The following is a 142,987-nucleotide window of genomic DNA, read 5'->3' on the forward strand; positions in this document are numbered from 1 at the left end:
CATACTTTCCTCAGCAAGACATAGTCGTTGGAAAACTGAATGACCTTTCATGACAGGTTCAGAGTTGAGACTACTACAATGATTTTTCCCATGATTCAATCAACTTTAAGGGAATCGAGCTGCAACAAGTTATTGTCTGGATGGAATGCTCGATTATAGTTTGTATGGAAAACTCGGGTTATATACTTGGCTGAATTATTCTCTTCGCAACAAGTAAAGCAAGAATCGCACACAGTTGATCTCATCAATCGACTAAACACAAATGGCCCAATTTTGAATGCATATACAAGTCAAAACTCAAAACTGTACAACAAAAATCCCCCCACATTTATACCATTTGTTTTTTGTTTTTTTTTATCTCGGCCTGGAGTTAAGTAGTACACACGACTCATTAACATTTTAACCACCGCCATTAGGGGAAGCCACTGGCCTCGGATAAGGAACGGCTTTATTTTCATCAACCTTCCGAGTAGTTTCATTTCTAGTACTTTCCGCGGCTTTCTGCAACTCCTGGATCTGCTCTAACGCTTTGACCAACTCATCTGCACTGGGCCTGTGCTTGGGTTCTTTCATGAGACACTTCATTGCAAGTAAAGCTGCTCGGGTTGCAGCAGCAGAGGAGTATTGACCTTCAATGCGTGGGTCCATGATTTGAAGGATCTTTCGTTTGCTAGCCAAGAAAGGCTTAGCAAACACGACTAGTATTTGCTCGCCAGATGGACGAGTTTTGTCAATGCATCGTCTACCCGTTAAAATCTCAAGAACAACCACCCCGAAACTGTATATGTCACTCTGTGCAGTCAAATGACCTGCAAAATAATATCACACGGGATTAGATGGGAATATGGGATTAAAATGAAATTGAATCACAAGCATTTATATCAGTGGGTGATTACAAAGTAATATCATAACAGTAGTAATCTAAACTCTGAACAAAAATATTCTAGTAGGCTGTAAAATAACAACCTAGCATTAGGGGACCTTCAATAAGTTTTTCATGTTCGACCCAGTTGACTGTTCCTCTTGACCTTACAAGGAGTATCTAATTGACATTGACATTAAAATAAAGAAAAAAGCGGATAAACCCGTTTCCTCTTTAGGTTATAAGGATTTGACCCATTTGACATTTAAATAATTGAAAGAAAAGAACGGATCATTCCATCAATAAGTACATGGATCTAAATCACCACTGGCATGATGGCGGCTTATGTGATTTTGGGGATTAAATAACACTAATTACAACTGCTAGAGATGATAGACTTTTGAGTCACTTTTTAGCAATACACCTCGTGAAAATTCCACTGCAAAAGTCAACATATACTACTTTGAATAAGACTACTTATATGTGTAAGATATTGAGAGGCATTAAGTTTTGGAAATGAGAGAAGTCAAAAACTATCTGGCTATATGGCGGGACAAGTGGGTTGGATAACAAGTCAGAACAATGTTCGGGTCAAAGAGTGGATTTTGGACAAGTGAGTTGTGTTCACCGGAAACATTTTATTAAAGTTCGAAACATTTATAAAAGACTAGCGTGTCAAATACGATAACATATGCTCTATTCCAATACTAGTTAATAACATTTAGTTAATACTATGTAGAGTTTTCATGCTTTAAACAGCTGTTGACATTTAATCTTTTAAGCCATCCTTTAATTTACCAGTTTAACCCGTTGGATGTAAAACATAACCCAACAGACACATGCATAATTAAATGGATCAATATTGTCACGTCATAACTAAATAACGTTGCTCCATAGATTACCTGTGGCCATGTATTCAGGAGCAGCATACCCATGGGTACCCATAACCCTTGTAGAGACATGGCTTTTACCATCAGTCGGCCCATCTTTCGCCAACCCAAAATCAGAAAGTTTTGCGTTATAGTTCTGAAAGCATGTAAAGATTTGAATTTGTAAGTTGTAAAGACCACCAAAAGAAACAAGCAAAATAAGAACTATCAAGAAATAACTAGTTATTTGAGACATACAGAATCAATCAATATATTGGAGGACTTGAAATCACGATATATCACTTTTGCTTCAGGACTATGTAAGTAGGCAAGGCCCTTTGCAGCTCCAAGAGCAACTTTTATGCGAAGGTTCCAAGAGAGAGGTTGAAAGTAAGAACTTCCTGCATAAGAATTACGCAGTTAGGTGATTAGTAGATAAAAATAGATACAAGATACGCTTATGTAGAGGTATCAATGTTGACCCATTGACCTATGAATGGATCAATCTTTGGTTGTGCTTTATGGCTTTATCTTAAACGTGTCAAAATACATAAACGAAATAGCTAAACAATGAACGGGTTAAATGTTGCCCAAGCTCTTTTTAAATGCAAAAAGGTTCTTAAACATTTCTAGTGTTTTAGCAATCATAAACAACGCATCATTTATTAATAAAAGGATGTAATAATATAAAAAAATGTGGTTGCGGGCCAACCCTTGTGGCCCTGGCTTGTCTTAACCCGTATCGAGAAAGGAATCCATTCAACCCAAGCCCGCAACCCCATCCGCCCGACTTGCCACCTCTAAATAAAAAAAAACTCACTCCTGAAAAGATGGTTTTCCAAGCTGCCTCTTGGCATGAATTCATACACAAGGAGTCTGTGGTCATCCTCAAGGCAATACCCAATTAATTTAACAAGATTTTGATGATATAGCTGCCCTAAATAATTAATCTCTGCCTGCAAGAATATCAATTACAAATTCAGCTTACTAGAAATACTAGTTGCATTGCTTTATTCAAATACAAAAGAAGATCCAACAATGCATACTTACCAACCATTCTTGGTGACCTTGAATACCTTCATGGTTTAACCTCTTAACAGCAATGACAGTGCCAGTACCTGGCTTGGCAGCTGCAAGTGATTGTTCATCAATCCACCCTTTGTAAACTGAACCAAATCCACCTTCTCCTAACACACTATCAGGACGAAAATTTCTCGTAGCTGCTTTAAGCACATTAAAACTAAAAGGCTTCAAATTTGCTGACTGCAAAATCTCAGCCTGACTCTTAGGACTAGGTGGTACCGAGGCAGATGTAACCTTACCTGTTAAAAAAAGACATTAGAGACCCTCTCATAACTAGATATCGAATATCCTTAAAACTTGCCTTCCCAAAAATATTGAGCATAGCAGTATAGCACTATAGCGGCATGGGACATACATGCTTATTTGACTATATATATTGCAGGTAATGATTTTTTTTATAATATATTGTCTAAAGCAGAAGCTCATCAATGCATTCAATACTTAATCAACAATTATATTAATAAACACAGTTTATAATCAATTTAGGCAAAACAACAATAACTCATCTTATATAACAAATCATATAGCAAAACAATACAAACATTTTATGTATATCTATCTATATACAATCATAAGTTATTCTCATACAAAGTGGCAAAAGCTATATAATTTTCAAACAACAACAACAATATCCAATTCCACCTTGCTCTAGAGAGAGAGAGAGACAGCTTCCAAAAAGCACCTTAGTCTATGAAATTTGCAAAAAATAAAAATTACAAAAAATAAAGTAAAAAAACTACTCACCATCAAGTCGAGAACTTTCAACTTTCAATGTAAAACTAAAACAAGAACCCATTTTTACATCAAACCTCAAGATGGTTTTTCTTCCCAACAATCAATATTCAAACTTTGATTATTTTTTTAAATATTTAAAAAGCTGCTCTTTGGGGAATAAACACAAACAGATGGCAGGTGTGAACATAAAACACACACACAGACACTAGATGCGTGTTCAATATGTAAACAATATCGATATATGTATATGTATATCTATATATGTCGTAATCTGCGTATCTTTTGAATATTATAATCTGAAAGAACCCTTCCAGAAGAAAAAATAAAGACTAAATTTTTGAGTCAAAATTCTTTTTCTCAGTGAAACTTGTGTAGGTGTTTTCTTATAATATAAATAATATTATAATCAAAAATAGTTGAGCTGTTCTTTTTGGACAAAAAAGATATACAAAAAGTGAAAGTGAGCATAAATAAAAGATAAAAGAATCTAAATAAAACAGAAACATGTGACAGATGAAAGTTTGTTGCTAAATTCTCGCCTAAGATATTTTATCATTTGTGTACTAATTGTGTTTATACTGGTTTGTCATTCTGCTGTTTTTCCAAAATGAACTACAAACAAATTTATTATAATAAAAAATAATAAACCTCACAAATTTATATAACTTATTATAATTAAAAGTCCATAATAAATAAATAAAAAAACTAGGTAATACTAATCTATATCTATATTTATACTATATTATAAACCACTTGTTTTTTTTTTTTTTCTTTAACCATGTGATTGATAACCTCAAAATGTTTTATTTCTTCTAATCATTTTAAAATTTTTTAATTGAAATATCTCTAATATCCACTTGAAATACCTATAATCCTTTTTATATTATTAATTTACATCATCTAGTTTTAAATCTTAAAATAACCACAATGTCTTTTTTACATCAATAACTTACATTATTTGTCGTCGTTACAACCACCAATTACTAAACCCTGTCAACACTACTCTTCCACTACCACTAATCTGTTAGTACTCTTCTAATTACTTTATACATCAAAGATGTATGTTATTAATAGTGTTACCCCACGTAGCACTATGTCATTCGTCCGTCAGTGCTACCGTCCATGTGACACTATTCTATTAAGTCACCTTAACCTCACATCACTATTCGGATTTTGCCATATTAGATCTTGTTTAGGTTTTTTTCCTACCGTTTTTATAGGTTGTTTGTACAAATTTTTTTGCTTTTGTGTTCTCTTATACTCAATCATCTTATACCCGAATCACTATTTTCATTTTGCCATATCAGATTCTGTTTGGGTATATTTCCCTCGGTTTTCTTGGTTTTTTTCACAGTTTTTTGCTTTTGTCTTTGCAACTAATATGTTGGAAACTTTTACTCAATATGTTGTATAATCTTCGTTTTCTATTTATGGTTTTCATGCACAAATTAAATGTATCAGTTCGATATTTGACGCAATTTTCTTATTTTTCGCACAAGCGTTTTGGTTTTCTTCAGATTATTTATTGATTTTTTTAACACTTTTTTGCTTTTTGAATTTTTAAATAGATTCAACGCCGATATATTACAATGACTAAACCGTATCAACACGATAGTTGAAATCTCATAGAGCATGGCACAAAGCCACAAACCCCATTCACTATTCACTAGTAATAATAGAATTAAACAAGTGGGTTGGGCTTTATAAATACGGGTAAAATATAGTATGTTGGGCTTCTAGTAATATGATTAATTTTGTTTATGTTGGGCTCTTGTCTCTCTCACTACTCCAATTTCTCTCTATATATTCTTGATCGGATTTGACCAGATTATGACTGGTTTCTGAACGGATTTCCCTCTGGTACGTATTTCCAGCCTGATTTGACCGTTGACGGGTTTTTTGTCTGAGTCCGGCTGACTCGAATCGTTAACCCCCCATAAAACCCTCATTTTCGTATAAATAACAGAAACTAAACCCCTCAAAACCCTAATCACCCGAATTTCTCTCTGTGGCGATTGGTGACCTTAAATATCTAAATTAGCTGAAATTTAAGCCCAAAAGATGGTTGAAACCTTGTTTGAAGATATATTTAGGGTTGATCAGCTTGACCCAGATGGCAAGAAATTCGACAAAGGTACTATTACTATCTTTTATTTCAGCTTTTTTTTTTATAAAGATTCAAACTTTATTAGTTGTATAGCTTTTTTATAGCATTATGTGATGTGGGTATTAAAAGAAAAGTCATATTATTACAAGAAGTTATACAAAAATTCAAACTTGATTACTTGTATAGAGTTTTGTTAGCATTATGTAATGTGGGTATTATAGAAAAATTTAAATTGTTAAAAGAAGTTTTATAAGGTAAGTGGTTTCTAAAGTGGTTTGTGAATAAGGTAGAAAAAAGGATGTGTTCGGTTACAAGGATACGAAAAGGATGGTTTAAAGGCTGACATTTTATTTTCTTAACCTTTGCTACTATATATATTATAATAGCAGAGAGAGTTGGGACGTTACCGAGCTCTTGAATCATGCTTAAATGTTTTATAACCTGAACTTAGGCTCGTATCCGTTGATCTATGGAAGTGAGGCTAGTATGGTATACTCAAACCGGTTCTAGATTAAGCTGCAATGCCGTGTAGAAGGTAGTTTAGGCTAGTAAAAGCGAGGCATGTGGTGTGCTACATGAGAATGGAAGGGAGATTGTGATTTGATAATTTTAAGAAATATTGTGAAGCTACAAAGGCATATGTACTAATGTACATAGAAACTAGGATTTTCAGTATCTACAAAGTAACTTTGATGGTGTTAACTTTGGAGTTTTTGCTAAGTGGTGTGATGATTTTCGATAATTGATAAGTTGCAGGTCATGGAGTTGCTTTAACAAGAGGATTTGCAAATTTAAAATGTTTGTTTTTAATAGGAGTTGAAAATCCATATTGGTAGTGTACTAGAAAATTTGAAGAGTTTATATTTGGTATTTTATGCTTGATAATGGAACAGTTCTGGCTGGAGATTCGAGTGCAGTAGTGTTTGCTGCAGTTGACTTGATATTGTTGGAATTAGGTTGTCGATGTTTGTAAGATTTAGAAGTCAAAATTTTAGTAGTATAATTGTATAAGAAAGTCGCACATGAGACAGAGGAGTTAGCAAATTATCAAAGCCCCACTGCCCCAGTAAATTTCTCCTACTATTTTGTTCTGTTAAAAGAAAATTAGCATATGGTAATGATGGCATCTTGCGGTCTTGTAAAAATCGCATACGGAAACAAGGACCAAGAAGCTCATATAATATGGGAGACCTGCAACATCTTGCGTCATCTTTTACCACCGTTTTTCGGTTTATCATAGTTAGGAAGTAAGAAAATGTGGTTACATAGGATATGAATTGGATGATTCTCTTTATCTTGTATTACACTTGATAATTCAAGTTGGTTTATCCATTCATACTATGTAGCTACTAACTTTCTTACTCGAGTCACATGAAGCTTATGGCTAGATGTTCTTGTGTATTACACTATTACTTAAGTCACATGACGCAATCCTAGAAAAAAACTGGAGCTTAACCCTGCAAATTAGCGATTGCAAATTGGCCGGTTGGGTGAGTTCTGTAGTTGGTGAATACATGTTGCTTTCTGTATGGATGAAAAGGTTGGGTCAGGTTGACCCACAAACCTATCTTGTCCCATTGTGTTTTATTTTTGAATAAAATAAAACTGTGTTAGATACTTAGATATGATTCACTACTAGGATGACTATCGATTTATATCCTTAAAACTTACATGTGGCATGATCATGTAACACTTTACTATGGACTATATAAAGAATTGTGGCTCAAAAGTTCACACTTGAAGATTTATAGGTAGAGAAACTCAGAAAACTTCCTTAAACAGTGAAAAATGAAGATCTCTTATTGTCCCGTTATGATGTGCACATTATATGTTTGTAGTATTTTCCAATTTCAGAGCAATCAAATATGCATATTATAAATGAAATTTTATGCTCCATTGAAGCTTGAAGTTTGATTTTGGTGTACAATATGATCAATGCTTCACATTGATATTTTTGTTTGTCAAATGGTTTTTGTAGTTAATCGCATTGAAGCACGGAGCGATCAATTTGATATGTACATGCAGCTGGATGTGAATTCAGAGGTCTATCCCATGCACGTTGGTGAGAAGTTTATGATGGTACTAGCAACTACCTTGAATTTGGATGGAACCCCTGACAGTGGATTTTTTACTCCGGTACTTTTAACACTTCTGTTCCATATTCTATGACAGTGGATTCTGATACCATGATTTTGAAATAAAGTTTATACTATAGGCGAAAGTTTTACTAAATTCTGTTCCCATTTCCAGGGTGGCCGAAAGTCGCTTGCTGACAAATTTGAATACGTGATGCATGGAAAGTTATATAGGATCTCTGAGGAAGGCTCGGGAGCCAATGTTAAAGCGTATGTTGGTTCATCTTTATATATGTTACTGATGAAGTTTTGGTCTCTATGACTCTATGACTTATATCCGTGACTCGTTTATGCAGGGATATCTATGTTTCCTTTGGTGGTTTATTGATGTTGTTGAGAGGTGACCCCTCAATTGCAGCTAAGTTTGAGCTTGATCAGAGGTTGTTCATCCTCATAAGGAAGGTAGAGAAACATTCACTTTTTTAGTTTGCAACTATTTAATTAACTTCCAAACCGACTCCAGATTTATTCAACCTGACCCATTTTGCTGAAAGTTGGTTGGTCTCACAAAATTTATCTTTTTTTTTTGTTGCAGGTGGACAAGGCTTAATTCAACATACCGCAATCAAGGTCTGTTATGAAGTGAAAGTAATGGTAATTTGCCTTTATAACTCTGATGTAAAATGTGTTAAGTTGCTCATGATGTGTACCTTTTGGGTTGCCATGAATTGTTCAAGTGGAAGTCGCCAACTTATTAATTGTATGACTTGATAGATTTCTGATCATATGGTATAAACATGGCATTTTTGAAGATTCTCCTTACATCTCTATTATGCATATGAACAAGCTCGAGTTTAAAGTATGGCACCTATAAACTCATCTCATTTTTTCAGTTTTTTAAAGAAAAAAAAATACAAATGTGTGTGTGAGTTTTTAAGACCAACTTCTAAACATATAAAAACCAAATATCTATCACTAAAAGAGTTAAATTATTTTAATATCAAATTAATAATATAACAAAATTATAAAATTAATATTTTTATAAATCAAAGTTTGTGTTATTTTTTTATTATTAACTTGTAAAGTTTATTTTAACTATAAGCATGCTACATTGATTCATATTATCGTCACACATCTTATTATTATTATTTGTTTTATAGTTTTTCATATCTTAGACTTGATATGTTAATTTCACTTTCAGTTAATGTTTTTATAACATAATCCTAAATTATTATATGAAAAAGCAAAGAGCATTCGATGAGTTTAGACTTTTACTTCTAGGTTTAACTGTACAAAGGTTGGATTATTGTGTATGTTTAGAGCTTGTTGAGAATGTTTTTGAATTCTACTGTTGCAGCTCTAACTGGAGCATTACTAGTAGCTATTTATTTAGATTCAAATCAATCTCCCTGCTTGCGAGGCAAAGGAATTCTTATCATAACTTAATAATCAAAATTTTAATGGAAAATATATAAGAGGACTTGGAAGATATTCTGTTTGCTTGTTGGTAGTGTGACTATGGAAACATCGCAGCAAGCCAACAATGTACATTTTCAGGATTACAATGCAACAAGAGATGAACTATTTTATATTGTATTAGTTTCGTATCTTTGAATATGCACACGTAATTAATTTTCTTTTACTTGACAAATTAGTTCGAGTCATTTGACGTAATTTCTCTTACTCTTTGCTTGATTAGAGTATTTAGTAAGTCGTTCCAAAAAAATTATGAAAAAATGACATCCTCCTCAATTTTAACATCTCTTATTTATTTATTTTTTTCAAAATATTATATTATCACATATTAACATTTTGATTGATTTATATCTTTTTCCGGAGAAAATAATCTAGTTTCTTTTAATAAGTCAATAAACATGCATGAATTTATATCTGTGCCATATTAATACCACAATCATATCCCTATTAATATGCATTTCTATTCCATTAGCCATTGAAATGGCCATCATCCTTTGTTAATTCATAAGTTTGTTCGAAATTTTTCTTCATTCAAGGTCCTCTTTATAGTATTGTATCAATGCATGATTCTTTAGCTATAATTTGCTATCGATTGAGGTAAAGATCGTAGCGAAGAAATCGTCGTTAACTATAGTCTATAGAGATTCTTTTGTTTTTATAAAAATTTATATAGGGGTTGAGTTGAATTATACAGTTGTGACAATTTTATGATGATTGCATCGTAAAGCATGTTAAGCTGGTGACCATAATAAATATATGGTGGATGTATATTGTTCCGATGATGGTGTGACTATCAATTGAAGGCTTTTATCACCATTTTAGTTTACATCGTAAGTTCTTTTGTCTTTCTTCTTCTTTTTTCCGTAATAGTATATTATTGCATACGTATGTATTCACTTATGTGCATGATGGGAATCAAACTAGATCATTTGCACGTGAGATTTATATATGAACTATGTTTGTATTGTGAATGAATCAAAATACCAAACTACAATTTGTGCAATATATTTAAAAAAGAAGAAGAAAGTCAATACATTATTTTGAAAATCTTGTTAACATAATTTTTGAATAAGTGTTAACAATTCTAACAAGTGGAAGGTGATGCTTATATTTGACGATTAGTTCATGATCTTTGTTCAAAAATAATGTTGCCCTTTAATTGTTTTAGGTTCTTAAAAACCGGTTGGCCATTCAATCATGAATCATTGATCTATCTTTAGCTAGTCTCTAATATAGAAAATGTATTAATTTACAGATATATTCGTGTGACCATTCAATCATTATTCAACAATGGGACTTTCAAAACGATTATCTCAAGGCCGTCTCTTTCTTCTCTTAACGTTCGTCCAAATTCTAGTAGTTCCCGTCTACCCAATCGGCGTGAACTATGGTACGACCGCCGACAACCTTGCTTCGCCTAAGGAAGTTGCGGAGTTCCTTAAAGAGAGTACAACCATTGATCGTATCAAGATATTTGATATGAACACTGACATACTTAAAGCGTTTTATGATACTGGAATCTATGTAACAGTTACTCTTCCGAATGGGGACATCCCATCCCTTACGGATTCCAATAAAGCTGGGAAATGGGTCCAAGACAAAATCAAGCCCTACTACCCAGACACCAAAATTCGGTACATTTGTGTTGGTAATGAGATCCTCCATTGGGGGACTCCTGAGCAAAAAGACAATCTTGTCCTTGCCATGAAAACGCTTCATGAAGCGTTGGTCAAGGCAGGGATCCTTGACATAAAGGTCACGACCCCACATTCACTTGGGATCATGTTGTCATCGGACCCACCCAGTTCTGGTGCATTCAGACCTGGATGGGACGTTGGCATCATAAAACCAATGCTTGAATTCTTAAACGAAACCAAATCTGGGTTCATGGTTAACCCGTATCCCTATTTCGGGTACTCACCAGGTAACGATAGTTTCGCTTTGTTCCGACAAAACCCTGGGTTTAAAGACCCAGAAACCGGGAAAACCTACGACAACATGTTTGATAGTTTAATGGATGCTGTTTACTCGGCAATGAAAAGATTAGGTTACCCTGACGTACCAATCGTTGTTGGGGAGACGGGGTGGCCGTCTCTTGGTGAACCATGGCTTACATGGGTTAACGTTGAAAATGCAAAATCGTACAATGGTGGGATGGTCAAAAAGGCTTCATCCGGGGTTGGTACACCCTTAATGCCCGGAAAGAATTTCGAGATCTACATTTTTGCATTGTTTAATGAAAACCAAAAACCCGGTTCAGTTGCCGAGAGGAATTTTGGTTTACTAAAGCCCGATTTCACAGAAGTTTACGACATAGGAATCGTGAATGGAACTACACCAAAGCAAAGATCACAAGTAAGAAAAATGTTCCATACTCAAGTTTTAACATGACATATAGGTAGTAATATGTGAATTAATTTGTTATGCGTATTATTGTTTAGGGTCCTGCAGCTTCTCCATCATCAAAGTCATCGGGTGGTGGATCCCGAGGCTCTTCCAATGATTCGGACAATGAGTCGCAGTCAAGTGACAAAACTCCTTACGGTCACAGCGATTCTAATGGTCTAGTCGCCCAGGTTTCTGTTGCTGGAGCTACAACGCTTGTTGTACTGGCTGCATTATTAATGTTGTAGTATTGCTATCATTTCAGGGATTATTTTGAAGTTATTGTAGTGTAGATTTTGACATATATTGTTTGAGACTTTGAGGAAATAAAACTTCAAGTTTTGAGTTTGTAATTTTTGATGTTTTAGTTTAATCATGCTTGTGGCAAACTTAAAACATGCCATTGTATTTTTTGCTTATCCGAAGAATATATGTAGTATTTTGCTTCATTTTGAGTTGTCGACCTTTATACTTTGACCACAAAATCTTGCATATTTGACCACTAACAGTAACAAAGTGCATCTACAATAATCTGGTCTTTCACAAAATATGATAACCAAATTTAGCGTTGATGATACTTTTCTGAAAAATGAGTACCTTTTTTATGATGAACTAACGAGTGAAAAGTACTTTTATGATTTAAAAAGTAATACCTTACTCTTATTTTATCCATGTCTTTTTCTTCTTTATCTCAAAACAATAAACAATGTCATTTTGTGGTTTCAAAAATTGAATTGTTTCTTGATTCTTTACTTTCTTGAAGACAAAACCCATGTTATCATTCTTACTCATTCCCATCTTTTTATTAAAAAGCCTCTCTATAGTGTACCAATAACAATAATGTTGGAATCCCAAATATAAAAAAATCACCCTTGCATCCCTAAAAACAATGGCTATTTCAAAACTTCCATCCTTCCATCACTTCCTCTTCCTCCTCCTCCTCGCGCCCGTCGTCAGTTCAATTGGCGTTAACTACGGGACTCTCGGTGATAACCTCCCACCACCAGCAACCGTCGCACAGTTTCTTAAATCCAATACCATTATAGACCGCGTTCGAATCTTTGATTTCAACCCGGATGTCATCAAAGCATTTGCTAATACCAACATTCTTGTATCTGTCACCGTACCCAATGGTGACATCCCTTCGCTCACTGACCCGTGGAACGCCCGTAGGTGGGTTGATACCAACATCAAACCGTTTTACCCTGCTACTAAGATCCATTACATTTGTGTTGGTACCGAGGTACTTTTTAATGAACTACCTAGTTTAACATATTTCATTTATCTTAGAGCTCTGTTTAGCAAAATCCTTCTTCTAAATACAGATAATTTAACGATTTTATGCAAAATGACAGGTACTGCATTGGGGTCCACAAAACATCGTTGACAACCTTGTACCCGCAATGAGAGTGCTTCACGCAGCACTCCTTAAAGCCGGTATAAATGACATCAAAATTTCTAGCCCACATTCACTAAGTATACTAGCTTCGTCTACCCCACCAAGTAAAGCGTCGTTTAAGTCTGGATGGGACGTCGGTAATCTCGCCCCAATGCTCCGCTTTCACCGTGAAACAAACTCCGGATTCATGGTTAACCCGTACACATACTACGGATACTCGCACGCACTTGAGAATTTTTGTCTTTTCAAACCTAATAAAGGATTGTTCGATAAAACCACTAAGAAACGGTATGTTTGTTGTTATTTTTTACACATAATAACTTAATTTGTTTCTGACAAGTTTCTTATCATATCGACCGTAAACTTGTCAGAAACTAATTTTTTGTTATCTGGAAATTAACTTATTATCATGTACAAAATCATTATAAAATTTATGCTACAAATATGACTATTTTAAACATTTTTTTATACTAATCAAGGTACACGAATCAATTCGATCAACTAATGGACGCGGTGTATGTGTCCATGAAGAAGTTGGGTTACCCGGATGTTGAAATAATCATCGCGGAAACAGGATGGCCGTCGGGTGGAGACCCACAAAATCCACACGCGAATCCTGGAAACGCGGCGGCTTATAATGGTGGAGTGATTAAGAAAGTTACCTCCGGCGTTGGCACGCCTTTGATGCCCGGACGAAAGTTTGAAACATATATATTCTCGTTGTTTAATGAGAACCTAAAAGGCCCATCGTTGGATGAGAAGAATTTTGGGCTGCTTCGACCCGATTTTACTCAAGTTTATGACATTGGTATTGTACATGAATCGCAGGTAATATGTTTTCCAATAACTTTTGTTTATAATCCTGTGAAATAATATTCAACGATTCAAACTTTTTTTTTTTTGTTATAGGAACTGTAGAATATTTTGTTTTTACATGTACATTTAGTGGGTGTTTAACTTCAAAGCTGATTGAGTTTACTTATTTTTGATAAATTTCATTTTGTTACTTATTTCTTTAACTTACTATCTTAATTTTGCAATTACAAGTCATGATAAACTCATCAGTTTAAAATGAATTTATTAAAAATAAACCCAATACAAATAAACAAAAATAAGCTAAGTTAGACACCCCTTATACATATGCCAAAACCTTACCTATACTATTTATAAGTTATAACATTATTATAACTTGACTTTGATACAGTCAAGCCCATCACCAATGACACCACCACCAACACCATCCATGCCATCATCAGGAGTCGGCAAGCGTTGGTGCATGCCTAAACCTGATGCCACTGATGTTGCGCTACAGGCAAACATAGATTACATTTGTAGCAACGGTATCGATTGTAGCCCAACCCAGCCTACTGGGCCGTGCTTCCAGCCTAACACCGTACGTGCTCATGCATCATTCCTCATGAACTCTTATTACCAAGCCAAAGGTCGTCACGACTTTGACTGTGACTTTGCTCACACTGGAATGATAGCATTTACTGACCCAAGTAAGTCTATCACAATTATTTCTTTTGACACTATATATGATTTACTTGTAATTTTTCTAGAATGAGAGACAGTAAAATACTTGCGTTCCATTTCCTTTTGTTATTGAAGATATTGACTACACACTATTAATCAATGTTCTGGCCCATTTAGGCTTTTTACCTATTTTCTTTTAAAAAATGCAAGTATTTTAACCTGATAAGCTTATAAACTTAAGATATCTGAAATAAGCTAACCCAAACATCCCCTAATAGACACATTCCATTAACATATATTCTTATCATTGTCAGGTAATGGTCCATGTAAATATATTTCGTAAGCCTATAGAATGCACGATGATGGAAGTTTGTAGCCAGTTGGATCTAGAGGTGAAAAGTTAAGTTCTCTTGTTGGTCAGCTTGCTGGAATATTTAATCTACTGATTATGATGTAATATCTAAAATGATGTATCACATGTATGGTTGCTGCATTATGTAGCCATTGTTTGCTATGTTTGGTGCGCTTTGGCCTAAACTATATGATACAAAACTATAAACGAATTGCATAGCTGATCAAAATCAACGATGGATCACTATTGCAGGTCAAAAATGTGGGGGGAATAACGACTAACTGGAAATACTTGATGCTATATAACGAATTGCATAACTGAGTATAATCAATGAAATGAATTAGTACTGATGATGGTTCATTTGGCCAGTAGCAAACCTTAGCAACTACTAGATTATCATGCATAGCCAGATATAAGAGTAGATACACGAACATTCCAATGGAAGTCCATAACGTACTGCATCATTGTTGTATTAACAAAATATCTGTTAATAAAAACGATGAATAAAGATTGCAGCAAGTAATCAGAAAAACAGTTGGATTCATAAATTTAGTTATACCAGGTATCATCGTTAAACAACAAATTCATGAGATGGTACATAGTTTATCTATAGAACTGAACTAGTCATCTATTCATACGGGGATAAACAGGGGGATAATGGTGATTCTGCGTGTAGAACTATAGTCCTAGGTCAAACAAAAGCAAAATCATGATTCAACTATGCCAGTGACAACATACATATCGAACTATTCCTAGCTCATAAAGTTGAGAAGATATAAAACATCAAGGAACAAAAAAAAAAAAAAAACCAGAGGGAACACTGCTACATGACGAATGCAAACACACCAGAGTCACGAACTTGTTATATAGAGATAATCCAATGACCTTACACAGGTAGCCCAAATCCCCAAAAGGTATATGTTGTACTGTTCCTACTTCCTATGTTTTGTTGGTACACTCTTCAATTCTCAATCAACACAAAAGCTCAAGCCCCTCAATCACTTTTTCATTTCTCTGCCAAACTACTGGGTTGGGCAGAAAAGTTAGGGGCTTCCCTGCAATTCTTTTGGCACTAGTTTACCTATCAACTTAAGCGAAGTCTTTTGTAACGAGCCAGCGGCGATCTGATCAATTAACAGTGATATAGTCGAAGCATCAAGTGAGAAACCTTTTTCATCCATTTCATGTAAAAGCATTTCGACATCATCATAGTGCTGATTCTTTAGATTTCCTTGGAGAGGAAGTCGGTAAGCAACATTATCAGGTGGACAACCACTCCCGTCCATTTCAAGGAACAACTGCTTTGCATCCCCCAGTAAGCCTTTGCAACATAAACCACTGATCATCACGTTATATGTCCAAACATTAGGTTGCAAACCTTTCACTGCCAAGTCTTGAAAAAGATTTCTTGCAATCTCATGCTTCCCGCATTTACTTGCACCATCAATAAGGATATTATACACAACAACATCCGAATTTAATTTGCATTACCTACCAACTTGAACAAATAAAGAGTGTCTTCTACCTTATGGTTGTTGCAGAGACCGTCTAAAATAATTCTATAAGTGCATTCATCCGGGATTTGGCCTAGTGCTTGCATCTCATCAAAGATTTTGCATGCATCTTTACATCGCTTAGCCTTAAACAATCCCTGTATCAGGGTATTGTAAGCGACTGTATTGGGTTTTTACACATTATCATCCTCATCCTTAAAGTGTTAACTATTTTCTTGTTTTTTTTTTTTTTTCGGTTTACAGGCAAACATACCCCTCCTAACCCGACAACGGATAATCGGTTGTCTAGACCGGATCCCGCTACCTCTTTTCTAGCAAACCTCACAGGTTCCCCTGAGTACAGCTAGAGTAGAGCAACAGTACTTTCTTGTTTCTACCTAATCTCTCAAAACGATTTAAGAGTTAAAATATAAAAAGTTGAATTATTTAGTTACGAGAGAAAAAAAAAAAGGGAAAGAGAGAAACAAGCTCGAACCCAATAAAACACAACCAACTCTGCTAGACTGGACTTGGTGACTTGATTAGTCCACTTTACTATTTACAAAAATATTAATTAAATTTTTTTTTTTTTTTAAGTTTCGATCCAGCCGTGTTGGAGACAATTTTAACCAGATATTTTCTGGACTTCCAACCCCCTCCTCATAGAAAATTCTTTTGAGATGAGAACCCCAAAACTCGAAACTTGAGACCTTGGGTTCTAAACCTTTTAAATCAAAACATATGCAATTCCTTAACTCTATTTTTTGAATTTCAACTTTTAATTTTGTCACGTTTAATAACTTTATAATTAAAAAGACTTTTTAGAGGATTAATTAGGAAGATATATAATTTCCCTTATACTTAGTATATTATTCTCAAGGTCGTAAAAATTACTGAGGCGATCGAGTTCCTTAATAAGCTCTTGCACCGAATCGAGTCCGAGTTCTGAATCTTGATATAAACAAAATGGTGAAGTGTGAACCTCAACTAATATTATGATTACTTTTCGAGCTTTGTAGTATTATGTCATGATTTTTACGCAACTAAGCTTAAGGTTTTTAATATATATTTTAAATTTAAATTACATATAATTTCAAGAATAAGTATGTTTATATATTAATTTCCAATCCAGGTGCCTAAACAAAAAAACATGGGTATTTTAGTATATTCAGAATGTTTTTTTGGTGATACAAGATAATTTCTCTTTTATATATTTCCTTCATCAGTTTAGAACTTCAGATTATTCTACCGAATGCAATAGAAAGGTTCAGACATAAATTGAAAACAACATTATATTGAATAGATATAAGCGTCAAGCACAGCCAACTAACTATTGTTGTCCCTTATTATACATTTGACTAAGTTTAGGATACGAGGGTAACTAAAACAACATTGATTAGATATATACTTATAAACGTCAAGCACGGCTACTGTTGTCCCTTCATAATAAACTTGACTAAGTTTAGGATACGAGGGTATTGATAAAAGAGTGAAGAATGTTCACCTTGGAGTCCATCTCTGCTTACCCTATTACTTCCTGCAAGATTATTGCAGGGACTGCCACCAACAACAAGGTCAAACCCACCAAACGAACTCATGAATTGTTCAAGCAGGTCACCATTCAACTGTTGAACATCGGCTAAGTGAATTAGGTTGCCCTTTTGGTTGGTTTGTTCCCACCAACTTCTAACTATGTCGCGATTAACTTCAGAGATTTCAACCGACACAACATTTTTGAGAGGAATACCGAGTCTATGAAGAGCAACTTCAGCCCCACCAATGCCAGAGAAGAGTGACAACATGTTAAGACCATTTGGGAATATATCCTTGAGTACAGAAAGATGATATGCCACGGTATCGACCTACAATAAGAAAACATGATATAAACGTGTAATGTGAATTTAATTTAAGATTGTTACTGAAATATATGTAAACTTACTAATAGACGCCTAGACAGGGCAAATATAATCTAGTTATGTAGATGCGGTAATGGGTACACAAGTAACTTATTATACAGGTTCAAACAGCTTCGGTCCAATTGGGCCAAGTCGCTAGCACTTTGTTTGGTCAAATTTTTAGTTTTAGAGATGATTAACGTATCAAAAAATATAATCTGGATAACGTATCAACCTATTGGCATGTTTCCTTTGTATTGAAGTTTACAAAATTAACCTTTAGGACCTCTTGGAGAAGAATGCAACCTAGATCGACCTGTTTTTAGGTGAAAGGGCTGAAATGACCCCTCTGTGCCTATTTGAAGATAGATTAATTTGGGTCAATATTGACAGATAATAGGACAAAGCGGAAACCATTTTTTCTTCAATAGCCAAACAAAACAGATCAAGTGTTTGAAAAATCACCCAAATGTATGGTGTCTACAACCTCCTATGCCGTTTCATTATTGGAATATTATATGCAGTTTGTGTAAACCACATTTAATGTATTGTCATTTTATAAAAATTTTAAAAGGTCTGATCAGCCAAGCCAGTTTAGACACTTTACGGCATTACCTGACTTATCCTATCTAAAGTTTCCACCAAAGATGAAAGAAGAACATGAGTAATGTCACTAAGCAATTCTCCTGTAAAAGGTTAAGAATATAAATAGCTCATTTAACCCTCTTATTCCTGCTGTTTTTGTCATACATTGTCTCCCTCTTTAACTCTTATGTTCATTAATTCACCAGCTACCTCTTTTGTTAGCTCTCCTTTCCAAGTTACTAATAAAAGCTAATTAAGGTCAGAAGACAGAAGTCTATTGAAATTGATTTCCATATTCAAATCAAATATCATATTGTTAAATCAGAAAACACAAAACTAAAAAATAAATCGTTCCTTTAGTTGTACTTTGCAACCTTTGTTATAGAGTTTGTACGAGTATCAACTTTGGCCTTTCACCGAATGAGTTTCTATTGAATGTAATGTTAATAATAACATGTCTAAACCTCAAAACTCACACACACATCCAGCCGTGGATTGTAGTATTAAGTAAAAATGGGTGGCAGGATCCACAGATTTTTTTTTTTGAAAAAGTCAATATGAATATTCTTTACAACGGGTCAACCGGGCCACATTGACACGTTAACACTTTTTGGTCTGTTCAGTTTTATTTCCAACACTTAACTGTCATTGATTGTTGTCAAAAACCATCATTGCAATAATAGTTGCCTACATATTTGAACCAAACGAAATAGAAGATTTTATGCATTAAAAAACTTCGGATGACTTAAAGCCAATTGACCCATATGACCTATTTAAGAGGTTAACAAAACACAACCCAAATCAGCCCATTAATTAAAAAAAATGCACCTAAATATTACCTGAAATGAGTTCCCTAAGGATTTGTATCTGTCTGTCCGACTAATACCTCCTCCTCTTGTATGGTTTCTCGGAAATCCCAACAACATTTCCACTTCATCTGGCTCTAATGGCGCCAACTTGTTCTTCCCAACCCATACTAGATTCCACCTTCGGCATTGCTCGATAACACACTTCTGCACATCAAGAGGTGGTTCATGATCATCTCTACACTTTTCTAGAGCCTTGCGGATCCCATCTGTCAATTTGGCACTGCCAATACCCGTTTGCAAGCAGTTAAGCTTTGTCCGCTTATCCCATTGTGGCCACCACCTTTTTGTTAATGGTAGTGCATCATTTATAGTGCGAGGAGGAAGAGGAAGAAGCGGAAATCTGTTATTGATTGGAAGATTGTGAATATATCCTCTTTTCCTTGCAGCAGCGCAAAAATATTTCGAATCAACAAACTCAGGTTCAACATCATATAGGAAACGAGAAATTGTATCCCATACACCCTTTGGAGCTAAGGCGACGTTCTCGTAGTAGAAGAAAGGTGGCCCAATGGCTTCATCGGGAAGCATTCTATGAGTTACCACAAGACTATGGGTTGGGGTTCCAAACCCGATCATTGGGTTTGGAAGACGAATCACTTCGTCTTCTTCGGTTAGCATACCCTTGCGCTTCTTTGTTTTCCGCATCGCTAGCTCGTATAACTTCCGTTTTTTAAGCCCCTCGTTAAGTGATAGTTTGGGTTTCTGCAGAACAGATGTGAAATGAAAGAAATAAATTACATTTCCAATTTGGCAGTAAATATTATAGGTGACAAAATGGGTGATCAGAAGAGTTAGATAAGGTAGATATGGGTTCAGTTTTTAAACATGTTATCAGGTCAGACTATCAAATATCTACAAACAATTTTAGGTCAATATTGTGAATCCATGAATCTACAAACAATTTTAGGTCAATATTGTGAATCCATGAATCATTTTAAAAACAATTTTAGGTCAGTATTTTGGGTCAATTTAACGAGACCCAATTCATCCCATACTAACAAGGCAACAAATACCGACCTCTTTTGACCTGTTCCCCAACCTGCCTGAGCCACCCATTATGCCACCTCTAGATGTGCACATGAATACATATTGGCAAGTTTTAATCTGTTTTGAGAAGTTTCATTTCAGCTTTAAAAAAAATTATTTGCCTGTTTGTCCAATAATTACTTATATTTAATCTAAACTAAGCCAAACTTAACATGAATGGTAAAGATTTGCCCCTATAAAATATGTTAAATGGAATTCAAATTTAATGTTTTCGAAGAAAAGAATAAGAGTTTCGAAGCAGTTCCAGACGTCTAGTTTCGAAAAGTGAACTAGGAAGAAAGTAAACCTCTTCCTCAAAAAATATGTCGTCTGCCTTTGCCATTTGAGCAGCACGAATAAAATCAGTCAGTTCTAATATTGAGGCTTCTGGACCTGCAATATTAGTAAAGTTAAAATTGTTTGCTTTATCTGATTAAAAAATTCTTCACCGAAATTAAAATGGGTTCACTTTAAGAATACAAAAACATATGCTTACATCTATCCATAGCTGCTGAAGCCTCTTCTATAGAATACCCCATATTTGCTAAGGATAGTAAGATCTTATCATATTTAGGTAAGGAACTGGTAATTTCCTGCACAATATATTTCAATGTACAGGTTCTTTGACAATTTCAAAAAGCATTTTAAACTAAAACCTATGGAAACAAGACTAATAAGCATATATTAAACACACCAAGCATTAGTGATCACAATCTGATTAATAGTTATAACAATCTGATCTTAAGCGGAGCCAAATCTGTCATAATTAACAAGCAAAATGGATATGCTGTGACGTGTGAGCATGCATGGCCAATCCCATAAACTCACTGGCGCAGCTTAATAGGGGCAGGAGGGGGCGCCCGACCCCCCGAAATTTTTTGCGATGTAAGGGGTATATAGTTTTCGTGTAGAAAATTTTCAATATACTTGGTTTCGACCCCTCATTTTATCGTTAGGGAAAAAGAAAATTAGATCCCGACCCCCCACTGAAAATTTAAAGTTTCGCCACTACATAAACTATGACCGTAATTTCTACTAGTTCACATAAAATCTATTTCTACCACAGTACGGGAAAACAATGTGTGTGTGTGTGTGTGTGTGTGTGAGAGAGAGAGAGAGAGAGAATTATGTTGCCAAAACAGAAGAGGTTGCATATTCCAACCATACACTTGTAAATGAGTCAATTCAGCTTTTGTTTTATCCCTAACAACTAACAAGTTGAACGCATTTAGAGTTACCCAAAAAATACTGTTAATACATAAAAGCTCCAACATCATTTAATTGGAACTTTTTATTATTATTGTAGCAATATAATTTGTGTAACCGTATTGGATAGTAATTATCTATGTTATTCTGAATTCTTGGACAAAAAGTGTTTCAGGTTAAGCAAAGTTGGTCCAGTCCGTTACAGAGCTCTCCTGAAAATCCCATTTTGCCGCCGTTAAAACACAAAAGAAAAAGGATTAAGCACGAATAAACTGCATGAATTTACTTACATCGATTTCGCTATCAGACCCACTGAGAGGCTCGGAAAGATCATCAAGAAAGTTGTCATCATAGTCGGAAGACAACTGACCAACACCATTATCTATAGAATGTTGTTGCTGAGGAACTGAGTTGAGTTCATCGGGAGACTCTTCAAGAGCCTGCAATACACCAATCAAACATTATCTAATTCAGACTACAAATTCTTTTGTGTAAAGTAGGCTAAAAAGTTTTGACTTGATGAAAGAAGATCTTTATATACGTTTAGGGGCTGTTTAGTTGTAAAAAAACAAGATGAGTACCCGCGCAATGCGGTGGCGGTGGCGGCCACGGGTAGTGCTAGTGGCGGTGGTGGTAACGATGAGGTTATTAATCTAAAAGTAATTAATGTAAATGGTAGTGTAGTCATTTTATGGTTAAGGGATATATCTTTTGTAAATAACTTTATTAAGAATATTATAAAGATATTAGGTGGAAATATTTAAATTAATAAATAAAAAAAATGGATAGTTTTAATAAATATGAGCGTAAAATATTTTAGGGGTATATTAGGTAAATTTAGTGTGTGAGTTAAGAATGCGTTAAAAATTAAGGGTATTTTGGGTATTTTAAAGGTGAGTATAGATAAAGATATAGATATAAATAGATAGATATAGATATGTCATCTTTTCCACAAGTTTTGAAGGAAACTTGAAAAACCGAAAACATGTTCAAATTGAACTTTTAATCTGGAACAAGTTTCAAAAATTTCCAGTATTTTTCGAAAGTTGTAATCAAAAGAAATATAAATAATGTTAAAATATGTACTTACCTTATATGTAAGTAGAGATTCGACTATTAATTCTGTATTGGTCTCCTCTACACACGATAAAGAACAAATAAGTAAAGCATGTTATATTGAATAAACTTCAAATTAAGTGATTAATCTATAATATACCATTCTCTTTGATTGCTTTTGCGATCATTTGTTCAGAGAATCCCATCCCTAAGAGATCCTGAACCAACTTGGAATTTAAAGGACCTGCTGATGAACTCGCCTTAAGACGAAAAATGAGAAAGTTAGTTGCAATTCAACAATCCAAGTTATGCAACTATAATATTATAGCCAGAGACGATTTTTTTTAGATATAATGGCAAGGGAGAAACACGTAAATATAGTATCCAAAATTACAAATCAACTAATTATATAACACAAAACATAAATTTTTTACATTTCTTGACCACTGTAAAGGTGTAGGTGGCAATTTCAACCCATTTCTTGACCACCATATTATATTGGTAACACGTCAGAAAAAGCACTACTAAAAAATTAAGCTAGAAAGGAGACTCATCAAAGAGTTTAGAAGTCTCCCATCATGTAATATTCTAGTCTTTACAAACTCCTAAATTGCATAACTTTCAATAGTAAATGACATTGAAAAATGTTTAAAAGGTTTTTATGGCATACTGGAGATTCTGCAAAAGAGAAAGCAAGGGTTGCATGGAAGGTTGTCTGCAGGCCTAAAGATCAAGGTGGTTGCGGATAAAGGATATGTAAAAGTGGAATGAAGTACTACTAGTAAGTCAATTTTGGAAGATGCTAGAAAATGAAGACTCTTTGGGCTAAATGGTTGAATGTGTAAATTAAAAATACAGAAGTATTTGGGAAACCAGGGTAGATAAAACAAATAGTTGGGGATGGAAAACTATAACAGATTGACAGAAGTAAAGGATTTGATAAAGCAACATGTGTCTTTGGTATTGATGATGGGAAGCAGGTCTCCATGTGGATAAATGATGCCAGAGTTAATGATGGTCTCAAAGTGGATACAATTATTATTAATGGTGATTGGATTTGGCCTCAGAATGGCTTGATGAGTACCCTGTACTCGGGAACACAGAGGTTCCTAATAACCAGAATGGAAAAGCAGGATAGGAAAGCAGATAAAGTAATGTGGATAACAATAACTGATCAGAAAGTGGAGTTCTCTGCTAAGCACGCATGGATTGACATCAGAGTTGATTAGCCAGATGTTGAATGGAAGAATGTTGTGTGGTATAGTTAGTTTATCATATGGTTGGCTGTTCAACGAAAAGTGATGACACGTGATAAGATGGCTAACTGGCATGACATTGGAAATTTAAAGTGTTCTTATTGTAAAAGTGTTGCAGATAGTCATGGACACTTTTTATTTCATTGCACTTATACCAAACATGTTTGGAATTGTTTGAGAAAGACCTACAAATTGGGTAATGTGGATAGTTTTCGTGAATGTTATGGCTGGTCAGAAAGAGAATAATAATATAGGAGTGGTGGTAATAAGCTTGTCCTGGCTGCTGTTGTGCATTGCATTTGCCATGAAAGGAATTTAAGGATTTACTAGTATCGAGAAAGGAATAAGGAGACACTATGCAAGATTATTGTGACTACTGGCTGGAATTATCAGATAATCAAGTTCAAAATGCCAATCCAAATGGCTTTTGAGTTCTGTTTTGATGGTGATGCAATCTATGTAAACTAAGTAGGTAGATCTAGCATTTAACTTGAAATGGAGAAACCATTGTAGCTGTGAAAATTTTCTCATGAAATGTGGTTTCTATTAAATTTCTAATGTTCTGGAGTTGTTGACTTTAAACTATAATCGTTTGATCTACAAACAAATTTTTTTAGTTGCTTTGTAAATTTTTGTAAAGCTCTACAACCTTTCAAGTAATGTAATTTATTTGGTGAAAATGTGAATATATATTAGCTCAAAACAAATAAATGTTACAAAGGAATCAGAAGCCCATGGACAATGCCCACGCCTTATCAATTCTGCAATATTACTAGTGCATTCTAAATCCAACTCACTCATCTCAGATACCAATCCAAAAAGTCAATTCAAATAGCAATTAGTGCATTATCCACCCATTTGAGATCCCATGGATTAGCAATACTAATCACATTTCTTGCCTTTCTGACTCTTAAAGAGTTAAAGACATTCATTGCTCCTAACACTAATAGTGTTAGAATGTCGTTAATGTCTTTCTGAGGTAGATAATGCACTAATTGCTATTCGAATTGACATTTTGGATTGGTATTTGAAATCAGTGAATTGACGCAGAGTGCAATTGTAGTATTGCATAATTGATAAGGTGTGGGCATGTCGATGGCCTTCTGATTCCTTTGTAACATCTATTTGTTTTGAGCTAATACATATTCACATTTTCACCAAAAAATAATGCATTACTTGAAAGGTTGTAGAGCTTTATAAAAATTTACAAAACAACTAATAAAATTTGTTTGTGGGTCAAAGTCAGCAACTCCAAAGCATTAGAAATTCAACCCAAAACCACATTTCTCAAGAGGATTTTCACAGCTACGATGTTTTCTCCGTTTCAAATTATATGCTAGATGTACCCACTTAGCGTACATGAATTGCATCACGCAAAAGCCATTTGGATTTGCGTTTTGAACTTGGTTATCCGAAAATTCCAGCCAGTAGTCACAATAATCTGTTACTAATTATTAACGGGTCAAATAATGAGTTTCATGCTAGCGACGACCCTGCAAGAAACAATTATTAGTAGTAGAGATCATATACCTCCCCATTAGTAACAACTGCTTCAGCATTTGGAGCTACAACATTTGCACAAGATGATGGGACGATGCCCCCCTGAATTTCAAGTTCATCTTCAGTATCCCAATCAATATCGCCATAGTCACCATCAGAAGCATTTCCATCCTATACATAGGAAATCACATAAACCAAAGGATAATTAACAAACACTACACGAGACGGTATGAAAAAGAAGTAGAGTACCATACCATATCTCTGTAACCTTTAGTCTAGCAAAAGCAACACTAGCTCTCTCAATCTGTTAAAAGAAAGTATTTACCGAAAAAATAGTAAACCCTGTACAACAAACAATCATTTCATGTATTGGGTGTCACTTGATTGCAACCGCCACCCCCCGGCCCACGACCACCGTTGCTATCTTATGCTGATGAAATTTCTTTTAAATGGCCCTTGCCGTCGGAGGGAGCTCTTTTAGGTAGGTATTGGGTGTCACTTAACTTTACGATTTTTACCTAGTAATAGTTACCATTCACGTTCCAATAATCACTTGGAAGAAACACACATCCAATAATCCAAACACCACAAATATGCTTCGTTGACTATTTTAGCATTACGACTTCAAATTATATATGTGTGTATATTATATTATTGATGATCATGATCATGATTCAGTAGAACAACAAAATGTATCTATATCAGTGGGTCTGAAATAGTCGTCAAATTCATGAATATAGGTTAAAATCAACCAACCAATTAGGCAAAAACTAATTTTACCAGTTTTGAGACTAATTTCCGAAATGAACTTCATGCAAAACTCGAAAAACAGAAAATGAAACTGAAATTGAAGATAAAATTTAAAAGAGGAAATAAAATAACCTATTACTACACGTGTGAATGCTAATAATGATTCTCGCGGATATTAAATTCTTTTTTTAACGGCTCATTCTCTCAAATATAACCACCGATAATAGCATGTTTGAAGATTGGTGAAAGTGGTAAGTGAAAGGGAGGTGAAAGAGGTGAATGGTTAAAGTACGAGGGGAAGATGGCATATGAAAAGGAAAATGTGTGATTGAGAATTCTACCAATTTGACTAGTAACTGAGATAATCCTTCCTATTGGATTAAAATCAAAGTTAGTTGGTATATTGTCTTAATTAAAAAAGTTATGACTTAATTAAAAATACTTAATTAAGTCATCAAAAGTGTTTGTTTTTTTAACTTATTAATAAACAAAAACAATAATATTAACTTAATCCATACTAGAAATTATATAACTTTTCAATCACTTTATCAATTCAGTCACTTAGAGTGGACGGAGTGGAGTGGGCACCAAACTGGTACCGGTCCGGTACCTAAGGGAACACCGCCCGTGGTACCGGTACCAGTTGGGTGGTGAGCAAAATGGGAAGAGCCGTCAACTTTGTGAACGTTATATCTGAACGTTGGCTATTTTTTTTTAAACCAGCCTACCATTTCCATCGATATATATATATATATAATATAAAGTTGCAAAATAAACATTGAGAAAGACGAGGTCAATAGAGCAGCCAAAGATTCCAAATTGATAAGGTTTTTATATATATTTACATTTTATACCCTGAAGTTTTAAACTATTTATTAAATTTAGCCAAAAATTTTTTCTTTTGTTTTTACTATTAATTTTCTTTTGTTTTACTTTTTATTTATTTTTTCTTTTGTTTTATTTTATTGTATTAGTTTTAATATTGTACATGTTTTAATTTATTAGATAAAAGTTTTAATTATTACACCTAGGGATGGAAACGAGCCGAGTCGAGTCGAGTTTCAGTATATTTAGGCTTGTTTGTTTATTTATTACTCGAATCGAGCTCGAGCTCGTATAAATATTCAAAATTGAGCTCGAGCTCAAGCTCGACTTGACTCATTAGTGTTCGAGCTCGAGCTCGAAGCTCGTATATATAGTTATTTAAATACTTGTGGGATTAACTTAGTTCAAGTTTCGTTTTCATGTTTAGTAGGTGGAGCTCAATTCGAGCTCAAGCTTGAAGCTCGTATATATAGTTATTTGAATACTTGTAGGATTAACTTAGTTCGAGTTTCGTTTTCATGTTTAGGAGCCAGAGCTCAAGCTCGATTAGCTCGTATTATAGAGCGGTACATGTTACCATTAAACATTTATCGATCCTCATTCGTGTATACTCAGAGCTTTGATCAGATAACTATGAATAGAAACAGTCTATTAAAATGACTAATATTGAAATAAGTTAATTACTTTATACATATAGTTATATGTTATCTTTATAGAAAGAACTTTGGACAAAATCAAGTATATGATATTCGTTTTCGTTAGGATACCTAATATGTATTAGTTATCAAATATGTTACCATCAAACATTTTATCGATCCTAATTCGTGTATAATTGAAACTTTGATTACATTACTATGAAAATGAACCATTAAAATAATCACTATTGAAATAACGTTATTCAAAGCATACATGTAGTATATGTTATCATTATAGGTCAACCTTTAGACTATTTATATTTAGGGCTAATTGCATGGGAAGTACTTGTACTTTGACACTTTTGTTATTACGAGGCTCGTACAAAAAAAGTTGCTTTTAAAGGGTGTTGAAACGGATAATATTACTTTTGTGGGACCGCGATCAAAAACTGCTTTCGTGTCCAGTATTTAGCCGGGTTTTTTTTTCTTTTATTTCATCTGCCAACTTAATTTCCACATGGATTATATTATTTTAAATACATATATATACATAACCCTAAATTCTATAACCCACATCCACCACCATCTACATTTAGATTACAAGCCCAGTAGGATATGCTAACAACCAAAACAAAAATCATGACCTATAATCTATCAATCATTAATCCAGAAACATCATGCAAAAAATTGCACCTTCAGTATGTTTTACACCTTGTGGGCCAATCGCTTGTTACACCACCGCCGCCACTTTTGGCCGGAATATGGTTTCTTTTTCTCCGGCCACACACAAACCATCAGTGAAGATCTGCAACATCCATAAAATCTAAGTAAATTTCTTTGTTCTTGGATAACTTTTTTTTTATTCAAAGTTTTTCTAATGCACACCTTGTGTTTTGGATAGCCGGAAGTTGCAAGCAATTGGTTTAGATCTACGTTTTCCGATGACATTTTCCGGTTGAGATCTACATTTTTCGTGAAGAGTGGGTGTTTCTAATGTTTTCCAACGAATAAGATTCATCAAAGGTTTTTTTTTTTATGGAAAATGATTCAGGTGCTATGTGACTTGATTTATGCCAATGATGTTACACGAACGAAAAATTTGTTTAAAAGTATACATGTTTTGTACCATGATTTGCCGTACAGAGTGCAAAGAAATTAGAAAAAGTACACCAAACAGTTTGATTTATTGAAATCAAAGAATTCATCACAGTTGGATCTAATTCGAGAAGAGTGGGTGTTTCCAATTCGTATGTAGTAATCATAACATATTTGTGCAGGAAAGTTCTGATTGTTTCTATATAGCTACAAATTCAATATACTGTTCGAATTTAAAGTGAAGATGATACATTCTTTTATCCATCATGTGCAGAATGCATTGTATTGTTATTATTTAGTTTATTTATATATAGATGAAATGATATTTGATATACGCATCGTTGTATTGCTTTCAATTCAATATAAGATAAATTTTAATTTCATTCTTTGTGTTTCACCGGAGAAAGAACATTGTCGGAAAAATAGGTGTCACCGGGAAATATTATGTAAAGACGAAGAAAATGACATGGCATACTAGTTGGTAACTTACGTGGCGTGATTGTGATTATGTGACATTACAAATCAGATATTCACTAAAATAGAAATTCAAAAGTGACTGGCTACTTGTATGAAGCCCCACTAAAGATATTTTAGCCGGTTTCACGCCCTTTAAAAGCAATTTTTTTGGTACGAGCCTCACAATAACAAAAGTGTCAAAATACCGGTATTTCCTATGCAATTAGCCCTAATTTTTATTTAATTTTATCTTGTTTTTGTATTGTTTATTATTTAAGTATAGTTGTACATTTATTTATTAAATACTTTTTAAGATTATAAAATAAAAGTTTTTAATCTAAAATAAAAAAAATGATGATGTGGAAGAGAGAGGTTGAATGTGGAAAGGATGAGTTGGAGTTAAAAAGAGGAGAGAGAATGCATGTAGGAAGATGTGACAGTTATAACTAAAATGCATGTAGTAAATTTAGGTAATAATGAACAGGGGATGGTCTTTCATAAAAGCTTTTTTAATAGCTTGAAGTTTGATAAAGTACAATAGGTAGCAATTCAAAAGGTTTTCTTCATGGTAGAAGCTAGGGATGTGCAAATGGCTCGACCCGGCCCGACCCGCGACCCGCGAATGCATGAAAATCAAAACCGTGACCCGGCCCGTGAAGGTCCGGGCCGGTTCGGTTCGGGTCAGGTATGGGCGGGTTATGGGTTTCCTTCACTTTTTTTCGGTTTTTGCCTTCACCCGACCCCGCCGGCCCGACCCGCGTGACCCGTGACCCACGAAAACCACAAATGTGTGACCCGTGACCGGGCCCGTTTGGGCTTCGGGCGGGTCGGGTCGGGCACGGGTCAACGGTTTTTTTGCTCATCCCTAGTAGATGCTCTAACACTGTGTTCTTGAGTTATTTGAAAGAAAGAAAATAAAAGAACACAAAGGATTGCAAAATAAGTTGTGTACTTGAGTTTAACTTAAGGATGGAAATGAATGAAAGGGAAGGAGTTGGAAGGATTTTTTAGTTGATTTTGTTTAAAAAAGTTTCTCCTCATTTTTGGGGTGATTTGGAAGGAAGATATAATGATTTCTAATCATTTCATTTCCTTTATAATTTAAACAGTTAATTACAGTTTTCGTCCCTGTGGTTTGTATCAACTTTCATATATCATCCCTGAAACCACGAAATTACGAGTTTCATCCTTGGGTATGGAATTCTGTCAACAACTTTAGTCCACGGCCCAAACAGACGTTAAGTTGGTGGTCACGTGAGACGCACACTGAGGGTAAATTAGTCATTTTGTTGGTTACTGGACTAAAAGTGTAATTAACCCTTTGTAATATAGATTTTTCTGAAACAAAATTTGAGAAGAAAAAAAAAACACATTTTAACAACAAATTTTTTTTTCCGGAACTTCAAATTCAAAATCTCTTACTAAATCATAAAAAACCATCAAAGTTAATAACATAATAGTTTTAAGACTATATGACAAAAAAAAGTTATAAGATGTTCGACATCTACAAAGATTCCATCAGATAAATAATGAATACAAAATACATTTTTCTATCTACATTTATTTACATATCAAATAACAAAACAAATGAATAAGAAAGTTGTAACTGTAACTGTAGTCGGATCTGGTGCTGGTGGTGCCGACAGTGATGAGACTGTGGTGAGTAGACCCGGTGTCAGATCTGGATGACTGGACGGTCATAGATCTGTTGTTTTTGAAAGTTTTTGTTTTGTTGTTGATTTCTAGATTCTAGATATGGATATGTGGGGAGTTCTAAATATATGATTTTACGGTTATGATTTAGATGTGTATGTGTGAGGAGTTCACTTTTATGGGTTTTTCATGATTTTATGGTTATGATTTCATGTATGTATATGTAGTGGTGGTGGTTGAAATGGTTGTGAGGTGGTGATTAATAGAAGGGATGGATTTTTAAAGAGAGTGGGAGAGAGGAGAAATGAAGATGGTGATTGTCTTGTTGTTTCCTCAAAAGATCAAAATTATGTATATTATTAGATAAAGGTAGAAGAGATTGGGGAATGGATGTTGAAGATCTGGTGTATATAAGAGTTTGATGATGCTGATAGATTGATGGATACAGACGCATATGATAGACCATTAGATACAGATCCATATTACAATAGTTAATTACACTTTTAGTCCAGTAACCAACAAAATGACTAATTTACCTTTAGTGTGCGTCTCACGTGACCACCAACTTAACGTCCGTTTGGGCCGTGGACTAAAATTGTTGACAGAATTCCATACCCAAGGATGAAACGCGTAATTTCGTGGTCTCAGGGATGATATGTGAAAGTTGATACAAACCACAGGGACGAAAATTGTAATTCACTCTAATTTAAACTCAAGAAGTAAGAAAACAAAAAAGAGAAACAAGTCAACACCACCCACCTGGTTCTTTGTAGTCACCTGAGTCCGGAGATTATATTCACCAGAAACTCGTCTCTAATGTTATAGGTTGGTGTAATAAGCAGAAACTGAGAGAGATATGGAATTATTACTAATGATTATCGGATTATTATTATTAGGTTTAGTTGTTTCCAATATCTTCTTCACTAGAAGACGCTTCATCCTTCCGTATGTTTGCTTCCTTTTTTCCAATTACTTTTCATCTATCCGTACACATTTATATTTATATGTATGTATATGTATAACTCTTCTTTTTTTTTTTTGTTCTCAGGCAATTGGAATCTCAGCCTATCTTTGAAGATCCAAATTCTCTTAAACAGGTTAACCTTATACATCTATACATACACATTTATATATGTATATGTACTGGTTGTAATAAATCCTGACTCGTTGTAATTCTGTCAATTTTATCTTTGGTATCCGAATGGAAAATAATCTTTGTAAATGCAGGTCATTAAGGTTGTGCAGTGTGAAACATTTTTAAGGTTTTTCTGGGATTAAGTATCCGATTTGCAGCTTACTTTAGTTGTTAAATTGATTTGGTCGCAGGTTGAATGCCCGAATATCAATGACCCTGCACAAAAGTATATTTCATTGATTATTCCTGCCTACAATGAAGAGGATAGATTGCCCGCAGCTCTTGATGAGACTATCAAGTGAGTGATGCAAATATGTTTTTCATTAGTAGCATGGTTTTTTAGTAACCGCTAAAATTATAACGTGAATAGTATAACTATTTCGTGTCTTGAAATTAAAGTTTTCCTAGGGAACCCCTTTTCGTTTTGCTTTTAAAACTGTTGTATTTCATTTTCTTTTCGTTTATTTTATCATAAAACTCTTTTTCAATGTAACATTGTCACTTAGATTATGTGTTTGCAAGAAAAATATCACAGCTCCCAAGAATGTGATTTTTTAGTGGGACGGAGGAAGTAGTAATATCTTAGAAACGTGTACTGTTATTGTTGTAGTTTAATTACCATTTGGGGCCAACAAGATTCTCCTCTACTGTTTTTAAAAGAAAACCCGGTTTGACATTATTGACCCTGAGGACTAAGATATTGTAGTTGGTTTTGACAGAGGAAAGGACATACTTGAAATTGATTTCTAATTTTGCATCTTGTATGTATAGTTATCTTCAACAACGTTCTAGGAAGAACCAATCATTTTCATATGAGGTATTTTGCGACTCTTTTGGTGATATCTAATTCACAGTTCTCCTCATGTTAAGTATTGAAATACGAATATGAAAGTTTTGTTTGAATGGATGTTGAATAGGTGATAATTGTTGATGATGGAAGTAAAGACGGAACAAAACGAGTAGCGTTTGATTTTGTGAGGAAATATAAAGTAGACAATGTCAGAGTTATTCTCCAAAGAAAGAATCAGGGCAAAGGAGAAGCAATAAGAAAAGTGAGTCTATTTTATACGAGCTTGTTTTATCGTTAGTTTTTAGCTATTACCTTGTTTGTGTTTATTCATCACTACGACTGATCTAAGCTCTTGACTTATGCGAAAGCATTGCAAAAACAGGGGATGCTACATTCAAGGGGGCAACTACTTCTTATGCTGGATGCTGATGGAGCAACAAAAATTGATGACCTAGAAAAGCTTGAAAATCAGGTTGGTATCAGTATCCAGGAATGATAGCAAATGTTGTATTGGTTGAGCATGTCCATTATAGGGGACAAAATGGACAGGCGGGTTTTTTGGGTAATAGGTCAAAGCTGGTCTTTATAAGTTTTGCTATGGGTCAGATTTCATTGTGTTGTCACAAACACTTTCTTTCAGAAAGATTGTTATGTTTATTAATCTTGCTTGTGAACTCTTAAGTTTGATTGATAATTTTACGTTATATTAATAGTTACTAATATTTTTGTTTTTTTATAACAATGATTTAGGAGTTTTATGCGTTAAAAGAACATTTTCAGTGACTTCCAAAGTTCCAATTGACCCATTTCTTCTTTGGCTAACCTTTTTTATTTGACTTGATAGAGGAAAATGGGAATTTGTCAACTTATTCAGAACTCAGAAGTAAACGGGTCTAACTTGCCACCTTTAAGATATCATAATTACAGTACTTACAACCATTAGAAGTATGATATGATATATCTGGAGTAATGAGCTAATGGCAGTTCAATGGTCAATTTCTTTTAGATTCTTGCATTTGCCAAACAAGCAGATGGTGATTCAGTTGAACGAATTGGTGATGTCCCGGTTGTGGCATTTGGTTCTCGTGCTCATCTTGAAAAGAAAGCATTGGCTACAGTAAGTACCTTGTGTTAATCTATTTATTTTGGTTGTCGTATGTTTATTCCCTGTAAACAAATCCACTTGATGCTCCAGAGGAAATGGTACCGGAACTTTTTGATGAAAGGCTTCCATCTCGTGGTCCTCTTAGCTGTTGGTCGTAGCGTTCGTGATACACAGGCAGCTTCTTATTCATATGCTTCATTTGTAGTTTTATATTTTCTTTTCAAAACTCATTATACATTGATACGATACTAAGCTGATAAAAACATATGTTTCTCTAGTTTTATTTGTCTGCTGTATTGATAATGGTACGGCATTTTTTTTTATGTATGGCAGTGTGGATTTAAGATGTTCACTAGAGCTGCTGCAAGGAAGCTTTTCACTAATATTCGTTTGAAAAGGTAAGAAATCCATAGATAGCCTAACTACTCATGCCATGTCCAATGCAATATCCATTTTATTGGAGGTGGCAATTTTGACTCATTTACTTATGAGGGTCGATTTGAGTTATGTATTAGTACCTTTAATGGATCAAACATGCAAACCAACGCATGTATCAAAAAACTTTTACTTCGAATGAAATGCATCGATATGTGCTGAAGTTTAAAACCTTCTAAATCTTTTTACTCAACACATCACATAATAAGATCCATGTAATCATATTCCACACACTAAAAAGTTATAGAAAAGTATTGAAATATCATGACACAAGATTCTATCGAATTTGGACTCATTCCATAAGTATGTTATTCGACCTATCCTGCTTTCTGGCCCGCTCAATTTGTCAGATCTACGTTTTATGATGCCTCTGCAAGATGTTCCCTGTTTCTCTAAGATATGCATTTGATCTTCATCTTCTTTATAATTTAACCAAAGTTGATAAGTTAATGCAGATGGTGCTTCGACGTGGAGTTGGTATACTTATGTAAATATTTCAAAATCCCCATATCTGTAATATCAGTGAACTGGTCTGAAATCCCAGGATCAAAGCTTAGCCCACTAAGCATTCTTAACATGTTGTGGGAGCTGGCTATCATGTCAATTGGTTATAGAACTGGTGTTTGGAAGATAAACACTCAAGCATTATGATTTGAAAGAGATTATTTATCTGACGATGATTAGTGCTATTCAATGCGTTTTTGGTCGGCCATGGATGAAAGAAACTTGGTTATAATCTTCTAGATGGGTACAGTTGTAGCTTTAAAAAAAACACTATGTAGAGTGGATTCTGAAAGGTTTTGTTGTTTTAAACATATCAACTGTTATGACAGCTATCCTAGTTAAGTTTTAACTTGATGTTCTAAAAACAAACCTGTGCTTTACTTTCTTTATGGGGAAAATCTATTATGATGTTAACAGGAGCCGAGTTATATACTGCCAACAGTATATAATCTATCCCCTACTTTATGATGTCCCATAGCCAACAAAAACATGTGTAAAAGGGGTGCATTTTGACGAATGCTATTAACAAGCAAATGCAAAGCAGGAAGGTATAAAATATACCTTAATTTGTTGTGTTGAATGTCTTTGTTCATTAATCTGAATTTATATATTTGTTTGTTAGAAAATAATGAAATCAATTGATGCGCAATCTTGTCGATGAAGCATGTGTGCATTTCTACATGACGAAAGATGGAATCAACTTGACTAGTAACGAGACACCTTCGTGGTACTTACGTACTAACAGAAAGGAGCCGTAAAAGAGCATTTTATTTAACAGATAATTAGCAAACAAAATTGACCAAAATCACCTTTTTAACATATGTACCTGAAGACAGGCATAATAAGCCAAAACCTAACATCATCAATTAGCTTTATAAATGTTGAATGCCTCAAAACCTGACTTTAATCCGTAGTTTCTTTGTTTCAAACTCAACATTTGTCATTTTTATTACATCAGCCAAATCCACTTCTTATCTATTCTATGTTTTATAGTGGAGTAGTTGTAAATTATTTGTAGTTTAGGCATATTCAACTCACAAACCTTTTACTAATCACCTCATTAATTATGATTTTGTACCAAAATGCTATTTATAAAACTTAAAAGACCAACAAGGCAACAAGCACGAAAAAACGACAGATATGGGTTCTCCTTCCTTCCAAGACCTCAAGAAACAAGCTTCTTTCTTCTTGAAAGAGAAGATCAAAACTGCGCGATTGGCCTTGACTGATGTTACACCTGCAGAATTGTGAGCTTGTTTTTATGTTTTTACATTAGAACACATACGATGAGTACTTTTTAATTTAAGATGCATATGGTAAGTGTTTTGTCTTTTTTTTTTAATATGAAGATTGACTGAAGAAGCAACAGATGAAGATGCATTGCCACCCGACACTCGTACCATGGGATTGATATCGCGTGCAGCCTTTGAAGTTGATGATTATTGGAGAATTGTTGATATTCTTCACAGAAGGTGTCAAATCTTAGTTTGCATTAAAATGATTGATTTATCTATTGAATACCTAAGTTTTGATGGGTGTTTTAGGTTGTGGAAGTTTGATAAAGAGAATTGGAAAGGGTCTTATAAGGCTCTTGTTTTATTAGATTACTTACTCACACATGGTCCACAAAGAGTTTCTGAAGAATTTCAATGCGATAAAGAGGTCATCAAGGAGATGAGTTTCTTTCAGCATATTGATCAACATAGGTATGCAAATTTTTAGGTTTTTATTACCAATAAATCATTGTTCTTGTATACATGTCATACATGATGGTAGCCTAGTGGTCAGAGACATAGTATAAAAGAGTTGAGAGTTCAAATCCCACCTCATATGTCTTTAATCATAGTGTTACGTGATTTACCTTCCTCATATTGCCGGCTGGTGAGGGCCAATAATGTGTCACTTATTCATTGTATACATACATAAGAAAACATAATTAGCCATGGGACTAGGAAGTTCCTACCCATTTACCTTTTTTTACACAAGAACATTATTAGCCATCACACGTGGTCTTTCTTGCTCAATATATTTCGTTCTTGCAAAGTCTATTGGTTTTTAATATCATCGATTGATAATAACTTCTGCCACAAAAGTGCAGTAGAATGATCCTCAAATTGAGCATTCCAAATAAGAAAAAAACAGCCCAAGTGAAAAAAGAGAGAACGAATTTTCACAATGTTAAGGAAAAGTACATACAAAGGGTCCCCCATCTTTGAACTGGTAGCAAATTGAAAAGCCAACTCTTTTATCAGTTTATGTACTCTGTAAAGAAGGTGCTCATAGCGAGTAAGTTAGAGGTAGGCAAATGGATGGGGAAAGCGGGGTTAAATAATGGGTCAAAATGGGTAAATTCGACTAAATGATCTCTACAGTATATTTACAATATATTAATCTATCTATTTCAATAAATATTTTTCTAAAACACGGCCAAAATTGATTGAGTCATTCACAAATTAATGCCTCGAAATTTACGCCTCTAAACTAAAGTTTCTTTGAGAAAAATGCAGCTTCAATTGGGGAGCAAGGGTAAGAGAGAAATCAGAGAGGATTTTGAACATGCTTTCAGAAGACCGCTCATTCTTTAAACAAGAGAGGCATAGAGCTCGTAAGCTTTCAAGTGGGATAAAAGGTTTTGGTAGCTTTACTCACAGAAATGTCGGTAATAGGTTTACAGAATCAAGATCCCAGATATGTCTCACAGGTAATTACAACAGCCATCGAGCCGAATACAAAAAGGACAGGGATTTGGAATTTCTATACCACCCTTTGTGCGAGGGTGAGAATGAAAATAGAGTCTCTCTCCTTTCTACTTAGGTATGCAAGGCAATACATTCAGTTTTCTTGGTGTAAAGACAGATAGACATTATGGATATTTAGCATACTCTTGTGCAATATACTCATTAAACGGTAGAGATAGACACTTTTGATGATGTTTGGCATCTATTTACTTTTGTAAGTCTAATGTGTTTCATTAGGAAATTGAGTCATGTCATTAGAAAGTTTGGCACAATCCTAACTTCTGATGATAATGTTAGGTTTAAAAATTCCAGGTAGCTTTTAGAACTCATTTAGGTAAATATCTTAAAATAGCAAAGAAAGGTTAAAGAAACAGCCATAAAAATACTCGTACTAGTTAGGCTGCATTTATCAAAGTAAAAGACTTGTAACCTAAATTGGATCACTCTCTGATTATTCATTAAGCTAAGAAACAACTTAAATAAACTGTCAAGATTGCTTGACTTAGGAAAGTCAAAAGAATCCAGATCATGCACCCACTATCTCCATTCAAAATCCCATTAACATGTACAATCTGGATTTGATAGATAGCAGTTGTAAAGATAAAAAAGATACTACTAGTTGGCATACCTTTTGATTAAATTATACAGCAATAATACCTCACAACTACCCAACAAAGTCCCCATCATTTTACTAAAGCTTAAAGCAAAATGCAACATTTCATCATCACTTCATATAAGTTGGGAGTTCACTTTTTCATCATGGTATCTTAAAGCAATGGCAGAATCATGTGTGCTAGCTCATTTGAATATGGCAACAAAAAGGCATATAATAAGATTATATTTATATCTGGAAAGATTATAAACAAAATATAGAAAAGCAGAAGACTTAATAATAGGTTCTAAAATGAGATTAAAATAAAAGAATTGTGGAACGTACAGAAATCATATTTGTGCTCTCAATGTCATTACCGAACTCTTGAAAAACAACATATAGAATAAACACAGAAGAAGAAAGTTAAAAGCAAATGTTGCAAGCTGCGCATCTTCAAAACAGCATCTGAAATGCACCAATCAGAAGCACTTTCTATGCACAATTGATGGTCCAGACTCGTCATACTCGGCCTTGGCGATCCACATCTTCAGTTACAAGTAAAAAACTCAAACTTAGAAATCTTGAAGATCAACAGTCAGGAAAGATTATTTATTTTCTGGGGTTTGATTTCAGCTTACGAGTATTCTCCATTGTTAAGAAAAGTACCATCTTATTCATTTTTCCATTTCAAATTTCAAGATGATTTGACACATTTGACTAGTTTACTTGTATAAGGAGCGATTTGGGTTTTGTTTTTATCTCTAACAGGTCAAACAAGTAAAATGAATCAAACACTAAAAAGGTCAAACAAGTCATCATAAGTTAAAAGTAGCCCAATGTGGGTATTCAATGCATCACACTTGACAACTCGTTATAACAAAAAAAACTTTATAACTCAAGGCAAGAGTGTTTCAAGACCAATTTCAACCTGTACAAAAATTACCCAAATTGACCCTTTACCCGACCAGACCTGCAAATTTTGTTACCTTTAACTTCAATAAATAGAGCCTTTACAATACTTTTAAGACACTTAATCAGATACTTCACAAAGAAATTAAAAAGTATCACAGTAGTTTGAAAACGAACCTGCTGAAAGGTACTGAGAGAAGCCAGGATCGACCCTCCAATCCAGACACTGTATTTCCTCTCAGGAGGTGCCACAACCTTGATCTTCATGCTGCTCGGAGCTAATGCGGTAATTTCCTTGCTCATCCTATCAGCAATACCGGGGAACATGGTTGAACCACCACTGAGTACAATGTTACCATACAAATCTTTCCTGATATCGACATCACACTTCATGATGGAATTGTATGTGGTCTCATGAATACCCGCTGCTTCCATTCCGATCATGGATGGCTGGAACAACACCTCTGGGCACCTGAATCTCTCAGCACCAATGGTGATGACCTGTCCATCAGGAAGCTCAAAATTTTTCTCGATAGTAGAGCCCGAGTTGGCAATCTCCAGCTCCTGTTCATAGTCAAGAGCAATGTATGCTAACTTTTCCTTCATGTCTCTCACAATTTCCCGCTCTGCTGTTGTAGTGAACATATAACCACGCTCGGTAAGAATCTTCATTAATGAATCAGTGAGGTCACGTCCTGCCAAGTCCAGACGCAGGATAGCATGTGGAAGAGCATATCCTTCATAGATAGGAACTGTGTGACTAACACCATCCCCTGAATCTAGCACAATACCTGCAACACAATAGAACAATGGAAATTACAATTTCATTTGATAGAGAAACAAACTAGAAAGGTCTTTGTATTCTCATTTAGATATATCTAGGAATTTTGAGCTATATAGTCACATAGATAGAAGCAGCATCTGTATATGCAAACATTAAAAACTTTTAATTGCCACTTAAATAATCACATCTAAAAGAAGAATCCAAACACCACTCGTAATAACTAATCAAGGCTGCATTAGTCGACTTGAAATATACTTATTAAGTAAAGATTATCAAAGAATCTTGTGGATCCAAATCAATTGTTTGATTAATTATAAATACTTCGTTTCAGCTTAGAATATTCGCATAACTAAGTACCCATAGCATTTCACATTGAATAGCTCGGTAAGGAAAGCTTACCGGTCGTACGGCCACTGGCATACAAAGAAAGAACAGCCTGAATGGCCACATACATAGCAGGGGTATTGAAGGTCTCAAACATGATCTGAGTCATCTTCTCACGATTAGCCTTAGGGTTCAAAGGTGCTTCAGTTAGAAGAACCGGGTGCTCTTCTGGAGCAACACGAAGCTCATTGTAGAAAGTGTGATGCCAGATCTTCTCCATGTCATCCCAGTTGCTGACAATACCGTGCTCAATCGGGTATTTCAAAGTCAAAATACCTCTCTTAGATTGAGCCTCGTCACCAACGTACGCATCCTTTTGTCCCATTCCAACCATCACACCAGTGTGACGTGGTCGCCCAACAATACTCGGAAAAACAGCCCTTGGTGCATCGTCTCCTGCAAATCCAGCCTGCAACACAAAAAACGTAACTTTATTTACTCCAAACAAAGCTAAAAACTTCAAACATTATCAATCAACAATATAACAAAACTACAAAACACACCTTGACCATTCCAGTTCCATTATCGCACACGAGTGGCTGAATGTCTTCACCGTCTGCCATCTTATATTATCTACATAACATATCACATCATAAGCTACAATACCATAAAATGCACCAGATCTTCAAAAAGCTATATCTCCAAAAAAAAAACACTTTTCTTTCTAACAACATTATCCACACAACAAAGAATATTTCTCGATCAGTCGATCGAGACTTAAATACCCGAAAAACGAAGTAACGGCTCACCCAGATACCACTAAGACCAAATAACTTAACACACTAAAGATACATATAATAATTCTATATCTACTTGATCTTTTTTTTTTATATAAAAATGCAAAAGTATACAAAATCTAACATAATGTAACAAGTAGTATCATATAGTGTACTGTCACTTTGAATTAGCTAATTACAATATTATTATAACTTATATAAATCTACTTAACTAAAGTTTTATTAACATTTAAACTAACTTTCATTATACATATTAGATAGATGATCAAACATTATATAACAAAAATCTAACACATTACATATACAATCAACAATCTAACTAAATTTGTACATATACACAATATATATATATGCAAGAATGTAGCTATATACTAAGATATATGATAATAAATATATAAAGAAATTGTAACAAAAATGATGATGAAAAAAAGTAGAAATAGTATGTACCTGATGAAGAAAGGAAAACCCTAAAAAGATGGCTGTAAATGTGGAGAGAAAAGAAAGGATATTTGATTTTGTGTTTTGTGGGTGTGTGTGTGTTTATATGAAGAAAGAGATGTGATCTGGGCCGTTGATTTGTTAATAATGTACGAGGTGGATCACACGTCTTTGGTTGTCATTGGGCCCATGCCCATTCCAGCCTCTCCACTCATTCATTTCGTTTTATTTATTTTAATTTTACTAGTATTATTTTTTTATTTCTGTATGTTTTTGAAATTTTTGGGGTGTTATTTTAATTATCCAAAATGAATGAATATTTTTTCTGGTCCAACTGTTTTTTTCCGTAGTTAATTAACTCCATTATCTTGCTATTTGTACAAGCTATACACTACACATAACATGAGCCTTGATGAAGTTTGTTATAGTTTTAAGTTGATTCTGAAACACTGTCAATATGATTTAGTCGTCAAACGTGTTAATGTATTTATAAAAGGTCTCAAATTCGAATGTAACTAAATAAACATCTTGAGAGTAATAAAGAAAATTGTTTGGAAGAAGTATCATGGATAGTCCGATTAAAATACAAGTTTTCAATAACTTTTACATAGAAAAGTCATCCATTTGACGATTGTAATTAGGGTTGATCATTGATGATTATGTTTATCAGTCTAAGTTTTATTTTTAACGGTTTATAATCAATCGAGTCTAGTAATCATATATTGTGTGACAGGCCTCTTAATAATCTTGATAATGTCTTTCCTTCATATCAAGTGTAATTACTAATTTTATCTCCTATCTTATCATTTGATTACACCATTTGTCATAATCATATTATTAAAAGGATTAATCATTTATCTAATTGTTTGAATTAGATTAAGATCCTCTAAAGTTATGATAACTTTATAGGTAAATTTTAGAGGATCTCAACTTTTGAATTGAAATCAAGGGTTAAAATTCAAAAATCAAGTTTGAATCTTGATCTTTGATTTTAATCCAAAGGTTATGATCCTCTCAACTTTACCTATAAAGTTTTCATAACTTTAGAAGATCCTAATCCGTTTGAATTACTATTTACGTTTGTTATTATTTATGATTGTCGATATTATTAGACTATTTGCGTATTCCACCCTAATATATGTCCGTATTAATATAGTTTGATCCACATACGATGAACTTATAATAATATTTATATGTGTGTAAAACCAAGTAAGACTGACATAACAAGTTACACGAAACCTGTTAATACACGAACCTATTAAGCTCAAACACAAACATGACCTGTTAACTAATCGTGTCATTTTTTTCAAACAAGAACACAACACAAAAATTAACAGGTGCGCATGTTAAGAAACCTGTTAACATATATTTTATAGAATTCTTGATTAATGTATAAAAAAATCTTAACGATATAAAAACTCTTGCAAATCTGAACTATTATATAACGATAACAATCCTTACATTACAAAAGTTCATAAACATCTTACCTTATAAAAATCATATATCAAATCATAATAATCAATTCTTAATATTTTATATATATGGATAACGTTAACAAGTCCAGATTTATTAAGACACGAATTTTAACAGGTCTGGACCTGTTAAGGTCAAACACAAAACCTGTTAAGAACATGTCGTGTCGTATTAACAGGTTTTGTGTCAAAATTGTCGGCCTTAAAACTAAGTGAAAAAGTGTTGTTGTCATAAGCACGTTAGTTTTAAGTGTTAATATGATAGATAAGGCGGTAAAATAGAGGAAGTGAACATAATGTTGGATTCCCTGTAAAGTCATTATGGCCATTGGTTGGTCAAAAAGAATGTCGACTCTCTATATTTGCAAAATCATGGAAGATCCAACTCCCATGTGTCGTATGAATTATGATATTAAATAACAACTTTATGTAACTGTCATTGATCATTGCGTTCGACACAAAGTTTCATTATTGTTGGTTTATAAAATGTTATGCTTTAAAACATATAGCATATAGGCATATTTTTAATTGTATGTCATGAACCAAATCAATAGGCAAGGTTTGTTAATCAATCTGCTTTATGACATATCCGTAAGTATTGTTTATCGACTAATGCAATAATTGTAGAGATTATGTATCACAGAGCATATTGATAACTATTTTCCCAATACACGAAGAGACAATGATAGATCCAAAATTCCAAATAGAAATTGACCTTTTGTCATGTCGGATGAATCCAAGTAGACTTGTTAAATAGCAAGGTATCTACGACGGTGACAATTTTTTGTTATGACGTTCAAATTTGTGTGCACAAATGATGTTCCTTGGAAGATGGAGAGAAAGATGAGGGGTAAAGGGGTGGAATAGAATTGAAAATATCGAAGTGAAAATATTTTGAAAGTAATAGAAAATTGAAAGTGGTTTTATTGATAAAAATAGTGTAGATCAGCTTTAAAAAATGGATAAGTGAAATCATTTTTTAATTTAATATTCATAAGTTACTTAAATGGATATAAATATGTGTCTAATGCTATATTTTGTAGTGAAAAATGCCATTTGGATAGGTATATATCGGACTTTGAGAAAGAACGATAGAAGCTATAACCAAAGTAGATTGATAAAAAAAATCAATTTAGCATTTGTGTAGTCTGTGTTCTCGAGTTTATATGTAAAGAAAGGGTAAAAAAGATAAGAGGGTTAAATGAAAAAAAAGGAGTGAATTTTCCTTCTTTCCAAATCATCCCAAAAATAGGATGAAAATATCTTAAACAAACTTTATAGAATTCTCTTTTCAAATCTTTTCTCTTTTTTTCTTAAATAAAACTCAAGAACCTAAATATTTTTAAAATCCTTCACAATTTTTTCTTTTCACTTCAAAACAAAACTCAAAAACATACCTTAAATGTAAACGGGGAAAGAGGCGAGGGGAGTGGGTTGACAATAATGTAGAAAAAGTCACTCAAGTGGGGCGATGGTAGAAGAGGACGGCAAGAAATTATTTTTAAAAATTTTCATGTGAATATATAAACACGACTAGAACCTACGATGTGTAGTGTGTACAATCGGTTTGTCATAGTGCTATACCCAAACTAACCTATAACCATTAACAAATTTATACATAAGTTTCAATTTCACACATATACAAAGTTACTGAATATTCGTGGTCCATTTATAATCTGAATTTTATGTTGGAACTATATTAATGTGACTGTCATTGACTATTTATCTTTATTGATGTGTGACAATAATTTTTATGTCTAGTAAATATATAATGACGTATTTACTCTTAAAAACCAACTGGGTTGGATCAGTGGTTGGAGCCCTTGCCTCTGGAGACAGAGGTCAAGGGTTCGATCCCTATACCCAGCAAGGCTGGAGGTCATTTTCTACCTATGGTAGAACATGGAAGCAGTCTCTCTACCTTTGGTAGGGGTAAGGTTGTCTACATCTCAACCTCCCCCATACACCATCGAAGACGGTATTGGGACCCAAAACCCGTGGAAGACGGCATTGGGAGTTACTTACTTACTCTTAAAAACATACGATAAGGTTTTTTCCATTAGGTGATTGGAGTTATGAGGACTAACGGTGCACATATAAAATACCAAAGGGTTAAAGGTGTAAATACACTCATTATAAATAGAGAGTAGTAATCCTAAATTAGAGACTAATCTCACTTTAACGTCTTAGATTCGTGTGTGTATTTCCTCTGTAATTTTGGTATAACTCTAGCCGAAATCTTCATCCCATTAATTACAATAATCTTGTTTTAGGAACACAAAATCAATAACAACTATGTTTAATGCTCTTACAAGTTCTATAATACGATCAAAGATAGATTATAACTTGAATTGAATCATGTTTATTCTAACATTTTATATAATAAAAAATGCCACTCTATAAAAGTAGTCATTAATCCATCTGCTTTTTGATATGATTTCTCAATATACTGTCTAATCGAAAATGTAAGATTCAATTTAATTTCTTCCAAAGAATAATCCATCATACACAATAATGCATCATTGCACCACAAATCTACCTTTTTAGTACGCCCAAATAGCCAACTACCCTCCAACACACCCTTGTTCCCTTCAAGACATATCTATGTAAGAATCTTAAAAAACACACAAGTATGTGTCAAGTGGTGTAGGTGGAAAATTTTAGAAGATAAGGACTTAAAGTGTTAAGTATTAAAATAAGGGTTTATGGTGTAAATTAATTCATTAAGGGCAAAGTTGTAAGTAAGTAACTGCTCAGTACCGCCTTCCGCGGGTTTTGAGCCCCAATACATCAACGGTGTATGAGGGAGGTTAAGATGTAGGCAGATCTTACCTCTACCTAAGTATAGAGGCTGCTTCCAGTTTCTACCTAAATGGTAGAAAAGGCCTCCAACCTTTGCATGGGATAAGGATCGAACCCATGACCTCTGTCTCTAGAGGCAAGGGTGTTTACCACTAATCCAACCATGCTGCTTCATTAAGGGCAAAGTTGGTAATTTATAAAACTCTTTCCATAGTGGGTTTTTATTAAGGGGCAATTTAGTAATTTCGTATGTGACATATGAGTAACTATTTCTATATTGAGGGGGGTGCATAATCTTTATAAAGGAGTACGAGCATGGTACCCGCGCAATGCGGCGGCGGTAACGGCGACGACGGTATAGTGGGGTTGGTGACGCGTGGTGATGACATCGACAATTGGTGTCGAGTGGTGTAAGTTGATGTTAAGATAATAGAATTATTTTATAAGATAAGGACTTAGAATGTAAATTAGCAAGATAAGGGTTTAGGATGTAAATTAATTCATTAAGGGCAAATGTGATAATTTATAAAAACCCTTCCATAGTAGAGTGTTTATTAAGGACATTTTGGTAATTTTATATGTGACATTTTGGTAACACTTTCCATTTTGAAAGAGTGTATAATCTTTAATAAGAAGTATAGATAGATAATTACACAAACTGGTCAATAGTTTTTTATTTATTTTCTGTAGGTGATTAAAATATAATAAAAAGATGCTCACAGCCAGGTAGATAGTAAATCTTTTTCTTTCTCCAATCCCATAGTTGTCAATCTTGCCTTTATGTTTTAGGAATGTCTTTCATCATATCCCCCACCTTCATCCCACTACACCCAACCCATTTTAGTGATTTTACGTTTGATGGTTACTCCTCCTACATTATACCAAGTACTAGTCTTAATATCCTAAAGTACGGATTACTTATAGATATGTTATATGATCATTATTTAAATATATTAAACAATTGCTATGCCCCTTTGTATGTGTTGTTTTTAAGTATTGGTGAATTTTATTCATTAAATAAAGAAATTTTATATTTACTATAGATTTAAGCATACGTGCAAATGTGCAATTAATTTTAAGTGGCTAATAGAAAATAAAATTTAATTAATGACGTGAAATTAGAACTTTCAAGATTTGTAGAATTGATTAAATTGCATATTTGATTAATGATTTAAAGATACGTAGATACGTACACATATATATAAAAAAAAAGAAAATGCTAAAGGAAGCCCTTAGAGCTTCACTTAACGTACATAAAAAGTTTATACATTTTCATATTAAATGCCCCCTTGAATTTATGGCAAATGTACAACTAATTAATGCACCTTAACGAAAGCACTTAAGACTTTGTTTAGCAAAACCCATAAAAAAAAATAGCTAAGTTTTATATATGAGCTGGAAAAGGAGAAGGATTATTAAGATTCGTTAATTGAAAAAGTTTCCATAATTACTTATTTAATTTATTTTTAGTTTAATTTGTAGACATACTATATGAATATTATTAATAAGGAACTAAAAAATCAAAAAGTATACGTGTCGCGTAAGACTCGTGCCAAGTGTTACTTAAATAATGTTACAATTCTATTTTAGTTTATTGAAAAATATCTAAGATCGATTAACAAAAAAGTATATAGCTAAATATAGAGATAGTTTATTTATATTATAAGTAAAACAATGAAAAAAATTGGTGGGCAAATTGATGAAGCTATATGTAAGCACTTTTATCATTTTTGGTAGGAGTAGTTATCTAAATTAAGTATTTTTTTTACCCTTTAGACCGAAAGGAGTGGTAAAGACTCTTGCCGATTCTCGCCTCTTGTCACCCAAAGTCGCCCCCCACACCACCCCTCTTGCCCGACTTGTGTTTTGTCCGACCTCCACAGCTCGCCCCTTTGTGCTCCAAAGTCAGCCAAAGTCGCTCTGAACATCACCCCCCTCGCCGACTTCTCCCAGATCCACCCTTTTTTACTTTTTTTTACATGCAACACTTCCCTACCCCACATGCCACATGGCACAAGTCGCCCCACTTTCTAAAATCCACCCATTTCCACCTTTTTTAAGGGGCAACTCTTCTTGCACCACATAACACATGGCGCAAATCGCCTCTCCCTCTCTTTTTCCCCACACCTCTTAGTCTTAGTTGTAAAAGAGGAGACTTAGAATAAAATTGTATAAAAACTTGAGTTTCAATCGTGTGATTTTAAAATAGTTGGGTTCTTCTTAAGGAATCTTAACTTTATTTTAAAATTCGTTGTCAAGGAAGCAAATTACACATACGGCGTAAAATAATAAAGGTATCGGGCTTTTCAGTTTAAGTTTCTTGAGAAGATGGGTCTACGAGACTATGACTCAATGTATATTATTGTGACCGTTTCCAAATTTCGTCCGTAATCACCCCACGATGTTTACCTACATTCGAATAATTTCCATATAACTCGATTCCATATAAGAGGCATCAAACAAACCACAATGTTCTCAATCACAAATCAGCAAACAATATTAGTTTAATGTCAATTGTTTATATATACAGAATGAAATAAAAATATAAATTACAGGTGATAGGGGACTCTTATTTTGATAACCCATTTTTTTTAAGAATTGTGAGAACTCTTAAATTTCATATTGAAACACATGTTTTTTTTTTGTTATTCACATGCAAAATGTTGTAAAAACATATGTTGTAGAACATATGTTATTCACATGTTTTTTTTTCTTCGAAACCTTATATATTGTTTGTCACATGTGAACAAAAAAACGTGAACAAATTCATTCACAAGTTCATAAAAGGCTAATTTAAAGGTTTCTTGGAAAAGTTTTTTATACAACATATATTTTTATATCATTTCACATATAAATGAACAAAAAAAAACATGTGAACAAATATATAATTTAAGAGTTCTCATAGTTCTTAAAAAAAATTGTTCTCAATTTAAGAAAACTTAAAGGTGATAAATCCGTTGTCTTTTTGAGTTTATAATGGATACTAACTTATGGCTACTTAGCAACAGATTTTGGCTATTTCGAATGGAATATACCATGGCTAATGGTAGACTATCAAGTTTCGTATCCATTATACTAGAAATAATCGAACACAATACATTTGAGCCGAATGAATTTAAGGTATTTAACAAAGACGAGCATGGTACCTGTGCAATGCAGCGACGGTGGTGGGAAGACAGTCTAGTGGTATCGGTGATGGTACTCTTGGTGGTGGTGGTGGCTGTGTCAAGTGGTGTAGGTTGATGTGATTGTGATAGTGGAAATTTTTAAAAGATAAGGTTTTAAAGTGTTAATTATTAAAATAAAGGTTTAGAGTGTAAATTAATTCATTAAAGACAAATTTGATATTTCATGAAAAATCTTTTCATAGTGGGTGTTTATTAAGGATAATTTAGTAATTTCATATGTAATAATTTTTTAAAAATGAAGGTTAGTGATAATCTTTGTAAAGAGTATAGATATACGGCTAATATGTTGGAAAGGGGCACTAATGATTGTGTAAAAGAGGGAGGCTCCAAAGTTGATTTTTTATTTCAATATATGTACATGTATTGTAAATCATTTTGTCAATGAGTAAATCATTTTGTCAATGCAGTAAATTTACACTAATCAATGTAAAATCATTCAGTCAATGATCATATAATACTCCAAAGTTATCTTTTTGTTTCAGTTAATTTAGTTGTACTCGAGAGATAGATGCTTATACACTGATATGTATGGATTCTCGATCGGAATCAACACATCGACCATTTGTTACTTACACATGGGTGGTGTAGTAGTAGTGTGATCATTTAGATGGGTTTGTTTCATGGACCATTCATCAACCATTAATTGGGCCATTTATTGGACTGTTTATTTGTTTGGGATATCGGTGAATAATGAACATATTCTCAGATATAATCAAACTCTGAAAGACGTGTAATCATTTTCAGATTGAATCAATTTGGCGGTTCACCCAAACTATTCAATCAGATACAATTAATAGAATTTAGAATTTTCTGTGTATTGTTATTTGAGAGCGTATGAACTAGAAAAGAGATAAAAGAAGAATGTCTCGACCAACAATTCTGTACCGTTCTTATTAATCAGACCCATTAACTGCCTTTTGGCAGTTAATTACATAAGTTTCGAGTTTGGCAAAAATAGTCCCTTAAGCTCGACCCCAGCCAGGGGCTCTGCCCCCGGACCGAAGCCCCTAAGATCATAATAAATTCAAATAGGCGTACACTCCGCACATCCAACATTATGACAATAATGATCAAAACACGTTAATCCAATTACACTAAAATATCCAACATTATTTTGAATCAAAATGCATCTCCAAAGCTTCCCTTGCATAACTCAAGAAATTAACTTGCAAGTCGACTTCACCTTAAGCTCATGATGACCATTATGAAGCACAACAAACTTTCCATAGTGTTTGAATTTCTTGCAATTTTAACTTGCCCATTATGTGAGATGTAAATTAAGTCAATCGGTCTAGAAATTCATATAAAAGTTGGTCCAAGCAACTTATTTACTTTGACAAAGAGAATAAAAGTTATTTGCTAGTAATATTTTGGAAACAATTTTTCCAACAATTATCTTTTAGAGTTAACTACACGGATAGTGGCATAGTGCATTTGTTTTGTTACGTTTTTAGTTTCCGTACTACTATGAAGTCAAATATAATAGGAATCCTTATTGTTGTGTTTTATCACAATTACATCGGGCATGTTAATAAAAAAGAATGACTATAACGACATGCACGAGACAAAATGACGGGGACGAACTCGAGGATAATTATTAACTCCTGAAATGCAATTGGGACAATAAAAGGCTTGGATCAAGTTATGTAGACACAAGTCAAAGATTTGATTCTTATTCTTTACAAAGTCAGAATGTTTTTTTTTTTATTTATTATTATTTTTTTTATTTTTTATATTGAATAGTTACTAAAAACAGCTTTTCTACTTTAGGTAAATATAAGCTTGTTTATATTTCGATTTCCATCATATACCGTCAAATATGGTATATGAACGTTATTGATAATCACTTTTAATGTAACTAACACGGTCTAATGATGGTGGTGACTGGTGGTTTCGACAGTGACTTTTAGTAGTGGTGACAATGTCAAGTGATATATGTTAATGCAAATGTAATTAATGTAGAATTGCCAGTAGAGATATTATAAAAAAAAATTAAAATTTAAAGAATAAATTAATTCATTACAAATAAATTAGATAATTTTTTATAAATATATCAAATGGAAAGGACAATATATGTTTTTTTTTAAGGCTTTTATAAATAATAACCCTTATGCTAGCAAGTTGCTAGACAAACCCAGAAGTACAATTACACAAAAATGTACCAATAAAGAAAATCAATATACAAATGAAACACAAATTTGATCCGGATCTTAACTGTAAGAGCATTAAAATGGATTAAAATAACCTATGACTAGAAAAAATTTTTCGAGACTAGGGATCGAGCTATCGATTTTCACCCTAATTTGTTTTTGATAATGCCTCGTACAAATTTGAAACTTGTTTTTACCCTAACTCGTTTTGACAATATATGTTAATGGGATATTTTATTAACTATATTTTTTTTGAAAGGCCAACTAAACTTTTATTTTACTTTTTTTTTAAAACTATTTTTAGAGGAAGGGAAGTTAACAGTTACCATGTTCGTTCATTTATCTCTATCTTTTTATTTTTAATTTTATTTTAATTTCACAAGTCCTACCATCCATAGATAACACAAACCCTGCCCTGCCTTTCCTGTCAGTTTTCCCCTGGTATGCATCTATACTCCTTTCTTCATCCTTAATGACCACCAACTGTTTGATAAAATTCCCTTATGAAATCTTGGTAACCAATACTTGTACCTGACTTCATTAGGTAAGTTTCTTGTTGTTTAGGATAAGATTACCCAATACTTAAAAATGAAAAGTTGGATGATTTTTTTTACAGAGTATGTTCATTTAAAGTAGCAATATTTGTGATACCCAACTTGAAATTGTGATTCTTTTAAGTATGTTCGACCTGTTTTTATTGCAATTGTTATAATATATACAAAAGTTCTTATGAATTTGATATGTTTGATGATAACTCGTATCTAAGTTTTTTGTCTGTCTGTCTGTTGGAGAGTCTTTATTAGTTTTCTCCTCCAATGTGCTGCTTAAGGATATTGTCTTTATGTGTACATATATATATATATATGCGTTTATGATGTTATTATGTATTTTCTGTAGCTGATATGAGTTGCAGTTTGATTTCTCCCGAGTTGGGAACTGCTACTTCCTTTTCATGTAGACAAAGATTTCTATCTCCGAAAGCTGGCATTTTGAGATACGGTTCATTGCAGGACCTTGAATTCCTCGATTCTTTTAAGGTACGTTGTATCTGGATGGCTTCTTGGCCCGTGTTTCCCTTATTTGTTCCTGCAAAGTGCAATGTATAGTGTCCCATTTACAAAAACCAATGTAAATCCGTAACACCTTGTGTACTTGCAACTAGTTTCATCTTATTTATGAGCCTGCAAATACCTCATACAAAGTGAGGGCAAGTTGAAATATTATATTCTCAAGAGTAAAGAATAATTTAACCAATTTGGAGCTGCCACACACACGTTCCATCTTCGACCCATTATATGTATAGCTTCTGTAAATAATATAGCCGGTGTTTAGATCTGTCTTTTCAAGTTATATGATTGTTGGCACTAATGGTGACGGATGTTTGCTACTTTCGGTCAAGGTGGAGCCAACGATTTCAGTCGACGAAACAAGTGTGACATTCTTCTGGTCAGGTCTAGAAGACGAACTCATGTTTATCACCCTGATTTATTTAAAGTCTCAATATTAGTTAGGCCAACAGATTTCTTCTTCTCAGTATCTGATTATTTGTGGCCAAATAATCAGTTTTATACTATCTGCAACAATAACGATTATCTATGGCCTATGGGTAACAAAGTTTCTGGTAACTTTCTGTCTAACCAATCCGGGGACTTTTGTTATAATTTTTCACAATTTCCCTCTACTTTTGTACAAGTAGTGTCAGCTTTGGTCATATTATCTGTAAATTACCAAATTAGTCGGAATTTACCAAGCATCCAAACATTTGATATTACATCATCGAAAGCACTACCAAATACTATTTTGGGAACAGTGTTATAACTGATTGTAAGGTCTTATGACTCTTCATCATATATTCACTTTCACAACAGAAATCCACCTCATTACTCTCTTGCAAACATTTCTTATAGCTCGGTGTGTAGATAGATTATTTTTCATAGAGTATTCGTGTGATGATATTTGCTTATTTCTGCAGTTCAGTGAGAAGAAATCCAGGCATCAATGGATATTTGGAGTTCCATCGCATAATCAATGCGGGGTGCAGTCCCTGGTTGTTAATTGTAGTAATAATCCTCAAAATCTTGATTTGCCACGTTACTATTCCAAGAAAGAAAAAAAGCCATTTCCTGTACCTATTGTGGAGCTGCGGCGAGCAGCCAGGGAGAGGATGAAGAGTAATAAAGGCCAACCTAAAAGACCTGCCCCTCCTCCTAAGAATGGATTACTGATTCAACGAATGATTCCTCTTGCATATGCCGTATTGAATGCAAGAACGACATTGATTAACAATCTCAAGAAGCTTTTAAAAGTAGTTCCAGTACAAGCCTGCAAGTAATTCTCGTACTCTACTACACATTTGACCTTTGCAAACTTTGTGTAGATCCCCATTAATCACTCATATCGCCTTTGAACACTTTCTTAGATGTGGGGAAGTGTTGTTCAGGATTCACATGAAGGACATGCCTGTTCCTGTATGCTAGAGGTGGCAATTTAAACCCATATAAAGGATTGCTTGGGTTGAGGTGGTAGTTTTGATTCATCTAATTAAAATGGGTCAAGTTTAGTTATGATTTTGTTTCTAATTCGTCAAGTGTGTAAAATATTTAAAATTACTTCAACAGGAAACATGTCATGTGGGTCAAACATGACAAAATGTCAAAAGTCTTTCAAATGTTTTATTGATGCATTAAGCATCCTAAATCCTTTTTTCCAAAAAATTGATTTTCATGAAATAATATAGTGTTTTCATTAATATTTGACACACTAAAGTTCAAAAATTTTAGAGAATAAGCGTTTCTGGTCAACGCAACAACGACTCGTCTTAGTTTGGCCTTCACAAATTAGTTACTCGTCCCCTGACTTGGCATACCCACCTATTTGCCTCTTCTAATTGGTATGGTTCAATGGGAGTGGGTTGAAAGTGAGTATAAGTGTATTTGTATGCTTACATCCTCTGAAATCATTTGATACAAATACATTAAATTACAGATTTGAAAATTAATTTTTGTAATCATATTTATACATTTATTGTTTGTAAAACCCAAAGAAGATGATAAGTATTTGCGTGTCAACCCAACCTGCGCAATGCGCATTAAAATACTTGTTCTGACCCATTGCCAACCCACCCATTTTGCCACCTTTACTGGACAACAATGGTGCATCCTTTTTATTTTGCAACACGGCTGCATTTTTCAATTGAAGCACGTTTTCTTATGGAAAACACATGGTGAGCTAAGCTAAATTAATATGCTTGATCATTTTTCCTTTTGGCAGGTATTGTACTGAAATTCATGTCGGGCCTGTGGGCCATCCCTTCAGATCATGTAAAGGCCAAAATTCTTCATTCCGGAACGGAAAACATGAGTGGGTAGACGCTGTTATAGAGGACATAATCGTCCAAGTTGAAGCATTTCACCTCTATGATCGTTTAGGAAAACGCATCCCTCACGAAGAAAGATTTTCAGTCCCCCGAGTCCCAGCATTAGTTGAGCTATGCATTCAAGCAGGCGTTGATTTACCCGAGTTCCCCACGAAAAGAAGAAGAAAACCCATAATCCGAATCAGTAAAAGCGAATTTGTTGACGCTGATGAAAGTGAATTACCAGATTTACCCCTGCAAGATCCAAAACCCGTTTTATTGACTGAAATAGCTGATTGGGAGATAATCCCTCCATCTAATGAACAAGAAATTGCTTTACTTGCAGAGGAAACACTCCAAGTATGGGAGAAAATGAGGACAGGAGCTCACAGATTAATGAAGATGTACCCTGTGAGAGTTTGTGGGTACTGCCCCGAGATCCATGTAGGTCCCACAGGTCACAAAGCACAGAACTGTGGGGCCTTCAAGCATCAGCAGAGAAATGGCCAGCATGGATGGCAGTCGGCTGTTCTTGATGATTTGATACCACCAAGGTATGTGTGGCACGTTCCTAATTTGGAGGAACCCATGTTGCAAAAGGAACTGAGGAATTTTTATGGTCAGGCGCCCGCAGTGGTAGAGATCTGTGTGCAGGGTGGTGCTGCTGTACCAGAACAGTACAAGCCGACAATGAGGTTAGATGTCGGAATTCCTAGTAGTGTTAGAGAAGCAGAAATGGTTGTCTGAACTGATCACCTCTGATATAAGTTGGGAATTCTATCAAGAATTTTTAGCCTAGGCTCTTGTTACTTTTATATCATTTAATCTACAATTATCCACCTGGTATCAGAGCTAATAGTGTATAAAAAAACCCAACTAGACATGGCTGACGGAGGACCTAGTTTATTTTGTTTACTTTCTGGAAAAACATGATCATTGTCTGATCAAAAGTCAGCCGGGTTGATTTTATGCTGTTCGTTGGGAATAGGCCGGAAGTCAAACAGAATTGAGTCGATTCTAAAGAACCCAAGTCTAAGCGAACATGATAAACAACTCAACATATATTAGCAAGAATTTAAGAACTGCTGTAAAATACTAAATTTGAAAAGACGCCCTGGTTTAATTTAACCACGATGAACAACCGGAAAGAATTATATAAAAGTAGGAACAATAATGATGTGATCTCTTTGCTTCCAAGCCCATTTGTCTGTCGTTCTTCATGCAATCTGAGATTCATTCCGTAGTATCAAGGATCACTAAACATGCCATCATGTTGTATAAATGATGTTTTTCCTGCTCTATTGTCACGAAGCTAACTACAACTTACTATAATAAATTACATTACAATATTAATTATTCAACAAATCAGAAAGAAACATGAATGCAATAATAACATACACAACAAACGTTATGAAACAAATGAGGTCGCACACTATATACAACAAATCAATCAAGAAGCTACATAAATGAAGTAAAAACTTATGTAACAAATATTAGAAACAATTAAAGCTATGCATCACATTCGAGTATCAAGGCTAGCAGTCTCAACCAGTGGTGTACGACATGTCGACATGCAACATAAAAGTGAAGGTCAATGGTCATGTCTCTGTACTCATAATTTTACGTGATTTACTTTTTCTCATCGGGTCGGTGGGGTTGGTTATCCATTTTTTAAGAAAGAAAAAGTCTGATATTTTCTCTCTTCAAGACCGTTTTTTGTTATGAAGTTCCAAATATAGAAACAAAGGACTCGATCATTAAGATCCTGTTATTTCGTTCAACGGTTATTATCAACTTTTAGCACATTCTAGAAGCCTCTACCCAATACACAACAAACCTATAAATAAGTCCCATACATTTATGCATCTTACATCAACAAAGTTATACCCAAACTGCCTTCTATTACATACTCTCTAAGAAATTTCATAAAAATTCAGAATAAATATATATATATATATTTTTTGGTGTGATTTGTGTGTGTGTGTGTGTGTGTGTGAATGGCTGGGAAAGGTGAAGGTCCGGCGATTGGGATCGATCTAGGAACCACGTACTCGTGTGTAGGAGTATGGCAACATGATCGTGTTGAGATTATCGCGAATGATCAAGGGAATAGGACAACGCCATCTTATGTTGCTTTTACTGAAAGTGAACGTCTCATTGGTGATGCTGCTAAGAATCAAGTCGCAATGAATCCCATGAATACTGTATTTGGTAAGTTTACGATTCTTATATTATAAATGTTTGTTCCTACGTTTTATCGTTAATCCGATATATATTTTGTGTTTACTAACAGGTAAAGGTGTATGTTACATGAAACAATGATAAATTCGGTTCCAAAGTTATATATTTTGTTGGTAATTTAGTTTTATAAAATTACTGATGAATCTTTGATGCATGTTAAATGCTCTTCAGAAATCAGGCATTATGGCTGTTTTGGGTATAATGACATAATCTGATGTGTCTTCACAAGTGTTCCATCACGGTTATTAAGCTTAAAAAATGAGTTTCATCCAGAATTCCAGATAGTAGAAAAACCCCTTTAAATTTTTATAGACATTTTACTAGTTTGTGTTGTATAAAAACAGAACATCTTATAAAACAGAACACTTGTGAATTACGTTGCTATAACATGTCATAATTCTAACATGATGGAAATGGTTAAGTGGGCAAGTTGCTGCCTTTCACAGTCAGAACCCGAGTTCTAATCTGAACTTGTCATAATTCTTGTACTATTGAATATATAGGTTATAATCGGATAAATTATACATACTAAATTTTGATCTAGGCCAAGCTGGCTCTGTCATGTCACCTTTCTAAAACCATGGGCCGTTTGGTTCCCAAAGTTTATTGAAATTTGGTGAAATGGAATTTAAAAGTTTCTTATGTTAATCTAACATGTCAAGGAAGATAATTCAAATTCTATTCCAGCCAGTTCTCATACATTCTGCAAACGACCCCTTCAAATTTTTTATGAAAAATAAAGGAATTGATAATTAGTTCTAGACTTCTAGATCACATGGTTGTGTTTCTTCATTTATGTTTAGATTTGCTAATTATCTTTAATTTGTTTTGGCACAAAAAACAGATGCCAAGAGACTAATTGGTAGGAGATGCAGTGATGCATCCGTGCAAGACGACATGAAACTCTGGCCATTCAAGATCACACCAGGGCCAGGAGACAAGCCAATGATCAGTGTTAGTTACAAAGGAGAAGAAAAGCAATTTGCAGCCGAAGAAATCTCTTCCATGGTGCTCATCAAAATGCATGAGATTTCTGAAGCTTTTGTCGGTTCAGCTGTCAAAAATGCAGTCATTACTGTCCCTGCTTACTTTAATGACTCCCAACGCCAAGCCACAAAAGATGCTGGAGCTATTGCTGGTTTAAACGTTATGCGTATCATTAATGAACCTACTGCTGCTGCTATTGCTTATGGATTGGATAAGAAAGCCACCAGTGTTGGTGAAAAGAATGTGCTTATTTTCGACCTTGGTGGAGGTACTTTTGACGTCTCTCTTCTGACAATCGAAGAAGGTATTTTTGAAGTGAAATCCACGGCTGGTGATACACATCTTGGAGGCGAAGACTTTGACAATAGAATGGTAAACCACTTTGTTCAAGAATTCAAAAGGAAACATAAGAAAGACATTACAGGAAATCCTAGAGCTCTTAGAAGATTAAGAACAGCTTGTGAAAGGGCTAAAAGAACTCTTTCATCCACTGCTCAAACCACCATTGAAATCGATTCTTTATACGAAGGTGTAGATTTCTACTCCACCATTACACGTGCAAGATTCGAGGAACTTAACATGGATCTTTTTAGAAAATGCATGGACCCTGTTGAGAAGTGTTTAAGAGATGCTAAAATGGATAAACGAAGCATCCATGATATCGTTCTTGTCGGTGGATCCACAAGAATCCCAAAAGTACAACAATTGCTACAAGATTCATTTAGTGGAAAGGAGCTTTGCAAGAGCATTAATCCAGATGAAGCTGTTGCATATGGGGCAGCAGTTCAAGCTGCAATCTTGAGCGGTGAAGGTAACGAAAAGGTGCAAGATCTTTTACTTTTGGATGTTACTCCTCTTTCACTTGGTTTAGAAACTGCTGGCGGTGTCATGACTGTTTTGATTCCAAGAAACACCACAATTCCCACCAAGAAAGAACAAGTCTTTTCGACCTACTCAGATAACCAACCCGGTGTCTTGATTCAAGTATATGAAGGTGAAAGAACACGTACACGAGATAATAACTTGTTAGGAAAGTTTGAGCTTTCAGGTATCCCTCCTGCCCCTAGAGGTGTGCCTCAAATCAATGTTTGTTTTGACATTGATGCAAACGGGATTCTAAACGTCTCTGCTGAAGATAAAGTTGGTGGCAAGAAAAACAAGATAACCATCACCAACGATAAAGGAAGATTATCAAAAGACGAGATTGAGAAAATGGTGCAAGAAGCCGAGAAATACAAAGCTGAAGATGAAGAGCATAAGAAGAAAGTTGAAGCGAAAAACGCACTGGAAAACTATTCTTATAACATGAGAAACACTATAAATGATGAGAAGGTTTCATCCAAGATTCCTGCACCCGACAAGAAGAAGATAGAGGATGCCATTGATCAAACAATTAGTTGGTTAGATGCAAATCAGCTAGCAGAAGTGGAAGAGTTTGAGGAAAAAATGAAGGAGTTAGAAGGTATTTGCAATCCCATTATTGCAAAAATGTATCAAGCCGGTGGGGCTCCAGAGGCGGCCGCTGGAGCAACTACTAGTGCCGGTGGCCCACCTCCAGCTGGTGGCCCCAAGATCGAGGAAGTCGATTAGGTATTGGTTGTGCATTTAGATTTTGGTGGTTTGAGAATAAGGTATCAATTTATCTAGTCTTGATAATAATAGCTAATGGCTTTGTTTAGATATAGGCAATCAGAGCAGGATGACATGTGAATGTATCCTTATTTTTGCAATTGTTAGTTCTGTTTTATGGGTACTCTAGCAAAAGGCTTTGTAGTTGATTTAAAGTTCATTTTGTACTATTTTCTATAATTAAGAAGATTAAAGGTTATATTGTGAGGAAGACTTAGCATTATTCCTGGTGTTAATCTACAAAGGAATTTGTTTTTGTGTCTGATTTGTCTTTGTAGGTTGTGATAAGATTGAGAAAATAGGACATTCACATTTTAAGTGATCTTTTGTGTAGTTTTTAAGGAAATTTCCCTTTCAGGCACATATGTAAGTCTTCCAGATGATGCTAAGTTACACGTGTGGGTATTGGTGAGAAAGACCCAAAGAAAACGAGATTCTTGTTTGCTTGTTACATATAATTTGGCTTAAGGGTGATGATAGTTGGATAAGAATATGTTGTTGACTTTATCCTCTCTTTGAAGATAGCCTCATAGACTCGGTCTAGCATGCTTCAATACAGATCCTGGCCATTGTTTTAACAGCTTAACTCAGCCTCTCAGGTTAGGCTCCGGCTGCACTTTCGCCACTCAGCATCACATAGTCGGTGCCATCTAAGACTGCAATGGCTATCGGATTAATTGGGCTTATTCATGGGTCAACGGGTCATAAGTTGGAAAAAACACAGATCCCCCAGCAATATTGCATTTGTAAATCATCAAATAATGTGCTAAGAAGATATTTTCAACTGGGATCCCCATTGCCAAATCTCCACGAGAAACCATGAATGAGTTTGTCTCACGCAAGATTTCATCGTAATTCACTAGTATTTTGGTTCTCAACCTACAGACAGAATGCTGCCAAAAAGAAAGTAAAAAGAAGATATTTTCTGCTTAAAGTTTCTAAATCCATGTTAATCCGATCTTGATCACACACAATCATTACTAAAAGTATTAAACTCATCGTAAATTAACTTTCACTTGATTCTTTCAGCTACTCGTCAGATATCTAATTTAGACATGATCTCGGATTTCAAAGGACTTTAGATAAGAAATTTAAAAATAGAAAGGTTTCAGAGTAATAAACTGATGGAAATTATCAGTCAAGAATGATAGAACTAATGTAATTATGATTGCAAGTATGTCAAGAATATTATACAGCAGTAATAAAAAAAAAAAACTGGCAGAGCTGCACAAACACAAAGCACCTAAATTTACCTAAAAAGAGATAGATGTTCCATTTATTTGGAAAATAACATTGGAAACAGAGATTATTCAAGGACTCAAATGACGTTTATGAACATATCCTTACCCGACTCTAGTCTAACAGAAGTAAAACAAAGAGTGAAGGGTGCTCGCAATGTATATTCCAATACATACATAAACAAAGGTACAAAACCATGACACATATATAGTATAGACAAATGTGAATACGGCAAGGTAACAACACAAATCTTGATGACGCAGGCAGCAGCGGAGTTGGCAAACATGCATAGTCCTTTCCCAGTAGCCGATGTCAAAGCAGATTCAAGAATCATTGTATCGTTGTATGGCACATCCATTGGTTTATATGGTGCAGAAAGTCTTGAAACATAACATTACCTTAATGAATTGGTTTTCCCTCTAGATTGTTTCCAAGAGACCCACCTAGCATTTTTCGATTCGCATAATCTTTGTAACTTTCTTCGTTTCCTGAGTAATCTCCAAGGATTGCCAACGGAGTCTAAGTTTCCTGGTATTGGCTGTTGAGCTTATATTTTGTCTTTTTGGTGAAACAAGACTTTCAACATAACTACCAAAAAGATGAAACTTCCACCTCCAAACATAAGCATCGTTACTAAATTTCCCTTTTTCAAAATCATATATCAACATTTGTTTTGTCTTTCCACTTGCCACCCGAATTTTTCCATTGTCATAAAAAATCATTGAATCCCTAATGCAAAGTTCATGGTTCCAAAACACATCAAGTGAAATATTAGTCCAAGATTCATTAACACCATACTCTTTCATCAACCAAAGGTCAATATTTTGCTCACTATAAATGGCAAGTTTTCCACCAAGAACAACAAGTTGGCAAAAATCGCTAGACATGATATCTGTATGATTACCGCAATTGGGTGATGGGACTTCACTAAGACACTCATCTGCTAAACTAAAAGCAACAATTACGTTCGAACCGTTTTTCTTCTTAATAATCCAATGAAGAAACCCATTAAAGTAAACCGAAGAATGAGAATAGTCATAATCGGGATTATCAACGATCATGAGTTGCCTCCAAGTATTACTTTTAAGGCTATAAATAGAAACAACAAGGGTAGTACCAGCAGAATGATAAAGTTTACCAATATAATATTCAAAGTAAGTGAAGGTAATAACCTTGTAATCATCTGAAACTGAATCGTAACCAAACCCATGCGCGTTAGAAATCTGTACGGACTCCTCCTGATTTTCCTCTTATGAGGATCATCACGTACAGATTGCGTATATATATATATACACCTTTTGATGAACATTCATGAAACTTATAATGAAAGTTACAGAGTTTATAATAGAAAAATAGACTTGCAGAAATACAAGACATAAATGGCAGATGGGGAAGAAGACATAAAGTGAGAAATAGGAGTTTTTTATTTTTAAGACTTTTATAGATTCCTATTTTCATCCCTCTAGTTTACATAGTTTACATTTTAGAACAAAAGGTATTCCATGGTTCATATTGAAGGCGACGTACAAATGAAAAGATAATAGTTTTGAAACAGAATTTAGAGTTGTCAAAGTTTCTTCTAAATTTATAAACGATATTGATCTTTCTTTTAATATGAAGATTTATTTGAAACTCTGTTATTTTATTAATTATATTTTGAGTTTAATTACATGACCTGATATCCACACAATTTATTTAAAAATATACACTATATTAAAACTTTTTGTCATAATTTGTTTTAAATGTAAAACATTTATCATCATAATATTATGTTGTTATCTATACTCCATTATAAAAGAAACTGAAGCACCTTTCTTTAAATTTAAGAATTTAATATGTCTAATTTAACATCTATCACTTCTCACGCAGAAACACATAGCAAAATTCGTAACTCACAATTTGTCCCCCTGCTCCCCCCTTTCACATCCCACCGCAAAAATTTATCACATCTCCGGTCGCAATGAAATTACTTTTACGTTAATAACCACCACGTCACTGTCGTTGAATTGCGTGAGCACCAATCTAGTAATTCATTATTGATATACTATTTTCAGGGCCCATTTTCTATAATTGAGGCGGGCCTTGAATTTTTATCATATTTTTATTGACGGCACTTTTAATAATAACATATAAAATGTTTATAATAACTTTTTTCTAAGCTTTTTTTTATTTCTTTGAAAATACAATCTTAATTCTTTTTATATATTATCTTTTATTATTCCACAAGATTTTTATATTATTTAAAACAAATAACATTTATTTATATTTAGGTGTTATTGTTTCAAAATGGAATAATCTGTATAGGAAATGATCTCTACACAACACAATTTTACCATAAACAATAATATATGTATTAAAAGGTTGTACAGTACAACTATCTGATACATGTATTGTTGTGTATGACAAAATTGTGTTGTGTAGGGATCACCTTCTAGTTTGTATGAATAGGAAAATATATAAGTCATGTGGTGTTTTTAGAAACTTACTTTAAAATATTTGTAAAAGCAAGAAGAATGGTATTATAAACACCGGTGTTACCTATTTCGACTTAAGGCCAGTGTTGAAAATGTTGTTTTCAAAATTTTCTTACTTTTCCACCAAAGTTGGTATCACCGACCTTGAATTATTTTTACTTTCAACTAGCATTGTACCCGCGTAATGCGGCGGCGGTGACGGCGACGGTGGTTTAGTGGTGTCGGTGACGGGTGGTAATCGATGACATCGACAATTGGTGTCGAGTGGTCTAACTGTGTAAGTTGATATAATGGTGATAGTGGTATTTTAGAAGATAAGAGTTTAAAGTGCAAATTAATTCATTAAGGGTAATTTTGGTAATATCTAATAACCCTTTCCTTATGGATTGTTTATTAAGGGCAATCTAGTAATTTCTCATCTAACTATTTTCTAACTTTTTCCTAAAATAGGGGGTGAATAATCATTATAAAGAAGTATTAGATAAGAACATATTGAGTTACACTACGCTAATATCATGTCATCATTAAATATTAACATAAGAACACATTTTGTTCATTGTATTAAATAATATTGAATATATCTCATAATTGAAATTTATCACTATTTTTTTTTTATAATCATGTTATCATTAAAAATCATCTTTTATATATATTCTTATCATATATTACTTTAAAGGGTCAAGTATCTTGTAATGTAACAAACTTTGAACAAATGTGTATAGTAAGAAATAACTAAAGTTATGTGTATTGTATGTAAACAACTCGAAAATAATGTTTATTGTATGTAAGAAAATGTATTCAACCAATTAAAATCAGACAAGTGACACCTCTATATGGTTGACACATATGTTTTCTTACATACAATAAACATTTTTTAAAGTCGTTTACATACAATACACAAAACTTTAGTTATTTCCTACTATAGACATTCGTCCAAAGTTTGTTACATTCTAGGATACTTATCCCTTAAACTAAAGGTGTGACTTCAGCCTATTCACTTATGTATGGGTTATTTTGTGTGTGTTTAACCTATGACAGATAAAATCATAAAAGTTCAGCTAAAATGGTAGCGGGTTGAAACTCACCAAACGTCTATATACATAACACATAAAACCACCAAAATCGTTTACAACAAGAGTAAATATATCTAACTTATTATTGTAAGAATATTTTTTGACCAGCCTTAATAAACAGATTTATAGTTTATAACTGATTTTGAATGTGGACATGAAGTGTTTATGCGTCAAACCAACTAGAACCGGCATCAACCTTTTTCAAACTGAGCCTATAATGGCCCATTACCCAACCCATCCATCTTGTCATCTCTACTAAAATCTAAGCAAAGCAACCATGGTGCCATTTAAGTTAGAAAAAGGAGATGAACTGTGTATTGATAACATACTACTATGTTTGAGTAAGTGTTTCGGGTTACCAACATTTTGCAAATATACAGTCTCCTATGTATGGCTGCAAGCCAGATAGCCATGCTCCATAAACTCTTCAAAATGCATTAGATTCTAAAGCAAATGCACGTAGGTCATAAGTGTGGATGTGAAATTGTCGATAGCTACATTATACCAGTAGGCAAATCATGGTTCAAAGTCTTCAAATATGCTACTTGCAATAACAAGGAGTAGAAATTTAACATCTTATGAACTATAAAGATCATCTGTTAAACAGTAATATATAACTTTGAGTTTGCGTAGTTAGCATAGTAATACATTATGCCTCTACAAGAATCCATGTCTCATGGGTTCTTATGTCAGAGCCCCAACCATCGAGTACTACAATCTCCTTCATGAGGTAGCTTCATAAAAACAAACCAAACACTAAAACTTACTTTTAAAAACGTTATAGTTTCATTCTAACTATAAGTCCTAAAATTTGTATGTTAATCTTTACATCTGGAAGAAAGATAAAGACAAACCCTGAAGACATGCATGTGAAGACGGAAGCATACTGTTTGGTAGCTTCAATGATTCTGCCAGTCTTTTGATGTCAACATGTAAATATCGTCGACTTGATTCTTATAATCCCATTCATCTAGCTTCCTGATAAGATCCAAATTCCCTCTTAGCAGGGGTATCCTTTCTAGTAAACTGAAAAGGTAAAAAACACATTTTAAGAGCAGATTTGGGAAACAAACCTTGATTGGAACTCAGTGTTGTCACTACAGTTTGAAAATAGCACTTTAATCATAGGGAACATAAACATATTGGGAATTGGTATCATTGCATCGATACAATCCCCAAATGAGCACCATATATTTGGGTTTAAAAGTACAATTTTGCAACATTGGAGATCTGGTCTGCAGATTTCTAACCAAGGTTCGGAACGAAAGTTTATCTTTTGCACTTTCCAACAACTGGCTAGTGAACACCCTCTCCATATGTTTAATTGATTAGATATGCTTTTACAAATTTACTCTTCCACATATATGTTTGATCAGTTAAGAAATGAAAGAAAATGGCTCAACCACTTGACCAAATAACAATTGGAAAGCTAGCTCTTCAAAGCTTATAATGATGAACTAGATAGAGAAATTTGAACAATAATTACATATTAAAATTATCATCGTAAAAATCATGTTACAATGGTGATCCACCTGCTTAGTTGAGCAGATTACAGACCGTAAATCTGATGGTGATCCCAATCAGTTTATGCAGTCGATGCCAGTATATGCTCTTTCTGACAATCATCTGTAAGTTTCTTTGCTGTATTTGTGTCTTATAAAAAAAAAAAAAAAAAAAACTATTATACCCGGTTAAAAAGTACTTGAATGGGGAAACTTTGATCAGGGTCGGCAAAGCTTTCTTGGCCAAGTTGATGTCTCTAGTCTGCTTATATACATCAATGACCACTAAACTCAGGAGCTTTCTGGACTATTTCATTAATAAGCTGCATTATCATGTGGTTAGTATCATCAAACGACTCCTTTTATATGGAATGTTTTGGCATCTTTTTAAGGCTTTCTGGACCGAATAGATATATATATCTTATACACGTATCTATGCAAAGATCCAAAACACTTGTAATATTCAATGGCAAAATAGATATAGTACCATATTTGAGTTACAAAATATGTAGTGTACCATGACATATATATGTAGAGTTGCACATGGATTTTTTTACAAAAAGGCGTCAAAAGTTAGAGCTTGTCCTAAGTTAGAGCTTGCCGTGACTGTTTTAGTGTTTGTTCATTGCTGTTCTTCGTTGATGGCTCCGAGGTCGTCGGTGTGTAACGTGTTTTCTACAAAGGCATCTGATTGTACCTCATACCTTCTAAGCATCTGCAATGCTAGTGGTAGTCATCCAGGCTTGTCGTTGAAGCATCATAACACTTGTAATATTTCGAGCTAATTTCAAATGTTCTTTCAAGCTGACTCTAAGAACCAAGCTGACTTCTACCCATCAGCTTGGCCTTTTATCTTTAGTGTTCACTCTTCGATCTCAGACCAAGTGATGTTCTTCAGTGTTGATAGAGTTTGAAAAGAGTAACTTATTTCACACAAAGAAGGAGTTCAAGCTGACTCGGCTTGGACACACCCACTCAGCTCAAAAACCAAACTTTAAGTATCTATCTAGAGTATGTTTGTCATCTACAAATCTATCATGTCTCAGCTTGACTCAACACCCCCCATAATGTCATGTTTTTCTAAAAAAAATAATTAATCCTCTTAAACATCAATATAAAAATACTCTTAAAACTCTATAGATGTGACATGTAAATTCTAGTCAATTTTTTTTCTTATTTTTATCTCTTTGATCTTTTTAAAATGTCATCATCCTCGTGTTAGGAGTTATGATGATTTATGATTTCTCTTTTTTGAAAAGTAACTTAAAAAGGATGCGCATTGTAAATTTTTTTTGTTATTATCTTATGTAAACAACTTTTTATCTTATTAATAATATGAAAAATAAGTTAATTGTGATATTTCAAATTCGAGAATTGCTACATGGTTGTCATTATTGTGATTAAAAATATATAGTTTGTTACAAAATTTAGGAGTAGTTTTTTTATATAGAAAGAATAAGTTTTTTTATGTATTATTAATGACATTAGAAAAAATCCTTACAAGTTAATGTATCTTTTTCAAATTAAAGTATTATAGATAGACTTCATTAAAAGTCTTATAATTTAGAATAAATACAAATTAATATACATATTATTAAAAAGTACATTTGAAGTTAGAAAATGTAATATTTTATTCAAAGCAGATATTTAATGAACTTTTTCTAAAAAGTTTTTACTTAATTAAAACTAAACGATATTATTATCAATATTATAACTAAAAAAGAAGGTTGGGGTATACTTGACACCGCTTAAAACTCTTTTTAGGCCTAAAACTCTCTCCTAATTACTTTAGAGCTACCCTTTTTTTTAAAGATTTTTTAAAGTTTTTTTATTGCTTAGTAACAGATAATTATATATAAAAACCTATCATAAATCTTTTTCAATCAAAACAAATTTTTTAAAATTTTAAAGATATATAATATCCTTAAAACTCTCACAGTAAATCATTATATATACAATTTAAATTTTATTAATCAACATCGTTCCTATTATTCATTTCCTTCCTATTTTTAATAAACAAATCAAATTAAGTAAATTTCTCAACAAAAGAAACATACGGTTTTTTTTATATTACTTTAATTTTATTTTTGGTATTTTTTTTGTGTTTGTTTATTATATGATATTGAATTGTAATGTTATTATTATTTTTCATCTCTTTAATTTAAATTATTGTCAATTGTAGTTCGATTATGACTCCTTCTTCTATTACAAAAGAGTTTATTCTTTTAAATCCGTTTTGTTCATGTTTTGTTATTTTGATATTTACCTTTGGTATATATTTTGAAACTATCCGTCCCATCGGATGGGTGTGAAGACTAGTTCAAGAATAGATTACATTTTAAAAATTCTTTTAACAAAAAGTATATAAAAAATAGAATGAATTGCATTTTTGGTCCTTGTGTTATCACACCATTTGCAACTTTGATACAAACATGTGAAAAGTGATGAAACGTATCTCTGTGATATCACACATGTTGCAATTTTGGTCCAAAAGTAACGTGCCGTTACAATTTAGCCGTTAATGCCTCCATGTGTGTCTCACGTGCGGGGTAGTTGAGTCATTTACACCCTCCAGCCCATATATACATCAGAAACCACCCCCAAATTCACTTCAATCGGGATTTCTTCCCAAAATATTTCTCTCTTTGAAATACTCAGGTCGGCCACCACCTCTGCTGCCGAAGCAGTATTCGATTCCGCCACCACCAGACCACCTCGACGCTGCTACATGACCATTGGACCACCTCCTCTTTCTCCTTTCTTTTCTTTATCATATATATTTATATAAATATACAAATCAAAAGTGATATCAAATCAACGGTCATAGTGATTCCAAATCTTTTTTATTTATTTAATCATTACTTCAATCTAAACCCACCTTAGATCTGGGTTGTCGTTGTACCTGAGGGATGTGGAAGATGGTGGTAATGACCGGTGATGGTTTTCGGGAGTTGTATCAGTCACAAAAAAGAAAGAGGGAGATGAGACGGATGCCCCTTTATCTAACGGAGGAGTGATGCTTACATCAAATATGGTAGGTACCCATTTGTGTGGTGAGAGATCGCCGGATATTGGAAATAATCGAAAGCCACTTAAAAAGTCTTTTGCATAATCACAGATCACGGTTATCAAAAAAGGTATATAAATTTGGTAATTTTCACACAAAAATATTAAATAACTTTTTTTTTCTATTTACTTGAAGATTCTTTTTAGGTGAAAGTAATTGATTGTAATAATTGATGTCTTGTTTTTGGATTTGATTGTGAAAGTAATTGGTTGTAATCATCGATGTGTTCTGTTTGGTTATGGATAAAGACATAATGTATGTATGTATATAACATTTAAGATGGAAAACCCCGATTGAAGTAAATTTATGGGTGGATCCTGGTATATATATGAGTGGGAGGGTGTAAATGACTCAATTGCCCCGCACGTGAGACGCACATGAGGCATTAATGGTTGAATTCTAACGGCATGTTACTTTTGGACCAAAATTGCAACAGGTGTGATATCACAGGGATACGTTTTGTCACTTTTCACATGTTTGTATCAAAGTTGCAAATGGTGTGATAACACAGGGACCAAAAATGCAATTTGTTTTAAAAAATAAAAGTAATTTTTTTATGTTTCTTTATTTACATCACAAACGGTGGAATAAAAAGATAAACTCACAAAATAATTAATTAATAAAAGAAAAAAATAACATAGGGAATTAGGAATCATACTCCATTCCCCCTTTTCTCCATATATATATCTCAAAACAAATCCCCCTTTTCTATATAAACTAAAATTTGTGTCGGCTGTATCTATAATTCTATATCTCTAGAAGTTTCGCTTTACATCCATCCATCCATCAATGGCTTCTTCATCTCAAGCAAGTCTGCTTCTTCAGAAACAGCTTAAAGGTCTCACCTTTATTATTATTTTGGATTTAAATTTAAGTAATTATGAATCTTTATTGAAATTGATGATGACCCATGTGCAGATCTTTGTAAAAACCCTGTTGATGGATTCTCTGCTGGGCTTGTTGATGAAAATAATTTATTTGAATGGAGTGTTACTATTATTGGTCCCCCTGATACATTATAGTAAGTCTTTTTTTTTATTATTATTTATTAATCATATCTTTAATGTTGTTTCTAGGATTTAATTATATTAATTTGCATATTAGGGTTTTCAAATTATGATTTATGTGTTTTAGGGTTTTTTTTCCTGGGTTTTTGGGGAGGTTTTAGAGGGTTATGTTTGTATTACAATATATGATATGAATTTATATATTATTTTAGGTTAGTAGTTTACAAATATAAAAATAATAATGAATTGTTGTAAAATATTTATTGAAAGATATTTTATGGCCTTTTTTTGGTTTTAAAGTAATATAATTTTCTGCATATTTTAACTTTATTGGGAGGATTTGGTACGCAAAGGGCGTGAGTTAGTATACTGGAGGCGATCCACCAACCAAAAGGTTCTGGTTTTTAGACCGGCTCGGGCCAAATACCTGATTGATGTCACTGCGACTAAGATTTGGTTGTGTTTTTTTTATAGCTTTTTCAAGAACTTCCGTAGATTTTAATCTTTAGATTACCTAGCAAGGATTCCTCTTATGTTCCAAGTCAGAAACTTTATTAGCTAGGTCCTTCATAGGCAACACATTGTGGAGTCTCCGCTGTCACATCAGTTGGAGATTTACCCGTCAAATGCATCGACATGATAGCACTATCAGTTTTTGCTTAAACTGTTGCCTTTTTAAGCGGGACAGCCCGGACTCTGTACCCAAATTTTCTTGAACCCTTGAATTATCAGTTTTTAAAGCCTTAAAACAAATGCCATCTATTACTTTTTTTTTCATTTTCCGTTCCAAAACACTAGACCTAATACACACCCTTTAATGTTTATGCTTTCTTGTTAAAAAATCATGTATTGAGTTTGAGGTTGTCCTTTCTAATTAAGTTATCATCTTTTTCTATGTGATTTATGTTCTATATGTATGCCGTACATATAATTAACTAGTTACTCGACTCTATGTCTCTATCAAAGGGCTAGATGTCTTACTTGGTTTTCCGTTTCATTTTTCAGTGATGGTGGTTTTTTTAATGCCATAATGAGCTTCCCGCCGGATTATCCAAACAGCCCACCAACTGTGAGATTTACATCAGAGATTTGGCATCCAAATGGTGAGTAAGCTTCTTCTGCACTTGTTCTCACAACATTTGCTTTTTTCCAGTTACTTATCTGTACTTTTATATGAATTAATCTTCTCACAACAATGATCTCTTTTGGTGATATGCAGTTTACGCTGATGGAAAGGTCTGTATATCGATTCTTCATTCCCCTGGTGATGATCCTAATGGTTATGAGCTAGCAAGTGAGCGTTGGAACCCTGTACATACGGTATGACATCGATTGTTAATATTCATGTTTATGTAATTGAGATAATTCCGTTGGTATACCAATTAGTTTGATTATGCGATCACAATTCCATAATAGCAACAAAACCTCCATAAAGTCATTAGCCATAGCGTATTGTATCTCAGTAATAGACCTTAGCAAGATGTTTCGGTGATGCTGGATAGGTTTCTGTTTAATCAAATACTCATCCTTATCAAGAATAATCATTATATTTGCAGGTTGAGAGCATAATGTTGAGCATCATATCAATGCTTTCAAGCCCCAATGATGAATCTCCTGCAAACGTTGAAGCTGCGGTAACTACCATATACCTTTTTTCTCATTTGTTTCCTGATAATCTTGAGTTTATTCTGATCCATCACTTCAAAGGGTTAAGATGTTCAGGGTATGATGAAATTAATTGACTTTATGGTGTGTGTTTGTGTTTGCGCAGAAAGAATGGAGAGAAAGAAGACAGGAATTCCGGAGGAAAGTGGGCCGATGTGTGAGGAGATCACAAGAAATGGCATGAAAGCTCCACTCGTACACCCAAATTGACACGAGTATGAGCAGCACTACTTGTAGAATTACCATTGACGTTGCCATTGACATTTGATGTTTTGTTCTATTGTGGTTTTCTTTTTTTTTTCTTTTTTTTTGCTTTATGACTTCACACGAGGAAAGAATAGGTTTGATTTACTTTTTGTGGGAAGACATTTATGAAGTATAAGCCGATTTTTTTTTGTGTGTTGGGGTTTGTGTGCTAACAAACTTTTAGATTAAGATTCCCTAAAATTGATCCAAGTTGGATCAACTTTAGCCATTGGATTAAATTCAATGGTCAAGATTTGGATTTAATCCAATGGTTAAAGTTGATCCAATTTTACCTAACTTACCCTCTTGTTCTGCTTTCCTAGTACGTATTACCTCTTTATTAGTGATCAACTAACAACCTTTGAAGAAAAGAACAAAAGTTGGTAGATCAACAAACCACCTTTGAAAGAATAGCAGAAAAAGTTAGAACTCTTATTCATTCATTGTAATTTAAGAAAAGAATCACAGTAGAAGAGGAACAAGGTCTTGTGGCACTATCTATATCTTCAATTTTTCTTTTTATTTTTTTCTCCCCTAGAAAGAAAGAAAGAGGGGATCACACGTAGTTTGCTGTGGCTGATTTAAGATGTACATAAGTCAGTATACATAGCTATGTATACATCGAGAGTAGTACGCGTGGTGTGGTTGATGGTTTAGTCATTGAGACGTACACAAGTCAATACAGCTGTATATATATTGGTAATGAGGTTAAATGCAGAACGATTGGGTGAGTATAACTCAACAAAGCTGGAAATTAGAAAACTTAAATCTGACTGTAGCTTGAAGGGGTAAACTTGGGATGATTTTAGTTATATACCCAAGTTAAAATTGTTTGCAGTGCCGATTGGATTGGTGGTAAGCCCGTCACTCATGACCCCATAAACATAAGATTTACCTCTTCATTAGCTACAAGACTGGCTCGTAGGGTGAGGAGTTCTGTCACGTATCATTCGGGTTAAGATTGGTCATGTTCAGTGTAATTGAAGAGTTTGCGGGTCTTCCTCAAGGTACTTATTAATGTATATAATGTAAATTTAATTTTCAAAAATGATTTTCATGCTCCCATCATATATGATATGCCTAGCAGTCTAGCACATTATATGCTTTTTTAGTCTAAACTATGGTAAACTACATCCAAAAAGAGGTTTGTATTTGATCAAGTATTCATCATTTTGTGTCCATGAAGTGTTTATAAAATGATAAGCCGGCCTAAAAAAACCAACTTACAATAAGGTTCATTGTTCATCAGAACATTTTTGCCAAATAGTCAATTTGTAAACAATTTGTAGGTTTGTAGTAATAGAACTAAAACGACTGTATGAGAAGTTAAGACTCTCTTCCCAGTTTCGCTTGGCCGGATTACAATGGGTATCCAATTGTGGTACCGAAGCTACGGTTCCCCCATTACCCTACTTAGTATTAAAGAATCAAATACAAACTTAAGTTTGGTTGGTAACCAAGGATTTATGTCTAATCTGATTATTTGTGTTTGTTAGTGGTGAAGGCTTGGAAATTTGAAAAATAAGATACATTAAGTTTTACTAAAAGGGTACCCGCGCGTTGCATCAACGACAGTTTACAACGCGTGAGATGCCGTAACAGTTAACAACACGTGACTGCGACATTTTAAAAAAGTATGCGATTAAAATTTGAACCTAAGAAATTATGTTAGTATAAAAAACATGAAAGAATTCTTGACAAAAAGACTCGTTTTAACATGTTGGCTAAGAGCTATTTTGCGACAAACATTGTATAAAATATAATCCCACTTTTGTAATTCGATGTCCGTCCAATGAACAAGTGACTTCAAAAGAAATAGTTTATAGTTCTTTTTTTTTATTTTTTATTTTTTTATAGATAGATTGCTCGAGGCCTCAAATGAAGTTTATTAAGATATCCCAAAACCCAGTATAACGCAATGTACATTCCAATAGTAGATATGATAGATACATAAACAAAACCATATTATCGACAATTATGTAAACGGCTCAGGTAACAACGCAAATCTGACGGAGGCAGCACCAATGCGGAGTTACCAGGCTTGCATACTCCTCTATACACATGACAGCCAGCGCTGCAGGCCCGTGGGCTGGTCAAATGAATCAGTGTTTATAACAGGGACTACCACCAACAATATATATAGGGACTGCATGTCTCTATTTAGAAACCAACTTGGCAGTGGTTCCACCCCAGGTTAGGACCACTATTACCCCATTATTTAAGCTTAGGCGATTATCAAAAACCGAGAGATGTATGTGATAAGAAGATGAAATAACAGCTGCCCGTATTACTCAATTTACTATTTGCCTTTCACAGTTTACACTATCCCAGTCAAAAACTACGAAAATTAGTCATAAAACTCCCTTTTAAACAACGCAACAGATTATTAGGGGAGGCTGCATGGAAGAATAGGAGACAAAAGTAAGATTAAGGATGGCAGCCCTGTCGTTGCTTTCACTCTCATAGACATCAGGTACCGATGCAACTAAAATGAATCTATATTATACACTCCAGATACTAAAAGTGCTACCAATGCAGCAATGAGCCTGTTCAAGTTAGTGAGTTACCCTCTGCAAAGATATAGCAAACAACCAAGAGCAGATTTGACGGGGAAGCCATATAAAATGCACAGAACCTGCAACCAGCCAACCATAGCAGTTACCACAATGAGGGTGATCAACTACTCAAGTAAGCTCATAAAATAAATTTAACTAATAAACACAAAAAAGCAAGTCTACCGGCCAAACTTTCATACACACTAACCGAAAGTTTTGAACTAAAGGAAGGAAGGCCAAGGCTGCAATAGACAGGAAATACGTTTGTCTTCCTTAATCCACAAACTTGAGAGACCGAAATTCTTCTAAACATGCGAAATCCATTGTCCTTACTATAAATTTAAAACATTAACTGTTCTAAAGTAGCTTGCTGTTCTGTTAACTATAATTTTAAATCTGTATATAAATCTAAGACAGCAAAAACTATAACTAACAGATATATGAATGTGGGGATACTTTTATTCATATCTTCGAAATCTATGAATCTAAAAATAGTCGAGCTTTCAGCTAATAATCAGCCTGATATAGGCTACATCGGGCTTTTCTTAGGACCGGGACTGATTATGCCTAAAACTGGTCTGCGACAAAACCCAGATCGAGTTCCCTTTATATGTAAAGCTAAACGGAATCTAACTCACAGCCCTTTTAGGTAAATTTACATCCATTAAAACCGGGAGCATATTAAAAGCAAACACAGACAGCTACGTAAATGATAAACCTTCACAACACATCATTACATAGATAAATGGACCCAAATAGAGCAGTAACAAATGGTCAAAAAGGTCTGCTGGTCTAGAATAACTCAATAAACACTGCTTTCAATTTTAGGAATAAAAACAAGTAATTTGAGAGGAACGTGATGTTTTCACAAAAAAAAAGCTTCATTGATGTAGTTTACAGACACCAGGAAAAACCTGGAGTTTATCGAGCAGATAGATACACGACTTGCTCACATAATAGGTTTCATGTATTTCGTTGTGCTTAAATGATTTTACCAGGCTAAAATTTCCCGACAACAAACCAAGGTTTTTGCTACATAGACAACAAAGATCTTAAATCTTAAGTTATTCAATATGCGATAGAATTATATAAAGTACTGGTTTATCTCAACAGGAATTATATAGACTTAAATGTGGCAAAAAGGGTGGGCTAGACGGGGTGGCCAAAACACTGAATCTTATATCAGTAGAAGAGGCAAATAATTTAACAGTGATAAATAGATCAATATTAACATACAAGATCAGTGTCTAATTTAAGGTACTTAGTTCACTAGCAGATACCAAAAACATAGCAGTACCAGCCGACAGTTTTCATGCTGCAAGATCAGTGTCTAATTTAAGGTACTGTCCCTACCAGTTAAGCATGAGCTCCTACTACAAATGTCATACTTGGCAAGTTAGTTCACAACTTCTCAATAAAATCCATCAAATATTAAATCTACAGTATTCCAACGGCCTGGTCATTGACGTGCCCCATTAAGTTAATGACTAGAATGTAGTGACTAAGATACTAGAAACTGTTGTATGCAGCATGATGGGTTATATTTGTTTAATTATAAAATTTTATATTGATTAATTGAGTTTAATAAGATCAATAGTAATAGAAAGTAATAAAATTCACACATGTCAGATCCATGTTAGCATGTATCGTGGTTTGTTGCAAAAACCAGACTTAGGAGTTTTAGATATCAAATTAATATCGATTATTTTGTTAAGCATCAAAGCTTGATCAATGATGTGGCAAAATCAGCAGTAGTGTTGGGAAAAAGTGCATTTTTCCACCATTTTGGACATCAATAAGTATATAGTCGTGTGACATATATCGCGAATCGTTTAGTGGGTTTTGTAGTCTCTGGCCAAGGCTACGTAACAAACTAAGATGCGTCCAAATTGGGTTAAAGGTGAATGAGATATCGAGTCTCAAAGTTGTGTGTTTGGTGCATAAGTTGGAGTTGGAAAAACTTTGTCCCACATTGGTGTGGGATATAAACTTTTACTAGTTTATAAGTGGAGGTTTCTAAGCTATGTCAAGATCTTGTGTTGTGTTTTACTCTGGCTCCTACCTGCGCGTAGGGTGCAGAAAATGGGTTTCTGGGTCAAAATTCTCTGTACCAATGCGGGACATAAGGAGCTCCTTTTTGCTGCGTCCCATCAGAAAACCGACCCGGTTTTGACCTGTTCAAGAAGGATCTAGAAGGAACTTGGAAAATACAATTTTGTGTTGGTTTTTTCATAATTTTTTTCTACAAGTAACATTATTTGAGATTAATTGTATTGCCTCTACTATTGTCTCTAAAAGTGACAAACTGCAGCGTATATATATTTACCCGATTTCTATCTTTCTTAACTACAGTCAAACTTTTAAAATTAACCTTAGCTTTAACTGCACAATACACCCTAATATCATTTCTTAAAACAGGTTACACACCGACGACCTCGGTGCCATCAACAAAGAGCAGCAATGAACGGCCACTTAAACAGCCAGGAGAAGCTCTAACTTTTGACGCCTTTTTTGTAATCCATGTGCAACTACATAAATATGTCATGGAAAACTACATATTTTGTAACTAAAAAATACAATGCGTTTTGTATCTATTAGCTTACGATGAATGCATATACTGCATGCTTCATTCTTCTTTTACCATTGCAATGCCTTTCTTAAAAGCTTCTCACACATTGCAACTGTCCTAGAAACTAACTGGGCTAAGGGTGCATACAATACCAAATGAGCAGGTCCTTATCTTTCATGTGTAATGGGTTCATCAAAACTCCATGAAACTTAAAAGAAATGTACAGCAAAAATAAAAATTAAAATCAAGAGCAGCACAAACAAAAGCACCAAAATTCACACACAAAAAAAAAAGAATAAAAGTTCCATATATATATCTAGAAAATATAACTGAAACTAGACATTGCCCAAGGCCTCAAATAACGTTTACCAATAGAAGAAAACAAAAAGTGAAGGTGCCTGTAATACGAGGAACTTTTTGACCTTTTTTTTATTTTTCACTTTGCCCTTTCCTAAGCTTGCGTTTCACAAACGTTTGAGCCTACATGTTGTCTTTCGGTTAAACTATCAACGATTTGTTCTCCATCGACTTTCAACGTAGCTACCAAAAGGTCGAAACACGTGACTCCAAACAAAAAACATTTCGACATAAAAATAGTTTCTCAGGATCATATATTAACATTTGAGCTTTCTCTTCGCTAGCCACCCGAATTTTGCCATTGTCATAAAAAAATCATTGCTCCCGGCATGCGAAAATCATAATCAAATATATCAAGTGGAATCTTATTCCAAGATTCTTTAACACCATACTCATTCATCAACCAAAGCTCAATCCATCTGGGATCGGGATTCTTATAAACGGCAAGTTTTCCATCAAAGAGAACAAGTCGGGGAGGCTCTTGATACATGATATTTGTATCATTGCATAAATCGGGTGATGGGACTTCACTAAAACACTCATCTACTAAGCTAAAAGCAACAACACACTAAGACCGTTAGTTCTTATTCCAATGAATAAACCCGTGAGCGTAAACAGCTGGAGGCGAATCCATACAGTCGTAATCAGGACTATCTGTGATGGCCGGGATGATGCCTCCAAGTATTACTTCTAAGGCTATAAATAGACAAACGCATTTTATACGAGTAACTTACACGTTCCATATCAAAGTAATTAAGTCATCCGTAACTGAATCATATCCAACTCCATGCGTAATGTATACACACTCGCGATGAGGATCATAACTTACAGGTTGCGGCAATTGCACTAGTAGTTGGGTTTAAAAGCACCAATGTGTCGAAATATTTATTAGTGTCCTGCCTTTGAGAGACCTCTGAAATCCTCGAATAATCGGATGGGTAATTCATTAGATGGGTTTAATATTACTATAGGGTCATGATCGTCAAACGGGTGTGAATACAACAATCCATCTTCCTCTTCGGCGAAGATGTGGTGATTACGGTTCAGGGTTTTTCCATGGGTTTTGATGAATTTGGGGTTTGTAAGTAGACACAGCCAACGGACTCAGCTGACAGGTATATCGTCTTATCATATCCTCGACAGACAGGTAAAAACACTCCAACCTCTTCAGCTTTTACATCTTCTTGGCCGGAGGTCCTTATGGAAGCAGTCTCACTACCTTTTGGGTAGAGGTAAGACTGTCTACAGCTCACCTCCCCCATACCCCTTTCAGGGATTGGGTACAATTGTTGTTGTTGTTGTAAGTAGACACAGCCACACGATCGATCATCCATCTTTATCTATGTCTATCTTATATCTATACACATTTATAATAATTCTCAACCCCTTATTTTTGGAAAGTGTTAAGAAATTGTTAGATGCAAAAGTACTAAATTACCTTTAATAAAGACCCCTATATCTATCTATATATAAGTAAATTAATAGGGTTTTGGTGTCGGTTCCGTTTTTGTATTAAATTAGTCTTAATACCCGTATGATGTACGGTAGCTATATAGATTGTATCATAAAGAAATTCGAATATGTCTCATACATGATTCGTGAGTATGATATAATTGTGGTTAAAGTAAATCGATGAGTGAAGCTAAATTATAATAAACAGTAATGATAAATATAATATGGGATTTGCTATTAGATTGCCCTAGGGCATTATAGCTTCCATATATATAGAGTTGTAGTATTAAATGAAATTAACGTAATTTTGTGTACCGAATTTGCCCTCTTTTTATTAGCTCATTACATACATGTTAATGGTTATTTTGTATTGTTTAATTTTCCCCGGTTAATTAACCAACAACAATGCCTTATATTATGTTATGTAAATAACTTTTTACTTTTTTTACTTTTGTAAGTTAAACATGAAACAAAAAAAAAGAACAACAAACAAACAAACGATTATGTATGTTTAAAAGATAACTCATTTAGAACAAACAAATTATAAACAAACACACATTATCACTCATATTTTGCAAACAAACGAACAACACATAACCATAAACACCTGTACTTTTGAAGCTCCTATGATACATGTATACACAATTTTTTTACAAACAAACAAAAAATGATTCGGTTGGAAAAAAAAGATATAATTAGTCTATAAAATCATCAAAATTAAATATTAAATAATTCTTACATCTATTATAAAAAATACTCAACTTAAATAGAAATTTAATTTTAAAGAGTAAACAAAATATATTTGCTAGAAGATAATCACAAATCAATAAGAATAAATATTCGATCAAACCAAATAAAAATAATATTCTATTTTAAGGTCTCCATTTTGTTCATTTGTTGGAAAAGGATTCTCTAAAGTTGTTTCCACTTTATAGGTAAAGTTGAAGCAACTTAAACCATTTGATTAAAATCAATGGTTGAGATTAAAAATTGAAGTTTGAATCTTGATCATTGATTTTAATCCAATGGTTCAAGTTGCTTCAATTTTACCTATAAAGTTGAAGCAACTTTAGAGAATCTGTATCCCATTTTGTTTAGTTAATATTGATATCAAAAGGATCCACACATATAAGTGGACGGAAGTTATGGCTATAATATCTAATCAAGGGTAAATCTGGTATACTAAATTTCATTAATTTCATTTAATACTACAACTCTATATATATGGAAGTTATTAGACAATGCCCCCGGAGCACCCAATAGCAAATCCCATATAATATATGTTTAGCTAGAGTTTTGGATTTACCTTAAGTTTTTAGAACCGCATCAAAATTGAAACTTGTAAGCATAGTGGATGATGACAAATAATCTTGTGAATTCAGATCGTAAACTCAAATTTTTGAAGTCTTCATGTTAATAATATAAGTAATAGGAGTTGAAGATTTGAGAAAGAAAAATAGAAAATTTATTAATGAGAAACAATAAATCAAATAAAGTTATAATGTCTTTTGTATTAATAAGACAAGAGTTAAAGTTTAATTCTAGAGAAAATTTCATTAGATTACCTTGTGGTTTGTCATTTTATCAATTTTCGCCCCTGTGCTATTTTTTTATTATTACATCACCCTATGGTAACTTTTTGTATCATTACATCACCCTCCGTCCACACGCCGTTTGTATCTCTCTGTTACCCCCCTCATGTGCATATCACGTGAGGGTATTTACGTCTATTGCCACCCACTTTCGTCTTCCTCCCCTTTACCTACTTTTTTCTTCAATATGTATAATTCATACAACAAAAAAAAGACATACATCTATATCTCTATCTATCATTCACAAAAATTAAATTTCCAAACTAGTAAATGAATCCAGATCTTTGGTCTAAATCACATCAAATCTCTCTATTTCTTTTAATCCTCTTATGTTTAGCTTCAAGCCCAAAGGACCATCACAACTACCGCCGCCTGCCACTACCGTGACAACCCTCCACCGCCTCCAAACACCACCACAGCAACACACCTCTCCCTCTTTCTATTCTACTGCCGCAACCACCAACTGCCGCCTCCACCCTATGTCGAAATAACACCAGGGATGTCACCCACCACCATTAGAGCCGAACCCACCTTGGAAAAATCCATACCCGTCGATGTATACATATGTATATATATGTGTGTGTGTGTGTGTGTGTGTTTTACCGAAATCAAATTGAATCATAATCTATACTATACTATAAAGCAGATTCCTTCCAGATTTTCAACATTGAGTTGAAATTTTCAATATTGATTTTAAGTACATCCCCAAAATACCCCTCTCATCTATTCTATATTTATCTAAAATAACCATAATACCCTTTCTCTCTCCTCAAATCTCAACCAATCATCTTTTTTCTCTCTCCTCCATAAAACATTTATTCCTCCAATTCATTCAAAATCTTTTATCTCAAAAATCATACGTCGATAAATTATAAAAATTGTATGGGTGTTCTTAAAATTTCATGCTCTTTCATTAGAGATGTCATTCGATATGCTTTCGACGAATTTTTAAATCCGAGGGCGGAAGGCGGAGGCCGTAGGCATTTGACTATCACACTCTCTGACCTGGCTATCACCCCCATCATCTCACCGCCGCAACGCGCGGGTACTTGCTCTCGTATATTATAAAGCAAAAAGGGTTTCAACTTTCAACTTTCAAATTCAACAATTTACACATCATAATACATAATGTACAATACATTAATGCCTACAACTTTCTTTCTCCTCCATAAATCATTTTATTCATCTAATTCATTCAAAATCTTTTATCTCAAAAACCGTACATCGATAAATTATAAAAATTATATGGGTGTTCTTAGAATTTCATGCTCTTTCATTAGAGATGTCATTCGATATACTTTCGACAAATTTTTAAATCCGAGGGCGGAGCCGCTAAGACATTTGGCTATGACACTCTATGACATATCACCTTCTATGACCTATCACTCTCACCATCTCACCGGCGCAACGCGCGGGTACTTGCTCTCGTGTATATATATATATATATATATATATATATATATATATATATATATATATATATATATATGGAAATCGAACCAGATATATGTTGCTTCTTCGGTTTTTACTTGCATCGATCTGTGCATTCTCGCGTTCATTTCTTATGAGAATATTGTTATTATTTATTATTATTATTATTAAGATATAAAAGTAGTAATAGTAATATGAGGAATTTGGGTTTTAAAAAATGGGAGGAAATGGATCTATATGAATGAATGAATGACACACGTACACAGAACAAAAGGGAAGTGATTGCTTTCGTAATTTTTCATCCTTTATTTTTATTATTATTATTATTGTTATTGTTATTAGTTTTGTTGAAATCTTATCTGGATGAAAAAAAAATTGTGTCAAAAAGGATTTCATTTTTTAGAGATTTTGTTTAATGGCTTGTTTAATTTGTAAAAATTGTAATGATTTGTTTTCATAATATTAAGTTGATGGGTTTTCGTTGAGAATATGATTATGAGTAGATTATGAAAAGAAAAACAAATGAGGAAGAAGATGGGTAGGTTGAGGATAGAGGAAGGAGAAGAAGAAGATAAATGATAAAAGTATGAAAATGTCCTCATGTGCGAGGAAGGAGAAGAAGAAGATAAATGATTAAAGTACGAAAATGTCCTCATGTGCAATGCACATGAGGGGCTTAACGGAGTGTCACTAACGTTCGTTAGAGTGAGGGGTGCCTAATGAAGCAAAAAGTCACTACAGGGTGATGCAATAACAAAAAAAAGTACGGGGGTAAAAATTGATAAAATGACAAAACACAAGGTAATGTAATGAAATTTTCTCTTAATTCTAAATCTAATAAGAGAATTGAATTTATATATAACTAAAAAAATTAATTTAACAAAATAAATAAATTAAAAGGACATGTGTCGATCAAGTATTCCACCACATATCGTTTCAAAGAACATGTCAATCATGTTTTAATATATTGATAGATTGGGTTAATGACAATGGGGCACCGTGACATTAAGTATACTAGTGACATTAAGTATACTAATCGATAGACAATTAATTGATGCCTTAATGGCACCTTAAAGTTTCAGACTTTGGCTTAATTAGCCAAACTTTTGGGCTAGACATGAGCTATATATATATATATATATGTCCCGACTAATGACTTGAGTCATGGGAAGGACTTAAAAGAGAATCAATACCCATTTTGCGTCAACATTTTTGCCAAACAGTCAATTTGTAAACATTTTTAGGTTTGTAGTAATATAACTAAAACGACTGTATGAGAAGTTGATAAGCTTATGTCTCAACAAGTCAACCACTCTTAGATACCTGCCACTTAGCTCAATTTCATGTTCTCAATCCATCAATCATGCTGTTTTAAGACAATAGTGACTAACAATATAACCAAGCCAGAAAACAAAACTGGCTACACTTTAATGTAAAATTTGCACTTTAACAAGTGCATATAAAATTTAAAATCATCATCAAATTATAGGGGTGTATATGTGTCTACAACTACATTTGACGAGCCCGACGCAACATAGAGCTTTCATGTTTAATTTCCTTCATACTTAGGGTCAGCCAGCACGTAGTGATATGCTATGACAAGCGCGAATATGAATATCCCCAAGAAGTTGGCAATGAATCCCAAATCTCCGTCAGTAATCATCTGCAGGACAATACTTGGTTAGTGATGACTATTTAGAGGGTTCAATTCAAGACACGAACCATATATTTAGAGGGTTAAATTCAAGACACGAACCATATGCACATACCCAACTCCCAGCTGGGACATTGTAGCCCCGTGGCCTGGAAGCTGATATCAAGCCTCAATGAAAACCTATTTGTATATTCAATGTCAAATAGTACAACTTGAACCTCTACTTCAGCCAAAAATTTGACCTTAATTTGTTTCATACCGAGCTTGAAGCAAAATACAGAATGATAGATAGATAGATAGACACTATATATAATGTCAACTTCATATAAGTCTTTAGACAAGGGTTTTACCCTTGTAAAACTGTATAGATCATATGAAGTTCAGGAGACTTGGCGAACTACCAGGTCAACTATACAACTTTACAAGTACACATACCAGTTGTGCACTTGTGCTTGCTTCGGACCAATACATAGAGTGTCTACAACAATCTACACGTTACAAAAGGTTACAAAGCAACCAACTAACTACTAGATCAAGACCATTGTACTAAGCAATGAAGTAGGAAGATCGCAATCAGCCAATGTATAATTTAAGACTCTCTTCCCAGTTTCGCTTGGCAGGGTTACAAACATATTTCTAAGTAGAGAGTGAGACATATTTGACTAGTGGTGTTTAGTGCTAGAAAGGCACTGACCCTATGCATCATAAGATCAACATATGCAATGGTCTACAATATATTCCGTAAGTCACTAACTTGATGCCAAATATATTATTCTATTTCATGCTGGAAATTAGCTGATTCTGTAACCAACTTATAGACTCACTCCTGGAAAGTTATGAGAACCGTAGAGCACACCCAATTAACGTAATGGTAACCAAAACGCATTCCGACTTTTCGAGTAAGATGGAGACAAACTGCGAACTACATACTAATCAATAAGGAGTTTCAAAAAGCTTATAGTAGACACTTTTTGGGGGACTTATTCCCCATTCTATGCCTAATCAAAGAACAGGCAAAGTGGTTGGGGACACGCAGCACTAAACCAAAGGCCAGGGATTCAAATCCCTGCCCAGTGTCTTTAGTCTTGAGGTGAACACAATTTATCGCCTCCAAGTTGGACTAGGAACAGGCTGATGGGAGCCTTGGAATCAACCAGCAGAAACATATACTTGCCAACAAGTAAGAAATATATTCAAAAAATTGATCCAGATCCAAATACAGTTGATAAGACTGGTATCAAGATTGCACTGGCAGCTGTATTGTTAATGAAGATTGCTTGAAAATGGAAAACCAAATTTGAAGTAATATATATGGTTTTCAAAAAGGGATGTGGATCCAGTTACTTCTGGTTTTCTAAAAAAGATGAAATCTTGATTGATAAAAAATGTATTTCTTCTGAACTGTGGTGAAAAACTGTTTTGATAAAAAAAAAAGATGAAATCTTGATTGATAAAAAAGGTATGTCTGTTTTGACAATTAAAAAATGTCTGTATTTCACCACTAAATTAGTGCACAATACGTCTTAACCACTAAATTAGGTTGAGCTTGCCATGAATACCAGGGTCCCAGTAATCGTCTTATGGTAAATGCAAAGTAAATCGACAAGGGTGGATATACAAACAACGAATGCGAATAAGGAAATCACAAAATTCTCATCAAAACCAAAATCAACACCTAATTGGCTTACGACTTGGATAGAAAATCAAAAACCAATCAAGAAAACATAATAATCACCAGAGGTTTAGTCTTTCATATCAACAGTATATATATATATATATTCCTATACAGTATATAGTAAGTTTAGGTTATTTTAGATCTACATACATACAAAACCTTAACTTATGTTGTTTTTGTTGTTAAAAAATAAAATAAATAATATGAAATTGTCAAAACAGACATACCTTTTTCAGTGGTGAAATACTAGGTCAAACAAATGAAGAAGAAGATGATGATGATGAAGAAAAAGGTTTTTGTGGAATAAAACACTATTTATTGCTTTGAAAAGAAATAAGGAGAAAAAAAAAATTTATAAAATAAAAAAGTTAAAGTGTGGCTGCTGGGATTCGAGCCCAGGTCTCCACGGCCACAACGTGGAATTCTTACCACTAAACTACAGCCACTTCTTGTTATTATCTCTTCAGGCACCTGTCTTTTATTGATTGTACCTCACTTAGAATTTAAAATTACTTATTTTATTCATGACCTATTTTTTAATGAAAACTATTACCTTAAAAAAATAATAGTATTGCCTTATTATTATGAACAACACAATGAATTAATTACCTATATACTAAAAACTAATATGAATTTGACAAGTAAATATACATAGAATCAATCAACCTAATAAAATCTTTTATACTTACTTTTTGATCCACTTGAATTTCCTGAAATCTAAAGTTATTCTTTTTATTTAATATTCATTTAATACAGTTGAATTAATGACTTGTTAACCAATCAAATCGCTCAATTTTATTAAATTGACATTTGCTTATGTCATATTAAAATGTGAGATAACTCACATTACTTATAAAAAAGAGCTTTGATTATAATACTTTGTATAAATAGAAGTACTGTAAATGTAATACTAGAATTATAAGAAAAAAAGGTTTTATTTATAATATTTAATAAAAAAAATATAATCCATACGATTTAATTTATATTGGAGTTAACAAACAACAATATAAAATAATTATACAAAAAATTTTCATTTTAACAATATAATAAATATGCCGCCTAATATTCACCCCGTAAAGTTAAAATAGTAGTTCAACAAAAGCAAATTAATAAAGTCCCTAGATAACCATCTCCAAATTGTCCAGTGGTAAAGAATATCTTAAACGGTGACCATTTGTATTTAATTTTTTCACTTATAGGTGAGTTTTTTTGTTTTTTTTTTTTTTAAGATCTCATTTGTGGGTTTAAATTAGGATTTATTTGAGTGACTTTTTAAGAGCAACTCCAATAGTAGGTTGATGAAAAGTTTTTTGTGAAAGAAAAATTTTTAAATAGCTTTATACCATTGAAGACAATAGCTTTTTTTTTTCAAAAGTTTGATGTTTTTCAAGCTATTTGATCAAAGATTTTTTTTTTACACTCACACTCACTTTGAATTAAATACTTGTTTATAATTTCAACTAACACTTTTAATTAAATATAATATATTGATAATAAGGATATTGAAAAAAAATATTTAATAACTTGATATCATTAGAGATGAATAAGGGTCCATCTCCCAATAATAATAAAACAACATCCTAAATTCAATTTTAAAAAAGTATAACCCTAGATGAGAAGCAAGTTTGAATTCTAACCCTTGGATTACTTTGCTTACATCATCAACTTTTTTTAAATCTATTCCCTAAATTACTAAATATTAAATTGCTAAATGTTACACACTTAAGTAATTCATGTTATACAAAAACACAGCTAATAAACTACTTGTATCAAATTAATATCTTCCAACAATTATGAATTAATATTGACATCAAAGTTTTACGTTTAGATATACTTTTAACATTATCATTATAAGTATTTTATATGTTATAAATTTAGAAATGTAGCTAGAGTTTTTGGTAGATATAGAATATAGTTACCAATTAACTTTTGTAATTAAATTAAACAATAAATTAAATTAATTAGATAATTCATTATTAAGTTTTGTTAACTAAAGATAAACATATTGGCAAGAATAATTTTAAAATATAATAAAAATAATATATTAGTAATTTTTGTTTTAAAAAAACCGCAATGTATTATTTTGTCGTTAATAATAATAATAATAAAATAATAATAATAATATTAATATGTAATCTAAAATTTATAGTTTGATATAAACTTTATAAAATTTAGAGTCATGTTAATTAACTTAATATAAATCATAAAAAGACAAGTTTGATGCCACATCTCATCCTAAAAATTATATAATCTTTTTTCAGTTTATTGATCGATAAATGTTTCAAAATTTTACTAAACATTTTAAATAACTTTTAATATTTATTTATTAATACTTTTAAGGTTGTTAATTTTTATATGATTTTAGCTTATGCCTTTTTATTTATTTATCTAACCTTAAATGTTATAAATTATTTTATTAAAGATATTCTTGATAAAACTCTATGTATTATCGATCTATATATCTTTGATTTTCATAACACATGATATTTTTATAGTCTTTTCCCTCATATTTATTATTGTTGGTTTTAACCATATATTATGTATTACTATATTCCATTAATATTACTATCCTATAATGATAATTTGCATAACTATATTTATAGTTATAAGAAAGTAACTTAAAAACAGATTTGTAAATATCTTTTATAATTCTTATTCAAAATTTATATTAGATCTAAGAAATTAATAGAAAGAAAATGCTTCATATTAAACACCTGTCTATGCTAATTTCTCAAAATTAATAATAATTTTTTTAAAATATTATAAATGAATGTGGCGGTTGTGGGGTAGTAATGGCGGAGGTGGTAGTGGTGGTGACGATGGTGGTGAAGACGGTAATGGGGCGGTGGTGATGGTGAATGTAAATGTAATTGATGTTAGAGGTGGTATTGTGATTATTTTAAGTGTTAGAGTATCTATACTGTAAATTATGTCATTAAGAATATTATAAATATATTAGATGAAGATGTTTAGCTATTTTTGATTTTTTTTTTCAAGGTAGAAAGTTCAAGGAAAGGAATTGATGATTTATTTTATTGGATAGTACAGATATTAAAATTCTTGCATATATTATCATTATTATTTTGATGGTGTTTAATGAATTTATTTGTCATATATGCTTTTATTTCGCTTAGTTTATATATTTCTCTTTTTATTTTTTTAATGTAATATACATTTAAACATTATAGTATCTTTTGTAAAGAGTTATTAATTCATAAATAGTTATATAAATACTTATATGTGGATTCCATTAAGTTTTTTCCTTAATTCTATCCTTTAATTTTCCAAATGTTATTATTCCATGGTTAGGTTGATATTTAGATTGATTTTTAGGTTGAATTATTATTATCATTATCTATGAAAAATGATAAATCAACCTAACTCATTAACCTAAAAATCAATCTAAAACATAAAAATTTTGACACGTGAATTTCACTAAGGGTATGCAAAAAAATGAAAATGAAAATTTTTTTTGTTTGGTAAAGAAAGGACATTGAAGACATGAAGATATAGAATTCTTAGGAAATACTTCATGTTTTGATCTTGATCCTATTCGGGAACAAATGAGTTTCATTCAAAGTATTTCTCCGTGCTTACATATTGAAAAACAATATAACTTTATGCAAAAAAAGACATGCATATGAAAGTCACGTGGTCTGTAAATTACCATTCAAAGATGAAAAAATCTCTTCTTCTATCCTTTTTGCATATGTGGTTTTTGAGAAATATCTTTTTTTTTTCAAATTATACTTCTCCATTTAATCACAAAAATATGTATATATATGAAGGCTACATACTCACATTCAACTCTTTGATTAAATTCCTACAACCTTATTTTTGGACTATTTTTTATTGTATCATTTTTGTTTTGATTTGCACAAGCTGAGAAAGAACGACTCATGGTGGTTGGATTCATATCCAATTATAAATTATATAGATGTGAGTTTTAATTAACTCAACTCAATGTTGTGTAATTTTCAAAATGTCATCATCTTATTGTTGAGTTGATTTTAATTTTTTTAAGGTTAATTTATCATAATCCTTGATTTATAGTTATGCATGTATAGTATTATAAAACATCGAAATGTCATTAGTAATATATGTTCACCCGTATAATATGCGGGTTAATAATCTAGTTAAAACAACATAAGATATTTACTTTTTATTTTATATTTTTTTATGAGGTGTGTTATTGGTGAAAAACCTTGATTCAATAAACCCTTGGAAATAAGCCAAACACCCCAAAAACCTTTTCATCATCCTATCCCCAGGCATAACCCAAAGAAAGGCATCAAAGTCATTATATACATACAGCCTTTTGTATGTATCTACAAACATGGCAGCGGTAGTAGGTAGTAGTAGTAGTAGGATGATGATGATACAACACTCTCTTCATTCCCACCTTTCAACAAACAATCTTACCACTTTCCTCTCCTCAACATCTTTTTCAATCCTTAAAACCCCTCAAATAAAAACCCCCACAAAATGGGTCTCATTATCTTCAAAAAAAGGAAGACCTACAGCTTTATATTGCACTTGTAGTAGCACAAAAAAAGAAGAAGATGACCATCCATTTGTGGTCACAACCCCTCTTTATTACGTAAATGCCCCTCCGCATATGGGCAGTGCCTATTCCACTATTGCTGCTGATGCTATTGCTCGTTTTCAGGTGATTATTTTTATACGAATTCATGTAACTAGAGCTTAGTTTCTCGATAAGATATATATCCTTATTGCTGTTATCTTTTGTTTCTATACATATATATATATAGTTTTGAAATGTGTTATGAGTTTTTGAGGAAAGGGTGTGTGAATGATGCATAGTATAGTACTATTTGTATATGTAAGTTAATTAAGAAGCTATAAAGTTTAGGGCTTTTCAAGTTTTACCTTATAAACTATGAATGTGGTTAGTCTAACATTGATGTGGTGTCAGAGAGGGGGGGAGACTATGTAAAAAGTCTAGGAAATGGATACGGTTAGCCAGAAGCTCGACTTTTCCCGGGTAGCCTGAACAAGGATCCCCCTCCCAAGTAACCTGTTTGAAGAGAGGTTGTGGAAAGGTGAGTACTTGTGCAATTTAGTGGTGGATTGCATAATTTTAGGTATTTTTTCGGAAAGAGTTAAATTTGAATGTGAATTTTCAAAAAAAAAGAAAGAGCCAAAGTTTCCGGCCACTGTGGATGGCAGTCAGTGGTGATGGAGTAAGATAGAAGGAGCAAGAGAGTTCTTTGTTTCTTTTTTATTGGGTGGGAAAAAGAGATATTGTGTCACTTTATAGTTGGTGTGACTTAGTCTTAAAAGGTTGAGGTCTTAAGCTGTTCATAGTTATTATTTAGATTTTACTATAATTTATATAGGATTTGTAAAATTGATTTTGTAAAGTCAAAATGTCATTAGTCTGATTATAGACATTGGAATGAAATGGTTTGGTTATAAGTTGGGTGCATAAATTGGTATCAAAGAATGGTCCTGTTCAGGGGCTGTTAAAAAAATTATAAAACTCATCCCACAGGCGCATTGTCGGGGGAAGATGTTGGGATGAATAGAGTGCATCTGGCTTACCACGGTATGATACTTTTTGAAGATACAACGTAATGGATCCCATCATAACTCTGCAGTTGATTGTGTTTTGGTGAGAGTAGTAATGTGTAATCCGTCTACTTTTGTGGTCGTCAAGCTTGGTTTTAAAAAGCAATAAGCGCACAAAAGCGATACGGTCCATTTCGGAAGTGCAAAGCGCTAAGCGCAAAAGCGGCGAGCTTTTCGTACGCAAGGTGCACACTTATGAAGAAATTTTATAAATTATTTATATAGTATTTATGACACATAAAATACCAAAACAACATCAGTAACATACCCGTTTAAGTCCAGCTTTGATCAAATTTGGTATTTGAAAAGAAATTCTCAGAAGATTGTTGTTCTCGTTGAGGAAAAAGAAAGAAGAGATCAATCTTGTTGAGAAAGAAGAGGTAAGAAAAAAAAATTACTTATTTCTATAAAAGAATCCTCTTGTGTACAAAAAGCTCACGCTTTTTAGCGCTTTTTGGCGCCTAGGTTCACAAAAAAGGCCCAAAAGCGCGCGCTTTCTGTACACCCTGCGCCTTGAGTACCAAAAAGCTCCAAGGCTTGCGCCTAGGCTTTTTAGAACCAAGTCGTCAAGACATATGCTTTGCCCCTAGGGGAAAAGCGGATTATAGCATTGCCATGGTGGGTTTATTAGAGGTTGATGTGTAGTATTATTAGTTTGGTTTTGCTGTTGATGTGAACTGATTACTCATTACAAATATGGGCCGGTTAAAAATGATAATTGATACCAGAATTTTTAATGTTTTAAGTATTTAGGTTTGGTGTTTAACTTTATCTTTATTATGAAAATTAAATTCCATAATATAATTGTCAATATATGAGATGGGCTTGGTTTGTATTCTAATTCTTGTTTCTAATGTCAGAGGCTTATTGGAAAGAAGGTTATATTCATCACTGGCACAGATGAGCATGGAGAGAAAATAGCTACTGCAGCGGCTGCAGGTGGCAACACCCCAAAAGATCACTGTGACAGAATTTCACAGTCTTACAGGGCGTTGTGGAAAGATGTAAATCATATATTTCAATAAAAACAAACCTTTCTGTTATCAAGTATATTATTGGATTCTCATTCATAATCTTATGCTTTTTTGTTTTACGTTTGAATTTCAGCTAGATATATCTTATGATAAGTTCATTCGCACAACCGATTCTAAGCATGAAGCTCTTGTGGAAGAATTTTATTCAAAGGTTCTAGCCAATGGCGATATTTATCGCGCTGATTATGAAGGACTCTATTGTGTCAGTTGTGAGGAGTACAAGGTAAATACATTTTGCTGATAGATTCCAGTTTTTACTCTTTAGAGGTGTCAACTTCGACCCATTTAATCATGAAATACTTGTACCCAGTTCGTGGCATGTTTTGAAACCACAGCGCTTAGGTACAAAATAAACTGGTCAAAATCTCAAAACTTCAACGTGAAGTAGCCCTATATATATATGGGAAAAGGGAATATAAGGCCGTCCGACACCTAAGCTTAGGTGTGGAACTACTCACATAGTAATATTTTATTATTTATTGTTTAATGAATAGATGCCTGGGCGCCCATGAATTTTATGGTTTAAAAAAATTATATGTGAGTGTCCGGCACCTAAGCTTAGGTACCTAACAGCCTTATATTCCCATCTCCCTATATATATATATAGAGAGAGAGAGGAAAGTTATTTTTAGTACAAGGGATTGAAAAAGTACAAAAAGTACAAGGTATTTCCTCCCTCTTTTTCCATCTCCGACCACCACCACCACCATGATCATCTCCGACCACCACCATGATCCTCCGGCGACCATCTCCGGTGAGACTTACATATGTGTAAGTACAACTTTTTTAGCATTTTAGGGTTTAAAATTTCTAGGTTTTTTCCTTCGCGAGACAACCACCACTAGCCACCATCATCTCCGACCACCCCAACCACGGTGTCGACGCCGACATCAAGGGTTTCACCCGTACCGTAGCAAACCGTCACCATCTCTTGGATCGCCGCCCATCAAATCCATACGATTCCCATATGCGTCCCTTGACGGTCAGCTTAGAACGGATGAGGGCCTCTGGCCCGTACCGTATCCACCCGAAAATGAACTTTATTCTCGCCGAAAAGTTAACTTACACATGTGTAAGTATTGCCGGAGATGTTCGTCGTCGCCGGAGGATCATGGTGGTGGTCGGAGATGATCATGGTGGTGGTGGTGGTGGTCGGAGATGGAAGGAACAAGCATATGTAAGTTAACGTACACATGTACTTTTTGTACTTTTTTAAATGCTTGTACTATAAATAACCCACCCCTATATATATATAGGTAATTTAATATAAATAACATCGTAAATCCTAATTCAGAAAGTCAGACCATTTTGCCACCACTTCTAGTTTTTGTAGGATACTAGTTGCTACCTTGTCTAGTCTTTGTAGGATACTATCTCTGTTTTGTAAGCACCAGTACTATATATACACCCATGCACACATTTATGTAAATACATTAAAAAGGATTTATGTGATCTTATAATATCTTAGCTCTGTATTGAATCTACAGGATGAAAAAGAGTTGCTCGAAAACAATTGCTGTCCAATGCACTTAAAGCCATGTGTCGCAAGGAAAGAAGACAATTACTTTTTTTCCTTGTCAAAGTATCAGAAAAGGCTGGAAGAGATTTTAGAGCACAATCCACATTTTGTTCAACCAGAGTATCGTTTAAATGAGGTGAGGCAATATTTTCTTGGCTGTTGTTACTGTCATTTTATAAAATGTTGCATTTCTGATACATAAACTTATTTAGGTTCAAAATTGGATGAAAACTGGGCTCAGAGATTTTTCAATTTCCCGAGCTTCAGTCGATTGGGGTATTAGAGTTCCTAATGATCCAAAACAAACCATTTATGTCTGGTTTGATGCATTACTAGGGTAAAGCTACTCTTCTCCAGTATATTTTTCCAACTTATATGTATCTTTTCATGGTTATTTTGATATTATTTTATAATTTATTGCTTTTCGTAGGATCATCGTAAAAACGTTCACCTGGTTACGTGAAATTTGCAACATTTTTGTGGGAAATGTATAAGCTGCATCATCTATTTTTGCGATAATCATCAGAAAATGATTTGATGGCATTATTTCTGTACTAAAGGGTGTTTTAGGTTTCTGATAGATTACTAAACTGTTTCTTAAACCATGTGATATGTCAAACCTACAATTTTCATCGAACAGATGGAGGTCTTATCCCTTTTCAGTACAACAATGATACCCAATCCTGTCAAGGGTGGGGTATGGGGCTTTTTCTCTTTTTAGTGTTAAGCATGATTATCAGTCTCATATGTGTCTTTTATTCAGTTATATATCAGCATTATCAGAGGAGCAGGAGCAACCTAGTTTACAAACTGCAATTTCTTCAGGCTGGCCTGCTTCGCTGCACTTGATTGGCAAGGTAATGGAACGATTAAGTATCTAGTTAGTTCAACATTCTGGACTGATTTTAGTTTATGTTGTCTTTTTTTTTTTTTTTTTTTTTGTATTTTGGTGTTGGATGCCATTTGAAATTGCTTCTGCCACTATATCACATTAATAAGCTTTCATAGTCAGCCATTTCTTGTTTAATATGATTTACATGCTATGTACATAATGGCATCATGAGTATCTGTAAGGGCCATCTGGCATTACATGATATGAAATCTGTCTTATAGGGGGTGTTTGGTTGTTTGTTTAAAACTACTCATGATAGCAAATAATCACAATCATATAATGCACTATATTTAAACGTCTTGATGGTTATGGTCGGATATGCTTTTGTTGTCAGAAGCTGTAATAATCTGCTAATGCTATATAAGTATAGCTCTGGGCCTCCGGCTATTCAAGATTTCAAGGAACTAATGGATAAAATGACCAGAACTGACATTTTATTCATTTTAGTATCCAAATCAAAATTGTCAATCTTATTTTTTTCAGCTAGAAAAGTTGTGCTTTTTATAGTTATTGTCAAGAGTTTCTTTATTAAAATAGCCTACAACATTTTGTATAGTTACAGTTTTTAATCTGATTGTTTAACAATGATAATGATAATATGGGAAAAAGAGGTATAAGTTAGTAATATTTTTAATCAGTTTTGAGGCTGCATGTATAAAACTAATTACTTAGAGCTGATAAAAAACCCTTGAATTATAATTTATAAGAGTTCTCTTTATACAAACACTAAAAGATGATAATTACAACTGCAAAGTGCAGTATCAGATCATTTACTTACAGCCAAATAATCCCTATTTGCTCTTTATGGGTTTGTGCAGGATATATTGCGGTTTCACGCAGTTTATTGGCCAGCTATGTTAATGTCGGCTGGACTAAGCCTTCCTAAAACTGTCTTTGGCCATGGGTTTCTGACAAAGGTACCTACTTGGTATCTACTTATATACACATACACCCCTATATGAGGTTAAACACCGTTGAAGGCGATACTAATAGTAACGAGTAATAATTCGCAAGCATACTTACAGTTTCTATATATCAAAGTTATGGGTTTTAAAACATGAAATGAAGACATAAGCTCATATACATACTTTCATTATATGCAGCAATGCTTTTTATTTGTAACATTTTAGGATGGTATGAAGATGGGAAAATCACTTGGGAATACTCTTGAACCAAACGAGTTAGTGCACAGATTCGGGTCTGATGCTGTCAGGTACTTTTTTCTCAGAGAGGTTGAATTTGGAAATGATGGAGATTACTCTGAGGAGCGTTTCATTAACATTGTCAATGCACATCTCGCCAATATCATTGGTATTTTGTTGCTATTCTTTTGTTTTCAACATAATATGAACCTATATCTCTATGAATGGTTGGATCAAGATTAGGTCGAAGGTCATCTAAAATGTACATATTAAGCGTCTTAGCTATGAATTAAGAATGCCCTTTGTAATGTCATGTGTTTATTACCAAATTTAGCACACAAGTTATTCATAATGAAGTACAAAAGTTTGGTCGGTAGGTGTTTCATGTCAGCCATATCTCTCACTCATTCGACTCAGGGCTAAAAATCCCTGTTTCGGCCTGTTACCTAAACTGTCTGTCGCACTCATTTCGCTTATGAGTTTCTATCATAAAGTTCGACTATTTTTCATGTCATGTAGGAAATCTTCTTAATCGTACGCTTGGACTTTTGAAAAAGAATTGCCAATCAACTTTGGTTGCTGATTCGACTGTTGCAGCCGAAGGAAATGTCTTCAAGGACACTGTAGAAAAGCTGGTATGACGCATGAGAAAATTGATAATTAGTTCAAGAAATCACACTTTTTACATGAATCTAGCATGCTTTTGTTCATTCCGTCAATTATGGATTTTTTATTTTATTTTATTGGGGGTGTGTGTGTTGGGGGGGTGGGGTGGGGGGTCACACACTTACAATTTACATGAACATAGTTTTGTAAAGGGTGGACATTACCTCTGTGTAATTATAATATTTTTATTTAGGCCCTGTTTGTTTTTTATTAGAGGTTTGTGTCTGAATCTGAATACCACTTCTGAATTTCAAGAGGTAATTCAAATGTCTGAAATCTGAATCATTTACTTGCCAAATATTTGCATCACCTTCCGACATAGGAACCTAGTGGATCTTAATGAAAATCGTTGACTTTTTACTGTAATGGACTACCTACATAAATTAAGCTGTTTTTGTAAAATACTAAATTTCATGCCAGCTGATGATAACTTCAGCTTAAAATTATTTCACAGTCTTGTGTATGTTGTAGATTTTTTAATATTCATGTCAACTGATAATAAAGAAGGATACTGATAGTATTTTATTGTTGCCCGGAAATTGCATAGGTTATCTACTAATTAAATATTTAAATAACCATTCAACCGTGACAATGTTAGGATTTTTTGTGAACCTAAATCACTATTATACAAGTAATTCTTTTTGATGAACTTAATACCTTGAACGTATAGGTAATGTTAGGCTTTTCAGATAAGTGGCTCACCATCTTGAGATAAAACTCTTTTATTTGTCTAGGTTGAAAAGTCAAAGGTTCAGTACGAAAGCTTGTTGCTGTCTTCCGCTTGTGAAAGTGTGCTGGAAATCGGTAATGCTGGTAACTTATACATTGATGGACATGCACCATGGTCTCTCTTTAAACAAGGAGGCGCATCCTTCGATTCTGCTGCAAAGGTATTGCAATCTTTCCTCAACCATTATACCTCTCAATATCAAACATATAATTTATATGTAATCTGCAAGTAGGAGCTGAATTATTTACATTGACTTTTGCATATTGTACAGATCTGATAGTATACACAATGCAAAAGTCAAGCTTAAGATAATGCAAATTAAATATATAGTAATTTGTGCACAATCTAACGTAAATATGTGTATCAAATTAACCCCCAAGGGGTAGTCAAAAAGGTCAACTTGGGATCTTCACTTTTAAAAGTTGTTTATTCCTTGTCTGTGTAGTGTATCAGTGAGTACTAATAATCCCTTTAGGAAGAGCTTTCTCTGGTTTGAATAATTGAATGTTTTAAAGCAGACAAGCAGTAGACTCAGACCTGACGGACATAGACCAAATATCAGATAACACAGCTGCAACAACGAATATGTTGATTAAAGAAATAATTATCTTTAAGCTTCATGTTAGTGTTATACTTTTTCATAAACTTACTTAAAGATACGTTCTAGTTTTTAAGTTAAAAACAAGTTGGTAAAGTTTGATATTCGTCCACATTCTGTATTCTCAAACGTGACCTTGAAGCAGGATCTTGTACTTATATTGGAAGCAATGAGGATTATTGCAGTTGCATTGTCTCCTGTCACACCACGCTTATGTCTCAGAATATATCAACAACTTGGCTACACCGAAGAACAATTCAATGCTGCTACATGGGTATTCTTCCGCTCTCATCAGTGTGCTATCTTGATGAAAGAACCACATAATGACATAACTACTCCCAATATTAGCTAATCTTTTTGAATTTATCTCGTTGGACCCATTATTAAACTACATAGATCCTGAAATTATCTTTTTCGATTCAAGTTTTCTGGCTTGTGAACTGTAGCCTCTGCCCAAGACCTATTTGGTCCATTGTGTCATTGTTTTAAGGTTGCGTCTAATGTGCCAATAATCTTTGGAAATGCAGAATGATACAAAATGGGGTGGGCTAAAGGGTGGTCAGGTAATGGCTCCACCGATCCCCATCTTTGCTAGGATTGAAATTGCGACAGAAGCTGAAGGTGGAGCCCCTGTGGAGAAGAAAGTTTCCAAGAAGAAAGAAAAGCCACCGCGTAGCCAAAGTACTGTTGGGGCCTAAATATCTTCGACCATTTATTGCATATCGTATCTTCAATCTTATCCTGATTTGCTTATCTTTCATACATGGATTTATCAACCTATCTTGTTACACATTTTTTTTTATGATAGAATAAGCTGTATACGTTGACACGAGTTAACTTTAGATCAAACATTTCACTAATAGAAAGATTAGACACGTTTGAGATATTATTTCCGAACCATTCTAACGTGACCATCTTATATTAAATTGTACGTCTAGCAATAAAAGTTGAACTACAGGATTTCGACCCTGCAAAAACGGTCTAAGTTAAAGACTTGATGCTTTCTACATGCTCATTAACACTAGTAACATTCATGAGAACATTGCTGTAACTAAAGTCGAACTCTGTCAGCCCGCAAATCTTCACCTTCTTAGCTTCATTTTTCTTGATGTCATAGAAGAATACATGGAAAGGATTAACCAACTTTCTCTCTGCAAAAATCATCTCTCCTGTAAACGTAGTCCCGGTAAATATGAATCTCTGACGATCCTTCATCTCACTATGCTTTTCTGGAATCTTGACACACTTCTTAACCCATTTGCCATCTTTCTCGTCTATTAGTACCCTCATTTGGATAGCGTTTACTTCACCGTTTGTTACGCCTTGATGGTCCACAATGGCTAAATGCCCATCATGTTCCATCAAAACAGTGTCTTCCGAATCCGAAATGAGATCATCATTCATTTGAATGAACTGAAATTCTTCGGAATGAACATCAAAAACAACCATAACAGGCTTTTCTGAAGCGATCATACTTGGGTAAGCCCTGAAGTAGATCTTGCCATTTATACATACACTTTCATTGAACGGGAAATATGATGGGCCCTCTGCGATCCTCCGCCACTTGTCACACCCCGTCCCGATAGTAAATACCCTCTGCTCTATAATGATTCCATTTTCATCATTGTCATGACAAGTAATCCAAGTATCCAGCACTTTATGTGCATTTGTCACCGGGTCAAACCCAAATGCGTTTGCCCGGTGACGTATGGGCGCAACCTGAGGCTGCAGACACCTTTTGTCAGCAACCTCTGTTTGCGTCCAAGGAAGCTTAACAAATTTACGAGTGGAAGGATTACAAACACACATGGATCCCATATTCAAACATATCAACCCATTGAGTGATTGCGAGACAAACGGATGGGCAAACCCGGGGATGGTAAGGACACGGGTCGGGTTTACACCCGACCCGTTTCCGTTTGGAGGAATGCTAACAGAAAAAATGTTTCGATCGGAGGTGAACCGGTTGATGAAGGTTAGAATGAGGGTGGTGGAAGCACGAGAGGCCGAGTGGGTCAAGTGTGATATGCAGAATGATGGGTGGGTTATGGTGGAGTCCCATTGTGTCGAAACCGATTGGAAACGGGCCAGTGACTTGACTGGCAGTCGTGTGAGGATTTCGGATATGAGCTCATGTGGTATGGATACGGGTCGGGTGTTATCTTCTTCTGTTTCTTCTAAACCCATAGTTGTGGCTTCATGTTCAGTGTATGGGTAGGAGTCTGATATAAATACTACTAATAGCAAGGCAAATATTGGTCAAGTTTGACTTTGCAAGCCAATCTTGAAGAGATAACGTACAAAAAACACCAAATTTAATATTCTTATACTGGTATTATTAATTTAAGACCATCTTTTTCTATAGAAATTTGTATATTTAGAACATGACTAAAACTAAACAATACATGTTTCGGACGACAACAACATTAATCTTGTTTGTAAATAAAGTTATATGAAGTTTTATTTATATGATAACAGAGAAATTACCCGCGCATTGCGCCGGTAGCGCGGTAAGATGGTGAGGGTGATAGATCATAAGAGATGATATGTCATAGAGTGTAATAGCCAAATGTTTTAGCCGTACGGGCTCCTCCATCGGATTTAAAAATTCGCCGAAAGTATATCGAATGACATTTCTAATGAAAGAACATGAAATATTAAGAACACTCCTATAATTTTTATAATTTATCGATGTACGGTTTTTGAGATAAAAGATTTTGAATGAATTAGAAGAATAAAATGATTTATGAAGGAGAGAGAAAATGAGTGGTTAAGATTTGAGGTGAGAGAAAAATGAGTAGTTGAGATGTATATAAATATATTGTACATTATGCATTATAGTAAGTGTACATTATTGAAAAGTTAAAAAGTTGAAAAAATTTGAAAAGAACAAATGTTTTATAATATAGTAGAGATATTATTATCGATACGTACGAGAAAGACATCATACAGAAGAATATGCATGGTTAATTTAAGTTCTTGTTAGGAGCAAATGTATGCTCATATTTTAGGAATGCATTTATCTTGGATCTACTACGGTAAATGCAAATAACCAAAAAAATGAATACATCCATTTTTTAATTTCACTTTTATCATTCAGAGTGTTAAAGTTCACATTTTATTTCTACTTCAAGTTAAGTTTATATGTAGATGTAGTATGTGTTTTATATCTTTTTATTGAACTGACCAGCACTTGTGAAATTCATACTCACCGCTCTTGTACATGTACTAGTACACCATATCAAGATATCTATAATTAGGTATTATCTAGAACCTTTCTTCTAAACCTTCATAAAATGGGTTAACCTCATTAATCATATTCCTAATTGAAGTGTTTACAAATTCACTAATATAAAAAACAAATGACCAAAAATGAGTGATGAATTTTAGATGTGAAAATGACAATTTAAATTTTACCTATTCATTTATTCAAGTGGGTCTATCCTTGTTAATTAATATATATTTATTTATTGTATTAAAAAAATAATTGAGCACATTATACAAGTGTGATTGTTGATGGTCCAGATCTTGCGTATGGGATGGTGGCTTGCAATGAGTCCGAATCCGTGGGTCAATTCATTTCGTAAGCGCAAGAAACAAAACAATTCACATGGGGTCGAAATACATACGTCTTTCTAACAACAATATCTTTATTAATTATAGTGAATTAGTGATAATAAAACACAGCATGGTTCATGTGATTTCTCGAGTTATTGATCAGACCTCTAATTACTTACGGAGTTGCGGTACATTTTATGGGTTTTTTCGCTTTCTTTTTAATGTACACAACTTTCTTATATCAATATTATACGCATACACTACACTTGTATGCCACCTATATAATGAATAAAATAAATGAAATATGGTTCTAGTTTATTGATAGATAAATAAATTGTAGGTAGCATTTTTAATGCTCACAAATCCACAATATAGGCAAGTTGTAGTAAACCTTTAATAGAAGTAGGATGTTAGAAGGCTTTTATGACAAACAGGATATCTCAAAAGAAAATAAGGTTGTAGCCAAAATTTGTTGATCTTTTGGAGGTTTTCAAGTATCAAATGAGACTTTAAAATAATACTCGTATTAATTAATTTGGTTAGGGATAGCCACAAAAAGTTGTGTTTGAGCCTCATTTAATTTTCAAAAATTCAATTCACTTTTTCTTATATTTTTGTTTTCATTATAAATTTTGAAGGTCCTAAAGTTTGGAGATCGATTATGTACAAATGTTCAATTACATATCTCGTACACTTTTATGAACGACCCTGAGAAATTAGCATGTAGAATTTAACACCTATATATATCTGTGAAAATCTGAGTCAAAGCATGAAGATCTCCTAGATTGTTTTTTCCCCTCCAATAACAATTTTCATAGACGGACGTTTAGCGTTACCTAACCTTAAGCATGTTATGAGGGGGCATGTTTAAAATATTAGAAAAAAACTTTTCCATAACTTCTAGAAGGATTAAGACATATAAGTCACTTTTATTTTTATGTGCTTGGAAATAAGTTTTGTAACTAGACAATTCATGTAGGTAGCTGTCATTATTCGGTTAGTCAATTACCATTCTTATAAAAGTATGAGGGTGTTGGCATTGGACTACTAGAGATATGGCACAAGAGATTGAAATATCTTTTTCGAAAAACCGATGTCAATTTAGAGAAAATTCGTGAGAGATGGAAAAATAAGATATGGGCTCTCGTGCAAGAGAAAGGAGAGACATGCATCGAATAGGAAAATTTTTTTTTTTTGCTTGTGGGTTTTTTTTATTATTTAATTATATTGAGAGATACATTTGTCAACAAAATTAAAATGAGAGATGAAAGAGGTGATAATGAGATGACATAAGAATATAAGACCAATCTATCACTACACGCTTATTTAGCTCCGTTACCGCCTTCGTTTTGTTCGTTCCTTCAAGATTAGCCCCCCTAGAGACGGAAGTGTGTTTGTGCTTACTTTTTTTAAAACAACACTTTCATCGGTATAAATTAAGATATGATTTTTTAAGATTGTTTTACATACATTAAACAAGATGCTAGTTTATATCACGAGCATAGTGCCCGCGCGTTGCAACGGCTAGAAAGTGATGATAATATAAAAGGGAGGTGGTAGTGGAGAGCGAGGGCGGTGGTGGAGAAGGGCGGCGGCGGAAGGTGATAGAAAGTATAAGAGTGTAATATTATGAAATGAATGAGGGGGTATTATGTTTAAGTAGGGGTATTTTGAGAAGAAAAAAAGTGATGAATTAAGATATCCAGTATTCTTTATAAGGGAATATAGATAAGTTATTGGACGACTTCAGTTAATGTAATTATATATAGAAGTTTTTATCTATTTCCAGTTTTTTTATATATACATTAAACAAAATGCTAGTTTATATATCACGTGCTTTTTATCGAGTCTTGTACGTAAAGCTTGAGCTATTTATTAAACTACCTCCAAATTATACTCAAACTTGGTTGAGATTGTTTAAGCTCGGTCTGATCAGGCTTTTCACGTTGAACTAAAATAATCGATGAGTAACTTGATTCACTTACATCTCTAGGTCACTAGGTGTATGTGTGTGTTACAAAGTACATAAGCTACTGTATTCTTTTAATTTCTTTTTTCAGGTTTTTCATGATTTGGTAAAAAGGTATTACCTTTTAGAAAATATCATTAAAAAGGAGGTTTATGTTAACTTGTTATTAATAGGATTTAATAATTATCTATTTTATATAGATTATAACCGCATATTTTAATATTTTAAAAAGTTTGATTTCATTAAAAGCGTAATTTGTTTTTTTTTTTTTTTAAAGTTCGTGTTATGGGACGGCTAGTCGTTACATCTATACGGTCAAGCAGTCACTAGCAACCGATCCACGAAGTCAGAGACCACAGGGGAGAGAAAACCTACAAATTTAAGCGCAACAGAAGACACAACGTTAAATTGGAGGTAAAACATCGTCTGCTCAGACTCGAACCCTGGTCTCTTAGAATCCAATCATTGCAAGATTTCGAAAGCTCCAGAGACACTAGCTAGCAAAACTCTAAATAAATACGAGTAATAAAAAGTTGTGTTACTATGGAGATACTAAATTGGAAACTAAATAAACTACTCCCTCCGTCCCACATTAAATGTCTAATTTTGACTTGTCAAGTCTCCTAATTTAAACTTTGAACGTGAAAATATTTGTCTATATTAGACGACACTTCATATAAAATATATGGACGGATTGAGTTTTCAATGTACTTTTCATTGATATAACTTTTGTAAACTATTATATAACACAAAAAAATATATTTATGGTCAAAGTTGCAAGCAGAAGACTTAACAAGTCAAAATTGGACATTTAATATGGAATGGAGAGAGTATATCTTTAGTTTAAGTCTCATGAAACTAAATTGGAAACTCCATGAAGGCCGGATGTCTTTTTTCACACATGGAAACAACCTCTTTATTCTTAAATAAGGATAAATTTGTCTATACCTCAATTTTCTCATATACTAATAAAAATGACTAGCACGTTACTCGTGAAATGCGGCAGTGGTCGTGACGGCTATGGTGTGGTGGTGGAGATAAATTGATGTAAAAGTTATTGATTTAAAAGGTTAATGAAAATATTTTAAAAGATAAAGAACTAGTAGTATAATTTAATCATAAATGTTAATTTAGATAATTTACTCATCATGTAACATTTAAAGAGATAGTTGTTTTATCTTACTCGTATTAGATAGTATAAAGTATAGATTAGGTGTATAAAGGATTAAAAAATAGGGGTATTTTGGGTATAAAAAATTACTAAATTTTTTAAAGTACGAGAATTTAATATGTTTTATAAGAGGTTATAGAATTTAAAACTTATAACTCATAAAAGACGAAATTAGGTGTAATAAAATTATGAAGATCCTTTGAAGTCTTATAACAAATATAGAAAAATACCAGCAAAACCATTAAGAATTTCTAAATATATTAAAGCCCAAACGAAAATTTAGATCCAAAGGCTAATTGTTGTAAAATTACCGCATCCAGAGCCCATCTATCAAAATCATTTGGTTAATTGATTTAATTCTCTATAACATATTGTCCAATGTCCAATAGTTCCATCCCAAATTCAAACATCATGTTTTAATTCCAACTCTATATCAGCTTCCTTTGACTCCAACTTCTCAAGTTCTATCATCTTTAAACTTTTCTAATTAAGTTCTTTATCTGGTCATTTGTTGCACTATTGTCCTCTCCCAAAATAACCTAACTTGCACATTTAACACCTTGTTTTTAAAATTCAATCCCAACAATCTCAACCTGATCAGGCCATTTATCAATCTAAGCTTACATGTTGTTTAAATTGATACAGCTATTAGTATCTAAAATTTTTAAGTATTTGAATAAGATATTAACTTTTCTACTGAAATAATAATTTTGATATTAATCTGATATGCTAGTTGAAGAAATTTGACTCCTATTCTTTTTAGCTAAAATTAAACTTTCGCCAACATATTACAAATCAGTACATATACAAGTTTTTTTTTGAAAATACAGTAAACTTAAACATCATGAGAAAAACCCCAACAAAACATGTTTTGAACGGTAAAAACCTCTCATGCTTCCACACTGGTCCCACACAATTGTCAGTTGGTCTAGTCCTCGTTAGCTGGTCCAATTAGAAGTCAATGGGTCGAAGCGACCCTCTATGCATAGAGTTCATTTATTGAATTGAAAAGGAAAAGTTCCACACAGAAACGAAAGTTAACTGAATTAGTACACATTACTCTTCATTTTAGATAAAGTGAGTAGATTAATTTTTACCACGGTGTTTGCATTGTTTAGGGCTAATAACACGAAAAGGTCCTGAAGTGGCATGTTTTTGTTATTATGATGACTATCCAATATTTTCGTATAACACAGGGTTTAACGTGTGAAACACCGTTTATTTAGGGGTTTAAAAATACCAGAGATTGGTTTTATACCACATTTGGCGGTTCTGTAATTTGAAGCTGCCAACTAAGCAATCATTCACATGGATGAAAAATATATCATAAAAAAGTCTGTATATTTACACATACCGACATACCCAGCTACATCTCTCTCCCCCCCCCCCCCCCCCCCCCCCCCCCCCCCCCTCACTCTCTCTCACGTAGATGGCAATCATGGCATACGATTTTGAATGCTACAAAACACACAGAAACACCCACTGCCAGATACCAATGATGGTGGTGTTGGGATGACCGGATTTTTGTGGTGGTGGTGGTGATCGCGATAAAGTGATCGGATCTTGATAAAGGCGGCTATGGGTTGACCGGATCGTTGTGGCGGTGGTGATGGGGTTGGACCAGATTTTTGTAGTGGTGGTGGTGATAAGGTGGTCGCAGATCTTGTTGGAGGCGGTGATGGGTGACCGGATCATTGTGGCTGTGGTGGTGATGGGCCTGCGGATGTTGGTGGTGATTGGGTGGCCGGATTTTACACAGTTTTGAGTTTTTGGTTATTGGACCCAATGCCTGATCTCACACACACTTCCTTTGTGTGGTTGATTCTTGTATATTTTTTATACATTTTTCTTTTTGTTGTTTAAATCCATAAAACTTGCATATGGGAATATGGGTTTTCTTGTACCATCTCCTTCTAGTTTATTTTGTATTATTATTATTATTATATATATATAGAGGGGACAATCAAATAATAACAAATTTAAAATAAGAACGGTATGAACACCTTAAAATCATCATTTTGATGCATTAAAAGTCCATAAAACTGACATAGTGCATAACTAATTATCATTATTTAAGTGTTTAACAACACATTGATTCATCAAAATAAAAAAATCACGTTTTTTGTTGGATGCATCATTTGATGAATATGCATATAAGATAGGGGTGAGCAAAAACCAAAAACCGAAAAAACCCGAGAAAACCGAACCGCAAAAACCGAAAACCGAATGAAACCGATCGGTTTGGTTTTCGATTTCAAAAAACCGAACGGGTCGGTTCGGGTTTCAGTTTCATATGCAAAAAAACCGATCAAAAACGGAACCGAACCGAATCAAATATATTTCAATTTATTTTATATTTATATCATATTACATTTATATTTATTAGTTATAGTTGGGAATATGTTAAATATATTTAAACCTTTTGTTTTTATAGTATACAAATCAATATAAATTTATGTTTAAATGAAAACGGGCAACAAAACTATTTCTTTTTATATAAAATTATAACAGTTTTAGTATACAAATCAATATAAATGTATGTTTTAACACCTAAAAGATATATTGTTCTTTAATAAAAAACATTCATATAATTTAGTTTCTATATTATATTATTTTTTAATAGTTAAAAGTTAAATTTTTAATATAATAAACAAAAACCGTATAAAAAAATTTAATATATAAAAAAACCGAAACCGATCCAAACCGAACCGAAAAACCGAGAAATCGACTTGAACAAAAACCAAATCCAACGGTTTTGGTTTTCTAAAAACCGAACGGATCGGTTTGGGTTTCGGTTTTAAGCCAAAACCGACCCAAACTGAACCAATCTCACCCCTAATCCAAGATGGATGCACAAAACAAAAACATGATTATTTCGATTTTGACAGATTAATGTGTTGTTAAACACTTAAATAATGATAATTAGTTATGCACTATGTTAGTTTTATAGACTTTTAATGCATCAATGATGTTTTTAAGGTATTCTCACCGTTCTTATTTTAAGAGTGTTCTCACCGGAGAGATAGAATGATGAATTTGCTAGACAAAATTAGCAGCTTTTGCAATCTGGGAATATAGGTTTGGGTTTCAAAATTACATCCAATCACTCATGTTCCTATATAGTATGTATGTATCTGTGAAAATAGGTTTGGGGGTACTATTGTTAGAATCGATTTCTATGCATGAATTGAGTTTGGGTGCAGTATGATTTTGGAGATTGTTGAATTAACTTGAATATAAATCCACTTTTCGGTCAGTTTTCGTATTTTTGATGAATTTAACACTTTCAAAATTACATCCAATCACTAATATGTATCTCGTGTATGTATATGTATTACACTACAAATTCAATCAGTCAACGTCCTACGTCCTGCCCATTTTTGTTGAAGTGGCAGTCAAATGTCCAAGTTGTACAAAACACCTTCATAGCACACACAAAACCACCCCACGTACACTAACTAAAACCAGATAGTGGTTTTATCCCCCATGTTATATGGTATTTGTCACTATATAACCCATTATATGTGAAAACAATTGTTGGAACTCAGAATAACAAAAACATGCCACTTCAGGAACTTTTCGTGCAATTAGCCCTATTGTTTACTACGGTGTTTTTATTGTTTTTAAAGTTTGAAATTCTCTATTTTTATCATTGACCTTGGGAGATCCAGGTTTGAATCCTGGAGGGGTAAGATTTACTCTTATTAATTGTCGTGCCATTTGACGGATTAATAAGAGAGTTTTCTTCCTCCGTGGTTCCCTGCAAATTCAATTGACATCCTGCCCGAAAGACGTAAGGGCCGATAAGTGGGACGAACATGCTTTGACCTTTCGAATGTTAAGAAAATGCTCTATTTTAGTTTTATTTTTTTTTTTGTTAAAGGCAATTAAAATTTTACTTACAACGTCTATCTTTTTCCTTTTCAAGTTAATGTAATAGTTTTGCTAATATATATATATATATATATATTCATTAATATATATGGGAAAAGTTAAATTAGGGAATCCTAATTTTAAGGACTGTTAGGGACTCCTTCTACGGCCACCACCACCATCATCTCTGAGCACCACCACCATGATCATCTCCGACCACCACCATGATCCTCCGGCGACCATCTCCGGCGAGACTTACACATGTGTAAGTAACTTACACATGTTTTAAGTACAAATTTTTTTAGGTAGATCACCCATCACTGGTCACCCCCTATGACCTATCATCCTCAATGACCTATCACCCCCACCAGCTTTGGTTTATGAATATCCTTAAGAGCGAAGCCCGCTTCGAATCATAATTTTTATTCAACTTATGTACTTACACATGTGTAGTCTCGCCGGAGATGTCGCCGGAGACGATCAGTGGTGATTAGATCTGATGAAAATAGACGGTCTAGATCGAGTCCTTAACAGTCCTTAAAATAAGGAGTCCCTAATTTAACACACCCTAATATATATATATATATATATATTAATGAAATATGTTACTTTTAGTTTAAATGTATCGTGTTTACAATTAAATAAAGATGGAATCCAAATGGTAAATAAATAGTTAAGGTTATCTCCATTGGCAATATGCTCAGCCTAAGGGGCAAGGGTGTAATACCGAATTTTTGGCAAGTTGACAAATCGGCAAAATTTTCAGCCAATAAAAACGCGTCATGTGGCATAGCCAAAACTTTCCAAATCTTACCAGCCAAAAATGAGGGTATATTCTATAAAAAGAGCCGAGAGGGAAAAACCAAGAGCAAGGATATATTTATTTTATTTATTTCTTCATCCACCTCCATTTTCTTTCCATAATCTCACCAACCTCCCTCTTTTTGTTGACCAACCTTATATCCATCTATCTCTTCTATATCTATCTTGATCCGTTTATTTATATATACTTCTTCCGATCGGGAATTAAAAAAAACTCGCCGGAAAACTTCCCGGAAAACCAGAGCCGGTCCTGAGGATTCGGATGCTCAGGACTAGATAATAGATTTTATGCCCATGTAAAAAATTAGTAATACAACAAAGTTTTTTTTAAGGGTTTGGAACCTAGTCAAGCTAGACAGCTCATCTCCACGCCGATATTATTAATATACTAAAAGTTACAAATTTACAAGACGCGTGAATTGAAATTACAACAAACGAATCACCTAAAATGATGTCTACGTGCATTTTTTGATGCAAAATCTTCAATTATTTTGTGATAATCTACATTAACTAAAATTCTACTTTCAATACTTAAAATTGCTAACCCGTTTAACCGCTCTTGACTCATGGTACTTCGTAAGTAAGACTTCAATAACTTCAATTTTGAAAAACTACGTTCCGCGGATGCTACCATGACTGGTATGGTTAACAAAATTTTGTATGCAAGTAACACATTTGGAAACATATCCATCTTCTTTGCAAACTCAATGATTCTAATAGATGTCCACGGTCTTTCCCCCTTATATGCTACACTCGGCAACATAACCTGCAATATTTGTAACTCCGTAAACAAGTCATTTCCATCAATATCAGAATCTTTATCGTGTGTCAAAGCAAATAGTATAACTTTGTTTTTAATATTCAAGATTCAAACAACTTGTTTTTAATAACTCATCATCTAAATAATACAACTTTGATGCATTAAACATGAAACCAAAAATAGATTCAAAATGTTTCATTTGTTCAAATCTAGTAGTTATTTGTGAAAGAGCCATATCAACTAACACAAGGAAGTAATTGGTTCTAAAATTTTCTTTAGCAGATTGTTGTTCTTTTTCGGTATTTGGAATCTCATCAAATTGTTTTTTCCTATAAGAAACACGTTTAACAATAAATTCAGGTTCAATATCAATGACTTCAGCAATTTTTTTAGCTTCAATAATAGCTCTATCAAGTCCAATGTTCCTATAAATATTAAAAAAATTAACCAATCCATCCAAACTTTTAATCGCAACATCAAGAAGCATATCTTTTGATTGTAAACTTTTACTAACTAAATTTATTTTAAGTAAAATATCATGCCAAATAACCAAACTTAGAATAAACTCAAAACTTGAAAATTCACCATTTATCAATGAATCAGTATCTCCACACACTTTTGGATCATCACTTATTTCATTTAAATGTATTAAAGCTTTTCTTATTTGAGGAATTTGAGTTATTATAGCTTTAACACTTTCTGCACGACTTTCCCATCGAGTAGTAGATAATGATTTCAAAGTCAAATCATCAACATAATCAAGTAATACACTCCATCGTTTGGTAGAATTAGAAAACACCGTATATATCGTTTGACAAGTTCCGAAATATGTTTTTGTTTTATGACAAGAATTTGCCATATCACACAATACTAAATTTAAACAATGACAACCACATGGCATATAAAAAGCTCTAGGATTTATATCAAGTAATCTTTTTTGTACACCTTGATGTTTTCCCTTCATATTAGATCCATTATCATATCCTTGTAATCTTACATATTTAATATCTAAATCAAGAGATTTTAATACTTCTTGTAGCACATTAAAAAGACCTAAACCCGATGTATCTTCTACAACTAAAAACTCTAAAAAACACTCTTCTACTTTCATAGGTACGCTGGACATATCAACACATCTTATAATTAAAGTCATTTGTTCCTTGTGACTTATATCAGGGGTGCAATCAAGAATTACTGAAAAATACTTTGCCTCTTTGATTTTTTTAATTATTTCATTTTTTACTTCGAATGCTAACATTTCAATCAATTCATTTTGAATTTTATGGCTAAGATAATGATACTGGATTTCTTTGTTTTCTATTCTACGAAAATGTTCTTTCATTACTGAATCAAACTTAGCAATCATTTGAAGTATTCCTAAAAAGTTTCCATTACATTTTTCACTAAGCTTTTCATTTGTACCACGAAATGGCAAATTATATGTTGCTAGACATTCAACAAGAGCAATTATTCTTACTAATACTTCTTTCCAAATTTCGGTATCCCTTTTAATAACTTCTTGTAACTCTTTATCAATTGTTTGATTTGTACTTAACCTTAACCGCAGCTCAGACCAAGTTCTTAAATTAATCATATGTTCAGAACTATTTTCATGCTTTTTTAAAGTATCACTAAGATGTTTCCAATCATTTACTCCTTCACTCCCTAGTTGAATTCTAGTTGTGGCAGTCTTAAATAACTTACAGCAAAAACAAAATACTTTATCGACCTCTTTTGAGTAAGCCAACCATTTTCTATCACTTGTATCACCATTTCGTAGATTACGTACATAATGCAAACAAGAGAAGCGTCTACCTACTTTATCTACTGGATAACTTAAATTAGTTTCTCTTACTGGCCATTTTATTGCAAGTAAATCTTTCATTTTTGAATTTAAACCATCCCAAACTCTCACATCAAAAATATTATAATTAACTCCAACATCACAGTCATTTTCAAGATTTCGATTATTTTCTTCGGTAGGATTTTGATTTTCATTATCTTCAAAGGTTCTAGAATCTTCGTTTTCATTTTCATCAATATTATTTTCTTGATCATTATTTTCATCAACATTATTTTCGTCAACATTATTTTCTTCACGATTATTTTCATCAATGTTATGTTCATTATTATTATTACTTTCATGCCTGACCAAAAACCTACTTAAAGATCCTTATAAAGATTGAGTAAGTTCTTCTTGTTGTCTTTTTCTTTTCCTATTTTGGGCACCGGATGGTTGTTTACGAGGAACCATAATAATTTAATATCTTAACGAAATTTATACAAACTAATAAACAATTATGAAATATAAAAGATGATACTACAAAATATATATTCTATGTCTATATATCATAATATTAAACTCCAAATATATATATATATATATATATATATATATTTAATTAATAACTAAATTGTATATATAAACAAATATAAAAATAAAGGAAAGATGTCACCTAGATTGATGTATGATCTTGAATTCTCTGATGATAGATATAAAAGGCTGACTTTTCAATGTAGTTCAATCGAAGTTTTGATCTTGAAAAGTCGAAATCACGAGCGACAGTAATAATAGCAAAAGAATGAAAGTAAAAGGTAAAACGAAATTGAAACGTGCGTATAAATTTACTACTACTTATAATTTAAACCTATTTTTTATTTAGTGGTATGACAAAGTCCATGCCCTATGGACTAAAATAATGGATCAAAATATGTGAAAGCCTGCTAAAAAACAAAGAACCAATATTAAAAATATAAAACTGAACCTAGTATAGAAAAGGGATAGACTAAAAATCGCTGCCTCCATTTATTTTCCTGCCTTGGGCTTGGGCCCATACAGCCCCCTTGCAAGGCCGCCTCTGCGGAAAACAAGGAAGATGGTGGCACGTCGGAGTTTAGCCACTTCTGACGACGACGACGATGATGACAGTGATCAAAACACATAAACCATTATCGACGTGGACAGAAGAAAGTGTCCGGAAAAAATGGTGAAGATCGAAAGGATTGCCGGAAAAATATACAGGTAGGTGTATGTATATATATGTGTTTATATATATATATATATATATATATCGATAGGGTAACACTCCGGTGAGAACACTTTTAAAATAAGAACGGTGAGAACACTTAAAAACATCATTTTGATGCATTAAAAGTCCATAAAACTAACATAGTGCATAACTAATTATCATTATTTAACTGTTTAATAATATATTGATCCTTCAAAATCGAAAAAATCACGTTTTTTATTTTGTGCATCCATCTTGGATGCATATTATCAAAATGATGCATCCAACAAAAAACGTGATTTTTTTCGATTTTGACGGTTCTATGTGTTGTTAAACACTTAAATAATGATAATTAGTTATGCACTATGTCAGTTTTATGGACTTTTAATGCATCAAAATGTAGTTTTTAAGTGTTCTCATTTGATTGTCACCCTATATATATATATATGTATATATGTTTGTTTACCTCGATGCACGCAAAACCCATAAACCCAACGTTCACTAGCATCGGCCAAAACATTTCGATGTCGCTTGCCAAAACTTGCCGATGTTGCTTGCCAAAACTTGCCGATTCATGTGCTATAGGGTTGCCGATTTGTCGATGTTTGCCGATGATTTTTGCCAACTACACCCTTGCCCCTAACAAACCGAATTAACAAAATACCACTATTGAAATTAGTTCGAAATGTTTGTCAATATGCTCTATCAAAATATTTCCAAACATAGGGTCAAACTTCTTTTTTCTTTTTATGTTCCAACTGTTCATGCATTAAAGGAAAAGAAAGACCATTTATTTGTTTTAATATAGACGAGGGCGTGAAATTATCAAATTGGATTATTAGGTTACAGGGAAAATGAATTTTGAGGTGGACATTATGATGGAATAGTTTGGTGACGTGTTAATTGAGGTGGACATTATGTTTGAGAATTTTGTAAAGGAAAAGGAAAAGGTAAAGGCAATGCAGCAGAAAAAAGTGTAAAAAAATGAATGGTTACGAGTAGACTAAACCAATAAGATTGACACATGTGATTGGTTTTTTTCTATTAATTATTAAATTTGTGTTATTGGCTTTTTCTTTTTTAGTTGAAATAACTTTTTTATTTTTACCTTTAAATTTACATATTTTGACATGTCATAAACAATCCGTATCTACCAATAAACTAAAACAAGATTGTAGCCTTCTTTAATCGGCACGTGGCGATATATTAAAACGACAAATGTCCTTTTAACCATATTTATTTAAAAAATATTTATTAAATTCCTTCTTAAATTAGGATTTTTAATAGTTAATAATTTTATTATTTAGATTAGGATACATGTATTTTATTAATAAAATCTATTGAGAAAATTTAACGTAGGAATACTTTCCTAAAGTTTTTAGAACTTCTACATCCAATGACTACATATACATTATTACGAATCATGCTACCCTTACCGTTTATATTTTTTTCACCTTACGGAACATATGGTAAGTAAGCTACTAATCTTTTTTCTTGATTTATTATTATTATTATTATTATTATTATTATTATTATTATTATTGTTGTTGTTATTATTATATTGATATAACATGTTAGGTTAATTGATTTTTATATATGGTTTTGTTTACCCGTGAATCTAAAAAAACTAGATTTCAAGTCAGTTATTTGGTCTTAGTTTAGGTCATCTTTACCCCGGTCAAACCATTTCTAAATAAAATCCCTAATTGTGATGTTTAGTTGTTGGCTAAAAAGTTGGCTTTTTTATTATGATTTATTTATTTTATTAAATTAGCTTTTTTAATTATATATAGATTCAATTTTCTTATTAGACTTAGAATTAAATTTTAAATCTTGGCTTATTGATAAAAAAAACACATTATAACCTTATTTCATTGATCGTTTTTTCAATAATAAAATTATCTCTTTTTTTTTCTCAATTCTTTAGCTCCTATTACTTATATTATTTATAATAATATGTTATGAATATGAATACTCCAAAATTTTGAGTTTACGATCCAAATTTACAAGGTTATTTGATGTCATCCACTATGTTTACAAGTTTTGATTTTGATGTGATTGTAAAATTTTTTGTTAAATCCAAATCTTTAACTAAACATATATTATATTTATCATTACTCATTACTGTTTATTATAACCTAGTCTCGATTATCGGTTTACTTTAACCACAATTTATTTCATATTCGCGAATCATATATAAGGCATATTTGTATTTCTTTATAATAAAATCTATATAGCTACCGTACATCGTACGGGTATTAAGATTAGTAGGATATAAATCTGGCATATCCTATAATAAGATTTTAAGTACGTGGAAGGTTGTATAAGAGAAGACATAATTGTTTAACTTCATAACAAAATTTATATAAAAAGAACACGGTTAAGACACAAATATTGCTCTAGTTAGCCAAAATATATACAGTACTAGTTAAACTCCTAAAGCAAATTATATTAAAGAGTAAAAAACATTTTTTGTCCTTAAAGTTGACACGTTTTTCATTTTTCGTCCCTTAAGTGAAAAAATTACAATTTTGACCTTAAAGTTGGCAGATTTTTTCAATCATCGTCCCTCGTCAAACATCATTAAGTTTCAGCCGTTAAGTCGGACACGTGCAACACACGTGAGGGACTGAAACTGCAAAAAATGACAAGTTCAGGGACGAAAACTGAAACTTACTTTTCTGTTTTCATCATCTTCATCTTCTCTGGCTGACTTTCGTCTATAAAATTCGCCGAAAAACTTAAAATGTCGATATCTCACTCGTTTCTTCGAATTAGACCACGAAACCACCACCAAATTTCTCAAAATTAATTTCCGCACCAATCCTAACCAAAAGATTTCAGATTTAACGCTTTCCGGAAAACTCAAAATACCCATAACAATGATTTTGAGTAATATTTCTGTACGATTTAGCTTGTTCTTAGAATGCAATATTTCTGTTTTCGCAAATAAGTCTATGTTGGATTAAGTGTACGTGCTCCTCACTAAGACACCAATGGTGTGCCTCATTCATTATTCCATATTCATTTAGTATTGTGTTAAGTTTCATAGCGATTCGTTACCTTTCATTTTTGGCGATTTAGTTAGATGTTAGTTTCATCGTAAGAATTTCGATATAGTTTACTGGTCAATCGTTAAGGTTATTAAGTTGTTACAATAGTTAGATTAGTAGATTGAGGTACAAAGAATTCGGGTGTGACAACCAATTCATTGGATCTCGTTTCGGTTATAAGTTATTCGCACTCAAAGTTGCCAGTTCGTACATGTTCCATGCTAGTTTGTTGATTTTTTTGGTCAACTGGGTCTTGGTTACAATTTCATTTACGATACTTTTCATTTACATTTCATGACTATTGGCATTTTAAGATTTTTTTTTTGTTAGAATTCGTGCGGAAATTAATTTTGAGAAGCTTGGTGGTGGTTCCGAGGTATAATTCGAAGAAACGAGTGAGATATCGGAATTTTAAGTTTTCCGGCGAATTTTCCGACGAAATTCAGCCGGAGAAGATGAAGATGATGACAACAGAAAAGTAAGTTTTAGTTTTCGTCCCTGAACTTGTCATTTTTTGCAGTTTCAGTCCCTCACGTGTTTTGCACGTGTCCGACTTAACGGCTGAAACTTAACGACGTTTGGCGAGGGACGATGATTGAAAAAATCTGCCAACTTTAAGGTCAAAATTTTAATTTTTTCACTTAAGGGACGAAAAGTGTAATCTACTATATATTAAATAAGCGCTCTCTCTCTCTCTATATATATATATATATATACCAATAAGTATAAAAAAACATCTTAAAATAATTTTTAAAAAACCCTTAATCCTTGTTTTAACATTTGGATTGTTTTGCTTACATCACTAACCATATTTAGATTACTAATTAGTAATTACTACTAAATATTTACTATTACTAATAATCTCAAATTACTAAGTATTAATTAGGTTAAAGTCATGTAGTGTACGTAACATGCTTTTCAAAATATGCATTTTGTATGATTTATATATTTTTCTAATGCAAGTTTTTTTTTTCTTTCTGAACGGGCTAAGTCTTTTAAATTAGTTTTATTTTTAATACTAACTAGACCATTTGAAATCGTATTTTGGATCATTATATCTTCGCTTTATGAATTAACATAATTTTATGCCAAACATATGAGACTTTAAAGGTAAAGAAACTAACCACTCAATTGAACAATTATTAAAGTACATTACTATAAAATATATGGGTACAAATCAAATTGAGGGATGCCCGCGCGATGTGGCGGTGATAGTGATAACGACGAAGGTCTGACGACAACGGCAGTGTGGCGGCGATGCGCAGTGTTGGCTTTGACAATGGTGGTGGCGTGGTGGTGAATTTTAATTAATTGATGTTAGAGGGGTTAATATAATTTTTTAAGGGTTGAAGAATCTATGTTGTAACTTATTTCATTAAGTATTATAGATAAATAGGTGAACATGTTTAAATTAGTGAATAAGAAAATGGTTAATATGGTCAGTTCAAAATCTTAATTAATTAAAAAGGGAAGGGGTAGTTTGCTTTATAGAGTAATATAGATATAGATAAGTATATAATTACAAAACATAATGCACTTACTAACCTTAGGCCTTTATTAAATTATATGTATACAAATCAAATTTTACAGCTATAATTTACAAATACAGAAATTTTTTTACCCTTGAATTAGAATATTATATAATATATATATATATATATATATTGAAAAAATATTTTTGGAACCCAAAAATTACAGGAACGTTTAGCAACTAATTTTAAATTAAGCTCAATCATTAATTATTCTTTAATAATTTTAATTTGAAAAAGAATCCTATAAGTTTCTATAAATTCTGGGGTTCTAAAAAAACAAATCAAAAACGAATATTCTTCTCCTTCCCTCCTTAAGTTATTTTCTCCGTTTTTACCATTTTTGTAAAAATAAAAGTATTCCCTTTTGGAAAATGTTATTGTAATCATATTTTAAAATACCTTATCTGTAACTATTATTTAATTAATATGAAAACTTAATATATTTATCTCGCGTATTATGCGGGATGATAATCTAGTTTACAAATAAATAAACCACACACACACACACACACACACACACACACACATATATATATATGGTGGGGATCCTGGAAGAAGGTGTGTTAAGGAGAGAAGGGAGAGAAGGTCCTATTAACCAATCAGAACGCGACATGTGTCAAAATTAAAAAAAAAAGCGCGGTGACAATTTTGTAAATAAATTAAAGTTTTGTGAAGCTTGGTCAGCTTGGGCTCTCAGTGGGTTGGGTCAGCTTAGGTTGGATCAACTTGGTTTGGGTCAACTTAATCAGTCAGCTTGGGGTCTGGGTCAGTTTGGTCTGGTCAGGTTTATGTCAGGTTGGGTCAACTTGGGGTTGGGTCAGTTTGGGGTCTGGGTCATCTTTGGTTATGGTTGGGTCAGCTTGGGGTTTGGGTCATGTTGGGTCAGCTTGGGGTCTGGTCAGGTTGGGTCAGCTTGGGGTTGGGTTATCTTGACACAATTTACACATAATCTACACAAATGTAGATTACGAGTTTGGATCAGCTTGGGGTTCGTTTGGGTCAGCTTGGGATGAATCAGCTTGGGCTGGGTCAAGTTAAGGTGGGTCAGCTTGGTCTAAGTCATCTTGGGTTGGGTCAGCTTGAGGTGGATTGGGTCAACTTCGGTTTGAAGTCATATTATTTACAAAAATGCCACCACACATTTTTTTAGAGGCGATGTGTCACACTCTGATTGGCTAATAGTATCTTCTCTCCTTAATACACCTTCTCATTTGATCTCTCTCTTATATATATATAGGGGAGCCATCCAATAAGAACAAGTTAAAAATAGAAAATGTAAGAACCAATAGGAAACTTCCACATCATCAACTTTTAAAAAGGGTAATATAGACAATTGAAAATTACAATTGTTAATATTTTTCTTTTATCTCCACATAAAAATAACCGTGATAGTTTTCTACTTTACAACTTCCATATTTTGTAATGTGAGGCTATTTAAAACAATCATTTATCAAAGTTTTGACTAATATTATTTATTTTGTAACTATAAGATTAAAGATAAACATGTATTAAAATTTAATCACATATTAAAATTATCAATAATATGATATGAATCGTTTCTTTTCAAACTTATTCATGAACATATCTTATAATCACATACACTCAACCTAAGTCCTTACAAAAATTCGTAAAAAAATCATTAAAACTCAACATATTAGTTTGATATTAATAATAATATAATAAAGAACTGTAGTCTGTAGCATTAATATAATATTTAATATTGAATTATAAAGCTGTAATTGTGATTATATATACATAATATTTGATCATTTTGATGGAAATTTTTTTCTTTTTTTAATCTAAAACTTTCTATAAATATAAAATAGGCTATAAAATATTGTTAAAAAAAATATGGAGATGTCACATGGGATAAATCCTACATGACATTTTTTTAGAATGGCTTTTAGTTTGAAGAATGCTTTAGAAGGCTTGTTTAACTACTCTTTTAATAGATATATATATATATATATATATAAAATTATTAAAAATAAATGAAATAAGTTCACTTTAAATCGTTAAATTGATGCACGCGAACAATATTTGAGCTGATAATGAGTTTTCTAAAAAGTTTTTGGGGTGATGTTTACATATCCAACTATTGTTAAAAACTCATGGGCAATATAATCTATTGAAAAATTGGATCTATATAGACATCTCAATTCTGATGGGCCAATTATCAATTTTCTAAACCTTAGTTTGATGGGCCTATGTATAAATTTAAACTAAAAGCCTATTGACCTGATCCACTCTGGGCTTGCGCCCATCTGGCCTAGTAGCAGGGCGGGCACTTATATATAGTTAGTTGTGTTACTCTGTATTATATAGAAAACGTAAAACAACTATCTTTTTCCATAATACTCCGTAAATATTTATACCCACACACAAAAAGAAAACACAAAATATAAGGAGTTTGTAGAAAATGTTTTTTAGTTTTTTATTTCTAATTTTTTAGAAAATGAAAGGAGTTTTTATTTTTTAAAAAACAAAAATTTTAAAACGCTTTCTAATTAGAAAACTAAAAAACATGTTAGCGATGTGAGGGAGGGGGGGAGGAAATGGAAATGAAAAACAATAAAAAGATGTTTTCAAGTTTTCTATTGAAAAGTAAAATACATTGTTTTTTGTTTTCCTGGAAAACATTCTTAGAAAACTATGATTAAAATGCGTTTTCTGTTTTTCATATTTATTTAGAAAATAAAAATGAAAAACAAAGGGTGTTTTAATTTAACTAACTACAAAAACGTTGATAACTAACTACAAAAACATGATAATCAGAAAATTAATGTTGGATATTTTAGTGTAATTGGATTAACTTGTTTGATCGGTATAGTCATAATAATACATCATATAGGATTGGAGGTGTGGAGTGCACGCTTATTTTAATTTATTATGACCAGCCCCTAAGGTACCGAGGTGCGGGGGCAGCGCCCCTGGGAGCGGGGTCCAAGAGGCAGAGCCCTGCTTTTTATTTCCATTGAATTCTTATGGTAAAAATCCTTCCGAAAATTTTATTTTCAGAATTTGAAGGACTATTTTTGCCAAATTCAAAACATGGTAATTAACTGCCTAAAAGGCAGTTATTGAGCCTAATTAAACATCCCGTAACATATTCGATGATCATTCTTCTCTCTTTTTCTTTGGTTCTTTTTTCTCATACACATACACACACAACGTTCTTAATCTTTGATTGTATCCGATTGAATAGTTTGGGTGAACCGCTGAATTGATTCAATCTGAAAGCGTTTAAGTGTCTTCAAAGATTGATTGTATCTGGTTATCTGTTCGTTATTTGCAAATTTCTCCAACCATCAGCATGTGAATTTGAATATATGAACTACTACCGAAAGAAATGGAATACTTTAACAAGTGTTTGGGCTTTAGTCCATTATCAATAGACTATCCTTCCATATAATAAACTGAGGTTTGTAGTTGGTAGTTAGAATTGTGTTTACATGTAACAACTGGTAAATGCTATCTTTAGCTTTAAATATTAAAAAAAAAAACTAATGATAAGTTTATTTGAATTAATTTATTGAATGTTGGATTAGTAAAATAGTATATACTAATCTATATGATAAATATGTGCATCTTTTGAACATGCTCATCATGTGAGGGCCGAGCAGTTCATTGACTTAATTGTTAAGTACTGGTGTTAAACTAATGATATTGTATTTTGTCACGATTTAAAACTTCTTCCTCGACAGACGAAGTCAACACCTGATATACAACTAGTATATGCTCAAATTTTAGCTATAAGCTTATAATTAGACTATTAGAGTATCCAAAAACCTGCTCAAAACAGGTATTTTGTCAAATAAAAATTAAATTGGTTAATTTGAAAATATAACTGGTATGAAATTGCCCAGCTAGTGTGTCGAAGTATAAAAGAATTGGTGAATTTGCTCCAATAATAATTATGAATAACTATTATTGGATGGTTTTGGTTTGTTTATGCATGGTTGTAATATACATTGTGCTATGGCTGGAATTTTGATTGAAAGAGGTTGACCCCTCGGCATACTACGACTATATACAAATGAGAATATTATGATGCTGAATATGCCACCAAAACAACTGATGGCAAGTGATCAAGCACAAGCCTGTCAGCATTGAAGCGCTCTGATGACAACATCAAATGAAGCAAATTATTATAACCTATTTAAAATGTTTTCGTGTGAATAGTGAACCTAGCTACTTGGCTACTACCTGCCTCCATTTTTTTTTTTTTTTTTTTTTTTTTTTTTTTTTTTTTTTTTCAATTTTAATGTTTAAGTTTGTTTGTGTACATATATAGCTTAACTTTTCGGGTTTTTTATTTTTCATTTTATTTAAGGTGGTGATATTTTAGTCTTTCACATTTTAACCATTATAACCTATTTAAAATGTTTTTGCGTGAATAGTGAACCTAGCTACCTGGCTAGCTGCTGGCGGCCTTTTTTTTTTGTTTTTTTTTTTCAATTTTAGTGTTTAAGTTTGTTTGTATACATAGCTTAACTTTTCGGGTTTTTTATTTTTCATTTTATTTAAGGTGGTGATATTTTAGTCTTTCACATTTTAACCATTAAATCCTTTGAAGACTTTTTATTTTTATTATTAAATTTTTATGTTTAACGATTCATGTAATATAACTTTAGTCTATTTTAATTTTCACAATCAAAGTTTTTAGCTTTTTATTTTTATCTTCCAAGAACATTGCAAGTTTATATTTCACCATCAAAGTTTTATGTTTTAACATTAACGGTGGATTGTTTAACGATATGTTTTTTTTGTCTAATGGTAACGTTGACATTTTTGAATTAATTAATCGCATTCAACTCTATGTTCGGCTGTTATCCCCGGCCAACGGCCGGGTATAACACTAGTTTAGTGTTAATTTATTTCTCTATCACATCTCTATGTATAATGTATATATTTATACTCCATTAATAAGCAAACTACCCCACCCCCTTTTAACACCTCTACCTTTAAAATGTCTTTTATGCCCTCCTAATTTACACTACCCTATTTTTTCTCCATCACGCTCATTACAAACACATACGTTCATCCAATTTTTGATTTTTTCTCCCTCTCCCCTTCTCTGATTTTCTTCCCCCATAAACACCATCCACCACCTCCGCAAATACCACCATCCACCGCCGCAATCCACCTTCTATGTACGCTATCCCCCATAAACACCATCCACCACCGCCCCAAAAACCACCATCAAACAACCATCCACTGCCGCCGGCTTATTTTTTTTTTCTTTTTCATCGTTGCCGCCCCACAAACCACCATCAAACCACCGGCGTTTTTTTCTTATTCCCCGCTGCATCGCGCGAGTACAACGCTAGTACTTTTATATGTATACTATATTATAAAGCAAATAGTCTCTGTCTAAATTTTAAGTTTAACATTTTTTTTTCTCTCCTTCCTAAAATAAATATAATATCTTTTATCTCTCTTCAAATCTTAACCACTCATTTTTTTTCTCTCCTCCATAAATCATTTTATTCCTGTAATTCATTCAAAATCTTTAATCTCGAAAGCCGTACATCGATAAATTATAAAAAATTATATGGGTGTTCTTAAAATTTAATTTTTTCCATTAAAGAGGTCATTCGATATACTTTCAACGATTTTTTAAATACGAGAATTGAGCTCGTACGCTGAAGATCACCCATCACCGCCACCGCCATTACATCACCACTTTATCAACGTCGCAACGCGCGGGTACATTTCTCTCGTGAATCTTAATAAAAAAATATTAATTTTTGAATTTCTATTGTGTGTTAGTTTAATTTGCATATCAATCAAATAAAATCATATTTGTGTGATGTGTTTCCCAAGCTAGTCCCTCGTCTAAATATGAGAGAATAAGATAGTTGTAACGTGGCAATTTTTTAATTTTTTTTTTTTTAATCTTTGGTTTTAACCAAGTGGTAAGCACAAACGATTAAGTCACTTGTAATGGTAAACTTTTTATAATCATTATTATGGGGTAATGATAGGTCTGATTTTTAACCCAAAAAAAACTTTTACCTGTTAGAAGTCTGATAGTCCACGAATGCACAACTTATGTTTTAATTAAACTAGACAAGAAAGTAACTAAGCAAGTAAATAACAAGAACAATGTTAACTTCAATTGTAATACATCAATGCAAGGATAATCATATGTATCATTGATTAAACGATGAATACATGGTTGATCTTACACACTTGACTTACAAGAATACAAAAGAACAATGGTAATTGCTAAGTCTAGACACACTTAAAACTTGAACAGTTACAAGTGATACACACTTTCAAGGTGACTAACACACTTAATACAATGTGGCTGTGTTGCTTTAAATAGGAGAAGACTTGGGGCAACACAACCTGCTTTGATTGTGACTTGATGGTGGTTGTCGACATCCAATTGGCTCATGGTACTTGAATCATGTGCCCTTGTCTTCTATACCAAATCGGGTATGAGAGAGAGAACCCTTGCTTTGGTCCCAACATGTATCTTTGCCATTTAAGGCACGTTACAGTTGGAAGAACCACCATGTGACTCTTGTCTTCATGTGATTTGAATGTTTCCCGCCATGATGAACTTTTGGTCAGCATGCAACCCACTGAAGGGAGTCACTGGACTCACTGAAGACTTGCTGACTATGCATGTCAGTGAGTAAGTCTTATCAGCGAATCCAGGTCTTAACAATCTCCCCCTATTCACTGAAGAGACTTGCTGAATAAGTAAGAAGAATGTAATATGAACAAAAGATGTCTTTTATATCATCAAAGTGAATTACAAGCTAAGCATAAAGCTTTTACAAAGTTGACATCTAAAGATTAGCAGCTTCTATCTCCCAAGCGTCTTCCTGCTTGGTGATTCTCAGCACCAGATCTTCTCTTCTCGCTGGCTTCATTAATTCCTCATCAATCTTGTTGATTACAGATCTAGCACAAATCATATTTGCAAATCTTCTTCTGATGCTGATCAGGAAACCAGTAGATGCTTGTTCAATTTCTGCCATTCTAATTGATAATATGTCGATGACTTGAAATAGATTTCCTGCTGGGGATGTGATGGATACATTTTGTGCAGTCAGAGGCGAGGGACTCTTGAAAAAGCTAGTATCAGTCAGCTGCTTTCTCTGTGCTTTTGTTATTTTAGAGACTTTAGCATTTCCAAGGAAGCGAGGATGGAAAATATTGAGCACTTCCCTGGATGTGTCCCTAGCAATTTCTTGTGCAAATCCGGCTTCCCAAGCTGTTCTGACTGCACGAGGACTCATTTCCTCTTCTTCTTCAATTTGGGGAGCTTCAGCAACTATCAATTGTTGCTCCCCCTCAGCACTTGCCTCTCCAACTGTCTCCCCCTCAACATTAGCAGGGAGAACTTCATCAATTCTTGTCTCCCCCTCAGTATCAGCAGGGGGAGAGTTAACCTTGTCTTCACTGACGGGCACTATTGCCAGTTCATCTTGTTTATCAGTGGCCGCTCCAGTGTTTTCTTCACTTGCAACCTTGTCAGCTGAAGCTTCATAAATATCATTTACAGCTTTGTTAACAGCTTCACTGACAAGTGCCATTACGGCAACATCAACTTTCTCCCCCTTGGAGGTAGTATCATTAATAACTACCTCCACTATCGCTGTTGGAGCTGCCCGCTGTTGAAGAAGTTGGGACAACATCTTCTTAATATCCCCAACCTCTTGCTCCAATTTTTGTTGGCACTTACGATCTTCCTCAGTAAATGAGACTTGAGGAGGAGGAAGACTGGCCACAGTGGTTTCCAAGGCATTGATAGCCTTGGTGTTATCTTCAACCTGGGTGGTAAGACGAGAAACCAGGTCAGCAACTGTTTTTACTTCAGCAGCAGCAGATTCACTGCTGCTGGATGCCTTCTTTGCTGAGAACCGTACAGCAGGTCCAATCTTGCACAGCGATCGAAAGAACCCACGAATGGCCTGCTGATCCTTTTTGATAGTATTCGTATAAGTGCGCAACTTTTCTTGATCAGCAGCCATAGAGACAGATTTTTCTTTTATAGTCTCAATGCTGGCAGTGTTTTCATTTTGCTTGCTGTACCAGCTCTCCAAGATCTTCACCAATCTGTCATCTTCATGAGTTTTAAGTTGAACAGCGAGTGTGGCAGCCTTGGTGAGATCATTTAGTTGGTGTTCCACTCTGGCCAGCCTGTCAGCAATTTGAGAATCGACAGGTGTGGCAAGAGTTTGCACCTCAGTTTCTTCAGGATTAGCTGCTGCATTGTCATCAGCAGCAGCTTCTTGTACATTTTCGTTGTTAGCTGCTGCAATGTCATCAGCAGCAGCAACTTCTACATTTTCATTGATGGCTGCTGCATTTTCATCAGCAGCAGCAGCCTCTTCTTCAACCTCCATATCACTTGCCTCAATTTCATCAGCCTGGATGGAGGAATCTAGCTGGAATTCGTCAGCAACAAACTCTCCCAACTCAAGATCACTTTCCTCCTCATCATCATCATCTTCAACATTTCCTTCTTCCTCTACATTACCAACCTCAACCTCCATCCTTTCATCCAACGAAAAATTTAGAGGGGTAGGGGAACCGGATGCCTCAGCTTCAGTGTGTTGTATCACCAAAGCATCATCGGCCGTAGACTTTGTTGTCTCCAGCATCACCTGTGATATGGTTGCTGACAACGACTCAGAGGGTTGAGAAGAAGAAGAGGGAATGATTTGTTCGGTGGACTCAACTCTAATGGGTTGGGGTGGACCTTGATCTTCACCAACCTTGCCTACAGAAGTTTGAGGTGGTTGCTTGCGGTTACCCTTTTTCTCGTCAGCAGAGTTTTTTGAGGCTGCTGATGGGCTGGCTGGGTCTATATTGTCCTTGGGCAGTGAGGACTTCTTAACCTTAGTTGTTTTGCCCTTTGGTACTCGCTGCTGCTGTTTTGGGACAACAACAGGAGGTGAAGTGGAAGAAGATGCAAGTGTTTTGGTTTTCTTGGGAGCTTTGGAGGTTGCTGGGGGGATTATCAGCATATCAGCTCCAGCAGGGTTGGGTCTATAGACGTCAGGATATACAGAATAAAGTACTTGTTTCATTGCTGGGGTGAGCACAACATACTTTGAATCGAACTGCTCAGGATCACAAGCGGGAATCTTATAAACAGAGCTTGCAACCCTTGGAGAGAGAATGAATTGAGCCCCTTCAGGGAGATATTTTTCCTTCAGCTCCTTCTTGAAAATCAATGATAGAAAGCGTGTGAAGGGCACTGAGCTTGATCTGTTCTTTATTGTGACCTTCCCCTTTAGGTCTCCAAAAATTACGCTGGCAAAGTCAATGTTGCGACCATTTGCCAGCGCATAAATCATCTGCATTTGTGCAGCAGTGGCCTGATCAAAAGAGCCACTATTGCCATCCAGACACTAGATTACATGGGTGAACAGCAGCCTCTATACTCCTGGCAAATATTTCTTCTGAGGGTTGCTGTGCACAGGTTGTGCAGGTTCCATGTTGGTCCCATATCCAATGGTTAACAACCATTTCTTCCACACTCCAATGGGGACCAACTCCACGTATGGATGCTCTTCTGATTGTTTAGGAAGACGAAGAGCATCTCTTAATGAGTCTACAGAGATGGAGATAGTGTGTTCTCCTTTAAGTACAATTCCAGTGATGGTGCTACTGGCAACCTTGTAATCACATGTCCACCAAAACTGTCTCAAGAGCCTTTCTGGCAGGACATCCCATGATGAAATCCAACATAGAGAAGTATCCTTTGGTTTTAGATGGGATCTCTTCAGATCCCAGATAGTTGTTAGCCTTAATGACCAGTTTTGAAGCTTGGAAAGATACTTGATTAGAAGGATTGATGCCTTCATTATCATATACCTTAGAGTTGAGATAAGAAAGGTTCTGTTGTTCAGAAGCAGATGAAGAAGCCATTTTAGATGAAAGTAAAGATAAGAGAAGATTAGAAAGATGAATGCTTTTAAGGAAATATGAAAGATTTGAGAGAATATGAAGGATTTGGGAGAATATGAAAGATTATGAAAGTTTAGAACGAAATGAACGTAAGAGAAGGTGAAGAGGAAGAGATTTGCATATGTATGGCATGGATATGGGTCCCATGACTGCAAAAAGTGAGTTGTCATGTGTACTCTCTTTCATACGTGGCATAAAAATATTATTTTAAAATTATAGGATACTGTATGTATATACGTATGAGAGAGGTATGTTGTGACTATATGAACCACGATTTCAACTGTACTCGAGTTCATACGGCGCGTACAGTGTACAAGTTGCCCATTTGGGAGGAAATCGAGGTAACCGTTTGAGATATATATAATATAATATTAACAAAAATACGTAGTGGAATACACTCAGATAAACTGAGGTATCCACTGAAGAGTTGTATAATTTTGAAGAAATAATGTTTACCAAGTTTTAATCAGCACCACAAAGACAGAAAGGGTGGATGCTGATGAGCATTAAACAATTTTTGGCAAATTGTCAGCCATCAACGGATTTTAGAAGTCTTTACCAGGAACCGTTTGCTGCTGGACTAGATAGGGACTTTCAGCACCCTATTACTTTTTGTTATGCTTTTTCCCAAAGCATCAGGGATCAACGGATTTTAGAAGTCTTTACCAGCAGCTGTTTGCTGCTGGACTAGATAGGGACTTTCAGCACCCTATTACTTTTTGTTATGCTTTTTCCCAAAGCATCAGGGATCAACGGATTTTATGTGTCGTTACCACAGCCGTTTGCTGTGGACTGGATGGAAACTTTTGGCTTTCCATTGCCTTTATTTTGCTTTTTCCCAAAGCAACAGGGATCAGCGAGTAAAAGGAAAGAGCTCGCTGATGACTTTGACTTAAGAAGTCGCTGCTCATCTTCATAAGAGGAATATGGGCAGCAAAACATAAGTGATCATGTTGTTGAACTTGTAGAATCACCATTTAACATTCCAACCTGCTGACAAGATCCTTGAATCTTTTTTCATCTAAAGGTTTAGTGAAGATGTCAGCAAGTTGGTCATCAGTGGGAATGAAGTAAATTTCAACATCCCCCTTCATGACATGATCACGAATGAAGTGATACCTAATATCAATATGCTTAGTTTTGGAATGCTGAACAGGATTATGTGTGATAGCAATAGCACTAGTGTTATCACACATGATGGGGATCTTGGAAAAATTTAGGTCATAGTCAGCAAGTTGGTTTTTCATCCAAAGGACTTGTGCACAACAACTTGCTGTAGACACATACTTTGCTTCAGCAGTGGAGATGGAAACTATATGCTGTTTCTTACTAGACCAACTAGTCAGCCTTCCCCCCAACAGTTGACATCCACCACTGGTACTTTTTCTATCTATCATGCACCCAATATAGTCAGAGTCAGAGTATGCAACTAAGTCAAAGGTAGACTCCTTGGGATACCAGAGACCTAAAGAGGAAGTCCCTTTGAGATATTTAAAGATACGCTTGACAACGAGAAGGTGAGACTCCCTGGGTGATGCTTGATACCTTGCACAAAGGCAAGTAGCAAACATAATGTCAGGACGACTCGCTGTGAGATACATCAGTGAGCCAATCATTCCACGATAGAAAGTGGGGTTCACATGCTTACCATCAGGGTCAACATGGAGATTGTTTGGAGAAGACATGGGAGTAGGCTTTGTGGTGATATTAGACATATCAAATTTGGCCAGCATGTCTCGTATATACTTTTCTTGGTTTATAAAGATGTCATCAGTGAGCTGGCGAATTTGTAGACCAAGGAAGAAGGTTAGCTCACCCATCATACTCATTTCAAAATGAGAAGACATTAGTGAGCTAAATTTATTACAAAGTTTCTTACTGGAGGATCCAAATATGATGTCATCGACATATATTTGTACATAGAGAACATGAGCACCCTTTCTATAGATAAAGAGGGTGCTGTCTATAGATCCTCGCTGAAACTCATGAGAAAGAAGAAATTCAGAGAGAGTGTCATACCAAGCTCTGGGAGCTTGTTTAAGACCATATAATGCTTTATAAAGACGATAGACATGGTTTGGCTTGGTCAGATCTTCAAAACTAGGTGGCTGCTCCACATAAACTTCTTCTTCGAGTTTTCCATTTAGGAAAGCACTCTTGACATCCATTTGATATACAGTGAAGTTTCGATAAGCAGCATGTGTAAGTCCCAACTATTACTAGATGGGTGCTGAAGACACCTCTATGTCAATGGTGAGAGAACTTTGCAACACGATCAATTAATCTGGATGTGACCAGTTTAGATTGATCGTGTACCAGGTTAACTGGAGTTAATGTATAAAGGTGACAAAATATGTAAATTAACACACTGCAATAATATAAGTGACAAGTATGTAAACTGGTGAGACAATATGTAATTTTCAAGTGTATTTTATTTATTACTTGTTTAAATAAAATACAAGGTTGTTGCGGAACCAAGATAATACATGAATGTAAATATCCTAACAACCCATGAATTACAATTGATCTAAACTTGGGAAATTCTCGTAAACAATCGAAACACTTAGAGTTGTGAAATGTTCCTTTTTAAGATTGAGAGAATATTGCACAAGTTCACCAATATTGCAGAATATATGTATTTGCAAAGTTGTTGTACTCTTCTTGTGCAAGGACCTTTATTTATAGTCGAAGATTGAGCATGGGGATCTCAACTTCAACGTACAAATATGGTTGACAGCACACAAAAGTATTGTTTAAATAATCCTTTGTGTGTGCTAACTAAAGTAAGACAAAAGGTTACTTTATTCAACCACTCTACATCTTTGCACCTTTATCCAAAGACAATATCATTGTCCGGTTAAAAGGATGTAGAGTAAAAAGGTCCTCCTCGTAATCAGTGTAAAGCTTTGTAAGAGCATTTACACTGGAGGATTCTCCAGTTGATTAATCTGGTAGATTGTCAACTGGGCTTCGCTGCCATTGCCAATCTCTATCTTCCAATTGTTGTCTTTGACTTCAACTGGAAGGTCTTCAGATTCTAGTCTGCTGATCTCAACTGGAGGAAGTCATCAGTTGCTAAACCTGTACAATGCAACTGGACTTATAATATTTCGGACAATTCCTCATGCTCTCCAGATGTCATTGGAGAGCTCCAGTTTAGCTTAAACTGGACCTAACAGCATGTGCCAGGAATATGCGTATTGCTTCAAGTCTAGCCACTGGAGCAAAGGTTTCGTCATATTCGACACCTTCTTCTTGAAGGTAGCCTTGAGCTACTAACCTAGCCTTGTTGCGTATAACAACACCATCTTCGTCCATCTTATTTCTATAAACCCATTTATTTCCAATGGGTTCTTTGCCAGGAGGAAGAGGAACTAAGAACCAGACATGTTGTCTTTGGAATTGAGTTAGTTCTTCTTGCATGGCAGCAACCCACGATGGGTCAACCATGGCCTCTCCAATATTCTTAGGAGTGATCGTTGACAAGAAGCTAACTTATAGACGTGTTCTCGTCGCTGATCTAGTCACAATGCCCTGCTGAGGATCACCAATAATTTGGTGAGCAGGATGACTTGAAGTCCATTTAAGTGATGGGACACTTGATGAACCTAGAGTGGCAGCGGAAGATATTTGCATGGAATCAGCAGGAGAAGAATAAGAGGAGAAGTCAATGGTAATGGAAGGATCAAGAGGAGTTTGATCAGTGGAGCCATTTGACTGATTTGAGTTATCAATGATGGGGTCATCAGCAGACACCATGTTTTCAGTGTTAGCTGAAACATCATGAAACTCATCATCAGCAGAGTCATCAACTTGCACATCATCAGCCAGTGATCTAGGTTTGGCTGATGCTGCATGGATTGACCTTAAGATAGGCTCAACTGGCTCAATCATATAGATATGAGCAGCAACTTGCTCCAGCTCAGGGTCTGCTGAACTATCCTTAGTGAGATGCTGAGAAAGAGGTGAGCAAGAAGCATCAACAAATGAGTCAGCATCCTCCATAGGAGGGTTAGTGAACTCATTGAAAATCTCTTCAGTAGAAGATGGCTGGATATCTTTAACAGCAGATGAGCTTTCATCAAAAGTGACATGAATGGATTCATCCACTTTTTGAAGACGAGTATTGAATACTCTAAAAGCTTTGCTAATGGAAGAGTATCCAACAAAGTAACCATCATCAGCTTTAGGATCAAATTTCCCTAAATGATCTTTATTATTAAGAATAAAGACAGGACAGCCAAATACATGAAAGTATTTGATTTGAGGTTTCTTTCCTCTTAAAACTTCATATGCTGTTTTGTCATGTCTTTTGACAATGAGACATCGATTTTGAGTGTGACAAGCAGTGTTGACTGCTTCAGCCCAAAACCTACTGGGAAGAGAGGACTCACTGAGCATAGTACGTGCTGCCTCTATAAGAGTTCTATTTCTCCTTTTAGCAACACCATTTTGCTCAGGAGTTCTAGTGAAAGAGAAGTTTTGTGAGATCCCTTGATCAACACAAAAAGTTTCAAGAGTGTGGTTTCTAAACTCAGTACCATGATCACTTCTGAGTTCTTTGACCCTTATGCTGTTGAGATTTTCCATTTTCTTAATGAATTTGATAATTTCATCAGCAACATCACTCTTAGAATTAAGAAAAATTGTCCAAGTATATCGTGAATATTCATCCACAATTACTAAAGTGTATCTGCTACCCTTTAGACTTTGGACATTCACTGGTCCAAAAAGGTCTATGTGTAGAAGGTGAAAGCAACCCTTAACAGAGTTGGCTTGTTTAGTTTTGAAAGTAGCTCTATGGCATTTGCCTTTTTCACAAGCACCACAAAGCCTATCTTTTTCAAAGGACAGAGGAGGAAGGCCATGAACAAGGTTCTTTTTGGCCAGTGAGTTTATGGTTTTGAAATTCACATGCGACATACGCTTGTGCCATAACCAATTCAACTCAGATGCTGACTTAGCAAAGAAACAAGTCTCACTATCAGTCTTGATAGGAGTGAAGTCTACAAGATATACATCTCTTTTTCTTGGTGCAACCAAGACGACTTCCTTGTTGATGTTTACTACAGTGCCTTGATGTTTATCAAGGATTACCTTGTAGTCAGCATCACATAGTTGACTTATGCTGATGAGATTATGCTTTAATCCATTTACATAAGCAACTTTTGAGAATTTTATGAGGCCATTAGAAAGAAGACCATACCCTTCAGTCTGTCCAATGGAGTTATCACCAAACACCACTGTAGGACCAGGTGCCTCAGTATAGTCATCCAGCAGTGACTTAGAGCCTGTCATGTGTTTTGAACAACCGCTATCCAAATACCACACTCCTTTACCTAGCGAGCCCTGCATGGATGAAAAGAAAGGATTTAGGGTTCACTTTGTTCATCCATTTCTATGTCAGCAGGATTATCTGAAGGTACTTCAGTGGAGGATGTTGGCTCTACAGAGAGTGCCTCCTCAAGAGTAATGTGATCTCCCACAGAGACAGGGGTAGTATTATCTTCATTGGTGGGCATAATGCTGGTTTCATTACTATGAAGATATGCATAGCTGCTCACTACATTAGGAGCGCTGTACTCAACCAGCATAGAGGGTTGCCCCCAAGAATTTGAAATAACCCTTTGAGAGTGGGGAATTTTAAAGCGCTGAGCAACAATGTATTCAGCAATGCTTGCATTTGTGACAGAGGAGGTGTCACTGATAACTGGTTCAGTAGAGAGGTTCTCACTAATCCGAGTAAAGGAGGAAGATGTTTCAGTAGCTGTAGAGATGTTTGGTTGACATACAACTGCTGGAGCATCTCTTGGGCTATATAAAACACATTCAGAGGCAACATGTCCTCTGCTGCTACAAAGATAACATTTTTTGTCAGAGGAATTGCCTTGATTTTGAAGGAGAAAGTCCCTCAGCTGAGAGGAAAGATCATTTACTCGCTGAGTAAGTTCATTTATTTGTGGAGTGGAGGAAGAGGAAGCCTTGCTCTTTTGCTTAGACTTGGACTTATTCCTTTGTCTAAGTTTAGGAGGGGGCATTTGAGGAACAGGACCAAGTATGGATTCACCATGATTTTGAGGAATCTGATGTCCTCTAATCATGGTCCATGCTTGCTTTCCAGCAGGGTAGGAAGAAGAGGAACCCTACTGAGACTGATTCTCATGATTAGGAGTTGTGGATCTGACTTGACGTTTTGGAGTGACTGACCTCATTTGCCTATGAGGTAGATATTCCCTGTTGGATATTGAGGAGTGACTGTGCTGAGAGGGTACTTGTCCTCTTTGTGGAGTAATAGACCTCATTTGGTGATGTGGCAAATGTCCTCGCTGAGGAGTTATATGCCTTACCTGCTGATGAGGAAAGTGTCCTTGTTGAGGAGTGTCAGATCTATTTTGAGAAGGCTGTCTTCCTCTTTTAGGAGTAACATGCCTTAGATTTGATTTTGAGGGCATTGATTGAGATACTGTATTAGTTTGAGCATCAGCATGTATTTCCTTTGTGGGAAGTACTTGCTGGTGTCTTACATCAGTGAACCTAACCCTTCTGTTCATTTGATGATCAGATATTGAATTTGTATGGGTAGGTTCAAGCTGAGATGAAGATTGTGCACCAGAGTGTTGCTGACCGACATGATTGACCCGCTGAGGGGTACCATAGTCACAGGGAGCAGCAATAGTGCTTCTTTTAAAGGGCTCAACACCTTTTGTGGATAGAGGCTGAGGAGCAATGGGTACATACCCATCACTTGAGATATTCCCTTTAAAAGTTCTTGGAGGAGAGTTTTGAATTCTCCCTTCATGTGGCATCATGCCAACAATAGGAAGATGGGAGAACATGTCAAAAGTACTGGCAGAGGTACTGGTACTTTTAGCATTTAAAGGGGGAACATTGGTAGATGCTGTAGCCTTAGAATCCATCTCAGCATGGTAGTCATTTTGTCCCTTGACAAAATACCACTTTTTCATTTCTTCTTGAGAGATGGAAGATGAACAGGGTGGAGGAATGGAGATTTCAGGATTTACATCATCATTAAAGGAGTCAGCGATAGAGGCAGCAGCATCAAAATTGCCACCAATTACCGCCTGTACTTGAGCAGGGACTTGTTCGCTCAAGCATTGATGATGAAATTTAGAAGCCTTTGACCAGGAGGGTACAATCTTCTTTAGATTAGAAACTTCAGCCTTGAGAGTTTCATTCTCAAGTTGAAGTTTCTGAGTCATCAACTCATGAGATTGAAGTTCAACATGAACATTTTTCAATTTCACAAGTTTTTCAGATTTTTCACTTAACTCTACTCCAGCAGAGTTAAGTTTAGATTGAAGTTCAACACGTAGACTTTCTACGAACTGAAGATCACAAGACAAGGACTCAATAATTTTGGTCTTGTCTTGATTAGAAGAGGAAGAGAGAAGAGAGTGTACCTTTTTAACAATGACGTTCACCCACTGACTAGAGGAGACTTGATCCTTTGTCAGGGCATCACTGTCAGCAAGTGCCATAAGGCACATGGCATCAACATAATCGTCATCATCAGAATCATTTGAGTCAGCCCAATCATGTTCTTCAGCAATTAGACCTTTTGCTGGAACTTTGACATCCTCTGTTTCAGCCACCTTAGCCTTCAGCTGATAATATTTGTTCCTATATTCATCAGCAGATTTGGATGAATTAGTTTTGGGAACAGCAGGATTGGGTAAGGAGACTCTGCACTCCTTCTTGTAGTGGCCTTTTCTGCCACACCTCCAGCACTCTTCCTGTGATTTATCAACAGGGGGTTTGAGGGGAGTAACCGTTTTGCGATTATTCCACCTTCTGGAGTATCTTCTACCAGCAACCAGGGAAAAGCCCATGAAGTCATTAAACAAATCTTGTTTTTCTTCATCATCCAGCTCATTAATGAGGGTCTGAATGGATGCTGGAAGATTAGAGGTACTGGCACCATCATAGAGATCGATGGGCTCAGTAGAAACAAGAGCGATAGGGTCAGAAATAGGATGAGAGGAGATGCTGACAGAAGAAGAAGGGCCAGCATGTCTTTTGGCATCAGCAGAGGCTCGAATATTTTGAGCCAATGCTCTTTCTTCAAATTGAAGAGTGCCAAAAAGTTCTTCAAGATCAAAATCTTGGATTTTCTTTGTAGTACGAAGAGTTGGTCTTAAGTTTTGCCACTTAAGAGGAAGAGAGTCGATGAATTTATGACATACTTCAAAGTTATCATGGGTAATGCCAACATTTGTCATATCATTGAGCAACCCTTTAAAGCGAGTATAGGTGCTCTCAAGACTTTCATCAGGAAGAGAGAAGAAGTTTTCATAAGCTCTTTTCAAATCAATTTTCTTGATTTTGATAAGGTCAGCAGATCCTTCATAGGTGCTGACAAGTCTGTCCCATACTTCCTTTGAAGAGGGATACTTGATGACTAGTTTCATAATTTCAGTGGGAAGAGTAACGATAATCATGTTTTTCAGTCTAGCATCAAGATTTACCAGCTTTCTTTCTTCATCTGTCCATTGAACCTCTGGTTTAACCAGGTCATTGACTATCTCAGGAGCTTCAGGTGTAGCTCCTGGAGTCCTTTGGACATACATCGGTACGTATGGACCCTCAGTTAATATGGTCATTAAATAGGGTTCCACACCAGAGATGTGAAGAAGCATCCTCTCCTTCCAAGACCCAAAATCTTTGGGCTCGAACTTAGGAGGTGTCGACACGTAGCCAAAGTCACGTGTGTTCACTAGGCTGGGAACAGAAGACATATTCTTGTTAAAAAAAGGTTTCAAGAAGAATTAAAGAACAGAAGTTTTAAATGTAAACACAAGGAGGCAAACAGATCTTGTTCCAATGATTTAGGACGGTGGCTCTGATACCACTTGATAGTCCACGAATGCACAACTTATGTTTTAATTAAACTAGACAAGAAAGTAAGTAAGCAAGTAAATAACAAGAACAATGTTAAGTTCAATTGTAATACATCAATGCAAGGATAATCATATGTATCATTGATTAAACGATGAATACATGGTTGATCTTACACATTTGACTTACAAGAATACAAAAGAACAATGGTAATTGCTAAGTCTAGACACACTAAAAACTTGAACAATTACAAGTGATACACACTTTCAAGGTGACTAACACACTTGATACAATGTGGCTGTGTTGCTTTATATAGGAGAAGACTTGGGGCAACACAACCTGCTTTGATTGTGACTTGATGGTGGTTGTCGACATCCAATTGGCTCATGGTACTTGAATCATGTGCCCTTGTCTTCTATACCAAATCGGGTATGAGAGAGAGAACCCTTGCTTTGGTCCCAACATGTATCTTTGCCATTTAAGGCACGTTACAGTTGGAAGAACCACCATGTGACTCTTGTCTTCATGTGATTTGAATGCTTCCCGCCATGATGAACTTTTGGTCAGCATGCAACCCACTGAAGAGAGTCACTGGACTCACTAAAGACTTGCTGACTATGCATGTCAGTGAGTAAGTCTTATCAGCGAATCCAGGTCTTAACAAAGTCTATAAAATGCGCATCACGAATCCTTTATGTTGGGGTGTTTAAAGTCGGATATCCAATTTTTGGATACTAGAAATTTTGGACGGTAGATTTCAATATCCGAACACATATCTGAAATTTTGGATATTTGAAATTCGGATATCCAAAATCGGATATCAGAACTATACAAAATATCTGAATTTTTACCAAAGTATATATTTTTCGAATATTGACTACAAACTATTCGGAAATTTTCAATTATTTTTTAATATAAAAAATATATATTGCAATTTTTTTACAAAATAAAGTTTTCGGATATCCGAAATATCCAAAATTTTCAAAAATCACTATATATCTGAATCTGAAATTTTGGATGAAATTTTGGATGTCCGAAGTTCATATATTCAAAATTTCAGATATCTGACTTTTTGGATAAAATCGGATCAGATTTTCGGATAATATATTCGAATAAAGATAGTTTGAATATCCCCTACCTTTAGGTGTGAGAGTCACATATAACGCACGCACTCATGATGAGTGTTTGTGTGGTATAAGATGATTAGCCGCACCTTTTTTTTAATATAACAAAACATAATTATTCTAATAACTTATTAACCAATCACAAGTCTTAATTTTTTAAAGTTGATTTTTATTTTCAATTTTGACTTTAATTTATACTTTTTGTTTTCTATTATAAATCTATACTTTTTAACCAATAAATAGCTAATAAATATCCAATAACATAATAGCTAATTAGATAAATAGTTGATATATATATATATATATTTATATATCGTAATTGTATGTTCTATCAAATAAATATAAAACAATTAATTATATATAAATAAATTTAATCTAAGTTTAATAAAGTTTTAATAGTAATTGTACTATATATTATCTCTTCTTAAAATTTTTTAGCAATTTTCATGATTCATATAAGAAAAATAAAACGTGTAAAAATATAATTTTCTTTATAGGAAACACATATAACATTATCATATTTGAATTATAAAATATTTAAAATATCTTTAATTTAAAAATAAAATATTAAAATAATTGACATATTATGATTTTAATATATATATATATCACTAAAAATGTTACAGTTAGTAAACAACTTTAATAAGCATAGTGTTAAAAAAAATATGTTAATAGTTAAAAAACTCAAAACTTTAATATATAGATCAATTTATTATTACTAAGTATTGTAAATTGAATTTAAACCATAATAAATTAGTACGTATTTGAATATTGATAATGTCAACTTATTATGGTTTTTGCACATTTAGTTTTTAATTAAACATCAATAGACAATAAAATGATAGATTCTCATAACGTCAACTACTAGAAAAGCAAAGTCTTTTTATATACTTGATCAATTAAAATTAGTTAGCTTGCTTATTAATCATATATATAGTACTACTCGTAATAAATAAGAAAAGATGATTAGTTAGATGCAAGTGTATGTGAGAAACGTGAATATATATAGCCAAGCTAGGGTGCTTCTTCTTCTTGTTATATTTTGGCTAATATCTCTCTTTCTATGGCCTGTATTTAAGGGTACATACATACATATATATATATATATATACATATACACACACACACACACATTACGTACAATCCAGTTTTAATAGTTAACGTTCTGGGATGGATGACGCCATAGTCGCCTTGGAGGCTGTATGGAGAGATCATACCAAAACTGTCTTTGGAAGCATTATAAGGAACGACTATGTGGTTCATGACAAGATGGACGGCTATGTGGGTCATGACTATGTGGAACCACAACAAGACGCCAATGAGAATCAACAAGAACAGCAAGAATACGCCACAACTGTGAATCAGTTTGGTTTAATAATCCTTGTGACTCTGCTGATCTGTTTGGTTGGAAGGAAATTCATAGGGCTGCTGGTTAAACCCATTGGAAGGAGGTCATCCAAAGATGTACGTAAACAATTACCCAATGTCGAGAAAAAAGAAGATTTAGATCACTGCTCTCATGATGCTGCTGCAGTACTACATGCCACCAATACAATTGATGATGGCATTAATGGCAGTGATCAAAAGAGCCTTTCTCTTTGAGATGATTCCAACTCACCACCACTCTCTGGACCACTGGCCTGATCACGGTCGATCCCATGAAGCTTTAAGGGGTCAACTACAGTCAATTAAGTCTTATATGGCTTGAACAAGTCTTTCTTTAATTACGTACTAAGAATAAAGTCTGGCAGTAACTTCTTATCATGCCTACATTACAGTATTGAGTCTATCTATGTGTCGTTGTGAATCAATAAGTCGTTTTCTTTAGTAAAGAATAAGCTAGTCTGGCAGTTAGTTAGTCAGATCCTAGCTAAGTAGCTATATATGTACGTAGCTTGTTGAGGCCATTTATTTCTCGGTGTTTAATTTTATATATATATATATATATTGTATGCAGTTTTATCAATAAAAAAAGGTGAAAAAGTGTAGCTTGGCCTCATTAGCATCCTGTAATAATTAATCTGAGTTCTTTGATCATAGATTACTATCCGCATTGTCGGCATTGAAGCGTACGTTAGCTTAATTAAATAGTCAGAATTAAGGAAGCAAATTAAGTGGTAATTGATTTCACTATCACATCTTCGATCTGTATATATGTATATTCTTGAGAATAACATTGCAAAACGGCAATTAATTAAGATCTTTGGTATTAACCAAATGAACTAAGTCATTTGTTTGTGGTCAACTAATATAATTATTATTATTATTGTTAGTATTATTATTAGTTTTTATAATTATTATTATTATTATTCTTAAAAGACATCATATTAGAAATTCAAAAGGTTTACAAGAAAGTAGTGGGGAGCCGAGATACTATCTGGGCTCCACTCCTCTAGCTATAGCAAAACTAATCCTACTAGAATTATGAGCAACAACACGTGTTCCAATGTACTTATGATCGAGTAACAGAGAACTTTCAGATCCTCTAATTAGTAAAGTCACTGCATCCTTCTCAAGTTCCCCAAATGTTTGAGAATGAGAATGGGAGAAACCCGTATCCAGTGTTTGCGCACTTAGCCTCATACTTGACGCGTTTGCATTGTGTAGCCTCAATCACCGCACGACCAGGAACAAAATCAATCATACCAGTTTGTGTTAAAGGTGATGACCCTTTTAGATCAACACATACATCAAGCCCTCCATCCATTGTTATTATTATTGTTATTATTATTATTATTAGGGATTATGACACCAGACTGTAACAAACTATGACTCAATGGTTATGTAATGTAGTAACCTTTCAAATTGGCTATCTGATGTAAGTACTTTCCATTTTTGTTCTTTTAATGTATCCTACCGGGTGACATCCTATATGTAACCGGTAATACCACGGTGGACGTAAAAAAGAATAAGGATTAAGGCACCGGAGTAGTGTAACCAACTATGAGAGAATGGTTATGTAATACAAAAGTGTTAAATTGATGTAAGAACCTCAATGTTTTGTTCACTTGATGTATGCTACTGGGTTACTCCGACGATTTTATACTCCGATCAACTTCTCCGTCTAATCCCCACCACTATCAAGATCCAGCAACATTGGTTTACAATGGGGTAAAAGGGGGGATTTTGACCGAGGATGACAACGGTGGTTGTCTGGGTGGCGGCTGACATTTGTTTATTATATTTGTGGCAGTCAGTGGTGGCACGTGTCCGGATGAGGAGACGGTGAAAAGATAGTTGCACCTCTTAAATGGAAGAAAAAATGAGACCGAGACCACCCACTACAACCTCGTCGGAGTGTAAGACCATCCACCATCCATCTCGTCGGAGTTCACAACCCACAACCGTAACCATGACCGTACAACAGGTCAACCGGTATATGAAAAGAACAAAAAAGAAAGGTCCTTATATCAGATAGGCAGTTTTAAAGATCACTGCATAACATAACCATTCGGTCATAATTAATTACGCTCTAATACCATTATCCCTTTTAACTATAGAGTCTGAGTTTCTTAAACGTTTGGACCAACGTTACTAATGAGACAAGATTAGTTATATGAGATTATTGTTATTGACTAAAGGATCAAATTGGCTCAACTTCACTTAACTAATTGCTGATATTGCTTGCCGTTAAAAAAAAAAAGAAATTTTGCTATCACTGAACTAAATGATCTCGAAAAGTGACGACTGTCAATCGATATGCTTGTAGAGAAACTTGAGGAAGCCAGGAATCTACAAGTACGTTTTAACTAGGAGTTTTCTCTTATGATTATTAAAAGGGTACCAGCATGATGCAAGGGTGTAGATGTGTAATGAGAGTGACGGCATCGATAGTGGTGTGGTTATTAATGTAAAATGTGTAGTGTAGTTATTCACGAGTTAAGGGTAGATGTTATAAATTAAGTTCGTTGAAAATATTACAAGTAGTTTTTATATATGTTTCTAAAACATATGGAAAAATTCTAGATTGTTCAATCACATAACTTTATTGACAACCATCATTGTTGAAGCGGATGATCGACAAGTCCCAAGGGACATCGGTGCAGCTAAAACACGGGCCGACATCCCTTTCTTGCAGTTTAACACGGGCCGACATCCCTTTCATCATCAAATGTGGAACAAATTCACATTCCAAACTGGTCATCAAAGTGGATGAGCGAGTTCAAGAACCAAAAGGTTGTGACATTCGTAGGTTTTTCTCAGGGCCTACTGTTTTAGAGGCCATGAGATCGGAGGAAATTAAAGAGGTGTTTTATAAACTCACAGAGACTTTAAGCCTTCTTGCCCTGGCCAGAATGGCTGATCGACCAAGGCTTGTTATTTCAATTTATATACAACCCTAGCCAAGTAGTCATGGAGGTTTGTAAAGGCCCATTAGGCAAACTTGAAGAAGATGCAGACATAAAGCTGTCTAAGTCATGGAAGAATCTCCCAGCTGTGGGACAATTCTAGTGAAAATTTGCCAAAAAATAGCTAGAATAGGGAACTATAAAAATCGACGTTCAAAAAAATAAAATAAAATATAACAGAAAGAAACTGCCTTCAATTTTATTTGTTCCTATATCACTACAACAGTTCAGGCCATTTAGTGACTACATGAGTATGATGAACAGCATATTTCACTACAGTAAAAGACTGAAAGCACTAAGCACCTAATCAATTGTATATAGGTCGATCATGACCTATCGGTTTTTCTATAGTATATAATAGACCCTGCACCTACGAGAATTATAGGTTTTGAGCACTAAAATAATCAGTTTAAGGATTGCAGATCAACTCTACTTTACAAGAGTTCTATAGACCAATTCGGCTGGTTAGTGTCCACATCAATCGGTGAGATCCGCAAAGCCTTTTTATGAAATTTATGTAGACTTGTCCGGTGGCCAATACTTATATACGTAATTCCTGCTGCATTAATTTTTTCATACAAGTGAGCCTGCAAACATAAGCATGTATCGTGTCAGCCGCAATAGTAACATAAATTTGATAGCACCTAACTCATTCAAGGAATGCCATATAACTAATTGAACAGATCAGTATGTATTATTGCAATTTTTAACGATAGTCGTGGTAAAACAAATCCTCTAATTAATGGGACTTCTTTGTGACTTTGCTTAACTGTGATAGTGGCTAGACATAAAAGTAACTGGATATGTATCTTCATCAATTTGCTGGGCATATGTACATTGTTTGGAAAAATCAATCCAGTAAAAATTCTAATAATTCATTGATATAATTTACAAGTGGCAATTTCAATCCATCTACCTATGAAAAGGTCAATTCAAGTTCTATTGAACTGCAACGGGCTTAAAACAGAACTGTCTAAATGAGCCGCATGGGAAGAATGTCACCTAAATGTATATTTGTAATGCTTAGAACCTTCTAAATCATTTTATTCAAGAAATTAATTTATCATTCAGAAAATAAATTTTAAGAATCATACTTGACACTACCTATTCATACAAAAAGGCATCAATAACGAGTACAAAAGTGTTCGGGTCAACCCAAATTTTGACCCATATTAGATGATGAACTTTCGGCACAAACCCATGTCGACTTGTTACCCAACATGCTGGGCCCCAATGACGACATCTGTAATAAATTTAAAGATTTACCTCATTGGCGTCATCTAAAGCACTTGTTGATTCATCCAAAAGAACCAAGTCTGGTCGAGAGAGCAACAAGCGTGCAAACGCAAGCCGTTGCTGCTCACCAAGGGAAAGGACCCTCGACCATTCATTGGTTGCATCCAGACCACTAAAACGTGACAACAAATGCCCAAGATGCACATCTTCTAAAGCTTGGATCAAATCATCTGCAGTAGGCTGCTGAGATCGGGCACTAACATTTTCAAGGGGAAGCACTGAATCTGTATAATAGTGTCGATTAACAATCAAAAATTTATATAATACTTTTCATGACCAAAGTCACTTCAAAACAAACGCCAACTTCTAAATTCATACCAGTAAGTTTGAAGTCATGTGGGTTGGAATCTGAAACATCAGGCCACGTGGGATAAAGCAGCTGCTGCCGAAGGGTTCCTAAAACCATATACGGCCTTTGGGGAAGGAAAAAAACACCTTTAAAATCCCGGTATTTT

At 34.1% G+C, this 142,987-nt stretch overlaps 17 protein-coding genes, 2 long non-coding RNA genes and 1 other non-coding gene across 21 annotated transcripts in view; 9 read left to right on the plus strand and 11 right to left on the minus strand.

Annotated features, from left to right (window-relative positions):
• Positions 1-235: 235 nt before the first annotated feature.
• LOC122586462 (probable serine/threonine-protein kinase PBL9) lies at positions 236-3,792 on the minus strand. The gene is made up of 6 exons (XM_043758451.1): positions 3,559-3,792; positions 2,782-3,053; positions 2,552-2,687; positions 1,990-2,132; positions 1,765-1,888; positions 236-809 (listed from the first exon to the last, which is right to left on the minus strand). The coding sequence occupies exons 1-6, from the start codon at positions 3,608-3,610 to the stop codon at positions 400-402; spliced, it is 1,137 nt and encodes a 378-aa protein (XP_043614386.1). The 5' UTR covers positions 3,611-3,792; the 3' UTR covers positions 236-399.
• Positions 3,793-5,340: 1,548 nt separating this feature from the next.
• On the plus strand, positions 5,341-8,542 carry LOC122586463 (DNA-directed RNA polymerases II and V subunit 8A-like). Its single transcript, XM_043758452.1, has 5 exons — positions 5,341-5,683; positions 7,635-7,792; positions 7,907-8,001; positions 8,088-8,193; positions 8,327-8,542. The coding sequence occupies exons 1-5, from the start codon at positions 5,611-5,613 to the stop codon at positions 8,339-8,341; spliced, it is 447 nt and encodes a 148-aa protein (XP_043614387.1). The 5' UTR covers positions 5,341-5,610; the 3' UTR covers positions 8,342-8,542.
• Positions 8,543-10,497: 1,955 nt separating this feature from the next.
• On the plus strand, positions 10,498-11,990 carry LOC122587982 (glucan endo-1,3-beta-glucosidase-like). The gene is made up of 2 exons (XM_043760130.1): positions 10,498-11,562; positions 11,649-11,990. Exons 1-2 carry the CDS (start codon positions 10,498-10,500, stop codon positions 11,838-11,840), a joined length of 1,257 nt encoding a protein of 418 aa, XP_043616065.1. The 3' UTR covers positions 11,841-11,990.
• A 458-nt stretch (positions 11,991-12,448) lies between these two features.
• On the plus strand, positions 12,449-14,981 carry LOC122589697 (glucan endo-1,3-beta-glucosidase-like). Its single transcript, XM_043762020.1, has 5 exons — positions 12,449-12,835; positions 12,948-13,279; positions 13,471-13,819; positions 14,196-14,493; positions 14,782-14,981. The coding sequence occupies exons 1-5, from the start codon at positions 12,482-12,484 to the stop codon at positions 14,808-14,810; spliced, it is 1,362 nt and encodes a 453-aa protein (XP_043617955.1). The 5' UTR covers positions 12,449-12,481; the 3' UTR covers positions 14,811-14,981.
• A 2,605-nt stretch (positions 14,982-17,586) lies between these two features.
• On the minus strand, positions 17,587-26,019 carry LOC122589682 (DNA (cytosine-5)-methyltransferase DRM2-like). The gene is made up of 9 exons (XM_043762006.1): positions 25,960-26,019; positions 25,736-25,876; positions 23,110-23,209; positions 22,984-23,030; positions 22,184-22,333; positions 21,184-21,280; positions 20,995-21,080; positions 19,632-20,363; positions 17,587-18,174 (listed from the first exon to the last, which is right to left on the minus strand). Exons 1-9 carry the CDS (start codon positions 25,960-25,962, stop codon positions 17,740-17,742), a joined length of 1,791 nt encoding a protein of 596 aa, XP_043617941.1. The 5' UTR covers positions 25,963-26,019; the 3' UTR covers positions 17,587-17,739.
• A 5,849-nt stretch (positions 26,020-31,868) lies between these two features.
• LOC122589092 (dolichyl-phosphate beta-glucosyltransferase-like) lies at positions 31,869-35,457 on the plus strand. The gene is made up of 10 exons (XM_043761336.1): positions 31,869-32,064; positions 32,168-32,216; positions 32,446-32,552; positions 33,026-33,071; positions 33,172-33,306; positions 33,427-33,516; positions 34,051-34,161; positions 34,240-34,323; positions 34,483-34,547; positions 35,040-35,457. Exons 1-10 carry the CDS (start codon positions 31,976-31,978, stop codon positions 35,233-35,235), a joined length of 972 nt encoding a protein of 323 aa, XP_043617271.1. The 5' UTR covers positions 31,869-31,975; the 3' UTR covers positions 35,236-35,457.
• Positions 35,458-36,163: 706 nt separating this feature from the next.
• LOC122590306 (epsin-3-like) lies at positions 36,164-38,004 on the plus strand. The gene is made up of 4 exons (XM_043762629.1): positions 36,164-36,335; positions 36,438-36,560; positions 36,633-36,794; positions 37,596-38,004. The coding sequence occupies exons 1-4, from the start codon at positions 36,229-36,231 to the stop codon at positions 37,900-37,902; spliced, it is 699 nt and encodes a 232-aa protein (XP_043618564.1). The 5' UTR covers positions 36,164-36,228; the 3' UTR covers positions 37,903-38,004.
• A 708-nt stretch (positions 38,005-38,712) lies between these two features.
• Positions 38,713-41,763, minus strand: LOC122586875 (actin-7-like). Its single transcript, XM_043758889.1, has 5 exons — positions 41,680-41,763; positions 40,999-41,068; positions 40,511-40,904; positions 39,505-40,118; positions 38,713-38,963 (listed from the first exon to the last, which is right to left on the minus strand). Exons 2-5 carry the CDS (start codon positions 41,056-41,058, stop codon positions 38,898-38,900), a joined length of 1,134 nt encoding a protein of 377 aa, XP_043614824.1. The 5' UTR covers positions 41,059-41,068; positions 41,680-41,763; the 3' UTR covers positions 38,713-38,897.
• Positions 41,764-51,620: 9,857 nt separating this feature from the next.
• LOC122587062 (APO protein 2, chloroplastic) lies at positions 51,621-55,476 on the plus strand. 2 transcript variants are annotated; one of them, XM_043759133.1, is made up of 4 exons: positions 51,621-51,723; positions 52,180-52,319; positions 53,255-53,610; positions 54,553-55,476. In XM_043759133.1, exons 2-4 carry the CDS (start codon positions 52,185-52,187, stop codon positions 55,382-55,384), a joined length of 1,323 nt encoding a protein of 440 aa, XP_043615068.1. In that variant the 5' UTR covers positions 51,621-51,723; positions 52,180-52,184; the 3' UTR covers positions 55,385-55,476. The 2 variants fall into 2 exon arrangements, with proteins under 2 accessions (XP_043615068.1, XP_043615069.1); XM_043759134.1 differs by lacking the exon at positions 51,621-51,723 and adding an exon at positions 51,757-51,826.
• Positions 55,477-56,634: 1,158 nt separating this feature from the next.
• Positions 56,635-59,717, plus strand: LOC122586564 (heat shock cognate 70 kDa protein 2-like). The gene is made up of 2 exons (XM_043758546.1): positions 56,635-56,848; positions 57,723-59,717. The coding sequence occupies exons 1-2, from the start codon at positions 56,635-56,637 to the stop codon at positions 59,453-59,455; spliced, it is 1,947 nt and encodes a 648-aa protein (XP_043614481.1). The 3' UTR covers positions 59,456-59,717.
• Positions 59,718-61,176: 1,459 nt separating this feature from the next.
• Positions 61,177-61,794, minus strand: LOC122587983 (F-box/kelch-repeat protein At3g06240-like). The gene has a single exon (XM_043760131.1). The coding sequence runs from the start codon at positions 61,792-61,794 to the stop codon at positions 61,177-61,179; it is 618 nt and encodes a 205-aa protein (XP_043616066.1).
• Positions 61,795-69,556: 7,762 nt separating this feature from the next.
• Positions 69,557-71,922, plus strand: LOC122589038 (ubiquitin-conjugating enzyme E2 7-like). The gene is made up of 6 exons (XM_043761275.1): positions 69,557-69,687; positions 69,768-69,870; positions 70,862-70,959; positions 71,076-71,176; positions 71,413-71,490; positions 71,628-71,922. Exons 1-6 carry the CDS (start codon positions 69,639-69,641, stop codon positions 71,703-71,705), a joined length of 507 nt encoding a protein of 168 aa, XP_043617210.1. The 5' UTR covers positions 69,557-69,638; the 3' UTR covers positions 71,706-71,922.
• Positions 71,923-74,054: 2,132 nt separating this feature from the next.
• On the minus strand, positions 74,055-74,569 carry LOC122586494. The gene is made up of 2 exons (XR_006322014.1): positions 74,531-74,569; positions 74,055-74,402 (listed from the first exon to the last, which is right to left on the minus strand). It is a non-coding gene; the product is annotated as an uncharacterized LOC122586494 (long non-coding RNA).
• Positions 74,570-83,118: 8,549 nt separating this feature from the next.
• Positions 83,119-85,387, minus strand: LOC122589330 (dolichyl-diphosphooligosaccharide--protein glycosyltransferase subunit 4A-like). Its single transcript, XM_043761618.1, has 2 exons — positions 85,280-85,387; positions 83,119-83,386 (listed from the first exon to the last, which is right to left on the minus strand). The coding sequence occupies exon 2, from the start codon at positions 83,384-83,386 to the stop codon at positions 83,273-83,275; it is 114 nt and encodes a 37-aa protein (XP_043617553.1). The 5' UTR covers positions 85,280-85,387; the 3' UTR covers positions 83,119-83,272.
• Positions 85,388-85,426: 39 nt separating this feature from the next.
• Positions 85,427-85,498, minus strand: TRNAH-GUG. The gene has a single exon. It is a non-coding gene; the product is annotated as a tRNA-His (tRNA).
• Positions 85,499-89,288: 3,790 nt separating this feature from the next.
• LOC122590277 (methionine--tRNA ligase, chloroplastic/mitochondrial) lies at positions 89,289-98,114 on the plus strand. The gene is made up of 12 exons (XM_043762606.1): positions 89,289-89,721; positions 91,505-91,648; positions 91,752-91,901; positions 93,166-93,333; positions 93,410-93,534; positions 93,961-94,054; positions 94,908-95,006; positions 95,220-95,400; positions 95,751-95,866; positions 96,632-96,787; positions 97,371-97,499; positions 97,753-98,114. The coding sequence occupies exons 1-12, from the start codon at positions 89,389-89,391 to the stop codon at positions 97,921-97,923; spliced, it is 1,866 nt and encodes a 621-aa protein (XP_043618541.1). The 5' UTR covers positions 89,289-89,388; the 3' UTR covers positions 97,924-98,114.
• Positions 95,533-96,687, minus strand: LOC122590279. Its single transcript, XR_006322435.1, has 2 exons — positions 96,600-96,687; positions 95,533-95,863 (listed from the first exon to the last, which is right to left on the minus strand). It is a non-coding gene; the product is annotated as an uncharacterized LOC122590279 (long non-coding RNA).
• Positions 98,083-99,440, minus strand: LOC122590278 (F-box protein At1g30790-like). The gene has a single exon (XM_043762607.1). The coding sequence runs from the start codon at positions 99,410-99,412 to the stop codon at positions 98,207-98,209; it is 1,206 nt and encodes a 401-aa protein (XP_043618542.1). The 5' UTR covers positions 99,413-99,440; the 3' UTR covers positions 98,083-98,206.
• Positions 99,441-109,472: 10,032 nt separating this feature from the next.
• LOC122587984 (zinc finger MYM-type protein 1-like) lies at positions 109,473-112,321 on the minus strand. Its single transcript, XM_043760132.1, has 2 exons — positions 112,197-112,321; positions 109,473-111,525 (listed from the first exon to the last, which is right to left on the minus strand). Exons 1-2 carry the CDS (start codon positions 112,319-112,321, stop codon positions 109,473-109,475), a joined length of 2,178 nt encoding a protein of 725 aa, XP_043616067.1.
• Positions 112,322-141,431: 29,110 nt separating this feature from the next.
• LOC122589405 (ABC transporter D family member 2, chloroplastic-like) overlaps positions 141,432-142,987 on the minus strand; it is a 4,599-nt gene continuing 3,043 nt past the window's right edge. Inside the window, exons 8-10 of the mRNA XM_043761697.1 lie at positions 142,851-142,987; positions 142,503-142,756; positions 141,432-141,823 (exon numbers count right to left, since the gene is read on the minus strand). The exon at positions 142,851-142,987 is cut by the window's right edge and continues 164 nt beyond it. Of these exons, the coding sequence (XP_043617632.1) occupies positions 141,671-141,823; positions 142,503-142,756; positions 142,851-142,987 (544 nt within the window). The 3' untranslated portion in view covers positions 141,432-141,670. The remainder of the gene's footprint in view (positions 141,824-142,502; positions 142,757-142,850) is intronic.

This window comes from Erigeron canadensis, chromosome 2 (genome assembly GCF_010389155.1).
Source record: "Erigeron canadensis isolate Cc75 chromosome 2, C_canadensis_v1, whole genome shotgun sequence".
Taxonomy (NCBI): Eukaryota; Viridiplantae; Streptophyta; class Magnoliopsida; order Asterales; family Asteraceae; genus Erigeron; species Erigeron canadensis.

Bases quoted from the DNA above. Each gene is read 5' to 3' on its own strand.
- LOC122586462 (XM_043758451.1), bottom strand. From the start codon at position 3,610: ATGGGTTCTTGTTTTAGTTTTACATTGAAAGTTGAAAGTTCTCGACTT. The intron at 2,133-2,551 runs GTGAGTTTTTTT...ATTCTTATGCAG, and splicing joins GGAAAACCATCTTTTCAGGA to GAAGTTCTTACTTTCAACCT. The intron at 810-1,764 runs GTAATCTATGGA...ATTATTTTGCAG, and splicing joins TCCTGAATACATGGCCACAG to GTCATTTGACTGCACAGAGT.
- LOC122586463 (XM_043758452.1), top strand. From the start codon at position 5,611: ATGGTTGAAACCTTGTTTGAAGATATATTTAGGGTTGATCAGCTTGAC. The intron at 7,793-7,906 runs GTACTTTTAACA...TCCCATTTCCAG, and splicing joins ACAGTGGATTTTTTACTCCG to GGTGGCCGAAAGTCGCTTGC. The intron at 8,002-8,087 runs GTATGTTGGTTC...TCGTTTATGCAG, and splicing joins TCGGGAGCCAATGTTAAAGC to GGATATCTATGTTTCCTTTG.
- LOC122587982 (XM_043760130.1), top strand. From the start codon at position 10,498: ATGGGACTTTCAAAACGATTATCTCAAGGCCGTCTCTTTCTTCTCTTA. The intron at 11,563-11,648 runs GTAAGAAAAATG...ATTATTGTTTAG, and splicing joins CACCAAAGCAAAGATCACAA to GGTCCTGCAGCTTCTCCATC.
- LOC122589697 (XM_043762020.1), top strand. From the start codon at position 12,482: ATGGCTATTTCAAAACTTCCATCCTTCCATCACTTCCTCTTCCTCCTC. The intron at 13,280-13,470 runs GTATGTTTGTTG...ATACTAATCAAG, and splicing joins GATAAAACCACTAAGAAACG to GTACACGAATCAATTCGATC. The intron at 14,494-14,781 runs GTAAGTCTATCA...TATCATTGTCAG, and splicing joins GATAGCATTTACTGACCCAA to GTAATGGTCCATGTAAATAT.
- LOC122589682 (XM_043762006.1), bottom strand. The intron at 22,334-22,983 runs GTAAGTACATAT...GGTGTATTGCAG, and splicing joins AATCTCTACTTACATATAAG to GCTCTTGAAGAGTCTCCCGA. The intron at 21,281-22,183 runs GTAAGTAAATTC...TATATTGTGCAG, and splicing joins GGTCTGATAGCGAAATCGAT to GAAATTACCAGTTCCTTACC.
- LOC122589092 (XM_043761336.1), top strand. From the start codon at position 31,976: ATGGAATTATTACTAATGATTATCGGATTATTATTATTAGGTTTAGTT. The intron at 33,517-34,050 runs GTTGGTATCAGT...AATTTCTTTTAG, and splicing joins TAGAAAAGCTTGAAAATCAG to ATTCTTGCATTTGCCAAACA. The intron at 34,548-35,039 runs GTAAGAAATCCA...AAGTTAATGCAG, and splicing joins ACTAATATTCGTTTGAAAAG to ATGGTGCTTCGACGTGGAGT.
- LOC122590306 (XM_043762629.1), top strand. From the start codon at position 36,229: ATGGGTTCTCCTTCCTTCCAAGACCTCAAGAAACAAGCTTCTTTCTTC. The intron at 36,336-36,437 runs GTGAGCTTGTTT...TTTAATATGAAG, and splicing joins GATGTTACACCTGCAGAATT to ATTGACTGAAGAAGCAACAG. The intron at 36,561-36,632 runs GTGTCAAATCTT...TGGGTGTTTTAG, and splicing joins GTTGATATTCTTCACAGAAG to GTTGTGGAAGTTTGATAAAG.
- LOC122586875 (XM_043758889.1), bottom strand. From the start codon at position 41,058: ATGGCAGACGGTGAAGACATTCAGCCACTCGTGTGCGATAATGGAACT. The intron at 40,119-40,510 runs GTAAGCTTTCCT...ATTGTGTTGCAG, and splicing joins TGCCAGTGGCCGTACGACCG to GTATTGTGCTAGATTCAGGG. The intron at 38,964-39,504 runs GTTCGTTTTCAA...TTGTAACTGAAG, and splicing joins CTCTCAGTACCTTTCAGCAG to ATGTGGATCGCCAAGGCCGA.
- LOC122587062 (XM_043759133.1), top strand. From the start codon at position 52,185: ATGAGTTGCAGTTTGATTTCTCCCGAGTTGGGAACTGCTACTTCCTTT. The intron at 52,320-53,254 runs GTACGTTGTATC...TTATTTCTGCAG, and splicing joins AATTCCTCGATTCTTTTAAG to TTCAGTGAGAAGAAATCCAG. The intron at 53,611-54,552 runs GTAATTCTCGTA...TCCTTTTGGCAG, and splicing joins GTTCCAGTACAAGCCTGCAA to GTATTGTACTGAAATTCATG.
- LOC122586564 (XM_043758546.1), top strand. From the start codon at position 56,635: ATGGCTGGGAAAGGTGAAGGTCCGGCGATTGGGATCGATCTAGGAACC. The intron at 56,849-57,722 runs GTAAGTTTACGA...CACAAAAAACAG, and splicing joins TCCCATGAATACTGTATTTG to ATGCCAAGAGACTAATTGGT.
- LOC122587983 (XM_043760131.1), bottom strand. From the start codon at position 61,794: ATGATCGTTGATAATCCCGATTATGACTATTCTCATTCTTCGGTTTAC.
- LOC122589038 (XM_043761275.1), top strand. From the start codon at position 69,639: ATGGCTTCTTCATCTCAAGCAAGTCTGCTTCTTCAGAAACAGCTTAAA. The intron at 69,688-69,767 runs GTCTCACCTTTA...ACCCATGTGCAG, and splicing joins TCTTCAGAAACAGCTTAAAG to ATCTTTGTAAAAACCCTGTT. The intron at 69,871-70,861 runs GTAAGTCTTTTT...TTCATTTTTCAG, and splicing joins GGTCCCCCTGATACATTATA to TGATGGTGGTTTTTTTAATG.
- LOC122589330 (XM_043761618.1), bottom strand. From the start codon at position 83,386: ATGATTACTGACGGAGATTTGGGATTCATTGCCAACTTCTTGGGGATA.
- LOC122590277 (XM_043762606.1), top strand. From the start codon at position 89,389: ATGGCAGCGGTAGTAGGTAGTAGTAGTAGTAGGATGATGATGATACAA. The intron at 91,649-91,751 runs GTAAATCATATA...TTTGAATTTCAG, and splicing joins ACAGGGCGTTGTGGAAAGAT to CTAGATATATCTTATGATAA. The intron at 95,007-95,219 runs GTACCTACTTGG...GTAACATTTTAG, and splicing joins GCCATGGGTTTCTGACAAAG to GATGGTATGAAGATGGGAAA.
- LOC122590278 (XM_043762607.1), bottom strand. From the start codon at position 99,412: ATGGGTTTAGAAGAAACAGAAGAAGATAACACCCGACCCGTATCCATA.
- LOC122587984 (XM_043760132.1), bottom strand. From the start codon at position 112,321: ATGTGTTTTGATCACTGTCATCATCGTCGTCGTCGTCAGAAGTGGCTA. The intron at 111,526-112,196 runs GCAGGAAAATAA...GTTTTTGGTCAG, and splicing joins TGTATGGGCCCAAGCCCAAG to GCATGAAAGTAATAATAATA.